The following is a 141096-nucleotide window of genomic DNA, read 5'->3' on the forward strand; positions in this document are numbered from 1 at the left end:
GCTTTCTGAACCCGGTCAGTCAGTTCAGAGGGTTGAAGCTCAGACACGCTGATCTGCTCAGTGTGTGTGTGTGTGTGTGTTGACTTTACAGCCATCACTTGACCGTCAGCCAGACTTAAACTTGAGACCACTCACACACACACACACACACACACACACACACACAGAGAGAGAGAGAGAGAGAGAATTTCACACATTCCTGACATGTCTGCAGTCTGACACACCTGCCTGAAGCTGATTGGTTGACCCGTTTGGTTTTGCATGAGGGGCTGGACACACCTGAGGCAGTGATGATGCTCTGAGGAGATTCACCTCTTCTTCCTTTGCGGGGAACAAACTCCTTCATCATCATCACTGATTCAACGACACATTCAGGCACATGAATGTAAATAAATTGTCAGAAAACTTTCGTCCAGACGGAATCATCTGTTTTTACTCTTCTGTGTTTTTCTGGATGTTATTGTCTTCAGGTGAAGCCAGTTAACAGGATTCAGTCATGTATGACTAAAGAAAGTCTTCATATATGACCGAAAGTCAAACAGTTCCAGACACAAACAGAGCTGAGCTGCAGGAGACGAAAAACCTGCAGATTGTCCCAGTTAGGTCTGAATTCTGTCTTTAATCTGCTGTAAACTTTTTTCAACTTGATTTCAGACTGTAAAACCAGCTTGATGCAAAACTCCAAACTGTGGAGTTTAAGGTGAACTGAAGAAACTTTAAAACATCCAGACGATGTTTTTAAAACAAATAAAATGGAAATAAGAGTCTCACCCTCTCAGAGCTGTTCTCTGGCCACTGGGCTTGATTCCGGTCTTTCCCGGTTTGTTCTCATCCAGCTGTGCTGGAGCTGCAGGTCTACCGGTGTCCCTCCTCCCCCCTGTCCCGGTTCGGCCGTCCTGGACCCCGGTCTGCGCGCGCCCCTCCTCTTGCAGCGCTGCGCCGCGAGGGGTTAAAACCCAGCTGATCCACAGACACAGGAGACAGACCCGCATGTTCACAGAGGCAGAAAACACCCGCAGACGGTTCAGATCACAACCCGGTCATCATCGGACTGTGATGCGTTCAGGGTCACTTTCTACACAAAGTCAGCCCCAGCGTCCAGCCTGCGTTCTGCTGTCAGCCAATAGGAGCCGCGGAGTAGCCGCGGCCACGGGCGGATTAACGGCCTGCACGGACGTGAACGAGGGGCCCCACAAGTCAATGGGCCCTAAAGAATCAGCTCCACAATCAAGTTCTGTCATTTACAACAAGAAAGCCAGTCAAAGGACTGAGAACAAACCGTAAACTCACACAAAGACACAAAACGACAAACACAAAGACAAAAAGGTGATGCATGAATTCAGTTTTCCAGAAAAACTAAAGCTTCAGTTTTTGTTTGATCATTTTAAGGAATGTCAAAACGAACACGCTGACACGAGATAATCCGTGGAATTAAGGTGTTGATTTTTTAGCCATAAACAACAAAGTTATGACTCATCCCACATTAAAAATCTGAATTTGGCTTCATCTCAGTCAGAGAAGCTGATTTTGGGCAGGAAGGTGCTTTGTTACAGCTGTGAACCAAATATATACCAAAAAAGACTTTATCCTCTTTATTTATGAGGTTTGACGGTTTTCCAGCCTCATATTTAGAGGATGGTTGTAGGATGATCTACTGGCTATATCACACAGTTAACCGCTCCATGGTGGTATCAGACTTTCTGGTCCAACCTCCCCATAGATATATATAGAACGCTAGATGCCTTATGGCGGAGTCTTAAACGGCATCACAGGTCGGCCATCTTACCACAGGTTCGCTTCCTGGCAGAATCTGTCGAACCTGAGGTAAACCAAGGTAAGGTCAGTGATATGCTGAAACATTATTATTCTTATCTCGATGAAATTTTGACGGATTTACAAATGGTTGGATTTATTAGAAACAATATTAACGTGGTTATAATCCTGGATGCTTGGACATGTTGAAATCGCAGATTTTCTCTTCAGAAAACGGTTTAGTCAACGTTGTGTATGGCTAGGCTGCTAGCTAGCACCTAGTAATTTTACGTCGAAGTCAGAGGCAGAATTGGTGTTTCTTTTCAATATAACTAAAGTTGCACATGATTTTCAATTTGGGTTTGGTTTGTTTAAAACATCTTCCATTCTTATTTCTACAGGAAATTTGTTTTTCAAAGAGAACATGCCGGACTTTTGTGCAGCTTATGGCTGCGCTAATCATCGTAGTCTTGACACAAGAAAACGAGGCATTAGCGCAATGTGGATGTTGGGTCTTCGGACACCGAGTTTCAGCTCCTAATTAAATATTTCTAAACAATGTGTTTCAGACTGGTTTTCTATGATTTCATATATGTAAATGTAAATTATACTGTACATTGAGGACATTTGATAATGCTGAAGGTTACCGTTTACTGTTTATACCAATATTAGTGGTATTAACCCTTTCAAGCATGAATTATAAGAAACAGTGCCACATGTTTTTTGCATACAGTATTTTACTTCCAGAGACACATACAGTGATGCTTTTTTATTTCTTGATCATATTTTACCTTATTTTTTAAATGTATTTTGACAGTTTATTCAAAATTATTAATTAGATAAGCTTTTCATATTTATATTATCTGGCTATTCTATAAAAATATGGCTATCATTTTTATTTTCCTGTTTATCACTAAAGAAAGTTTGGTTATTACAATGTATGAATTTACATATATAAATATTCATTCTAGAGTAAGTGACAGTGTATTGCATGACTCACTGATGTCCCCTGAAGTGGCAAAATTACAAATATCCACCCAAGAATATACTAGAAAACAGCTGTCAAATAGGTGTCCACCGTAGTGGATGCTACGCATGAAAGGGGTAAATTTATATTGTGTATTCTGTGATTATGGTACATTATGAGCATGCATTATATTGAGAGGCGGATGAAGTATTGTCAGAGGTGGGTAAAATGTTCAGTTAAGTTTATCCCCTACATGTATGGTCTCAAGGCCTCAATTATTCAAGTGTGCAGTGTCTACAGTATATACATCTGTGTACAGGGTGGGGATTTCAACATAGAGCCTTTCTTATAGCCTATTTGTAATAGGAAATATTAATCTACCTGTTTCATAACATTATTTTTAGGACAACATAATCATTAATAACAATTGAGTATAATTATTACATCCACCCATGTTTATAACAAACCAAACCGTTTGAAAATCTGTTGAAATTTGATCAAGTTATGGTCCTCTGAAAAGTACTTTTACACTACCAACAGCGTTATGGGTGAGAGAGCTACCTGTGGTAAGATGGCCGCCAGGCACGGACGTTCGACTTTGTTGGCTGGCAACGCGGACGAGGCATCTAGCGTTCTATATATATCTATGAACCTCCCCACCAGGTGGTGACTGTGATGCACCAGATCCCTGCCTGACCAAAAGAAGCTGAAGCGCCTCTGTCTCAGCATCGCTGTTGCTGGAATTTCAGGTTTGACTCCTGGCCTTCGTCAGGTGTTTATATTTTGAAATGTGATTAATCATAATTAATCCACAGCTATCCTGTGATTAATCACATTGAAAACGTTTACTAGTTTGACAGCCTTAATATAATTTAAAATAACAATGTTGATCGTCCTTACTCTGAGAGAGCTTTTGTTTCGAAAGGAATAACCGGAAGCACTTGCCACTATTGTTGCTAACTGCACGTCCGCCTGCCTTTGAGCTCCGATCAGCGTCTCTGAATCAGAAGTGAATGAAACTCTTAACCAGCAGATTTTACAGCATTTTTGGCCCGTTTTAGATCAGGATTCAGTTTTTAACCGGTAGCACGCGCGCACACACACACCACAGTAATCTGGGTGCAGGACGGACGTTAGCTTCGGTAGCTAGGTAAGTTAGCTTGTTCGCTAACTGCTGGTGAAACCCAGCAGAATGGATCTGTTCGACGACCTTCCAGAACCGACACAGATTTCCGGTAAGTGGACCTGAATGAGGCGCATCCGCTGACTCGGTACCGACAGCAGCTCCGTTAACGTTTCCGGTAAACACCAGAGTTCTGCTGGGATGAATGCTAACGTTAACGTGATGCTAACATTAGCATTGTCTGGAAAATACATAAACAAACATATAAAATAGAATTTAAATGTACATATATAAACAAAGTGGGGTAATTTACATGCAAATATCAAGAATTAATCCTTTAACGGCTGCAGATATAAGAACATGACACGAATCTAAAACTGTTTGTATGAACATCAGAGTGACGGAATAAAGTATTATCAGGTCATGTCATCAGTCAGTTTCCATCCAGGGTGTTTGTATGTGGTCTGGCTTGTCTGATCCTGACCTAATATGTTATATTTGTTAGATTATTTACCAGTGGGTCCATGAAATCTTCCATCAGACATGCGGGAAAATATTTCACGTTTGCACTGATGTTCTTTATGAGCATTTTAAGGAATGTTTACAGGTTTTTGATGCATACATCCAGGTTTTTAGTGTTTTTAAAGGTCTCGTTTGGTCTGTTGCTGATGTAAGTCTTCTTCAGTTCCACCTTCAGCTCTGCCACAGACAACAAAAGATGACGAGGAGGAGAAAACGCTAAAACGGAGGCGAGAGGATGAAGAAGACAAAGAGGAAGAGGAGGAGATCAAGAAAGTTTGTAGAGAAGGTTTTCAGCTGTTCCAGCACAATGTTTGTTTGCTTCCTTTTCTCTCAGATGCTGAGTAAATGGGAACCTGGAGCAAAGGAAGCCGGACTCACGCTGTTTGCTGTCTTGCAGACCTCCCCGTGCTGAAAGCCTACGTGGCGGCGAGGCGTGGCGAGCGCGAGGAGATGCAGGACGCTCACGTGTTGCTGCCCGACATGACCAGCTGTCTGTCGTCGCTGCCGGGGAACGTGTAAGAGCTCCGCCGGTGATGCTCAGGCTGCCGACTCCGGCGGGTCGGGTGTACAGAAACCTGCTGTCTCTCTGTGTCCTGCAGGTCTCGCGTCTCGTACTTCGCCGTGTTTGACGGTCATGGCGGAGCTCGGGCGTCTCGATTCGCTGCTGAACATCTTCACCATAATCTGGCCAAGAAGTTCCCTGCAGGTGAGTTTTCTCTGTGTGTTTTATGCTGTGAAAGTGAGACTCGCCGCCTCTTCAGCCATGATTCTGTTCCAGGAGACGCTGAACATTTAGACAAGCTGATAAAGAAGTGTCTCCTGGACACTTTCCGGCAGACGGATGAAGACTTCCTGAAGAAAGCGTCCAGCCAGTAAGACATTTCTTCCTCTGAGGTGGAGTAAAGTTGCTGTTCTTCAGGTCTGAGCTGCAGAGCTTGTCTGGTTTGTCTGAGCAGGAAGCCGGCGTGGAAGGACGGCTCCACGGCCACCTGCGTGCTGGTGGTGGACGACATGGTGTATGTGGCCAACCTGGGAGACAGCAGGGTGAGCTGGACTCGGTCATGTTGTATCAGGCCTGTGGACATGTGGTCTCAGACGCCGTCTGTCTGTCTGCAGGCGATGTTGTGTCGGACGGAGGCAGCGGACGGACAGGGGAAGGCGGTGACGCTGGCTCTCAGTAAGGAACACAACCCCACCATCTACGAGGAGCGGATGAGGATCCAGAGAGCAGGAGGCAGCGTCAGGTTGGGATTCTAACGCCCGACCTCCTCCGGACTCGTGTCCTCAGGACTGACATAGCTCACCTGTTGGTTTGTGTCTCTGGGTGCTCGCAGGGATGGCCGGGTACTCGGGGTCCTCGAGGTGTCTCGCTCCATCGGAGACGGTCAGTACAAACGCTGTGGAGTCGTCTCCACGCCCGACCTGAGGAGGTGTCAGCTCACAGCCAATGACAGGTAAGAACGGGGCTGCTGATTGGTCGATACCAACAGTTTTGTTTATCCCTGCAGGAGGCTGATTTACTCCTCCGGGAGGCTGATTTACTCATGCGGGAGGCTGATTTACTCCTCCGGGAGGCTGATTTACTCCTCCGGGAGGCTGATTTACTCCTCCGGGAGGCCGATTTACTCATGCGGGAGGCCGATTTACTGCTCCGGGAGGCCGATTTACTGCTCCGGGAGGCCGATTTACTGCTCCGGGAGGCCGATTTACTCCTCCGGGAGGCCGATTTACTCCTGCGGGAGGCCGATTTACTCCTGCGGGAGGCCGATTTACTCATGCGGGAGGCCGATTTACTCCTGCGGGATGCTGATTTACTCCTCCGGGAGGCTGATTTACTCCTCCGGGAGGCCGATTTACTCATGCGGGAGGCCGATTTACTCCTGCGGGAGGCTGATTTACTCCTGCGGGATGCTGATTTACTCCTCCGGGAGGCCGATTTACTCCTGCGGGAGGCCGATTTACTCCTGCGGGAGGCCGATTTACTCATGCGGGAGGCCGATTTACTCCTGCGGGAGGCTGATTTACTCCTCCGGGAGGCTGATTTACTCCTCCGGGAGGCCGATTTACTCATGCGGGAGGCCGATTTACTCAAGCGGGAGGCCGATTTACTGCTCCGGGAGGCCGATTTACTCCTGCGGGAGGCCGATTTACTCCTGCGGGAGGCCGATTTACTCCTGCGGGAGGCCGATTTACTCCTGCGGGAGGCCGATTTACTCAAGCGGGAGGCCGATTTACTCAAGCGGGAGGCTGATTTACTCCTCCGGGAGGCCGATTTACACATGCGGGAGGCTGATTTACTCCTCCGGGAGGCCGATTTACTCATGCGGGAGGCCGATTTACTCCTCCGGGAGGCCGATTTACTCCTCCGGGAGGCTGATTTACTCCTCCGGGAGGCCGATTTACTCCTGCGGGAGGCCGATTTACACCTGTGGGAGGCCGATTTACTCCTCCGGGAGGCTGATTTACTCCTCCGGGAGGCTGATTTACTCATGCGGGAGGCTGATTTACTCCTCCGGGAGGCTGATTTACTCATGCGGTAGGCTGATTTACTCCTCCGGGAGGCTGATTTACTCCTGCGGGAGGCTGATTTACTCATGCGGGAGGCTGATTTACTCATGTGGGAGGCTGATTTACTCCTCCGGGAGGCTGATTTACTCCTCCGGGAGGCTGATTTACTCATGCGGGAGGCTGATTTACTCATGTGGGAGGCTGATTTACTCCTCCGGGAGGCTGATTTACTCATGCGGGAGGCTGATTTACTCATGCGGGAGGCTGATTTACTCATGCGGGAGGCTGATTTACTCATGTGGGAGGCTGATTTACTCATGTGGGAGGCTGATTTACTCATGTGGGAGGCTGATTTACTCCTCCGGGAGGCTGATTTACTCATGTGGGAGGCTGATTTACTCCTCCGGGAGGCTGATTTACTCATGCGGGAGGCTGATTTACTCATGTGGGAGGCTGATTTACTCCTCCGGGAGGCTGATTTACTCATGTGGGAGGCTGATTTACTCCTCCGGGAGGCTGATTTACTCATGTGGGAGGCTGATTTACTCCTCCGGGAGGCTGATTTACTCATGCGGGAGGCCGATTTACTCCTGCGGGAGGCCGATTTACTCATGTGGGAGGCTGATTTACTCATGCGGGAGGCTGATTTACTCATGCGGGAGGCTGATTTACTCATGCGGGAGGCTGATTTACTCCTGCGGGAGGCTGATTTACTCCTGCGGGAGGCCGATTTAAGTGTGTTGTCTGTGCTTTCTGCAGGTTCATCCTTCTGGCCTGTGACGGTTTGTTTAAAGTGTTTTCAGCTGATGAAACGGTCAAGTTTGTCCTCAACGTCCTCCAGGTGTCTCCGTCTTTCTGCAAGTAGAAATCTGTTTTTTTCCAGCTCTGTTCTGGCAGTCCGGGTCTAACCGTGTCCGTCTGTGCAGGAGGGGAACGTGGAGCCCAGGTTGGGTCTGACGGAGGAGGAAACCCGGTTTGAAGCTGCCTGCCAGCAGCTGGCCAGCGAGGCGGTGAGACGCGGCTGCGCCGACAACGTCACCGTCATCCTGGTTTCTATTGGCTGCTGAGCTTCATCACATCACAGCTGACCAACATCTGCTCGTCTTGTTTTCAAATAAAAACGCTTTTTTTTTACCTTTGCTGCCACTAATTCGTTTTCTTTCAGCTGTTTCTGCATGATGCTCACAAAGAAAAGCTTTAACACAAAGGTAGAAAATGGTCGTATGTAGTAGAACAAAACACGACGTTATGACCCCCACGTCAAATCTGTGGCAGAGAAACGTGTTTCTGTAAAAGCAACATGTACGTCTCAGATCAGTAATACTGGAGAAGAAGTTGCTTTTCCGACTGTAAAATTCCCGTTCCTTTTGCCAACACTTCCAAGTCATTCTAACAGGTGATTTCAGGTGTTTAGACCCATTGTCCCTCAAAACACGTCTTTAGGTGTTGCACAGAACCGGGTCCTGGTTGGTTCAGGTTTGGACTGCAGTCCGGAGACAGTCCAGTATCTGTTCAACTGTGTCTGGAAAAATACAAAAACACTCCCAACAAAAATAAATTTCTTCCAGAAAAGAAAACTTGTCATGATAACAAAATCATGAAACTCTGTCATGATTTAGAAAGAAATAGTTAAAGTGAGAGAGTGAGTTAAAGGTCAGAATATTTAATTTTACTTAAAGAAAAAAAAAAAAACTCAAAATATAAAATAAAACTGCAAGGCTTCCTTAGTCAAAACTAAATGAATAAATCCCAATAAAGCTGTAGGGAATAATTTGCTATGTCGACAGATGTAAAAACTTTGATTAAAGTGAAATTATAAACAGTTTAATACATGTGAAAACTCTGACTTTTATGCCTTTTTCCTTTTAATTCTAGTCTTTTGCATGAAGATGTGTCCATAAAAATTTATCATTTTATTTTACCAAAAGTGTAATTCCTCTCCGCTCCGGTAGGTGTCGCTGTCTGAGTGGAACAAACCGGAAACTCGGCGGAATCTGTCGGTTAGCAACAATTGCATCAACAGCCGGGTGCAGAGACAGCTGTTATCCTGAAAACACCACAAACACCGTTTAATTCCACTTCTTGTAGAACCGAACCGACATGCGAACCGAGCCTCGTCGATTTGCTCGATGAGATTCCGTGACTAGGCGCGCGGACAGGACGCTGCCGTCCGGTTCGTATTTACCGAAGCAAGGCGGACCGAGTTGAATCCGGTGCTGAGTTTAATGTCAGAGGCATGAATCATCGGAGTGAGAGCGGAGAGCATCCTGGAGCCGAGCTAACGGGCTAACCGCGGGCAAACTACAGGCTAACAAGCTAATTACGTGCTAACGGTCAGGATGTGGAGGCTTATATGAACTTTATTAACAGCTGAACCCAGCGACAATAACAGAGACGCATCATGGACTCCCTGCTGGACTTTGAGGAGTGCATCAAAGACTCTCCGGACTTCAGGTGATTGTTAATTGTGCATCTGTAACCAAACTAGTTCAGACTAGCTCTTAATTGATCCAAACCACTGATGATGAAACTGAGACGTTTTAAAAGTTTGAACAGGAGCAACAAAAGGCTGGAAAAGTAACTGGTACAAACCAGGCTCTCAGATGGAAAGATGGACAGAAGTTCACCAATCTGAGACAAACCGTGGAACAATTTCACGAAAATGTGTGAAGACGTTGAAGATTGAAACATCTTCACTGTACAATTATGAAACATGAATCTAGAGGAATCTCTGTGCACTGGGGACAAACGCAGCATACCAACCTTTTTTGGAATTGTGGTTTTAGATACGTCTTACATTTCACGTAATTCTTCCAAACTCCATCAGAGATTTTACCATTATCATGATTTATTTTTATATTTTCATGTCAGCATAATAAAATAATATAACAAGTAAACATGATCCTCCTCTGCTGTGTGCAGAGTCTAAATCCTACATATTAACTGTGGATTTCTCTCAGAGAAACAGATGGAAGGCTACAGGACCTCCACCTGGACTCGGGAGGCTTCTTTCATATAAAAATGCTTTTGAACATTTCTTTAGAAAGCAGGAAAACATCTGGCTAGCTCTGACTTCCAGCTGCTGTTTGACACATATAATCCTGGAACCGTGGAAATTAAGACACTAGACCACATCTGGAACTAAATACGCTTCCTGCTACAGACCAGTAAAGACCTCACGCCCAGTCTCTGATGCTGGAACAGAAACTATCCGTCGTCCGCAGAATTTCACCTCCAGTAAATGAGCCGGTCACGTTGCTGGAAGTCGGACAGAATTAGACCAGGAGAAGGTTTAAACTCGGAGTTACGTTGGTTAAACATCGGCAGCATTAACCAGTTACTGAATGTTTCCTTCGTGCTACAAGCTGCTGGTTCTCCTGCAGGAGGTGAAACATGCTGGATGCATTTCAGGCTGCTGAGACGTCCTCCACCGTCACACCTGCCTCATGTTTCATCCCATCAGGAGGATTTAGTCCGTTAGTTTGGAGGGAAAAACTCTTCCTCTGCCGGGCTTTTCCATGAAAACACGGAAGCAGTAACACGTGTGTTGTTTTCCTTCCAGATGTGATCACATGGGCCCACAGTCAGGACATTCAGGATCTTTATGATTAATTAATTTGGCCGTTTAATACTGTGATTAATTATGAAATCAAGTAATTGTGACTTCCCTACTTGTCATGTGGGGTCCCTCAGGGTCCTGTTATGGGTTCTTCCAGTACTAAACCATTAACACTACTGTTATCACTCACCTAGGGGGAGGCGGTTTTTAGATGCAACGCAGAAATGGACGATTCAGAACTGATGTACAAACATTTAAAAATCCATTCTTTAACTGGTAATGAATAATTCTGAGGAAGGAAGTGTAGTGTGTGTGTGGTCAGTGTGCACAGACAAGATGGCCGACCGGACCTGCTGCTGTAAAGGCGGCGGTGTTTGCTCACAGAGTCCGGTTTGTTTGGGCAGGTGTGAAAGAACAAACTGTCAAACAAAGACGCCAACTGTGGTCCGCCTACAAACATAGCTCTCAGTTTGCTTCAAGTGAACCAAATACAGGAAGTGGACTACAATGCAGGGCATTGTGGGTAAACAACTGAAGCGTACATACATGTAGGATGATAGCCGGGACAAATGTCTCGCGGCCAGACGTGGAAGGACTCGATAGAAATATGATCAACCCTAGACCGCTAGGATCCTCCATAAAAACACAGGTTGTCCTGGATTAACCAACAGATGAGCCAGTTTTCTTCTTCGTTGGTATGAAACTATGAGAATCCACGTTAGACGTTTCTACTCAGAACGTAGTCACACATTAATTAGAGATGGGATTTATGGCTCTTTGAAGGGAGCCGGATTTTAAGGAGCCATTCCTTTCAAAAGACTGGCTCATTCTCACAATATCTTACAAAATTTCACAATATAAAAGAATGACAAACAATCAAAATATGTACCTAATAAAATCTACTGTACAAGATTAAATAATTATAGGAAAATATAGATAAAAAAGGATAAACCTGAGCAGTCAGTGCAAATTCTAGTAAATGTTTTGCTTATGTTTTTAATCATGTAAAGAACTTTGTGTTGCTGATGGCATGAACAGCGCTTTATAAATAAAGTTTGATTTGATGAAGGCAATGTTAGAAATTTGTATATAAAAAGAATGGCTCACAAATGAACGGCTCACAGCTGTGAATCGGTTCCCATCGTTCATTTTAAAGAGTCGTTCAAAAGAATCGAATCGTTCATGAACGTCACATCTCTAACATTAATATTGGCTTTACAGCAATAAGTCATGAATGAATGGAATCGTGATGAACCTGAAGATTCCCCCGATCCTCCGTACGGTGCTTCTGAAGTTAATAAACTCTGAAGGTTTATGGAGAAAAACGGGATTTTACGGTAACGAGACAGAAAACGGGACGTTTCTGGAAGCTGTTGGCTTTCAACAGGTCCTGAGCAGTCGCACTTTCGCCCATTTAAACCTGTATTTCTCGCTCTTTTATGGCTTCTTCACACAAATAAAGTTGAAGTGTGATCATTGAGAAGGTCTTTCCACAGAATGTCCTGGTTCTGGTGCAGATATGTGGTAAAAGTTGAGCCAGTAAATTCTGATGTTTGTACATTTATTGATGAAGCGTTGACCTTCTTGTCTTCTTACCTCAGAGTGTCGCTCCCAGTAAACTGTTAGAAATGCAGATTTTGACCCAGCGATGTGTTCAGGCTTTATTTGCGGTCTGAGGGATGTGGTTAACGGTGAAGTTTTCTTCAGCTGGTCTCTGATGATGTTTTCTCCATTTTGTCCAGACTGACTCTGGATCAGTTCGAGGCCGACGTTTCTCTGATGGAGACTCAACTAGACAAGGTACGAACATCTCTGTTAGTTCAACATCTCATGACTGAAAAGCTGCCGCTCTGCCGTCTGGAACGTCATTTACACCCGGCCTGAAACTTCTCATCAGATTATTCGATTTAATTACAAAAAAATGTCAGATTAAATTCCAGTAATCAGTGGTTCGTTTAACAATAAACAATAAAACAAAAAGTTAGGTGTAACGCGTCACTCTCAGTCTGTATATCCTGCGTCTGGTATTACCTGCCGGTACATGAGCAGCGCACCTGTTGATGGCAACAGGAAGGGCAGGAGTCAGCAGAGCAAGGAGCGTTCCTGGCGCTCGTTTGGCACGTAGGCCGCCGGCGTTGACGCGAGGTAACGAACGCTGGAGGCGCTCGTTGGAACTAGAACACGAGGTCAGAGGTAAACATGATGGCAGGTAACTTTGAAGACCGTCTCTCAGAGCTCGTCCTCAGCTACCAGCGTCCGTATAATTCTTTCCTCCTGGTTGCACCGTGATAAACACGCGTGTCTTAACAGCTGGGACCAGATTGGAAGCGTTCTGGGGGCTGATGTCCCAGACATACGATGTGACCAGTACATTGACCTTTTCACTACTTCAAAGTTCAGGTGCTGTGTGCTGCCCCTAGTGGTGACTCCAGAGTGTTTCTGCCCCAACGCTCACGCTCGAGGTCACAGCAGGTTCATCCTAAAACGGATAAAACGTTGATAAGTCGTTGGATAAAGGACAACAGGATCATGCTAATGGTTCCAGTCTAAAACAGAACAGACGCTTGAAGTTAAATGGAGGAGGTGGAGCTCCCTGGAAAGCGGCGGTGACGGGCTCGTTGCCGGGCGTCTGCAGAGCCGACTGACGTGGATGAGGGAACTCGTTCAGGTGTGCTGGAGAAGGTTGAAGATGTCGAGGACTCGACTTGGCACCCCTGCTGTAAAGAGATTTAAAATAAATAAATATTCTTCTACATGGAAGAAAAATGTTCGTACGGTAGCAGATTAGTCAATTATTAAAATAATCTGCAGCCCTAATCTGCGCTCAGATCCAGGTGTGTGTTTAATCACCTGTCTGGCTAAGCAGGTGATGAAGCTGTGCAGGAAGATGGTGGAGGCGGGGCAAACGTACAACTCAGCCAACCAGCTGTTCCTGAGCGGCCTGACCGAGCTCTTCACGTACCACAAGAAGGACGCCATCATCACGGTACGCAGCTCTGAGGAAACACAGCTGATGTGGCGGCGCTGGTGTCTGACTTCCTGTTTCCTTCCTCAGACCTGCCTGAACCAGTTTAACCAGGGCCTGGAGGAGATGCTCAGCTTCCACACTGTGAGTCCAGCCGTGCTCCTGCTCGTTGATCAGAAGTTACCAAAAGGACATGGAAAAGTTTCCTGTTCAGGATTGTGATGTTTTTCCTTTGTCCTGTCGGGGTCAGGGTTCGTTAACGGGTTCTTCTATTACAGTTTAGTTTCTTCTTTCACCTCCAGCTGTGGACAGAATCCGTGTCCGACGTGTTTGTGCTCCGATTCCTCCCGTGGATATCTGAGGGAACATTTTTCATGCACTTTATTTTATTTATGGTGTATTTGTAGGGTTATTTGTAGGATGAAGCACCTCTCACTAAAACGAGTAGCCAAGAGCAGCAGAGTGACTCACAGCCAGCTGATGAAAGAGGGGGCGGAGCTACACCATCCAGTCGTCCCCTGATTGATTTTCTAATCAATAAAAAAATAATTAAATGGGAAAATTCTAACTAAAAGAACATATCTGAACACTAAGAAGATAAAAACAAGAAGTAATGAAAAAGTTACTTTCCCTGGTAAATAGTTACTTCTTCAATGCTGCAAGAACTTTTTCAGAGAATTAGTTTGCAACTTTAGCTAATTCCATTTTTAAAGCAGCTCACCCAGGAAACCTCCCCAGGCAGGTTTCATCCGTCCAGGAGGCATCCCAGCCTGAACCAGTTACTTGCTCTGGTAACAACTTCACTTTTATAATGTAACTCAGTTACTTTTTGCCAGAAGTAACAGGAAGTGTAACTAAGGACTGATGGATTCTGGGTGTTTGAGAGTAGAAGAGGTTAAAAACATGAAACAGTCTTCTTCTGTGTTTATATTCAGCTGCAACACTTAGACTAAACTGGACCAGACTGGACTACAGTGTACCACACCGGATTGAACTGGACTGGACTGGAATGAACTAGACTACACTAAACCAGGCCAGACTGGACCAGACCTGGACTTGACCATCCTGGACTAGCCTGAACTGGACTGGACCAGTGTAGGGGTCTAACATCTGTCGCCTCTTTGTTCTACAGATGTTGTTGGATCAGACTCAGAGAGCCATCAACCAGCAGCTCAGCAACCTCTGCACACAGTGAGTCCAACACGTCTGATTGGTCAGTTTCTGTTGTCATGGTGACATAAACAGAAGCAGAATGTAGCCTTTCATTGATTAGTTGTAACTCTGATTGATGATGATGCTGAGAGTGATGAGGAGGAGGAAGATGATGAGAGTGATGAGCAGGAGGAAGATGATGAGGGTGATGAGGAGGAGAATGATGATGAGAGTGATGATGAAGGTGATGAGGAGGAGGAAGATGAGGAGAATAATGATGAAGGTGATGAGGAGGAGGAAGATGATGAGGGTTAAGAGGAGGAGGAAGATGAGGGTGATGAGGATGATGATGATGATGAAGGTGATGATGATGATGCTGAGGTTTCTGATGTCTCTGAGGTTCCTGCCTCAGCTGGCGGAGACCAGGAAGGAGTTTCTTCGGATCGGTGAGGATCTGGAGACGGCCGCGGTGAAGAACGCTCAGGTGTCTCGTCACAAAGCCGCCGACGGCGAGCAGGCGAGTCACCTGCTGCTGGCGACGCGTAAATGCCACCAGCACTTCGCCCTGGACTACTGCCTGCAGGTAGGACCCGGCTCCGCCGCCCCAGCCCGACGCCGGCGTGCAGGGGGCCGAACTTCACTCTGAACGCTTTGTTTTTCAGCTCAACACCTTCAGAACGCAGCAGAAAATCGACGTCTTAAACTCGGTGAGTCGTTTCGCTGGATCCAATGAAAAACACGAAAAAGTAATTATTGATGAAGCTGTCAGAGAAAAGCTCTCCGTTTGTGTTCTCAGGTGTTTTCCTTCGTCCACGCTCAGTTCACCTTCTTCCACCAAGGCTTCGACCTGCTCAGAGACCTGGAGCCCACCATGAAGACGATGGCGGCGCAGGTTCTGGCCTCCTTCTGTGTTTCCGTCGTTTCAGCAGACGACGGAGCCTCGACTGACTGTGTGTGTGTCTGATCCTCAGCTGTCGCAGCTGTCGGCCGACTGTGCAGCTAAAAGGAAAGAGCTGGAGAACAAACACCTGCTGGTGCAGCAGAGAGTAAGAACATCTGGCCCATTTCTCATGTTTTACTCTCAGGATATAATAAAAAAAAAAAGATGATCACATTTTAAATGCATTTTTTTTAAATGAGGGCAGAAGACACCATCATCTATCCAGGAACGGAGTCCATCGTTCTGCAGAGAGAAGGATTGTTCACAGCAGGAGGAAAAGTTTTTATCTTCAGTTAAACATTAATGAAAAGCCTAAATAATGGGGCAACACCAAGAATAACTTCTTGGAAACTAACAACGACACACTCTCGAGGGTCTGTAGGCCCTGTTCCCCGCGGGCCTTCCTTCGACTGCAGCCTGTGTTTCCACTTTCAGCTCCAGCCTTCATCGATCGCGGCTTTCATCGATCGTGGCTTTCATCGATCGCGGCCTTCATCGATCGTGGCCTTCATCGATCGTGGCTTTCATCGCTCACAGCTTTCACCGATCGTGGCCTTCGTCGATCGTGGCTTTCATCGCTCACAGCTTTCACCGATCGTGGCCTTCGTCGATCGCGGCTTTCATCGATCGCGGCCTTTAGCGATTGCGGCCTTTGCTGGCCTTCCATGGATTGACTTTCACTGATGACGATGCATCATAGACTCTCCAGACCTCAGTCAGCAGGTTCGATGTTAAAGTTCAGGACAGTCCACTTAGAGAAACTGAACCAGTACGGCTTGTTGGAAGGTTGCAGGAGAAAAAAAACAACATGGCAGCACGGTTCAGACGGGCAAAGCTGCATCTTAACAAACCTCCGGACTTCTGGACCAGTGTCCTCCGGACAGACCAGACCAGAGTTTGGTTCTTAAACCCCTCATAGCTGCAGTCAGCACGGTGGTGGAGGGATGATGGTCTGGACTCCTGCAGTCACCGAGTGGACCATGAACTCCTCCAAGTCAGGTGCGAGTCTGTCCATCAGCTAAAGCTGAAACCGTCTCGTGCTGCTGGACAAAGATCCCAAACACAGCAGCAGATCCACACCAGACCTGGTCCATCAGAGTCCAGACCTCATCCTGACTGAGATGCTGAGGTGGGACCTTCAGATGCTGCAGAACACATTGAGCTGAAGCAACGCTGGAAACGAGTGGAGCAAAATTCCTCCACAACCATGAGAGAGCCTGATGGCGTCATCCAGAAAGCCTGGACGGCAGCTACCTGCATCTGGAGGAGCTTCTAGAAGCTGCTGGATCCTCCTCTGATGTTTGCTTTCTGTTCCGTAAATAATGAGACCAGGAGATCTGAAGTATTCTCGATCTGAAGTTGGACAGACGGAATTTTAAGATCCAGGTGATTTTATTCTGTCCTGATTCTGAGATCTTTATGTGACTGTGTCTTTGTGTTTAGGATGCTTCAGGTGAGCCGATGGTCAGCCCAAGTCCTGAGAGTGCCGACATCATCCAGGGTTACCTGTTCAAACGTTCCAGGAGGAAATCCAAAACCTGGAAAAGGTACGGAGTCACTGCTCTTCTTTTCCTCCAGATCTCACCGTTTCCAGTTCAACCGAGATCTTTTTCTACCTTGTTCCAGATGCTGGTTCACCCTCCGAGACAACCAGCTGACCTACAGGAAGTCACACAAGGTAACGCCTGGCCTGTTGATAACTGATCGTTTCTGTTTACACTGATCCTCCAATCGGCTCTCAATCATGCTTCAGCTGTAGAAATACATCTGTTTCAGTAACTTCATGATTATTTTAACGGATCACGTTCAACTTTTTCAAGCTGAAATTAGATGTTCAAGCTGGTTAAATTTAAAGCCAGAATCTAACCGTTAAAAAAAGAGAGAGATAAATCAGACTTCTGATTCCGACTAAAATCAAAATATTCCGAGAGATAAACCCGCTGGTCATGTGACCTGAAGCTCCGGGAAGACGTCTGGTTGCATCAGCGAGGGAAGCCGGCGCGGTGAGTTCCCGCACAAAGTCCGGCCTTAAAAGCTGCTCACATGTCAGCATGTTACACGTTTGTTTAAATAACTAATTTTATACAAGCCATTAAATGTTATTTGTTTAAATAAGTAAATTTAATAATTAACTTTGTTCCAACTCGAATGTCAGTTAACATATTTAACAGATTTTAACTATTTAAAATTTGTCACAATTTTACATTCATTTAAAAAAATAACATTTTAATAATTTAAGATAAATATTTTTTGTTTAAATAATTACATTTGTTCCAATTTAAATTTCAAAAACTTTAAATTAAAACAAAGAAATTGACTAAATCAAACAATAAAATCTGCCTGGTCCAGTCCAGTCTGGTCTGGTCCAGTCTGGTTTTGGCCTGGTCCTGTCTGGTTTGGCCTGGTCCAGTTTGGCCTGGTCTAGTCTGGTTTGGCCTGGCCCAGTCTGGTCAAGTCCAGTCTTGTCCATTCCAGTCTGGTTTGGCCTGGTCCAGTTTGGCCTGCTCCAGTCTGGTTTGGCCTGGTCCAGTCTGGTCCATTCCAGTCTGGTTTGGCCTGGTCCAGTCTGGGCTAGTCCAGTGGTTTGGCCTGGTCCAGTCTGGTCCATTCCAGTCTGGTTTGGCCTGGTCCAGTTTGGCCTGGTCTAGTCTGGTTTGGCCTGGTCCAGTCTGGTTTGGCCTGGTCCAGTCTGGTCTGGTCCAGTCTGGTCCATTCCAGTCTGGTTTGGCTTGGTCCAGTCTGGTCTGGTCCAGTCTGGTTTGGCCTGGTCCAGTCTGGTCCAGTCCAGTCTGGTTTGGCTTGGTCCAGTCTGGTCTGGTCCAGTCTGGTTTGGCCTGGTCTAGTCTGGTCTGGTCCATTATAATATCTTCTTCAGCTAAAAATAAGCACCTACACTAGTTCAGTGTTTCTGTTACTAGAGTTGATGGATGTTCATGGCTGTTGTAATGTTGTGGTTCTGTTACCATGGTGATGAAGTATCTTCCCTGCAGGAGGTGGCGGCGGTTCTGTTTGAGGACCTCCGGCTGTGCGCCGTCAAACCTCTGGAACATGTCGACCGCCGGTTCTGCTTTGAGCTGCTCTCCGTCCAGAAGTGAGACCACCGCACATTAAACACACCACACGGGCTGAGTCAGGTCGCCATGGTGACGCAATGCGTGTGTGTTTCAGGTGCTGTGCTCTGCAGGCCGACTCGGAGCAGCTGAAGCAGGCCTGGCTCAGCGCCCTGCAGGGCAGCATCGACCTCGCCTACAGAGAGAGAACCGACCCTCAGATCACACAGGCAGCCTACAACACACTCTTCATCACTCGCACTCTTCCTCACTTGCGCTCTTCCTCACTCACAGTCTTCCTCACTCACACTCTTTAATAGATTGCGGCCTTTGTTGTTGACGCCCTTCATCAGTTGAACTCTTCATCGGGTCCTTCTTTGCTCCGCCTCTTGCCGATCGGACCCTTCGTCTCTCACACTCCTCACGACTCCTCCTCACACACCGATTCAGCAAAACATCAACATTTCACATATTTCTGAGCTGCGATGTCTCTTTTTGTCTACAGGTGAAAGAGCCGCCCCCCCTGCAGCCGGGCGGTGACGCTTCACCTCGGCCCTCCGCTCAGAGGCCGGCGGTGCTGGCCGCGGCCCTCGGGGGCCCCGGGAACCAGCAGTGCTGCGACTGTGGGGAGGAGGAGCCTCGCTGGGCCTCCGTCAATCTGGGAGTCACCATGTGCATCGAATGCTCGGGTATCCACAGGTGAGTCTCCGCCTCCATCAGCTGACGTCAACGAGCCACACGCACATCTGTGATTCTGTGTGTGTGTGTTTGCAGGAGCCTCGGCGTGCACGTGTCCAAGGTGCGCTCTCTCACTCTGGACTCCTGGGAGGCCGAACAGCTGAAGGTGAAAGATGCTGAAAATAGACCTCTGAATGTGTCTTCTGAATCTGCTCTCCAGTGAACCCGTTCTTCTTCTTCTTCTGCAGCTGCTGTGTGTTCTGGGAAACGATGTCATGAACCGGATCTATGAGGCGCGGTGTTCAGAGGAGGGCGGGGCCAAACCCCAAGCCGACAGCCCACGGTACGTCTCCTGACTCTGATGGAGGGATGATGTTTGAGGTGAACATGATGAGAAGTGTTCAGTCTCTTCTTCTTTCAGATCAGAGAAGGAGACGTGGATCAAAGACAAATACGTGGAGAAGAGGTTCGTGCAGCGCAGCAGCTCACATGGAGCTCATAAATCCAACGGTCAGTGAAGCATCCTCATCTTATTCCTTTATTTTCCACACAGTAAACAGCTGATGAAAGGGTTCATTTTCTGCTGTGTGTTTTTTCAAATCTGCATTTTTTTTTAAATGGGAGACAAAGAAAATCTGCAGATTTTCAGCTTTTTTTCCTTGTTCTTCATCCTGTTGCACCACAGGGCATGGACAGGCTGTAAACAGGCTGTAAACAGGCCTGATTACCGCCCTGAACATCCCCAGCGACGCGTGGCTGCTGGGGTCAAACTTTTTACAGTTAAAGGCGTCATGACTTCAGGAATTTGGTCCCAAAACCTTTAAAAGAAAAATGAAAACATGAATAAAAAGGGCAGAAGTCTGTTATCGTGATGTCTCAGCTGGTTTCTCTCGGATAAATTCAGACGTTGCCGCTTCGCTCGGGCCTCCTCTTCCTCATTCTTCAGCCTCCACTTCATCCCTGTTCCGTTCGTTCCCGTCCACTCTGAGACATGAGCTGAGATAAAGCAGGTTAAAGGGAAGTGGGAGGAATTCATCCTCATTTTCACAGCAGGAGCAGCTGCAGTCTAAAGGTTCGGTTCTGTGTCTCTAAGGGGCCAGAACCATCGCAGCGGCGCTTTAAGGGCCTGAAGAAGAGGCCACACAACACGACACCATTAAAAATGAGGATTTCTCCTTCTGTGTCAGAGTCTAGGAGAAACGAGGCAGGGCTGCGTCTGTATCGGGCTTCTGTGGCAGGAGACCTTGTTGCCATGGCGACGGCGCTGGCCCAGGGGGCGGAGGTAAACGGGAGCATCGGCGAGGAGGAGGGACGGACGGCGCTGATCGGAGCCGCCGTCGGGGTGAGTGGGAGCAGAATCGCGCTGGCCTCACAGCGTGGACTCAGCTGATGTGTTTCTCTGTGTCGCCTGCAGGGGTCGCTGTCGGCCTGCGAGTTCCTGCTGCAGAATGGCGCCAACGTCAACCACCGAGACCTGAGGGGACAGGGAGCGCTGCACGCCGCCGCCACCGCCGGACACACCGGGTAAACACACACACACAGACAGTTGCTGATGTGACACTTAAAGTGGATTCAACATGGTGGATTTTCATTGGTCGAGGTAGACAGGTGTGTCTCCTGCTGAGGAGAGGAGCCAACCAGTACGCTGTGGATGAGAGAGGTCACGACCCACTGGCCATCGCCGTGGAAACGGCCCACGCTGACATCGTTACGCTGTGAGTAGAACGCGGTGAGCTGGTTCACCAACATCCTGATGTTCACCTTCAGATCCTGGACCTGACTCTGGATCCGATTCTGGACGTGATGACATGTTAGAAAACATGTCATCATCATGTTGTTTATATAATAATAATAATAATAATAATAATAATATTAATAATAATAATACATTTTATTTGTGCCTTTCTTGACACTCAAGGGGTTTACAAGATAAAACACAAGAAAACTCATAATTAAAAGGATAGATAGATAAAAGGCTAGATAAATAAAAGGATAGATAGATAAAAGGATAGATAGATAGATAAAAGGATAGATAGATAAAAGGCTAGATAAATAAAAGGATAGATAGATAAAAGGATAGATAGATAGATAAAAGGATAGATAGATAAAAGGCTAGATAAATAAAAGGATAGATAGATAAAAGGATAGATAGATAGATAAAAGGATAGATAGATAAAAGGATAGATAGATAAAAGGCTAGATAAATAAAAGGATAGATAGATAAAAGGATAGATAAATAAAAGGATAGATAGATAAAAGGATAGATAGATAAAAGGATAGATAAATAAAAGGATAGATAGATAAAAGAATAGATAGATAAAAGAATAGATAAATAAAAGGATAGATAGATAAAAGAATAGATAGATAAATAAAAGGATAGATAAAAGGATAGATAAAAGAATAGATAGATAAAAGGATAGATAGATAAAAGGATAGATAGATAAAAGAATAGATAAATAAAAGAATAGATAGATAAAAGAATAGATAAATAAAAGGATAGATAAAAGGATAGATAAAAGAATAGATAGATAAAAGGATAGATAGATAAAAGGATAGATAGATAAAAGGATAGATAGATAAAAGAATAGATAAATAAAAGAATAGATAGATAAAAGGATAGATAGATTGATAAAAGGATAGATAGATAAAAGGATAGATAGATAAAAGGATAGATTGATAAAAGGATAGATAGATAAAAGGATAGATAGATGAAAGGATAGATAGATAAAAGGCTAGATAAATAAAAGAATAGATAGATAAAAGAATAGATAGATAAAAGGATAGATAGATAAAAGGATAGATAAATAAAAGGATAGATAGATAAAAGAATAGATAGATAAAAGAATAGATAAATAAAAGGATAGATAGATAAAAGAATAGATAGATAAAAGAATAGATAAATAAAAGGATAGATAAAAGAATAGATAGATAAAAGGATAGATAGATAAAAGGATAGATAGATAAAAGAATAGATAAATAAAAGAATAGATAGATAAAAGAATAGATAAATAAAAGAATAGATAGATAAAAGAATAGATAAATAAAAGGATAGATAAAAGGATAGATAAAAGAATAGATAGATAAAAGGATAGATAGATAAAAGGATAGATAGATGAAAGGATAGATAGATAAAAGGATAGATAGATAAAAGAATAGATAGATAAAAGAATAGATAAATAAAAGAATAGATAGATAAAAGGATAGATAGATAGATAAAAGGATAGATTGATAAAAGGATAGATAGATAAAAGGATAGATTGATAAAAGGATAGATTGATAAAAGGATAGATAGATAAAAGGATAGATTGATAAAAGGATAGATAGATAAAAGGATAGATTGATAAAAGGATAGATAGATAAAAGGATAGATAGATGAAAGGATAGATAGATAAAAGGATAGATAGATAAAAGGCTAGATAGATAAAAGAATAGATAGATAAAAGAATAGATAGATAAAAGGATAGATAGATAAAAGGATAGATAGATAAAAGGATAGATAGATAAAAGGATAGATAGATAGATAAAAGGATAGATAGATAAAAGGCTAGATAGATAAAAGGATAGATAGATAAAAGGATAGATAAATAAAAGGATAGATAGATAAAAGGATAGATAAATAAAAGGATAGATAGATAAAAGGATAGATAGATAAAAGGATAGATAAATAAAAGGATAGATAGATAAAAGAATAGATAGATAAAAGAATAGATAAATAAAAGGATAGATAGATAAAAGAATAGATAGATAAAAGAATAGATAAATAAAAGGATAGATAAAAGGATAGATAAAAGAATAGATAGATAAAAGGATAGATAGATAAAAGGATAGATAGATGAAAGGATAGATAGATAAAAGGATAGATAGATAAAAGAATAGATAAATAAAAGAATAGATAGATAAAAGGATAGATAGATAGATAAAAGGATAGATTGATAAAAGGATAGATAGATAAAAGGATAGATTGATAAAAGGATAGATAGATAAAAGGATAGATTGATAAAAGGATAGATAGATAAAAGGATAGATAGATGAAAGGATAGATAGATAAAAGGCTAGATAAATAAAAGGATAGATAGATAAAAGGATAGATAGATAAAAGGGTAGATAGATAAAATGATAGATAAAAGGGTAGATAGATAAAAGGATAGATAAATAAAAGGATAGATAGATAAAAGGATAGATAAATAAAAGAATAGATAGATAAAAGGATAGATAGATAAAAGGATAGATAAATAAAAGGATAGATAGATAAAAGGATAGATAGATAAAAGGATAAATAGATAAAAGGGTAGGTAGATAAAAGGCTAGATAGATAAAAGGATAGATAAAGGGATAGATAGATAAAAGGATAGATAGATAAAAGGATAAATAGATAAAAGGGAGATAGATAAAAGGATAGATAGATAAAAGGCTAGATAAATAAAAGGATAGATAGATAAAAGGATAGATAGATAAAAGGATAGATAGATAAAAGGCTAGATAGATAAAAGGATAGATAAATAAAAGGATAGATAGATAAAAGGATAGATAGATAAAAGGATAGACAAATAAAAGGATAGATAAAGGGATAGATAGATAAAAGGCTAGATAGATAAAAGGATAGATAGATAAAAGGATAGATAGATAAAAGGATAGATAGATAAAAGGATAAATAGATAAAAGGGAGATAGATAAAAGGATAGATAGATAAAAGGCTAGATAAATAAAAGGATAGATAGATAAAAGGATAGATAGATAAAAGAATAGATAGATAAAAGGATAGATAGATAAAAGGATAGATAGATAAAAGGCTAGATAGATAAAAAGATAGATAAATAAAAGGATAGATAGATAAAAGAATAGATAAATAAAAGAATAGATTGATTAAAGGATAGATAGATAAAAAGATAGATAGATAAAAGGGTAGATAGATAAAAGGATAGATAAATAAAAGGATAGATAGATAAAAGTATAAAAAGGTAAAAGGGTAGATAGATAAAAGGATAGATAAATAAAAGGATAGATAGATAAAAAGATAGATAAATAAAAGAATAGATAGATAAAAGGATAGATAGATAAAAGGATAGATAGATAAAAGGATAGATAGATAAAAGGATAGATAAATAAAAGGATAGATAGATAAAAGGATAGATAAAAGGATAGATAGAAAAAAGGCTAGATAAATAAAAGGATAGATAGATAAAAGAATAGATAGATAAAAGGATAGATAGATAAAAGGCTAGATAAATAAAAGGCTAGATAAAAGGATAGATAAATAAAAGGCTAGATAAATAAAAGGATAGATAGATAAAAGGATAGATAGATAAAAGGATAGATAGATAAAAGGATAAATAGATAAAAGGGTAGATAGATAAAAGGATAGATAGATAAAAGGCTAGATAAATAAAAGGCTAGATAGATAAAAGGATAGATAGATAAAAGGATAAATAGATAAAAGGATAGATAGATAAAAGGATAGATAGATAAAAGGATAGATAAATAAAAGGATAGATAAATAAAAGGCCAGATAAAAGGCTAGATAAATAAAAGAATAGATAGATAAAAGGATAGATAGATAAAAGGATAAATAGATAAAAGGGTAGATAGATAAAAGGATAGATAGATAAAAGGCTAGATAGATAAAAGGATAGATAAATAATAGGATAGATAGATAACAGGATAGATAGATAAAAGGATAGAAAGATAAAAGATGCATAAAGACCAGAAGCGCTGTGAGATATTACAGGGGGAATGCCAGTTGGAACAGATGTGTTTAGAGTTTGGATTTGAACAGCTGTATTGAATCAGAGTTGCAGAGGTCTGGAGGGAGATGAGGAACAGAGCAGTTGAAAGCTCTGTTCCCATGGTAACAAGGAGGGCGGGGGGCACAGTGAGGTGGATGAGGAGGAGGATCTGAGGGAACGGACTGGTATGGAGACATGGAGGAGATCAGAAAGGTAGGGAGGAGCGAGGTGATGGATGGCCATGTAGGTGAACAGCAGGATTTGTAGTGGATGCGGTAGGTGACGGGGAGCTGGTGGAGCTGCTGCAGGACAGGGGTGATGTGACTGGTGGAGGCAGTTCTTGTGATGACCCGGGCTGCTGCATTCTGAACCAGTTGAAGTTTTTTGGGGAAGACCGAACAGAAGCGAGTTGCAGTAATCAAGATCGCTCTGCTGCAGGCTCCTCCCACAGCCAGTATCGCTCTGCTGCAGGCTCCTCCCACAGCCAGTATCGCTCTGCTGCAGGCTCCTCCCACAGCTCCAACCACTTTGGCTTTCTTCAGCGCGAGTTGCAAACACCTCTCAAGTTATGGGCTGGACAAACGGGATGCGACGTGGCTCCTTCTCCATCATTTTCTATGGAACTTGCGTGATGAGGTGAAAATGGCTGCCCTCCTCCAGCCAAGTGACAGGCCACATTCGTGCATGTGAAATGTTGCGCTTGTTCACATAGACGTGCACACGGGGGATTGCGACGCGAAACAAGAAAATAAAAAAAATGTTCCATTTTAGCAGCTCCCAGAGACACAAAGAGACAAACGTTATGAACAAACAGAACTTTGTTTTCTTGCCAAGGACCAGCGCTGAGTTAACTCAGTGAACAACCCAGACTTAAGAACCTCATCACCACTCTGCCATTTCGTCTCCATGTCAGTCGAGTGTCTCTCCTGCCCTGTGTGATGAGGATGATGAGGGTGTTGTGAAGGACGTGGCTACAGTCCAACGTTTCACCACCGCTACGGACCTGTGGTCGAGCCGGATATGAGGCGGATTTCAACGTGAAAACAAAATGTCTCCAGTCTAATTTTTTCCAGATCACACTGGGCAGAACAGAGCTGCTGGTCTGAGACAAACTACAGTATACTGGGACCTGGTCTGGAACTAGTCCGGATTACCACAGACCACGCTTCACATGTCACACTGGCTGCCTAAACACCCCCCTTTCTCTAATCATGTTAAATAATCGAGATCTCAGTTTCACTAGAAAACAATTGTGATTTTCATGTTTCCCATAATCGGGCAGCCCTACTGTGATGGGTGTGTTTCAGGCTGCGGATGGCCCGGATGAACGAGGAGATGCGGGACTCGGACGGGATCTTCGGCGCCGCAGGTCAGTCGTCCGATCCTCCCACACTGCGCTCCTTTCTCTGACTTTTAACCTGAACCCTGAACGCAGCCATTCTGTCGTCCCTCAGGAGACGATGAGACGTTTCAGGACATCTTCAGAGACTTCAGCGACATGGCGTCACATGACCCGGAGAAGCTCAGCAGACGAGGTTTCAGCCGGGGAGGCAATGAGGAGGAGGATGAAGAGGAGGGAGGAAGAGGAGGAGGGATTCTGAACAGTGTTGAAAAGACGTCTGAATGAAAGAAACGAGATGGGGTTACCATAGTAACGGGTAGGATGGACAGGTGTTAACTAAGAAGAGGCGAGCGGATTGGACCAGAGGGACAGTTTGTCTTCTTGGATTAAAGGGATGTGTCACGCTGTTTCCTGTCCCCAGAAACACGTTCAGATGAAGCAGCTTCCTGACAAACGGATCCGGTTTTTCCTTCGTTCTTCCTGCTGCAGCATCACTTCAAACCGGTTTGTACCGGTTTAATCGTCCCAGCATCAGTCCGCTGGTTCGCAGCGAGGCGTCCACTCCGTACATACTAACGCACAGATTTAACCCTTAAAACTCCAGGACTGCCTGTTTATTTTAATCTAAACCAGTCTGTAGCAGCTATTAATCCCAGTATAAACCAGTCTGTAGCAGCTATTAATCCCAGTATAAACCAGTCTGTAGCAGCTATTAATCCCAGTATAAACCAGTCTGTAGCAGCTATTAATCCCAGTATAAACCAGTCTGTAGCAGCTATTAATCCCAGTATAAACCAGTCTGTAGCAGCTATTAATCCCAGTATAAACCAGTCTGTAGCAGCTTTTAATCCCAGTATAAACCAGTCTGTAGCAGCTTTTAATCCCAGTATAAACCAGTGTGTAGCAGCTTTTAATCCCAGTATAAACCAGTCTGTAGCAGCTTTTAATCCCAGTATAAACCAGTCTGTAGCAGCTGTCAGACTGGGAGGTAAAATGATGTAAAATGAATGTATGAATAGATGTAGCAGCATAAAGGTCGACCAGAAGAAGAAAGCAGAATTTATTACTAACAGAACTTTGTAGAAATAACACACAGATCAACAGTGACCAAACCTTTTCTCATCTCATCGTTCTCTCAAGTTTTGGCTTTCAGGAGAAAAAATATTGTTATTGAAACAAACACACAACAGAAACTATTTCCATGTTTCCACTTTTTCCTCATTTCCAGTTATTCCTGCTACTATTTACCTGCTATCCTCACTAAACCAACTCCAGCTCAGCTGCTTTGTGGCGCCACCGTGCATCAGAAACGTCTTCTTGGCTTTATTCCAGCCATAGAGGAGCATTATTTTTCTTCTTTTCACACACACATAGAACTTTCTGCTCACTGGTTGATCTTTGGCTGCTCCTGATTGGACGTTACCGTCAATCTAAGCTCTCTGATTGGTGGAAAGTCTGACAGGAAGTGGCTTCATCATCATGTCCAGGTCTAAATAGAGGTCTCTTAGCAACATAGTAGTGATGGTGATGTTTTTATGATGAAATGTGATAAATAATGATGTTATCATGGATCATTGTGGATTTACCAGATAGAGTCTCTGAATAAAACTACATTTAGTGGCTGGATTGTAAACCTCCTGGACGGGATAAAAATTCCTGGAAAATGTCCGTAGATCAGCTAAAGGATAAAATATCCATCACATTTACCCCACAGAGATACACACCACCGCTCCTGGTGGAGGAGGAGATAGACTTCGAGGAGATTTGATGGAGTTTTAAGGGTTAATGACGGACGTTTAAAGGTCCACTGAGAACCATCCTGAGAATTTCCTCCCGAGTCATTTTAATCCAGAATTAGCTGCTTTTATTCCAACTAACTGGATTTAAAAGAACTCAGATTAAAGCTGAATAATAAGTTTTTTAAATAAATTAATCAAATGATCAGAAGAAAAGTTTAGTTTAACATAAAATCTGGGTTTCCTGAGTCATCAGGGAGTCCTGACAGCTTCTCCAACAGGAAGAGGGATCAGAATGAAGAACGTAGAACTGATCCTGGTGAGGAGGAAAAGGTCTTTAACAGGACTTCAAAATGTCCTTAATCTGTTTATTTAACCAGCCGATGATGGAAACGAGCCGGACGGCAGAGCAGCTCGTTTCCATCATCAGCACACGGAAGATAGAACCTGTTATTTATTTATACACGGAGGGAATATCACGACATTCCACGTTAAACCGGATCCCTCCTCGTTCCTCCGCTCTTCCTCTACTGTCTCTTGTGGCCGTTCTGCTCAGACTTTCCTCCTGCCATCGGAACTTCGTTCATTCAGGAAAGCGTTTAGATTTTATTAAAATCGAAGCTTTCTGGTCGTCACACCTTCAAGTTACGAGTTCACCTGTGGACACCTGCGGGGCCCGGTTTAAAGGGCGGGAAAACGTCGACGTGAAGGCGCAGGGAACGATTCACCTTCCAGCTGGAAACTTCTGGAACATCAGGATCAGTTTTCTCTCAAAGTGACTCAGCCACGACAACCACTGCTGTGACATCACTTCCTGTTTCCTCTGACAGATTGGTGGACTTGTGGTGGACTCGCTGGGGCTCGTCGTGGACTTGTTGGAGTTTTTAACTGATGCTGCTAAATAAAAAACCACTGAACCTGTTGAGAGTTTGTCCACATTAACAGGGATCACGGAACCCGACTGAGCCCACATCACCGGGTCCTTCACCCATCAGCTGATCAGCCGGGAAAATTCTGGAAGCTGTGACGTACCTTTATCCGTGGTGCGTTCACTGACCTGTGTTTTGAGGTGTAAATCTGAATACAAAATTAATAATATTGAATGAAGACGAGGACAACAACTGTAGAAACTACTCAAGCCGTAGGCTTAGGTTTGGGGCGTGGTGGGCAGAAACGACTTCATAGCGACGCTGCTGCTAAACGGCGTCTGAAACCGACAGCTCGCGGGGGTGAACTCTGAACTCAGCTCTGCCCCCTAGTGGAGGAACTGGCTTAACAACCATGACAACACAAAAGATGCATGAGGACGGCGACGCATGACGTTTTAATCGAACGTCGCCATTTACGTATGAAAAGGAGCACAAATGGGCCTTAAAGATCCTACAGTTAGAAATCAAAGCAGATGTGGCGTTCAGGTGACAAACGGACATCCGACTACTGATTTATTTCAGTTTACTGACACATACCAGAACAGACATCTAATAAAATCTGTCTAAAGAAAAACTGCAGATTCAATCCTGTTTCAGTCTGTAGCTGCTGAGGATCAAATGTCCCATGCTCTCCTCAGACCTTAAACACCCCTCAGTCTTGTCTTTTCTTTTTTTTCTTTGTCTTCTCTTCCTCCTCTGTTGCTTTCCTCTTCACTGTCTCCTCCTCCACCTGCTCCATGGCCCCCCACACATCATCTTCCTCCTCCTCCTCCTTCACCTCGGCCTCCTGCCCCCCCGCCGCCGCCCCCTCCCCTCCGTCCAGATCCTTCCTGGTCATCAGGAGACAGTTCAGCCGGGACTTCAGGTAAACTTTGTGCAGCAGGCTGCGGTCCTCCAGGCTATGGATGCGGAGGAAGCGGTCCAGGCCGCAGGACGCCACCAGGGGCTGTGTGGGATGGCACTGCAGGCAACGCACGCCCCCCGAAAGCCCCTTCAGAGCCCCGCGGACCAGCCCCTTCCTCAGGTCCAGCTGGGCGATCTGACCCTGGGTGTTCCCCACCACCACGGTGGAGCCGGCGGCGGGCAGAGACAGCGCCGTGAGCGGATACTCGCCGTACTCCGCCTCCAGGACTGGCCGCCTCTGGGGGGTGGATGGGTCGAAGACGTGCACCTGAGAATTCAAACAGAACTTTATTTATAAAACAGCTCCAATCAGGAGTTGGTATCATTTTTTTTTACTTTTCCTTCTAAATTTGACTTTATTAAAACTTTTTCTAAATTACTTTTACTTCAAAGGACAGAAATGTGGAAATAAGTTGTTTTCATCAGGATGAGGGAAACATGCGGCTCAGGGGCCCAAATCGGCCTGCCGGAGGATCTCATCTGGTCTGCGGGATGAATGTGGTGAATGTGAAAACAGGAAAGATTAACTAGTCTTTTTATGTTAAAGTATAAAATATTTCCAAGGCGGGGAAAACTTGTTATATCTTGCCTGCGTAACAGAGCTGAATTCAGGTATGTACATTTAAAATAAATTTAAACTAAGTTACTCGTCATGATGTGAAATACTGTTTTTATTTTCAGGTCCTGCCATTAAATGTTTGATGTTGTAGAACCATGATGAATTTCACGTGTTTGTGTACATGTGCACAAAAGGGATAAAATGTGTAAATAAAACAAATATAACTAAAACATTAATGTATAAATAAAAAAAATTTAACAGAATTTTATATATTTGTACATTTTCAAGTATACGTATTTATATATTTAAATGATAAACAATAAAAATGGCAAAATAATGGAACTGCATTTACGTCAAAGTTCTGGTTCTATGTAAATTTTTCTAAATTAATGGTTAATTAAATGGACTTCTTTAATTTTAATGCAAAGTAAATTTTAATTATTTTATGATGCTGTTATTTTACTGGTCCGACCCACTGGGGATTTAGATTTTTACCATTTGGATTATTCCGAGGCTAAACCAGAAAATCGGGTTTATTTTTAGTGTGAAGTGACAACTTTAATCCAGATTAAATATTAGATTTCTAACTTAGTTTAAAGCAGAATAACTATAAGAACTGCAGGTTTGGTCTGGACAGCCCGGTGTGGCTCATGTTCGGCCGGTTTAGAAAGAATGGATCGTGTCAACACACCTGATGGTAACCTGTGCAGGCGACCAGCTTGTCGGAGTCTGGAATGAAAGCCATGTCTTTGACCCAGTGCGGCCTCCGTAGATCCAGCCAGTCGTCCCGCAAGTTCTTGGCCGTGAACAGTGGCTTCTCGGGCCGCTCCAGGTCCCAGATCTTCAGGCCGTTTTCCTTACCGCCGGTGGCGACTTTGTGCTGGTACACCGGGCTCTGTCGCATCCTGCACACGTTTTTCCCCGCATTCAACTCTGTCACGGGCTCACGACTTTCCTCCGTCCACACACGCACCGTCCCGGACTCCACGCAAGTGATCAACGCGGAGCCGCTGAGCGCCGCCAGCCCGGCGAAGCAGCCATCCGCGGGGTCTCCACACCGCCGGGCGTCGGTGAAGGCGCCCTTCTCTGTGCTGAAGGTCTTCACGGTTCCGTCCACAGAGCCCACCAGCAGCTCGCTCTCCGCCGGGTCCGCCCAGCACAGCGCGCGGACCTCCTGGTCACGGCTCAGGTGGCTGGTGTTGCAGAAGTTAAAGGCCTGTTTCCGGATCAGGCTGACCCCCTTTAGGATACCGGTCTCCGAGCCGAGCCACACGGAGCACAGCCGGCTCCGGTCCTCCATCACGGCAGCCGTGAACCTGCTTAAAAACACGCACGCAATACAGTTTGAGCTGCTCCGGGTCCTCAACAAGATACACACGCGGTTCTTCTGCGGCTATGTCGCACATTAATGACGTCGTTTCACGACTGGTTTAAAAGAATAACACACACTAAAAAAAAAAAAAAACTAATAATAATAACACACACATATATGTGTGTGTGTATCACGTTGCTCCCGATTTATTAATTTAGCTGCTAGCTAAATATATAAATTATTTTATATAAATTTAACTAGCTAACCATAAATAAATAAAGCGGCACCTGTGCGATGTAAAATCTAATTTCCAATAAAAATGACAGCTAAAACTGCTTTAGTAATCTAAAACCTAAAGATTGGAAGAAACGGCTACTTTTACGTCAATACAAGGCGCCGATTCTTGGCGCATGCGTATATCACGTGGTTTCGCCATTTTGGGTGTCGTAGAGCTAACCATACCTAGCTGTCGGTGTTAGCTTTTATGGTTCCTTCGTCCAGCTTCACCTTTTCCGCTCTGAAAATAAATCGGCGCGAATAGAGACCTGTCCGCGTGCTCAGGTCTGACCCTGGCTCTGTCCTCGTCTCAGAAATGGACGGAGAAGAGGACGAATTTATGTCCGGGAACCATTCCGGTAAGTCCGTTTTGTTACCTCTGTAACCGGTAAGCTAACAAGCTAATAACAACCATTAATGTTATACAACAACAAACCGTATGAGCGGGTCAGCAGGTACATTTCAGCAGGTTAACCAACACAGACTTGGTTTATTACGTCCTAACAGCTCAGCAGCTGTGGTAACAGAGTTCTTTTGTAGCTTCATGGTGCCAAACATCGTTACAGCTCTGCGTCTGGTTTAGTGCTAATTGTTCATTAGATGTTTATGTTTCCTAACAACGGATTTAAAAAGAGCATCAGTTTAACTTGTGTCCAGCAGAACATCATGTTAGTTAGCATAATGGGAAAACTCGCCCTTTAATTTTAAGTATGTGTCTAACTGTTTCACGTGTAACATTTGATTAGGTAAAAATGTAATTATTAGACTAAATGTCATTGTGAAATAGATATTCGGGTCTTAAAGATAATGTTTGGCCACATTTAGTCTGAATGTATTTCCTCTGCTGTCATTGTTGGTCATTAAACTCTTTGTATGCATGCATGTATGTATGCATGTATGTATGTATGCATGCATGTATGCATGCATGTATGTATGTATGTATGTATGTATGCATGCATGTATGTATGCATGTATGTATGTATGTATGTTTTGGTACATTGAATGTAGATCTAACATAACATCTTCTGGTTTCCTTGAAATAATTTTGTTGGGTTATTTTATCCATTTCTAGTGTATATTATTCTTGTGGGGAAAATGCCATGTTTAGCATCTCAAGGCCAACTGATGAACTATGATGGTTCAGACCTTTGAGTTTCAGACGGTGTTGGTCTCAGACCTGAACTGCAGGTTCTCTGTAGTAACACTAACATGTTAAAGAAAGCTCCTGGTGTGTGTTTTTAGATGATGGAGGCGGCACTCCGGTTCAGGACGAACACCCCCCATCGGATGGTGAAGAGATGAGGAGTGACGGCCGTCAATCTGAGGTCAGACTGCTCGGTTAGGCTTGTTTAAAAAAATACTAGTCTGATGTGGTTTACAAAGCACTGAAACTGCTCAACACCAAAACTGATCGTATTGATCCATATTTTCTGAAGGTTGTTGCTGGCTTTATATCAGAGCCCCTTGCTTCCAATTTCACTCTCACTTTTTCTTATAATAAAACTCCTCACATCAGGAATTTGGTTTTCCTGTTTCCTCATGTTCAAAGGGGGTGGGGGACGTGGAATCAGTGGTTTTTACCTTTTCTTCCTGTGCCAATCATTTCCTAATCGATTTGATTCACAACATCCTAGTTTGATTCTATTTCAGTTCAATTCAATTTGATATGGATTCATTTATATGTATATAATGTATATATGTATATATGTATATAATATATATCTTGCACTTGTTGCTTATTGCACTTCTGGTTAGATGCCAAACTGTGTTTCGTTGCATTGTACTTGTACATGTGTAATGACAATAAAGTTGAATCTAATCTAATCTAATCTAAATTTACAGCTAATTATGTAACACCCCCTATTTTTCCTGAATATTGAAGACGCTCTCAGAAAACTGTTTTCTTTTTTAAACACTGAGTTCATTTACTTGACAATCAAAACTGGTTGGGTTTCTTAGTTTTATTTAGTCTTTTTTATTTTAATTGTAATTGTGTTTTAAACTGTGTTGTCTTGTTTGTGGGTTGTCATAGAGCTTTTCTTGTCTAGAACTCCCAGAACAAGACTTAAAATTAAGTTTAATGGCTGCAGATTTAATTTAAAAACAGTTCGTTGTTTTTGTCTTAGGATGAGGGCAGCAACGACCCCATGGAGACGGGTGGGGCAGCCAGCGGCTCCGACAATGAGGACCACCGCAGGGCCGACAGTGACTCAGAGCGAGAGGCCCCCAGGGGCCACGACGACAATGATAAAAGCGACTCAGAGGCAGAGGCTCCGCCTCCAGCCGACAGTGATGAAGACACTCCAGTCAAACGCAGGATGAGTGTGTCTGACAACGAGGATGAGTCGCCGGAGAAACGCAGGACAAGTGGGTCGGACAACGAAGATTCGTCCCCGATCAAACACGGAGCGTCCAACAATGAGGATTCGTCCCCCATCAAACACGGAGCGTCCGACAACGAGGATTCGTCCCCCGTCAAACACGGAGCGTCCGACAACGAGGATTCGTCCCCCGTCAAACACAGAGCGTCCGACAACGAGGATTCGTCCCCCGTCAAACACGGCGCGTCCGACAACGAGGATTTGTCCCCCGTTAAACACAGAGGGAGCAGCTCGGAGGTGGAGGAGGGTGAGGACGCCTCCAAAGTGGCAGCCGACAGCGACTCGGAAAATGAGGAAGCCAAAGTGGCGCCGGCGTCCCCCGGCCGGCGCTCTGACAGCGATAGTGACTCTGACACAGAGACGCCCGCCAGACGGAAGGCGGCACAGACAGACTCTGAGGAGGAGGAGAAGCAGGAGGAACAAGGAGGAGGGAAGTGGAAGGGGGTGATGCAGTCTGACAGTGATGAGGAAGAGGAGGAAGGACGGCAAAGGAAAGCTGGTAGTGGAGAGCAGGAGAGAGGGGAAGAGGAAGACCAGCAGAGAGACAACAGCGACGAGGAAGATGAGAAGCCAGGTACCAACTTTAATCTGTTTGGTGTTGTCATGGTAGCTTGTTTGAATAATCTTTATTAAGTTGTCAGTGGAAAGAGAGAGGCAGCTGGTATCTGCAAGACATCAGGACCACAGTGTAGCATCTTCTGGTAGCTACGTCCAGCAGGATAATGCACATCACTGTGTGATGCTACATGTCAATATTAAGACAGTACCTTCGTATCCTGTCATCTGTTTCTGTGTTTGCAGTGAAGAGGAAGAAGGCCGTCCTGTCGGACAGCGAGGATGAGGATGAGGGGATGGCAGATAAACCAGGTATGTCTGAAATGAAGCAGGCAGGCACAAGCTGGTTTTAACCCTTCTGATTGTTTCTGGTCTGATGTGTTTCCTCAGTGTTGAAGAGGAGTCGTGCGGTGTCGGATGACGAGAACTCCGACAGCGACGACGGCTCCTTCGGTCCCGACAAAGATCTGGTTGCCAAACTGAAAGAGCTCGGATCGGACAGCGCAAGCGACGATGACGAGAGAGCGAAGGCCATGGCGGGGAAGAAGGACGAGAAGGCGCTGTTCGGCAGCGACAGCGACTCTGGAGGCGAAGATGAGGAGGAGTGAGTCAGATTCCAGATGTTCAGGTTACATTTCGATGACGGGTCTGAGCTGAGAGCTGCTGTTTGTTTCAGGAAAATGATTGCAGACATCTTCGGAGAATCTGGAGACGAGGAGGAGGAGGAGTTCACGGTAACGACTTCTCCATAATGCTGTTTGTTAAAAAACAGATTCCAGCTACTAACAAAGCAACTCGTCCTGCAGGGATTCAACCAGGAGGACCTGGAGGGAGACCGGAAGGAGGTGAAGCAGCAGGTGGAGGAGGAGTCGGACTCTGATGAAGGCATCGACCGCAGCGGCCAGGAGTACGTTTTCTTCTCTGTCACGCTTCTCCAGGAGGCTGACCATTAGTTAACCGTGTGTGTTCGTGTGTGTTCAGTACCAGCCTCATGTCCGACTTCGACCTCATGCTCGCCAAACGAAAGGCCATGAACAGCAAGAAGAGGCGGCACCGCGACGGAGGAACCTTCATCAGTGACGCCGACGACGTCGTCAACGCCATGATAACCAAGATGAACGAAGCAGCAGAGGTCCGTCTACCTGTCCTCCTGTCCACCTGTCTACCTTCCTGCATGTCCTCTTGTCCACCTGTCCACCTGTCTACCTTCCTGCATGTCCTCCTGTCCACCTGTCTACCTTCCTGCATGTCCTCCTGTCCACCTGTCTACCTTCCTGCTTGTCCTCCTGTCCACCTGTCTACCTTCCTGCATGTCCTCTTGTCCACCTGTCCACCTGTCTACCTTCCTGCATGTCCTCCTGTCCACCTGTCTACCTTCCTGCTTGTCCTCCTGTCCACCTGTCTACCTTCCTGCATGTCCTCCTGTCCACCTGTCTACCTTCCTGCATGTCCTCCTGTCCACCTGTCTACCTTCCTGCATGTCCTCTTGTCCACCTGTCCACCTGCCTGCATTTACCTCTTGCTGTCTGTCTGTAACAGGAGGATCGAACTCTGAACAGTCAGAAGAAACCGGCACTGAAGAAGCTGACGCTGCTGCCGCAGGTCGTCATGCACCTGAAGAAGTAAGAACCCACCTGACCTGCTCCGTCTTTAATAATATAACACTTTAATAACCTGTTTAATAAACCTCCAGCAGGTCTCCCCGAGGTCCATCTCCTCCTCCACCAGGAGCGGTGGTGTGTAGCTCTGTGGGGTAAACTGTGATGGATAGGCTACCCTTTAGCTGATCTACGGACGTTTCTATCCCGTCCAGGATATCATTTCACCATAAAAACATCACTATGCTATGTTGCTGCTGCTATGTTGCTAAGAGACCTCTATTTAGACCTGGACATGATGATGAAGCAACTTCCTGTCAGACTTTCCACCAATCAGAGAGCTTAGATTGACGGTAACGTCCAATCAGGAGCAGCCAAAGATCAACAACTTATTATGTTTAAATCTGGACTCAATTATTTTATGGAGCTTTGTGAAATCTTTGTTCCATCTCTGAAAATGCAAACAAGGCTCATCTTATTTATGTGTGTATTATTTGCATGTAGACCATATCAAACTGGTTTCAAAGTTCAGGCTGAGATCAGGTTTTGCTTTAACCCCTGGTGCCAGCGTGAAAGTCTTAAACATAAAATCTGTAGAACTGACCCTAAAACACGAACACGTTGACATGTCCCTCCCGCAGACAGGACCTGAAGGAGACGTTCATTGACAGCGGCGTGATGTCGGCCATTAAAGAGTGGATCAGCCCTCTTCCAGATAAATCTCTGCCGGCTCTCCGAATCAGGGAGGAGCTGCTCCGGATCCTGCAGGAGGTGAGTTTGGACCTGAATCTGTGAGCCGGATGAAGACTTTGGGATGTTTGACGGTTTTTCTTCCTGCAGCTTCCCAACGTGAGTCAGGAGACTCTGAAGCACAGCGGGATCGGACGGGCCGTCATGTTTCTGTACAAACATCCCAAAGAGTCTCGATCCAACAAAGACCTCGCCCTCAAACTCATCAGTAAGACCGCTCCTCTTTATTTCTGAACCATCACAGCTGATCCGACCCAGAACCAGGATCCATGTCTGTTTTTGTCGTGTTCAGACGAGTGGTCGCGGCCGATCTTCGGTTTAACGTCCAACTACAAGGGAATGACGAGGGAGGAACGGCAGCAGAGAGACCTGGACCAGCAGATGCCTCAGAGACGACGACTGAGGTGAGAAAAACTACATCACAAGAAGTCTGAAGACCTGGTTCCTTCTCTGGTCTCTAGACTTTCAGATAAACTGGTACCCAAGAAACCACATCCACTCTTCTCCAACATCAGTCTGTCCTCTGTATCGTCTCACGTGTCCTTCATCCCATCAGATGTTCTGTCCATCTGCTGGTCCTTTTGGATCTGTCCATCACCCACACAGACACCTTTAACTCCGGTTCTGGAGGCTTAACATCATCCATTTACAGACATTTGTCAGCAAAAAACACACAAATTTCATCTTTGGAAGGTTCTAACAGACTTGAAGACATTCAGAGCTGCTGGTAGTTGTCATGATGTGGGAGGAGCAAACAAACCGGCTATGAACAGAAACTCTCAGCATCCTTTCGGTTTTAGGAGTTCTAGGACTGATGCCTTTAGTCTCCTGGTCGACCCAGAAACTCGTGAAATTGACTTGTAACTATGAATTTGGCTAAAAAGTCCAGCGAAGCATCTGAGAATCTCCATCGCAGCTCGCCTCAGGACAGCCAAGACTTCCCCAGCATCTGACCTAAAAGCTACGTTTACGATTAATCACTATTTTCTTCAATTAATCCCAATCTGCTGCACGAGGCATGTTTACTCACGCTGTTAATCACAGTTGATCACAAGCTTTAATATTTTTTCTTTTGTTTGTTTTTTTTTGTTTGTTTTTTTGCAGTTAATCATGATTTATTGCATGATTATTTTTACATGTTAATCAGAAATAATGGCCCGAGGCATGACTAAGCACACAGTTGTGATTAATACCATGGTTTTGTATGTTGTGCAATTAATCACATTTTCACATGACTATTTAATGCAGAGGGATGATTAATCACATAATTACTGATATTTTTTATACGGTTTTATGTAATTTATTATGATTACCGTATTTTCCAGACTATAAGTTGCACTTATTGCATAGTTTGGCTTTTCCTGCGACTTATAGTCAGGTGTGACTTGTATATATATAAAATTTAACATTTTATATTTAAATATTAAGTCATAAGGAGTAAACATTACTGTCTACAGCCGCGAGAGGACGCTCTGGGCTTGTGATAACTACAGTGTTTGCTGCTCCTTTAAAGCAGTAAGAAATAACTGAACAGAAAGAAAACACCCCAAACAGAAACTCCTGTTCTGCAGATTACAACCTGCATGTAGTAAAATACGCAGCTGAAAACGGCGACTGAGCAGCCGTTGGCGGAGTCGTTCAGAAACGACAGCGAGGATGAAGACCTGCGAGGATGAAGACGTGCGAGGATGAAGGTCTGCGAGGATGAAGACCTGCGAGGATGAAGGCCTGCGAGGATGAAGACCTGCGAGGATGAAGGCCTGCGAGGATGAAGACCTGCGAGGATGAAGAGCTGCACGGATGAAGGCCTGCGAGGATGAAGGCCTGCGAGGATGAAGACCTGCACGGATGAAGGCCTGCGAGGATGAAGGCCTGCGAGGATGAAGGCCTGCGAGGATGAAGACCTGCACGGATGAAGGCCTGCGAGGATGAAGACCTGCGAGGATGAAGACCTGCACGGATTCAGTGATGTGGAATGAGATGGAGTCTCAACTTCCTGTCCGGTTCTACTGCGGTGCGCTGGAGAGGTGACGGAGTGGAGTAAAGCGTCTTACATCCTCCCATGAAAAGCAAGAGCGTTGTTAGCTTTGGTCCATCCGTTCATCGTCCAGGAGAAGCTTCGTCTGAAATGAACAACTGACCCTGTTTTTTTTTTTTTTTTTTTGATTTAACATGAACCTTCGTCGGTGGCTGTGCAAGCGGCAGTTTCGGTGTCTTTAAATGCCAAATGTGATACATTTTCGTACTTTCTCAGCATCTCCATCAGCTGTTCATTAAGTGTAATAAGGAGACTAAACGCCCCCACAGTTCCTCCTGGTGTTCTGTTAACATACGGACACATATCCAGGCTGTTGTTCCGTGTTCTCAGATGAATAACTTGTCTTTCCAGATTAAATGTTTGTCCTTGGTCTTGGATTTTGTGAAATACATTTATAAATAAATATGACTCATAGTCCAGTGCGATGTTTTTTCTCTTCATGGCGCATTTTATGACTGATGTAACTTATAATTTGGAGCAACTTATAGTCCGGAAACTAATTTCATACACATTTCTTAACAATTTATCACAAGACTGTAGATTAATCGTGATGCATTTTTATTTACATAATTAATCACAATTATTCACAATATTTCCTATGTTTTTTTTGCATTTAATCCTAATTAATCCCAAGACTATTTAATGGCATGAGGCATGATTAATCACATGATTTCATGTGATTTTCAGCAATTAATCCTGATTTATTGTGTGAGGTGTGAATATTCACACAATCATGATTAATCACAATATTTTGTGATTTTTCTCAATTAAATTTTGAATTACTGTAATTAACAGATTAATTGTGTGGCACGATTAATCACCAATCAGTTGTGATCACATGATCTTCATATGATTTTCTACAGTTAATCTGTCATTAATTGAATGATTATTGACTGTACCTGATCAGTTAGTTGCCTGAAGCATGTATAATCACACAGTGGTAATTAATTACATGATTTCGTAGGATTTTAAACAATTAATCACGATTTATCATACACCTAATTGCGATTAATCACGTGAGGCATGATTAATCACACATGTTTATGTAATTAATCATAATCACATCAGTTCATATGGTTTCCTGCTGCAGGTTTAATGGTGCAGCAGTGAAAACGGTCCCCCCTGAAACAGTTTTAAACTGGTGTTTGTGGTAAGATGTGGGTTTTGGGACAGATCCTCCCCTCTCTGATTCTTTCCTTCCTCTCCATCCATCTCATTTCATCTCTCCTCCCCCTCCTCCAGTCAACCTCAGAAGGTGGAGAGGGCGGAGGAACCTGACGTCTTCTCTCCACCAACCAGGTCCAGTCCCTGTGTGTCATGGTTGTACTGGATTCTAACTGGAACCCGTATGTGCAGCTCTGGGCCTAAAACATGAACACTTTTAATGAGAAGACAAACAGCATGTAAACACAGACCTGCTCCACATGTATGGTTTCCTGCTCTGATCCATCCAGATGTTTTAAAAGTTTTAGACCAGGACCAGAATCCAAAAGATTTCGTAAAACCAGCTACACCATGACTGGTTCTGGAGTTCAGCTAAAATCCCAAGTTTCTAAGACTTAGACACATAAATAAATAAAAGGATGAACAACCCGAGTGTTATCACATTTTTATAAATTTCTGTTCATTGATTTTCCAGATAACCTGAAGACAACATAAAAAAAAAACTTAAAGTACTTCTTCAAATCAAAATATGGATTATTAATACCACTGATTTACAAAAGAAAACAAAAAAAAAACATGAAACTAAAGAAACAGACAAACCGATTAAAAAAGGAAAACAAAACATGAACGTTGTAAATGTATTAAAAGTAATTAAAAGACCGTTTAAAAAATTAAAAAAAACGCTGATTTATAAAAGACAAAATAGATAAAAACTCCACAAAACATAAAAAATTCAAAGAAAATGGTAAAAAAAAAAAGAAAACCCCAAAAGTAAATAAAATAAATGATGTGCACACACACCTGCCGTAGCCTGATAAAGTTTTATATGAAGCCTGAAATGTTTGAGCATCTTTAGGAAAGTTTCCACGTGTTAAACTTCGCCGTTGAATCTTTCTAAATTTCAGGATTCGTTTTGATCCAGTGAATTTTTTAGCCGATATCCGTCTTTTTCCAGTGGTTTAAAGCTTTCTTCCCAAAAGGACCAGAACAGGGAGTTTGGTCACAGTCCAGGTCTGCGTCGTTGTTTTAGCCTTACTGAACTTAACCAGGATGTCTGTCCATCCTCAAAGATCACAGAAAAAATGAGCATTTTTTACTGTCTTTCCTTCACTATTATCTTAAAAACTATTAGTATCAGGATACTAATAAAGACTCATTTTCATCTGTTTCTTTCACCTTTTCTCATCCTGTTAAGCAGCGTTTCACCTGCTGCCTTTTTGTTTTTATTTCTTCTGTATGTTGGTAGAACTTGTCACATCTTGACATCATTTATATAAATTATCACAAAAAGGCTGGAAATAATAATTATTTAGGAACCTAACTAGAGAAATGAACACGTAGATTGAAGATTGAACTTTTCTTTGCAGCAGGGCTTGTTTCCGTGTCTTCTGGTAAAATACAAACATGCTCAGGGAATCTGAACACGTGACAGCTGTTTCATGAAGGAGTTGTCAGGCTGGATCAGCAGCCAGAAAGCTGCTAGTTTTCTAACACCGTGGACGTGTGGACGAGTCTGAATATAACCAGCAAACTGCAGCATCCCACTACCTTCCTAACTCTGGTGTCAGGAATGCGGTTCTGTGTGAGTCAGGCTAGTTTCTGGACCTTCAGTCCAGGTCCTGGTGTCACAGGTAAGGCTCCAGAGATGATCCTGCTGAGTTTGTTTCACTAACCTTCTGAGATGGAGAATGATGATGGTAACTGCATGGAGATGCAGCTGGAGCTCCTGCAGGGTGGAGAACTTCCCTGAGGAAATTCAGACTCTGCTTCAACCAACGTCTCTGTTTGTCTTTAGTTCTGGAGGCCAGACGCCTCGGAGAGACCTGGAGAAACAGCTGACCGGAGAGGAAAAGTAAGTCCAGCTTCAGCAGCTCTGTGGTGACCCCATCCTGATCAGTCCTTCTGTAATCAGAGTATCTCCTTCCTTCCTGCAGAGCCCTGCGGCCTGGAGACCCCGGCTTCTGTGCCAGGGCCCGGGTCCCGATGCCTTCTAACAAAGACTACGTAGTACGACCCAAATGGAACGTGGAGGGGGACTCCAGCAGGGTGAGTCTGAGGATGGAGGCACCATGTGACATGTTCACTGTCAGCTCTGAGCTCTTCAGGCTGAAAACGTTTGAATCCAAAGATCAGAGTCCGGACTTCGTGTCGGACTTCTGATGGTCAGATTTAAGTTGTATGAAGCCACATTTTCCTAAACTGAGCTCTGGTTTGTACGTTTTTATTGCGCTAGGACAGCGACATACGTTTGCATTTTGTATTTCTATATTAAAACTAGTAATCACAATCATCAGAAAATACCAGTAAATTTTACAAGTCAGGGATTCAGTAAATCTGATTTGAATCAGAATCGCCTTTATTAACGTTGTACAACATCAAAGTTTGAGCAGCTGCGCCTTCAAATTAAAATATTTACAAGGATTAAATAATCTTAAAAAATACATTTTGAAAGTATAAAACACGGTGGAATCGTGCGTTGAAGGCTGAGCTGAAGTCCAGGAAGAGCAGCCCTGCGTCGCTTCCTCAAGGCTCCAGGTGGCTCGGCGCAGAGTGGAGGGCTGTGGTGATATCTGTAGATCGGTTCGCCCTGTAGGCAAACTGGTGGGGTCCAGAGTGGGTGGCAGGCAGGTCCTGACGTTGGGAAACTAGTCTTTCAAACACTTCATGACCACAGGCGTAAGTGCGTCAGGCCTGTAGTCGTTGGGACCGTCCACCGCTGTCTTTCTGGGGACGGGATGATGGTCGAGGTTTTGAGGCAGGCTGGGATGCTGCTTTGTGACGGGGACTGCTGCCTTCCTGGGGTTCACCGTCTTTAGTACGTGTCACTTCATGCGCCTGTAAACAATGGGTCCTTCAGGGAGTTGCTGTATGGGCGAGGCTGCCCGCTGCAGTGCCTGTTTAAAATTGGTAGAGGCAGCTGGTTTTTTCCGTGAACCAGCAGGCGGCCAAGTGGCATCTAAGTATCGATACCTGTGCTAATCAATATTTTACTAGAGACTAAATTTCAGAATCGATTAGTATCGGAGAATCAATAATGTTGGCGTCCAGTGGGCAGTAAACACCTCCCACCATAACTACTGTAAACTCCCTCGGGAGATAAGGTCTGCATGAAACAGCCAGAACCTCTAAATCAGGACTACAGCTCAATGATCCTGGTGTTCCTGCACCAATCGTGCACGTAAACACAGCCTGAGTCTCTGTGTGTGTCCCGTAGTTGTAGTGGGCAGCCCGTTAGCTGCACTGCAGTGTCAGGAGTCAGCGGGTGAAGCTGCGTCTCGGTGATGAAAATAACCCTTTTTTAGGAAGATGCTCGGTAGTGCTGGCCTGTGCCGTTGTTCTTGTAGCCTAACATCTGTGCCTGCCTCTCTCTCCGCCGCCTCCATCACTTGCAGGGCGGCCTAACCATCCATGGAGATCCAGAAACAAACGAAAACTTGAGTAAATGTGTAAAATGTGAGACAAATGTTTTCTATTTGTAAAACTGAGATGTACTTTGAGACTAGCAGAATTTATCCGTACACGTAGATTCGATTTGTACCTTGTTGTTACACTTAGAAATATGGAGATTCAGGTTACAGAACTTGTCCCTGTCTTAGATTGAGAATAAACTGAGTAACTCCTGATGGACGTATCTATGAGATGAAACATGGCTGCTGTTCACTGTGGAGTGTTCAGCTGTTCCACCTCCAGGATGTTTGCCTGCAGAGGCTGGGATTAACTGGAAAAATGTGGTGGTAGTGATCAGTTGCCTGACATCTCAGGTGAGGTCAGGAGCTGAGCTTTGATTGGTCCTCTGTAGAGCGGCTGTAAGAAAGCCCTGAGCCTGCTGGAGAAGCACAAGCGCCGCTTTGCTGAGGAGAGGAAAATGCGACGGCCGCAGGGAGCCGTGAAGATCAGCATAGAGGGAAACAGAATGCCACTGTAGTTCCTGATGCCAGCCTGCAGGGGGCAGTAAGTAGGTCTGCACGGTGTGAGGCCTGCAGGAGGGAAGTAAGTAGGTCTGCACGGTTTGAGGTCTGCAGGGTGCAGTAAATAGGCCTGCACGGTGTGAGGTCTGCAAGGGGGAAGTAAGTAGGCCTGCACGGTGTGAGGTCTGCAGGGGGAAGTAAGTAGGCCAGCATAGTGTGAGGTCTGCAGGGAGAAGTAAGTAGGTCTGCACGGTGTGAGGCTTGCAAGGGGGAAGTAAGTAGGTCTGCACGGTGTGAGGCTTGCAAGGGGGAAGTAAGCAGGTCTGCACGGGGTGAGGTCTGCAAGGGGGAAGTAAGTAGGTCTGCACGGTGTGAGGCCTGCAAGGGGGAAGTAAGTAGGTCTGCACGGTGTGAGGTCTGCAGGGGGAAGTAAGTAGGCCAGCTTAGTGTGAGGTCTGCAGGGAGAAGTAGGTCTGCACAGTGTGAGGCTTGCAAGGGGGAAGTAAGTAGGTCTGCACGGTGTGAGGCTTGCAAGGGGGAAGTAAGTAGGTCTGCACGGGGTGAGGTCTGCAAGGGGGAAGTAAGTAGGTCTGCACGGTGTGAGGTCTGCAGGGGGCAGTAAGTAGGTCTGCACAGTGTGAGGCTTGCAAGGGGGAAGTAAGTAGGTCTGCACGGTGTGAGGCTTGCAAGGGGGAAGTAAGTAGGTCTGCACGGTGTGAGGCTTGCAAGGGGGAAGTAAGTAGGTCTGCACGGGGTGAGGTCTGCAAGGGGGAAGTAAGTAGGTCTGCACGGTGTGAGGCCTGCAAGGGGGAAGTAAGTAGGTCTGCACGGTGTGAGGTCTGCAGGGGGAAGTAAGTAGGCCAGCTTAGTGTGAGGTCTGCAGGGAGAAGTAAGTAGGTCTGCACGGTGTGAGGCTTGCAAGGGGGAAGTAAGTAGGTCTGCACGGTGTGAGGCTTGCAAGGGGGAAGTAAGTACGTCTGCATGGGGTGAGGTCTGCAAGGGGGCAGTAAGTAGGTCTGCACGGTGTGAGGCTTGCAAGGGGGAAGTAAGTAGGTCTGCACGGTGTGAGGCTTGCAAGGGGGAAGTAAGTAGGTCTGCACAGTGTGAGGCTTGCAAGGGGGAAGTAAGTAGGTCTGCACGGTGTGAGGCCTGCAAGGGGGAAGTAAGTAGGCCTGCACGATGTGAGGTCTGCAAGAGGAAGTAAGTAGGCCAGCATAGTGTGAGGTCTGCAGGGGGAAGTAAGTAGGCCAGCATAGTGTGAGGTCTGCACAGTGTGAGGCTTGCAAGGAGGGACGTAAGTAGGTCTGCACGGTGTGAGGCCTGCAGGGAGAAGTAAGTAGGTCTGCACAGTGTGAGGCTTGCAAGGGGGAAGTAAGTAGGTCTGCACAGTGTGAGGCCTGCAAGGGGGAAGTAAGTAGGCCTGCACGGTGTGAGGTCTGCAGGGAGAAGTAAGTAGGTCTGCACAGTGTGAGGCTTGCAAGGGGGAAGTAAGTAGGTCTGCACAGTGTGAGGCCTGCAAGGGGGAAGTAAGTAGGTCTGCACGGTGTGAGGTCTGCAGGGAGAAGTAAGTAGGTCTGCACAGTGTGAGGCTTGCAAGGGGGAAGTAAGTAGGTCCGCACAGTGTGAGGCCTGCAAGGGGGAAGTAAGTAGGCCTGCACGGTGTGAGGTCTGCAGGGGGAAGTAAGTAGGCCAGCATAGTGTGAGGTCTGCAGGGGGAAGTAAGTAGGCCAGCATAGTGTGAGGTCTGCACAGTGTGAGGCTTGCAAGGAGGGACGTAAGTAGGTCTGCACGGTGTGAGGCCTGCAAGGGGGAAGTAAGTAGGTCTGCACGGTGTGAGGCCTGCAAGGGGGAAGTAAGTAGGTCTGCACAGGGTGAGGCCTGCAAGGGGGAAGTAAGTAGGCCTGCACGGTGTGAGGTCTGCAGGGGGAAGTAAGTAGGCCAGCATAGTGTGAGGTCTGCAGGGAGAAGTAAGTAGGCCAGCATAGTGTGATGTCTGCAGGAGGAAGTAAGTAGGCCAGCATAGTGTGAGGTCTGCACAGTGTGAGGCCTGCAAGGGGGAAGTAAGTAGGTCTGCACGGTGTGAGGCCTGCAAGGGGGAAGTAAGTAGGCCTGCATAGTGTGAGGCCTGCCGGGGGAAGTAAGTAGGCCTGCATAGTGTGAGGCCTACAGCTTGCTGTGTGGTGAACAATAATCCGTGTTTCTGAGTTCTGTTTAATTTCACGTCTCTGAAACATGTGTGAAACTCTTCTGCTGTTTGTGGGCGACTAACGATGTTTGTGTGATTCTACAGCCAGCGACAGTCTGAATCTGAACTTTTACATTTAATAAACTGACGTCACTCTGCTGCCTCTTTTTCACCAAAGCAGTTCCAGTTACAGACCACTCAAGTATTGACCAGGATCAGGAAAACTGATGTAAAAACCGGTCGGATCAGGGTCTGGCCGTGTCTAAAATCCAGTCAGTGTCTGTCTGATTAAAACTGATAACGTGGACATCGAAATGAAGATGAAGAGGAAGAACTTGGGTTCAGAGTTGCACCTGTTTTCTTCAGGGTTCATGATTTATATCAGCAGTTATTGCAGCTTCAAACTTTCTTTGATCAAAGTTTTTTAAGGTGTAATTTTACCTTGACATGTTTGGACTGGAACTTCTTCAGAAAACGTCATCTGACGTGTGTTTATCAGCTGATTGTATCCTGGAGGCGTGACCGGCCTGGCAGTCTGACAGGCTTTTTCCAGGGTGGTCCCGCCTCCTGCCTTGTTGGTTTTCTGCATGTTTACGTTTGTGTGTTCATTAATCTGATGTGGTCCTTTATTTGTGTTTTTGACTTCATCTTTCCTCCTGCAGGGTCCGATGAAGAAGGGTTTGTCCCGGGTTGATAAACAGATGCGTAGATTTGCTGACATCCGCCGCCTGACGAAGACGGGTCACGCTGTGAAGATCAGTGTGGAAGGCAACCGGATGCCGCTCTGATATTTTTTTAGGATTTGTGCTTTTTTTGTTGTTTTGTTTCTGAACAGGCCCAGTTTGCCCCTCCTCAGGTCCAGCTCTGCCTTACTGGAAGGCTTCAGTCAGAATGTGAAAATCTGCTGTAAACACATGTGCTCTCTGGACAAAAAACATTAAACATGCTCCAAAATAAATCGACTGCTGATGTTTGCGGTCAGCTGAGTTCATTTCATCTCCCAGGATTTGCTTGGTGAGCAGCTACATTAGCTTTAATGCTGTGTAGTTATTTATTTTTTTCCTCATCCTTTGGTGATTGGTGTTATCGGTTAGCTGCTTTAGCATTAGCATATCTCACCTTTGTTAATCAACCCCACCTTTGTTTTTAGCTCCATTTCCATAGTGGGATGTAAACAGTGACTTACCTTAAAACTAATACCTGTTAACACTTTAACTGTGATGCACAAGTTAGCTTTAGTGCCAAACCAATTATACCATCAACTTTCATCTCAAAACTTAATGATGCTATCTTATGTTAGCTGTCAAATGGAGCTAAAATGGCTACTCGATTACTTCATCTTTATTTGAAATCCAGCTAAAGTGGTTTTATCTCCATGTTGGTAGAGACTTAGTGGTCAAACTAATACAACAAAGGCTGTATCATTCGTTAATGTTGGCTCTACAGCCAGGTTACCTAAGATAGCAAAGTTAGCAGTCTGCTGCTGTTGGTTCCAAACCAAGTACAGTTATCCTTATCTCAAAAGATCATGATATTATCTAACGTTAGCTGTAAAATAGAGGTAAAAGCTAGCTGTTGTGGCCATTATTAATAAATATGTACATTAGCTATGTCTCAAAGCCACATAATCTTTACAGTTAGCTAGGTTAGCCTTAGCTCAAAGCTAACCCTAACTCGGTGGTTCCCAACCTATTTTCCTTGAGGACCCCCTTCATTTAAATACTGAAAAGTCATGGTCCCGTCCCACGATGAAACCATGCTTGTTTTTATGCTTTGAATTCTCACCATAAACAGTATTTTCTGAGTCCTGGCCTACGATAAAATCAAAGTTAAAATGACAACATGGCCATACTGTTTTTTTCTTTAAAGGGACAATGTGTGGATATTGATAGCTCTGAATGTTCTAAGCACCAGAGACCCCTGTGCTCTTTAGGCATCCCTGGTTGGGAACCAGTGTCCTTACATTAGCAGCCTGGTGGAGCCAGATTAGTCATTGAACACCAACCTTGTGTTCACCACCTTGTTAGCTTTAACTCAAGATAAATGTTTACTTAAAGCCTTACAGTTGACTTATGTTAGCTATTCATCCATGTTAACTATGTGTAGCTAGCAAGACTACCAAACCAACTGATCCATTGTTAGCAGTTAGCTTTTAATTAAATTAGCTTTGTTAACTTCTTTAACTTTACTAAGCAGTTAGCATTCTTGCATTAAGTGGCAGCAGTCAGCCACTTTACTTTTTTAAGTAAGAGACTCTATAAAATTATTGTTGGCGTTTAAGCTTTCCATAGCTTAGGCTTAAGTTAACCGTTAGCTACTTAGCTAAGTGACACTGTCCACTAATCTGTGTTTTGTTGATTTTTATCTCTAGGGAAAAATGCAGGATCCAGCTTCTCACCATCTAATAAAAGTTAGCTTGTGTTAGCAGTTAGTTGATTTAGTCTTTTATCATAAGTAATTTTTATTAAAAAGACTTCAGATAGTTCCTTTTTTATGATTGCAGCCTTGGTGTTTAAAGAAGTTTTAGAAAGCATCTCCACATGTTTTTGGAGAATAAACTCTGCTACATTATCGCAGGACTTAAACTCATGAACTCAGAAGCACGGCGATTATTGAGGAACGGAAAAGAACATTTTAGTGAGTTTTTTTTGTTTTTTGTTTGTTTTTTGTCCAGTGCGCCATCTTGTTTCCAGCAGGTTCAAGAATCAACGCCCCTCCCTGTCTCTGATTGTGAAAGTGTGATAAGTCTGGTCCATTTTGTGCCCTTTCAGCTCCCGTAGTGTTGGTACAGGACTGAGATCACACAGGTAACACTGGGATTGTGATCTGGATGTGGTTTCTGGTCCAGAGTCGGTGTGTGCACTGTTCTAGATCGGATGATACTTTTCTTAATAAAGACTCAATAAAAACACGCTTCAGCTTCGTCTTCATTCTTTAAATGTGTTCAGTTCACTCAAAGTAAAACAGGAATAAAAAGCAGTAACGACACGATCTGGTTTTTATTCAGAAGATTAAAGTCAAATGAGTAAAATCAGCAGAAAATGTCAGTCGAGCTGAACATGGAAAAACATCCGTGTGATGATGATGACGATGATGGAAATCATTTTCATGTGGTTAAAAATGATCGTCTTCCTCATAATTACTGTTCACACAGAACCACATCTTTTCTTATTTTTATGTTTTGTTTTTCTGAATCAGTTTGAACTCTTGGATTTATAAATGTCCAGAGTTACTGAAGCAAACTTCCCAAAGACTTCCTGGAATTTTACTATAATTCCATTTTAAGACGTAAATAAGTTTGTCAACAGCTGTTTTAGAGACATGGTCAGGATTACTACAGATTGTACACAGATGTACATTTAAATAACTTTGATCAGGTTCCTCTGTTCAATTAAATGTTTGCTGGTTTTATAGATCCATGCTGGTCTGGAAGCTGTAATGATGTGTAAATGAGGAAAGATGTGCAATAAACAAAAAAAAAAACATATATATATATATATATATATATATATATATATGTGTGTGTGTGTGTATTTTATATGTATATTATATATATACATATTTATGTGTGTGTGTATTTTATATGTATATTATATATATACATATTTATGTGTGTGTGTATTTTATATGTATATTATATATATAATACAAAAACAATGTAATTTAAAAAATGAAATATTTCCAATATGAAGAAAATGGATCAAGAAATCCTAATATTTTATATTAAGTGTTTTTAAAATGCAAGTTAAAAACAAAATGTAAATTTTTAACATTTTTTTAAACCAAACTAAACCAAAGCACAGCATGAAGCGACACCATCCGTCTCTGCTGAGGCCGTCGCCATGTTGGTTTCTTGCAACCTGCAACATAAAAACTCCAGAAAGGTTCATCACATGTTCACTCTGAAACTTTTATGGAAATGAATTTGGTGGAAAGTGATTGAAAAAATGTTGTTTTCTAGAATTTGTGTGGATAAGAAGGCTGTGACCACTTCACTGACACCTTCTAACAAGTAAATTTAACAAATAAAAACTATTATTCTTAAAAGAAAATGTTGTATATTAACCCAAAAACGTAAAAATTTAAATAATAAAATAAAAGAAGAAGAAATCAGGATGATTTTGTGTCTCCCACAAACAAACCAGATCAATGTGTTTGATCAGTTTGTCTTTGTTAAGTGTTTCCAGTTTCCACTGAGCAGGTTTTACATGGGATTTACGATCAGGTGCCGACGCTGCAGCATGAAGACTCAGCTGCTGACAGGAAGCCAGGTTTTCTCTGTGACGTTTACGTACGGAAGACCATTCCTGACCAAAAAGAAACGGGAAAAAAACTTTTTCTACATGGGCCAAATTATATTTGCATGATTATATTTTATCCTAAAAATCCAATATTTCTTGGTTTCCATGACAACTGCTCAGCGAGACTCTTTCAACCAGTACAGGGATGAGATGATCACTGGATGGCTATGAATGTTTTTTAGTTTTTAAAATGAGTTTTGGTGTTGAATTGTACCGCAGACTTTCCAGAGTTTACATGAAGCTCAGTTTAAGGATGTGATGAACATGTGACCTTTTCAGGATTCAAGCCGTCGCATTGCTCAGCCAAAGCTACATAACTCCTTTAAACAAGCTTACAGTCTAACTGTCAATACGTCATTTATTTGAACTAAATGATTTACTTAATTTATTAAGTAAATTAAACTTAGATATTTTTTTTTATTTCTTCAATTATTTTTTTCTTTTTGATGAATTAATTTTTACCTTATGTCATTAAAGTCTTTGATGGTCTTGAAACTGTGAATAAAATTATTATGTAATGATAATATAACCTAATTAAAAGACTTGTCATTTGTCTGTAATGTAACTATTTAACATTTATCTCATATTTTCTAATTGGTAAATGCAAATTTGAGAATTGTTTTACATCTCAAAATTAAGAACTTGCTGCTGAACAATTAAAATTCGAGTGGAAGCGCCGCTTAGCAACCGAGACTGTAATCACTTTGGTGGTTTGAAAACAATAAAGCCAGTAATGTAAGTATGCTGAATGCTGAGGTGCGAACTACACATAAACTGCTTTCTGAGAAATTCATTTATTCATGTTTTTTATGTAATGTCACATTATTAACTCATTCATCACATTTTCAAAGGATATTTTTCATGCCAGGCCAATAACCAACCAATACCACGATAACTTATTACATAACTAGTTTTTGGAAACTTAGGTTTAAAATGGGCAAAGATATAGAAATATTATTGGCAGGTTTAATGTTAATTGAAATTAAATCAATTCCACCTCATTTGTCACTAGCAAAAGAAAACGTTCTGGGTTTTATCTCCACCTGCGTTATACGTGTGTTTCTGTGGAAATCATGATACTGGGAAGAAAACTAGAAGCAGAAACGTGGATTCGTATCAGAGATTTGAGTCGAGGCGTCAATGCCTCCAGTCAGTCACGCCAGATGCGATGGTGCATTTAGGTGATGCTCGAAAAACTGCTCCAACATCAGATTCAGGCTGGTTTTAAGAACATTCATGTCACCAGAACAAGAAATTAAATATTAAAAGCTGAATTTTACCAGAGAGCATATATTTTTGTTCTCATCTGAATACTTTCAAATATTATTGATTAAAATAATTTAAGATTGCAGAATGAAGAAAATCAGCTTCAGTCTGGATATTTCTCTTCCTGATTGATTGTCCCAAACTTTCCTAAACTTTCTGCATATCATGTTTTATCTGGTTTGTTTTTTAACAGAAACTAAATTTTGAGAATCTGTGACATTGAAAAATTCAGGAATCAAAGAACAAACAAGTATGAAATGCTGATCAACCGGAATTATTGCGTAAATGTACTTTTACTGTCAATGGTTAGCAAGCTCAGTCTGATCTGCTTTTGTCTTCAAGCTACAAAATGATCCATTTTCAGCCTAAAAAATTCTAAATGATCAAAGCGAATCTGAAAATCTACAAATAATCTCTGAAAATGCTAACAAATCTGTTGCAACACTGGAAAGCAACTGAGTACATTTACACAAATGCGTAGCAGCACCTGAATGCAGCACGGTTAAACATTCATGGTGGTGTGTTTTTAAGGTGTGGTCGTGTCCAGGTGAAGTGAAGGTGGTCAGCAGGTGTGTCAGGTGACTCTTCTGCAGATAGAAAAAGGAATGTTTTTATCAATAATGTTGGTATTTTCATCGATAATGCGGTGCCAGCTTGTGTTGCAGCATTAACGATGTGGCAGCTTTTCACCTGTCCAGTAGAGGGGGCTGTCCAGTGAGGGGGGTGCGTTCTCAGCAGGAAGGGGGCGTGCCCTATCCTCTGCTGTTTGGTAGACGACTCATTCCAATCCTGTCAATGGGAGATGGGTTGGTTCGTCGCCGTGGCAACTCCCCTACCTTACTATAAACACAAGAAAACAAGTTTCTAGACAAACTTAACATACTGTGAGGGGCGTGCCTTAAGTGTCTCAGGTGTCCTACCTCTGCCTATTTGTGCCCTGTTTGGTCTCCATGGAGCTGACTGAGAGGCGGTCCATCGGAGCGTTGTTACCAGGGAAACTCCTTTTTCTCTTTGGCTCCATAACATCATTCTGCATCCTCATCAAGTTGTCCAATCGAAGTAGTTTTGCTGTTAGCTCCTCCCCCAGCTTTACTCCTCCGGGATGATGCTGAAAGGCAGCAAGAGACCTCAACATGGGCCGAGCTACATGCTTAAACACAAGGAAATGTTGGGATAAAACTAAATCACATCTCACATCTCAATAGAATGACTGTACAAATGGGTGGGAATCTCTTTCGGTTCTTAACTGCTTTGAATCCTACTTAAAAATAATAATAATAATAATAATAATAATAATAATAATAATAATAATAAATAATAATAATACATTTTATTTAAAAGTGCCTTTCTAAACACCCAAGTACACTGTACAAAAGAACATTAAAATGATTACAAACAAGTACAAAACAAACATTAAAACGATTAAAAACAATAAGTACAAAACAAGCGAAGTGAACAGACCGGAGTATAAAGGTGCAGGAGATCAGGTATATATGGTGGGGCCAGACTGTGGAGTGCTTTGAATGTAATGAGGAGAATTTTTAAGTTAGTTCTTTGTTTTATGGAGAGCCAGTGAAGTTGTTGCAAGATGGCGGTGATGTGGTGAGTGGTAGGGGTCCATGTAATGATACATGCATAGTTTTCGAGGAGCTGCAGTTTCTGGAGGGATTTGTTGGGGAGACCAAAGAGAAGTGAGCTGCAGTAGTCAATCCGGGAGGTAACAAGACTGTGGATGAGAATGGCAGTGGTGTAGGGGGTGAGAGAGGGGGGGAGATGAGAAATGTTTCTCAAATGAACGGAGCTATAGATCTACATGTGGAGTTCCCAAGCCTCCATGTTGGGACCCCAATTGTTCAATATCTACATTTGGAGTTCCCAAGGCTCCATGTTGGGACCCCAATTGTTCAATATCTATATGTGGAGTTCCCCAAGGCTCCATGTTGGGACCCCTATTGCTCAGCATCTATATGCCCCCACTATGACTTTAAATCCAGACTGAGAGCACTTGAGACAGCCTCTTTAACTTGTAACTGTTTTTCTTAATTTATAAGTAATTTAATTGTTAATTTAATTGTTAATTGTTGTAATTGATACTTTGATTGTAACTGATACCTTTTGCTGCCTCTTGGCCAGGACTCCCTTGTAAAAGAGTCTGATTGGACACCCCAGGTTCCACCTCAGGTGATTGACAGGTCAGAAACATCTTTCCGGACCTGCATGGATCATCAGTATCACTACACCAGTTTGAAGTACGCGTTATAGTATTTTACTAACTTGTCATCCCTAAAAATATTGACATGTGGCTGCACATTTCTAGAAGAGATTTTGTCCCTGTGCAGGTACACCTACTAAAGTTATGTAAGGCTGTTAGCAAATAGCTAATGTAGCAATGCTAGTCTAGTTCTATGATAAAACTAATCTAGTGCTAAGCTAATGTGGGAACCATGTCTTATTCAGTTTTCAGCAAGTGTATTTAGGGACTACACATCAACTCAGTACATCAAGAATTTCACATTGGAGCTAAAAATAAACTTTGAAGTTGTTTAAAGAGAACCCCAGTATCCATGTTACTTAGCGCTGACTAAGCTAGCACTACAAGTTTCAGTTTCAGGAAGCTAGTAGGCTTGTAAGGCTGCTAGCTGGTTTTAAGGTAGCTACAATAAGAAAATGTGGAGAAATGGATCCTGTAACTAGTCTGATTTAGTCAAAGAAGATTGAAGAGAAAAGAAGATATTTCTGACAAAGATGAGCATCTAAAGATTAGGTGCAGTTTAAAAGTAACGTATCAATCCAGAAATCTTGGTGTTGTTTTGGACTCAGCTAAAAAACAGAAGTAGGAACTAAATCAGCCTTTAACACCTGAAAAATAGATCTAAAATAACTCAGCATGATTTAGAAAACCTTCATCATCTGTTTTCAATAGTTTTGACTACTGTAATGGAGTTTTTACAGGTCTCTTTAAAAAGAAAGACCCATTTCTTCTCATGTGCAGATCATTGGTTTGCCTTATGTATGAAACAGGCCTCATAAATAAATTTTCCTTTCCTTTGCCTGAACGTGTTTACTTCAGATTGTTTACTTAGAAGATGAGCTGTAAGGATGTTTACGTTTTGTTCATGTACTGGATATGAAGCATTTGATTTATAATTTGAGTTTTTTAACTCCATTTTTGCTGACTGTTGATGAAGACGTGGATAAAGACTCCTGCTTCCCCTCTATGTTTTATTTTCTGTGAGGGAGTCTCCAAATAGAAAACATGGGCCTCAGCAGCTAAGGGGCCCCTGCTCTAAGCTGTGTTTTTATTTGTTAGGCCTCTTTTGTGTCGAATCAGCTCCGATGGTGAGCAGCTTCTGGCTTCCCGTCCACCTGCTGCCTCCGAAGACTCGGACGGATCACGTATCATCCAGACTAAACAGAAAACACATCATGGCTTCTCTTCTGCAGTGTCACATCATCTGATATCAGCACTGTGGCCTCTGAGGGAGGGGCCGCTTATTTTGGCCCTGAGAATAGCCTGATGGGATGCAGTTTGATCTGATGATCCTGTTTCTAAAGCAAGTCTGATGACTCCAGGAGTTAGTCTGTACCAGGAGTTGCTCAGAGATGCAGGTCAAATGATTACAGGAGTTTGTAAACTACTGAGTAGAAATATAAAATTAAGATTAAAAAAAATTCTTAGTTTGATAAATAAAAATATTTTTTAAGAGGAAGATTTTTATAAGGAACAGATTCTTTACGCCATCACTTGTAATGAAGGTTAAAGATATCGATCTGAAAATGTCAAGTATCGATTATGAGTTCAGATTTCATGTGGACGTTTTGTTCTGTCATCAGTTTGAGACTTTAAATTCTGTTTAACCTATAAACCTCCAAGCTATTCATTCATTCATTCATTCATTCAGGTCCCAAGGTCCCAAAGACCCGTTTTAAGCCCCGGGGAGACCTGGCTTTTCAGGCTGTAGCCCCCAGACTCTGGACTGACTGATGAATGTTCTTGTCTGTCTGGATGTCTGGTGGACACAGTCGTCCTTCAATAGCTGAAGTAATTATCTGAATTGATCACTAACATATCTGATCAAACGGATTGTTAAATACTTAAATTTATAAACCAGTTTGTAGCAGCTGGAGCTTTTAATCCCAGTATAAACCAGTCTGTAACAGCTTTTAATCCCAGTATAAACCAGTCTGTAGCAGCTTTTAATCCCAGTATAAACCAGTCTGTAACAGCTTTTAATCCCAGTATAAACCAGCCTGGTACATCTTTTAATCCCAGTGTAAACCAGTCTGTAACAGCTTTTAATCCCAGTATAAACCAGTGTGTAACAGCTTTTAATCCCAGTATAAACCAGTGTGTAGCAGCTTTTAATCCCAGTATAAACCAGTCTGTAGCAGCTTTTAATCCCAGTATAAACCAGTCTGTAGCAGCTTTTAATCCCAGTATAAACCAGTCTGTAGCAGCTTTTAATCCCAGTATAAACCAGTCTGTAACAGCTTTTAATCCCAGTATAAACCAGTCTGTAGCAGCTTTTAATCCCAGTATAAACCAGTCTGTAGTAGCTTTTAATCCCAGTATAAACCAGTCTGTAGCAGCTTTTAATCCCAGTATAAACCAGTCTGTAGCAGCTTTTAATCCCAGTATAAACCAGTCTGTAACAGCTTTTAATCCCAGTATAAACCAGTCTGTAGCAGCTTTTAATCCCAGTATAAACCAGTCTGTAGCAGCTTTTAATCCCAGTATAAACCAGTCTGTAGCAGCTTTTAATCCCAGTATAAACCAGTCTGTAGCAGCTTTTAATCCCAGTATAAACCAGTCTGTAGCAGCTTTTAATCCCAGTATAAACCAGTCTGTAACAGCTTTTAATCCCAGTATAAACCAGTCTGTAACAGCTTTTAATCCCAGTATAAACCAGTCTGTAGCAGCTTTTAATCCCAGTATAAACCAGTGTGTAGCAGCTGTCAGACTGGGAGGTAAAATGATGTAAATGAATGTATGAATAGATATAGCAGCATAAAGGTCGACCAGAAGAAGAAAGCAGAATTTATTACTAACAGAACTTTGTAGAAATAACACACAGATCAACAGTGACCAAACCTTTTCTCATCTCATCGTTCTCTCAAGTCTTGGCTTTCAGGAGAAAAAAATATTGTTATTGAAACAAACACACAACAGAAACTATTTCCATGTTTCCACTTTTTCCTCATTTCCAGTTATTCCTGCTACTATTTACCTGCTATCCTCACTAAACCAACTCCAGCTCAGCTGCTTTGTGGCGCCACCGTGCATCAGAAACGTCTTCTTGGCTTTATTCCAGCCATAGAGGAGCATTATTTTTCTTCTTTTCACACACACATAGAACTTTCTGCTCACTGGTTGATCTTTGGCTGCTCCTGATTGGACGTTACCGTCAATCTAAGCTCTCTGATTGGTGGAAAGTCTGACAGGAAGTGGCTTCATCATCATGTCCAGGTCTAAATAGAGGTCTCTTAGCAACATAGTAGTGATGGTGATGTTTTTATGGTGAAATGTGATAAATAATGCTGTTATCATGGATCATTGTGGATTTACCAGATAGAGTCTCTGAATAAAACTACATTTAGTGGCTGGATTGTAAACCTCCTGGACGGATAGAAATGCCTGGAAAACCTCTGTAGATCAGCTAAAGGGTAGCTATCCATCACAGTTTACCCCACAGAGGCACACACCACCGCTCCTCAGACCCTGATGATGTTGGAAGAGAAACATTCCTGGGTTCCGGAGATCTAGTGAAGTTTCAAAGTTTAAGGACTCGGTTTCAGACCAGGTTCAGGCCAGCTTTTTTATTGTTGTATTTCTGCATTATGATGACATCTCTGACGAGTTTGGACATGTCTGCTTTGTGAGGACATGTCTTCTTGCATTTCAGTATTTGTACTTTTGATCACGTGTGTTTTATGAGGACATCTTTGTGTTGTGCCGTCACTTCTGCCTGCATTGTGAGGACATTCTACACTGTGGGGACTTGCTTGTTTAATGTTGATTTCTGGTCCGTGGGACATTTTTATGAGAACATCTAATTGTAGTGAGATGTTACTTTCTTTGTCAGGTTTTGTGCTTCATAAATTTCTTGAGTTCAGAGTTGAACCCAGGTCTACTTAAGTTCATGGTGCACCAGGTGAGTTATATGACTTTCTGGTTTTCCATCACAACACAGAACAACCAGAAGCAGATTTAGGTTTTGATGTTTTGCGATCCTCACCTGAACATGATAGTGTTGGACTCTGATGCCGTGGACTCTGCAATCCAGAAGACTGGTGGACAGCAGCCAGGAGACCACCAGACAGCTGCAGAGCTGCATCTGCAACAAATCAGTGTTGAGTGATTCATCAACGTTTCTCCAAGCTCAGAAAACTGATACAGCTCTACCACATTTTTCTCCATAAATTTATCTTTCAGTTTCTTCTTGAATTTAATGTCTCAAAGTGCACATCAGGATTTTTTTGGTAGATTGTTTCTACACATCGAGCAGATTCTTTGTTGGTGTCTCCAATGTTTGAATGAACTTTAACATTTGTCCTGATGTGAAATAATACAACATATTTTCCACATGTGATTTCACAACTGAAGACTCAAATTACTGACAGCAGATAAAAAGCAGCAACAAATCAAGGAAAAACATAAACAAAGCAGAAAATAAACACAAACAACCACTGAGAAAAATACATTTTACTAAAAACTATCACATGAAACTTGAAGTTTTTGTTTTGTAATCCCTGTAAGTCTCTCAGGTGGACGGACATTTCATCACGATCTGAGGGTCTGACAGCGGAACTCGGAGACCTCAGACTCAACTCAGACTCATGAACAATCTTTCATTTTAAAACTTTCGTCCTGATCTCCTCTTTGTCTGCATGCCCTAAACCGTAAAATCAATGGCAGCCACATGTTCCCACTTCACTTTTCATTCTAACTTTTGGGTATGAAACTTCATAAAGGCACAAATAAAAGATCAGCGAACTGCAGCGTCGACTCTGGATCCACCCCATCCACCTTAAGACACCTGCAGAGATCAGTCACTGTACTATGAGGCTAATGTTAGCATCTATGTTAGCAATGAGCTAACATAGATGCAAATAGCAGCGTAGATGCTAGCTTGTTGCTACATTTGTACTAAAATAATGTTAACGCCATCAGACTGGCTTTAAAGCGGGGCCAGTAAACATCAGACCTTCTGGAAACAACTGGTTTTACTGGGTCTGGTTATAAGAAAAACAGGTTCCTGCTGCTGCTATATTATAAATATTTATTGGACCTGGAAGTTTAGGATCTAAATATATGAAAAATTTACTTTAAATTTGAATTTTTAAAAGTTCATATTTTCTGTTGTTATCTCATATAAAGTGATTTAAACCTTTTTTTTACTTGATTATTGTGATTTTTATGATGGTGTGTAACATCCATAAACTGCAGTTTTAGTTCAGAAAAGTTCAGATTGATATTGTTCATGTTAAAAACTCAGTTATTTTATATCTTAGAAGGAAATTTACTTGTCAGAATAAACATCTATCTCCAGGTTTTCAGTCAAACAAAGAAACTGTCCAGTGAAGAGAGACGTAGTCTTTATCCCTTAACCCATGATCTCTAATTTGTTCTTTTTTTAATTTAAAAAACAATTGGAAGCTCAACCCTTTTAATTCCAGCCAACATCAACTCTTTATTCCAACCATAGAGGAGCATTATTTTTCTCCTTTTCACACACACATAGAACTTTCTGCTCACTGGTTGATCTTTGGCTGCTCCTGATTGGACGTTACCGTCAATCTAAGCTCTCTGATTGGTGGAAAGTCTGACAGGAAGTGGCTTCATCATCATGTCCAGGTCTAAATAGAGGTCTCTTAGCAACATAGTAGTGATGGTGATGTTTTTATGGTGAAATGTGATAAATAAAGCTGTTATCATGGATCATTGTGGATTTACCAGATAGAGTCTCTGAATAAAACTACATTTAGTGGCTGGATTGTAAACCTCCTGGACGGGATAGAAATGTCTGGAAAACGTCTGTAGATCAGCTAAAGGGCAGCTATCCATCACAGTTTACCCCACAGAGCTACACACCACCGCTCCTGGTGGTGGAGGAGATGGACCGCTGGACCTTCTGGAGGTTTAAGGGTTAATCTGATGATCAGAGCTGTTATAAATTGCTGAGAGAAAAAGGGAAAGGATGGATTTTAGAGTCATGGATAATATAATATTCTTATCAAACCAGACAACAGATTTCTCATTATGACTAAAAGGGACTTGGACTTGTAAACAATGACTTGTGAACAGTGATCAGTAACAGTTAATACGCTCATCAGTTCAACATCTAAGGATCTGACAGCAGAAAGTCCTCATAGTGATGGTTTTATCCGCTACACACACACTCTGCCGGTTTTAGCTCAGCTGACAACTTAAAGTTATCATCCAGCAACATTTTCTAATTTTAGTATTTTCATCCTGCAAATAAAGAAATAAACAGACATCAAAGAGCAGAACCTGAACGCAGCGTTGGTGCTCCTCAACCTGGCGGTGTGTTTGAGCTCATCGTGTAACTTTCAGCACTGCCTGGAGGGCATGTTTCAGTCTGGAGTTGTTAAACTTGGACACCTCTTAGTCTGATCATCAAATCTTCCTCAACATCCTTTAAAAACTCTAAAATCTGCAGAAAGTCTCCGTAAACATCTCAGACAGACACAGTTAGAAACTAACTGCAAAAAGATTCAAATTCAGAACGTCAGGGCCAAAAAAAATGAAACTCCTCTGATGAGAAGCATCGTTTTTCCTCCTGCAGGAGTCTAAACCTGAACACACCACAGACACCCTACACACACACACACACACACACACACACACACGCTTACCTTGACTGTTGAGCTCTGCTGCTTTGTCATCTTTGTGTTTCTGTTTCTTCTCCAGGCTTTACATCACGTTTTATAGCAGCTGCCCGGGAATCTCCTGTCCACTCAGGAGCCCCCGCTCTGGTGACATCACTTCTTTTCCACTCAGTGTGTGAGACATTTCATCATCAGATCCATTACCTGTTAATGAAAGCTCCTGGGAGCCTCCTCCTGGAAGTCAGTTGTTAAAATAAACGTCCCATCTCTGCTCCTCAACAACTCTCATCTTTTCATCCGCTCAGCATCAGAAATCCCAAAGGAAAGCTCCTTTTCACGGCTGCCAGCGAACTTCTCATGACCAGAGTTTCTGCAGGTTCACCACGTTTCACTGAAGACTTAATGAAAACCTCATGAAGGACAGTTTACTGATGACAAGGTGCGAATACACATTCACACAAAATTAAGTGCCAATGTTATCAGTAGTTCTGACTGTTTCACAGCAAGTAACAGCAATATAATTATTAGAAAAACAGAACAGAAAAACAAAAAAAAAAAAAACAGACTAAACAAGCAGAAAAATGACAGAAAACTCAGACAAAAACTAACCAGGAAAAAGTCCTGAAAGTGCAAAAATTCCCCCAAAAAAACAAGGATAGAAACCGAAAACGTCCTCATGAAAGGAATAAAGACAGGCGTTAGCATAAAAGAGAAAGAGACAAAAACTCACCAAAAAGTCAAAAAAACAAACAAACAAACAAACAAACAGACAAACAAACAAACAAACAGACAAAAAAGAAGCATGGAGAGAAATTCTGAAACCAAACATAATGTGATGATGAAGTGAAGCTTTTATTCTTTACATCAGAAACAGAAATAAACATTTGAATATTAGTGAATAAACTTTAGACTGATGCTGAATTATTGTTAATATTTAAAGCCTGACCCAAGAAAAAGATTCCTTTCAGAAAATGCATAAATAATAATAATGTATAAAATAACAGTACACATATGCAAAATAATTTGACAGTTTATTACTGTCATACATCAGAATTATTGTAGTGCAATCAGAAATGATGCATGAGGCATTAAATTGTTCATTTTGGTCCTCCTCCAAGTTCCCATCCATTAGAAAAAACTTGCGTAAGAATAAAGAATGAATCTGCAGAGCCTCCGTCATGTTTCTGTCTCTTCTTGTCATAGTGATGCTACGTCACGTTGCTTCTGCCGTCGTCCATGTGCTGGTGAATCAATGAAGGAATCAAACATTTTTAATGTTTCCGTTTTATCTGTGTACAAAAGTAAAGAAGAACCAGAAAATCCCATCAAGGTCAGAAACAACAGTGAGGCATGAAGTCCGGGAAAAGGTGGTCCAGACAGATGGCCATCCTTCCTGGTTCTGGTTCTGATGGGGGTTTTTCTATCCACTGTCTCCTCGTGCAGCTGAGGATGGAGGATTCAGTCGTCTGGGTCTGTGGTTCCCAAATAATTCATTTGTCTCACTCAGAACTTGTTTTTTGATCTAATTTCGCAGTCAAGAATAATGTGTGTTTAAGCTATTCTCAGTTCTAATAGGGCCCAACCCAAATTAGAATAAGCAACAAGATGGCGTCTGTGTAGGGCGTGCCATCTGGAGCTCGCACCTTTCTTTGTAATTATGTTATTCATCTTTTCAACTCTTCATTGGTGTATGATGGAGAAACTTTACTGGAGATCTACTTGACTGCCAAATCCTATCTCGAATACCTGCTCATCCTGTCTGGAATACCTGCACATCCAATCTGGAATATCTGCTCATCCTATCTGGAATATCTGCTCATCCTATCTGGAATACCTGCTCATCCAATCTGAAATACCTTCTCATCCTGTCTGGAATACCTGCTCATCCTATCTGGAATATCTGCTCATCCTATCTGGAATACCTGCTCATCCTGTCTGGAATATCTGCTCATCCTATCTGAAATACCTGCACATCCAATCTGAAATACCTGCACATCCTATCTGGAATACCTGCTCATCCTATCTGGAATACCTGCTCATCCTATCTGGAATATCTGCTCATCCTATCTGGAATACCTGCTCATCCAATCTGAAATACCTTCTCATCCTGTCTGGAATACCTGCTCATCCTATCTGGAATATCTGCTCATCCTATCTGGAATACCTGCTCATCCTGTCTGGAATATCTGCTCATCCTATCTGGAATATCTGCTCATCCTATCTGAAATACCTGCACATCCAATCTGAAATACCTGCACATCCTATCTGGAATACCTGCTCATCCTATCTGGAATACCTGCTCATCCAATCTGGAATACCTTCTCATCCTGTCTGGAATATCTGCTCATCCTATCTGGAATATCTGCTCATCCTATCTGGAATACCTGCTCATCCTGTCTGGAATATCTGCTCATCCTATCTGGAATATCTGCTCATCCTATCTGGAATACCTGCTCATCCAATCTGGAATACCTTCTCATCCTGTCTGGAATACCTGCTCATCCTATCTGGAATATCTGCTCATCCTGTCTGGAATACCTGCTCATCCTATCTGGAATATCTGCTCATCCTGTCTGGAATACCTGCTCATCCTATCTGGAATATCTGCTCATCCTGTCTGGAATACCTGCTCATCCTGTCTGGAATATCTGCTCATCCTATCTGGAATACCTGCTCATCCTGTCTGGAATATCTGCTCATCCTATCTGGAATACCTGCTCATCCTGTCTGGAATATCTGCTCATCCTATCTGGAATACCTGCTCATCCAATCTGGAATACCTTCTCATCCTGTCTGGAATACCTGCTCATCCTATCTGGAATACCTGGTCATTTCCCGGGCCCTCTACCGGAGAAAGCAAACAGGCGTTGACGTAATAGCGGCGAGTAGCTAACAAAAGCCTGTGCAGCGCTTTCTCCCACAGCTTTCCTGGACTGTTATGGATCGGTTTCTACCCTCTCTGTGTGGCAGTCTTTGGATCCTGCTGACTCCTGTTTGGTCTGGTGGTCGGCTCAGATCAAGAAAATCTGTTTCCACATTGGTAGCTAATGCCCTGGCTTGCCTCAGGACAAGCGTGGAGAACACTAGGTCAGTGCAAAACAAAACCTCATCCTTAAGGACTTCTTCATCTCCCGGGCATTGAATTTCTTCAGTTTTTCTGAAATATGGATGATTGTCGGTGAGTCCAGTGCTGTCTCTGAGCTGTGGCTACACATATTTAAACTATAAAAAAAAAAAAACATCTCACATCATCAGCGCCTTCCTCTGCGTTGAGCTGAGTTTATTTGAGTTGGGTCATGTTGCTGTGGGCGGTGATTTATCGACCACCATAATAAGAACTTCATACGCTACTTTACGGAGTTCTTGCCTGATTTCATGCCTAAATAGGACTGAGTTTTAATTGTCAGAGATTTTATATCCATGTTTGCTGACTCAATAAGCCGCTGGATAAAGGCCTTTTAGATCTTGTAGACTCTTTTAATCTTACACAGTCTAAGAGGCCCGACTCAGGAACCAGGTCACACTGGATCTTGTTTTATCACATGGCTTACCTGTTTTTAAGGTAAGCTAGTAATTGGGGATACTGTGTTCTCTGACCACATGCCTGTATTATTTGAGGTTGCTTTGGCCTGTAATACAGTTAAACCTCCCACTGCTTTTCGGCACCATTGCACTTTTAATCCTCTGCTGTATGGTTTTCAGCTATGTGGGATGTCAGTTATGTCTAAATACACACAGAATCAGCTCTTCTGGGAGTTTCTAATGATCTTTTATTAACTACTGATTCTGGGGACTGAGTTGTTCTTTCACTTCTTGATTTATCTGCAGCTTTTGAGACTGTGGATCATGAAATTTTGATAGATTGTCTTTAGCATTGGGTAGGCCTTAGGGGCACAGCTCTACAGTGGTTAAGGTCTTGCCTTATTGATAGGACATTTTGTGTCAGCCTTGGTGATGCTCTTCTGCCTGTTTCTTATATATGGTCCCACAAGGCTCAGCTTTAGGGTCCTTTAATTTCTATATCTGCTCCCACTAGGTTCCATACTTAGGAAACACAGTATTTTATTTCACTGTTATGCAGATGATAGTCAGCCACTAATAAAGAAAAACCCTTACTCTGCCAGACCACTGCTTCACTGTCTCCATGACATAAAGGTATGGACTGGGTCTTCGCCTGTAGATCTGGGTTATTTGATCCAGTACAACAAGCCAGTCATCAAAAACCTCGGTGTTAAAGCTGATTCTGATTTTAAGCTTGACAGTCAAGTAAAGGCAGATGTAAAGGCAAGCTTCTTCTCACTAAGGCAGCTAGCCAAAATGAAGCCAATTATTCTAAAGCAGCATTTTGAGAAGCTTACCCGTGCCTTCATCACCACTCAGCTGGATACTGTAATGGATTGTGTTTGGGAGCTAGTGGGCCTTCCACTGCTCGCCTTGAAATGGTAAACCTGAACACATTTCTCCAGTTTTAGCGTCGCTACACTGGCTGCCTGTTTATTTTAGACACCAGTTTAAAAACATTTTATTTGTTTTAAAGTCCCTCCATGCACCACCCTACCTCACTGAGCTCCTTCACCTTTATAAACCTTCATGCTCTTTAAGATCAGTGGGTCAGCTGCTCCTGGTGGAGCCGAGAACAAAGCGTGAGCTCCAAGGAGATCCTGTCTTTGCTTGCTGGTCTCAGGTTTTAGAAAAATCTGCCTCTGCCTATCAGACAGGCCTCCTCCTTGCCTGATTTTAGGTCTCTTCTTAAAACTGATATTGTCCTCGGCTTTTTTACACTCTTGAGATTTTGACATTTTTCTTCTGTTTTTATATTTTAACCTTTCTTATTTATTTTATTTTATTGTTTGGATTGATTTTATTCCTTGTTTTTAGTCTTCTGCGCAGCACCTTGCTCCTCTGTGGTTGTTTTTAAAGTGCTTAATAAATAAAGCTGGATTGGATTCTCTATATAGCTTTTTATTTATTTGTTTTTTTTTATAAAGCGTTATTTACTATTTAAAATTTTGATGAAACCTTTAAAAGAAAAACACATGGCACACACACACACACAAACAAATCACTTGTAAATGTCATAAAAATGTTAAATAGCTATTATTTTCTTTCTAATGAAATGCTGACATTAGATAATTAATGGTTTTAAATTGAAATGAGTGAAATTAAAATATGTAGTTTTAATGAAAGTCAATGGACATGTTTGGTATGAAGGTCTCCAGATGGAAAATCTGACACTACATAAAAATTACCAATGCAATCAAATCAGTTTTGCTTCTGATCTTTGACATATTTAAGCCTCTTATCACCATCAAAGCGCCATCCCCCCGATGTTTATTAAATTAAAACGAATTACGTTTTTTGTGTTTGTACATTATTTTTTTATAAATAATGCGATATCGCAGATATTTAAACTGGCATTTAACGGGTTAAACCATAACAAAATAATTGAATGTTTGTTAGTAAAAAAAAAAAAAAAAACAGCCCCTCCCTTCCTTCTTTCACACAATGGTAAGGCCCTAGTCTTCCATCGCATTTTCTTTTAATACAAGGAGTCGGCTCTTAGAGCCGAGTCACTCATGGACGACACCAGGACTGAATCAAAGAGATGATTTGATTAATTCTGTTGGCTTCTGTAGCTGGTTTATTTTTATGAATTGGTTTATAAAGACAGTTATTATAAATTGGATTAATGTGAATCATATAATGGATTTGTTTTAACTGGATTATAATTGGACCACAATGAATTGGACAGAGTCTGTAAAAGTGACCTGAGATGACCTTTGTTGTTCATTGCTGCTGTATAATTAAAGCCGAACTGAAGTAAAAAGTAAACTAAGTCCTGAGTGATCCAAACTTGTTTTTTTCTACAACTGTTCTTATTGTGACACAGAAAAACAAAATGTCCACAGTTTAGACTGGCCCTGGTTGTCATGGAAACACAATTCCCTTTCTGCAGAAGGCTGAGACATGATTTCAAGTTTCCTGTCAGATAAATACAAAAATCTTCTTCTTTCTGCTCTTGTTGCTATGGGTGACAGGGCCCTCTGTGATGGAGTGTCCTCCGGGGCCCGGACAACCTCTGTTCCACCCCTGGGTTCCTGGACGGAGGATTGTGTCACTAAGAAAACACACCTGCTTTAAAAATGGTCATTATTACGGAAACACCCTCCAATTATAGACAACCTTCTCCTCTCCAGATGATGTCATGTTAAGCCTTGCCCGGCCTTCCTGTTGCCGTAGCAATGGCATACATGGATTTAAATAGAGGTCTTCACTGCACCTCGAACCGGTCAGACCAGATCCAAGTTCTAGTCTGAATCACTGCCTAGATCTGGAAAAGGTAATCATCACCTGGATCTTTCACTTCCAGTATAAAAAAAATAGATAAAACTGCAAAATGAAAAATGGCATAAAGATTATTTAACAAATTTATAAATATAAAGTAAATGTAAATATACAACGAATACAGAGAAGATATTCATTTCAAATCACAAAAAGTAACAGAATTGCACTTTTAAAGGGCAAATTCACTGCAGTCAAAATCTCATTAAAACACATTTACGGCACATTAGTCCAGTTTGTATAAACTATGTTCGTATCAAGCCAGTTATTAAAAAAAATTATCCTAGCTATTAAAACAGAATCAGAACCCTCTTCTATTTTCTTCTAAAGCCAAAGAGAGGGATCCAGGTCCTGAGCTTCTCCATTGAGCATGTTTTCGGACCCTCATACGGAGCCCTGTGGCATACCGCCATTCACCGAGCAGACCCTGAATCAAGCTGATTTCAGGCACCGTCCTCCTGTGAATTCAGAATTTGATGTTGGTGTTTGGTTTGTCCCTCCTGAGACGCTGTAGCACCATGAAGGCCAGATGTTTCGCAGATTTTTTAAGGCTGTTATAGAATAATTATCTGTACCAGGTCGTCTTCATTTACAGATTTGTTCATTTGTGCATTAATTATTCATTAATTAGTGGCTCCTTCTTTGAGGTTACACAGCTTCCTTTTTAAATGCCTTTTTAATATTATTAATAATATTAATATATATGCTACTTTTACTACCTCACCTCTGTTTTCTTCCACTTTTCAGCTTCAAATAAATAAGAATAAGAATAAGAAAACAGCAAAAAAAAAAAAAAAAAAATCCACGTTTCCCTTTATTTTTTAAAATGTGGGGCAAAAAAGAAAAATACAGAATCTATAGTTTCTGTGTTCCTTAAGAAATCTTACTTATAGACCACTGAAGGAATCCTGGACCAGAATCTAACACAGAACTGAATTTTTAGTTTGTGTGTAAAACTTTACCGGCAGGTCACCACAGCAGAAAGAAGCCAAAACGAGGACAGAAAAAATCAGCTGTTTTTAAGGTGATCAAACTAACCACTGAATCATGAATCATCATCCTATCCTGTTTGTGGTGTGACTGGACTGGACCGAACCGGACTGGAACCAGGAGAGGTTAAACCAACTTCCTGCCTTCAGGGTGGGATACAATGAGAGCTCCAGATGAGTCACAGCTTTAGTTTTTACCAGATTCCTTCAAGTCACCATTAAAGTCACTGTGGCAACAGAAACAACACTGTCGTCCATAGCAACAGTCGTTAAGAGGAGCTGTGGAGCCAACATAGCTGACGAAACACTCCAGTCCTGCACCAGCACTTTGGCCTGGAAGTTTTAAACTCTGAACAGAGTCAGACCAAAAAGCTAATAAAATAATCAATCAAATAATCACCCGACTCCTTAACATTATCAGTTCATGTGTGAAAATGGTTTTAAATAAATAAAAAAGCCATCTTGAACCTGGTTTTCCAGCCCCAAGTCCCCCTCTTGGGACTAGCTAGTAGCACTACAAGCTAGTAGCGCTAGCTAGTTGCTAGTTTTTTGATGAGAAACAAATTAGTTCTGGATAAGCAAAAACTAAATGTATTGTTTTAGGTTCAAAACATTCACTGAGAGAAGATTATGTTTATTGATGGGTGATATAGTAATGGAACAAGTAAAAGAAGTGAATTTATCAGGGCTTAATGTAGAGAGTCAAAGTTGGTCAAATAGTACAGAGAATGGGTGGAGGTTTGGCTTTGATTAAATACTGTAGGAAATTCATGCCTAATCATCTAATTAAACGTTAGCCGTGTCATATTTTGATTTTTGCTAAGTGATTTGGTCCAGTACAACTAAACCTAACCTGGCCAGACTGCAGGCAGCTCACCTAGATATGTGAGAGAAAATGACACTGAATTTAAATATCGTGTCATGATCATGGGCTGGGTTTGGGTTTGGGTTCTATCACGATCATGGGTTGTGTCATGTATTAGTTTTGTCATGATTTTGGTTTATAGTTCTGGTATTTGTCATGTTTCGTTCCTGTTAGGATCATACTTTCAGTGTTTGCCATGTTTAGTTTAGTTTCCTGTTGGTAGCTTTTCCTTATGTGCTGTGTTCTGTTCCTGCCTCATTAGTTCATCTGGTCTGATCACCCATTGACTTCAGTAGTTGTCAGATCCTTATATTTGGTTTCTTCCCTGTATTGTGTGGTTCCCTGTTCCTGAGTTTTGGGAAATAAACCCTGATACCAACACATTTCTGCCTCCTGCCTGAACTTCCTGCATTTGGGTCCTCACCTCTGCCACCATACATGGCATATGGCACTTTTCAAAGCACCCAAAGCGCTTCGCATTGCATCCATTATTCATTCCTGGTGATGCTAATCTATGTGTGTAGCCGCCACAGCTGACTGAAGGGAAAGGTGGCAGCCAATCCAAACCTACAGCCTACAGCCTCTCCGACCAACACCAAACATACTCCGGCAATGCCGACGCTGGAGGACACAATAACAGATGACTGGGGGAGTGGGAATCAAACCACTAACCTTCCAGTTATTGAACGACCTACTGTACCACCTCAGCCACTGCTGCTCCAATAAGAGTTAACTGATGGTGAGAGCAGAAGCTTGTGAGTCCTGGAAGGCTCCAGAAAACAGCAGTTTCGCCGCAGGACCTCCACTCCTGCTCTGCTGATGCTGCATGTTGACACAGATCAGATGACTCAGATCAAGCCTGAAGGATTCCCCGCTGTCCTCCGGCCTTCCCGGACCTCCCTGTTCACCCACTCACACGGAAAACTGAGCTGCAGGTGTGATCTGAGCACCGAGATGCACCCAACCTCCAGGTCAACAGCAGAAACACAGCTGGGTTACAGTCAGGTGCCATGTGATGGACGGAGATGGAGGAGCATTTCTCTTTCCCCTCTTCTGACTTCAGAATCACTGAAGACCCAATCAGAAGACGACAGGCCTGACCCTCGACACAGGGATCATCTCCAACAGCATCCCAACATGTGTGTCATGCAAGTACAGGTAAAATATTACATAAAACCTCTGAGAAGTTATGGATCAGTGAAGTAAATGTGACTCCAGAGGGACGGTGGTCCTCCTGCATGTCATTCTGTGTGTTTTAACTAAGAAGACCTGAGCTGGGATGCAGGAGGTGGGAATAATCAGCATCACTTTCAACTTTTGTTGAAACCAAAATTCACAATAAAGAAAATAGTTTTACCAAAACTGCTGAGTCCCCTATGTTCAGGCTTCTACACCCACAATCAGCTTTGAGTTTCCTTCAGAAAAGAATCTCGGACTTAAAGGAGCTGACCTGAGTTCCTTCTAATGGATGGTGATGCTCGGCCTCATGTGGCTGGCATCGATACTAAGGACTGACCTGCCCGTTCACCAGACCTGAATCCAGTCCAGCACCTCTGGGACATCACGTCTCGTTCCATTCGCTGCCACCGCGTCGCACCACAGACTGTCCGGGGCCTGACTGATGCCCTGGTCCAGGTCTGGGACGAGATCCATCAGGAGAACATCCATGTTTGATTAGGACTGAAACTGATTTGAAGGATGAGCAAACAACAAAGGAGAAATATATTTATCTTTGATGTTTTTATAGCAGCTTTGAGGAGAAGTTCCCATGCCAGAGAACTAGCTGCTTGTGCATTAAACAGCCAGTAATTACAAGTATCTGGATCTTCATTCTCGTTATGCTTTCTTCTGGGGAATAATAGTTCTATTAACAAGCAGTTATTATTTTCTCCTGCTGTGTGGATCTAAATATCACCAGATCCATCATTTCTATTAGAAGCTTTCTCCTCCCTCTTCTTCAGGTTGACGTCCTCCAGGCTGAAGTCCAGGCCTTGAAGACACTAGTACTCTCCTCCCCCACCTCCCCCGTGGGTGAGCTTCCCTCTGTGGGGGTGGAGGAGTGAAGACCCCCTTCAGCAAGGGCCACGGCCGGAACAACAGCCCCTCCTCGTCCATCCTGGGGACACAGCCCGACCCATCGGCCACACGGCCCATCTTACGGGAGTGCAGAGAGGTGCCTGACCCCAGAGCTTCATCTAGCAGATCACAACAAGACCAGGTCTTCTGCAGCGATGCTTTTAGTGTGGGCTGTGCTGTCTGACCACTGTGTCATGCAGGTGGACAGTCAGCATGGAAGGAGGAGCAACGCTGGACCGGACCTGCTTCCTGGAGAGTTTACCTGAGGATGTCTACCCTGTCTCACAGCGAGGTCCACAGACAGAGTTTTTCCTCTCCACTGCATGCTCAGGATGGAGGATTCAGTCCAAGAGAATATTTGATCTAATCTGTTGCTTTCCTCAGTGGACAATTATTTTTTATTATTTGTTGCCTTGACATGACTGTCCTGAATTGACACTACAAATAAAGCTAAATTGAACTGAGGTGAATTAAAACAGTTAATTTCCAGCTATATTTAGCCTGAGGCTGATGAGATTCCTCTTTCTTCCAGAGTTGGAAATCCAGCTTTTAGGAACATCTGAGTTGCATTTTCCTGCTTGAAAGTGAACATGTGATTTCCAAGAACAAATGAAGCACATGTTGGTTTGAATGACCAGAAAAAGCTGTTCTCTCCTGCAACAAATGAGAAGGAGTTTCATTTTTTGAAAGTGCAAGAAGCAACACGATATAAAATGTGCTGCAGTGGGAGGAATCTCAGGGGGTATAACCTCAGCCGAAGCCTGAAAGCATGGAAGAAGACACGGCTGCTCAAACTAAAGTAGTTCCTGGTCACAGTAATCCCACTACCGAGTTCTGCATGTGAGCTCCCAGGAAAGAGTCCAGCGTTGACCCCAGCAGTCTGGCCACTCCTCCATGTACAATGACCGGCCACTGGGGCTCCGGCAGGCGAAGGTAGCTGACCATTAGAAGCTGTGTCTCAATGTAAGCCAGGATCCACCCAGGAAGTCCGACAGGAGCGACGCCTCCATTAGTTCCTGCAGGGAATGGATCAGAATGAAGGGACTCTGCAGAGAAACTGTCAAACAAGACAAGGCAGTTTATTTGTAGAACACATTTCATGTACAGGACAATTCAAAGTGCTTTACATAAAACAAAGACATTACAGATATTTAGAAATAGTAAAAGGCATCAACACATAATCACAATAAAATAATAAATTACATTAAAATGATTAAACGCAAGATAAGTTAAAAAAAAGTTACCGTGCAGATTTCATGCATAGACATGAGAAAATAAATGTTTTTAACCTGGATTTAAAAATGTCTACATTTGGGGAAAGTTTAATCTCCACTGGTAGTTTGTTCCACTTGTTTACAGCGTAACAGCTAAATGCTGCTTCTCCATGTTTAGTCTGGACTCTGGTCTGGACTAGTAGACCAGAGTCTTTGGATCTAAGAGCTCTGCTAGGTTTATATTCTCTGAACACATCACAGATGTATTCTGGGCCTAAACCGTTCTGGGATGTAAACAAGCAGAAGGGTTTAAAATCTATTCTGTGACTGACTGGAAGCCAGTGTAAAGATTTCAAAACTGGTGTGATGTGTTCAGATCTCTTAGTCCTGGTTAAAACTCTAGCAGCAGCGTTCTGGATGAGCTGCAGATGTTTAATGCTCTTTTTAGGAAGTCCTGTTAAAAGACCATTACAGTAATCCAGTCTACTGGAGATGAATGCATGGATGAGTTTCTCTTGGTCTTTCTGGGAGACTAAACTTTTAATTCTGTTGATGGTAAAAAGCTTCTTAGTGAAGCTTTGATGTGGCTGCTGAAAGTCAGGTTTGAGTCTATCAACACTCCAGGGTTACTTGGTTGGTGATTTTAAGAGCCCGAGCTTAAAAGTGTGTGTTTCTGTTCATGTATGATGTCTGCAGGTCTGCTGTGGCATGAACACTAAGCAACTTGACGCAGACTGACGGACAGCCTCGTGGGGGGTCTGCAGGGCTCCTTTTGTTTTTTCTTTTTTACAAGCCACTGTCGCCGTGTGCATGTTCACATGGACGGTTGCAGAGGCATCAAAATAAAAATGTTCCAGAGCAAATTCCAAAGCAAACTTTCTTCCCAGTTCCTGGTTTGTGTTTGTCCAACAGCAGCTTTATCTTTGGACACGTCCAGAGTCCATGACTGGCTGACATCGGCCACATTTCTCCAGCATGGCCGGTTCAGCTTCAGGCTGTTACTCTTAATATGGGGAGAGATTAAAACACGTTTCCATGAGAATTCCCTCCACATGGGAATTATAGCAGCCATTTGTTTTCTTTTATTATTTTTATTTATTTCTAGCTTTTTCCTGAATGGGTTCCATTTTCACTTGCTTTCTAACTTTTCTTTGTTCTGTTTTTATTTTTGGGACTCAAATGGTCTTTTATATATTTACTACAGTCTAACTTGGCTTCTGCTTCTTTATAAAAGAAACTTTTTCTCTGTTTTAAATGTATTTTTTCGGGGCATAAATTGCTCCTGCATATTTTAGCTGTTTCTGAATGGATCCTAAATGGACCTCCAGTTTTTATTTCTGTTTTTCCTCCCCCCCAGTTCTTGATGTGAATGGACCTTTGGCTGCTTCGGTCTTTTTGCAGTGATTGCCCTCTCTTGTCCTGAATGGGCCACCGTACCACTATGGCTGGAAGGGCTTAGTTTAATAAGCAGGACCTAGCTGAAGGGTTGACCTAACCGCTACAAATTACAGAGAATAATTAAGTCAGCTAATGAAGGAAATAAAATAGTTTTTAAATTTTTCTCACTAGATAAAACTAAACAGATATTTATTCTTTATTACCTGTTTGTACTTTTTTTTCCCTTAAATGATTGTTGGTTAAAAGATGCATCATTCTGGCTTTTAGTGCTGTTAATACTGACACTAAGGACACATTTCAGTTTTTTTCTGCTTTATTCATCCAGCAGAAATGAGGCGAAGATAAATGTGACAACACCGCCTCCCTGTGGTCATGACGTGGAACTGCACTTTGAAATGCTTGCAGTGGTTAAACTGGATAATAAACTCCGGTGTAGGCTCCGGTCTGTCCGTTCTGCCGTGGTCGGGGTGATTGGCGTGGCGGCAGCCGCTGTAGGACCTGGGTGGACTGACTCCTGGTGTGGATGGATCCTCATGATATTGTTTCCTCACGGCAGCATCAGACCAGATTTTTATTACTTTTAGTATTTTATACCTACATTCAGTTTAGAGACAGAATGTTTGAGAGAAATGTGTGTGTGTGTGTGTGTGTTTGGGGGGGGGGGTATCCTTTATGTGTGACGATACGTGTGTGTATCACTGTGTGAAAGACTTTGAGTGTGAGTGAGAGACACATACAGGTGATGAGGTGCACGGTGCGCTTGAGTGTGTGTGTGTGCTGCGGAAGTTGTGGTTCACGTGCGAGTGGGTGTGTGCACATACAGAAGTGTGTGTCTGTGACACAGATGAGAGTCACGGTTGGGAAGTAGCCATGATTTTGTTGACCGCTACTCACTCATTCATCTTTTTTTCTTTATCTCTTTAAATCTGGTCTTCTTTCTTCCAGTCATCCATCCTCGCTGCGCTGCCATAGCTGTGCTGTTACAAATGCATCAAAATGCATCTTTGGATCTCGGCGTATGTGTTACTATAACCACCAGGCGTGTTACAAAGCCACAAACCCGAGGACCCGACCTCATACTCTCAGCGGCTAAAAGAGCTGTTCTTGGAAGCCACAACAACTGCAGATGTTAATTTTTGGTCTATCAATTTAATATCCAGACATTATGTTCTATGTTTGGGACTGAGGAACTTCTTTAAAGGCCAACTATAAGATATGAGAAGATGGAGCAGTCTGATGGCTGAGTAGCTCAAAGCTGGTCAGAAACTCGGCTCATCCTGTGGCTGGATGGCTCAGGATCAAGGTGAGCTGCTGCTTCCAGCAGGAAGACACACTTCAGTTCCTCTGAGTGGCCGGCTTTTAAAAAGTCCGTCACTGTGTCTGGAGAAAAGCTCACCTTGTTGGATGAAGACCTGGAGTATCTCAAGGAGCTGCCATGGAAAGACTTTTGAACTTTGAATGCCAAATGAAAGAGTAAGAAATGCCCCAAGGACAGCTGAAGCAGGTGAGGTGATAGCTCAGGGGGATGGAGAACAGGCTGAAGATCAGCAAGCTGCAGGTTCAACTCCAGTCTGACCTGGAGAACCATGAGTTTAATGTTTGTCAGAGTCCCATTTAAAGGGAAGAGTGAAAGGCTTTGACATGAATCTCTCATCTATCTGAAAGAATAGCTCAGCAGTGTGGAGGATGTGGTATCAAACCTTATAATTCAACACATCAGTTTTCAAGTCCAAGGGCCAAAATGAAAAGACAAAAGCACCACGGGAACAGGTCTGAGTGTGAAGGGTCCTCGGTGGCGTGGTGGGGTTGGCAGAGAACCGTAAGTCGCCAGTGGTGCAGCGTCCAGTTCGAATCCTGCCCGTTGCTGGAACCTGGATCATGAAACCATCCTGCTCCGGTGGGGAGGGGAGCGGGGAGGGGACACGGCCCCCCTCCCCGCTCTCTGGGGAGCTGCAAGTAGGGGGTTATAAACCAGGAAACTACAACTTGCAGAAATTTTGCTGGGAAGCTTTAACTATGATTTTTAACTAACACCACACTTAGCGGAGCACATTAAATGCACAGCAAGATAAATGAACATATGATGACACGTTACAATTCACATGACAGCAAATACACAACTAAAGCATGAACAAACTGGAAAGTAAACAACAACAGTAGTCAATTGCAGCATAAAGTCTGGACAAGATGAAAGAGAGGGACCAGGCTGGTGTGAACCACTACATTCAGTGCCAGGCCAGGACAGGACAGGCCAGGACAGGACAGGCCAGGACAGGACAGGACAGGACAGGACAGGACAGGACAGGACAGGACAGGACAGGACAGGACATGACGCTATTGCACATGTTGAGGGAAACTACAGCTGCCTGTTGCTGGTAGTGTTTGAACGACAGGTTAAAGAGACTTAAGAGGTTTCCATGTTGGAATAGACGTACTACATGGAGTATACAATGTTAGTCGTAACACACATGCTCAGCGACTGTCACATTTATAGAACAAGCTAGCTAAAAGGCACGCTACAGCAAGTACTAGCATTAGCATCAGTAACAAATGACAATGTGGTTTCTAAATAGAGGACCCAACCACTGCAGTAAAGGCGTACTGTATAACAACAACATAGAAATTGAGGGACGACTGGTCCGATCCATCATTAAGTACTGTGGGATATATCAGCGTATGATGACACCTGTGGTACAAGCACATAGACAGGAGGACCCACCTGTTACACACCAGGCCTGTATGAGTATTTACATCACTGAGCTGTATGCATCTCTGTGCATCATTCCAGACCTGGGGCATATCCTGTTCTACATACATGAGCCATTTTCACTTTCCAAGCACATACACATGATTCTGTCACAGGTGTCATCTGTGTTGATACATCCCTACGTTAAAACATCCTATTTCAGGGGGAAGTTAACTCCCCTTTGTCTTCTGGCGTCCTGGCTCCCTCTTGCCGTAGCATTTAGTGGCCTCACACCCAGATTTGAACTCTGTTCTCCCGAGTGGGAGGCGGAGGCCCCACCAGCTGAGCTAGTCAGTGTAATGGGCTGATAGCTTCCATAAATTTCTCTTTGGTAGTCCTCATGAGGAGTTGAAGGGCGGTGTAGATATGTGACAGTTCCAATATTTTTTATCTGTGGTAATCCCAGCAACACAAACATCACCTAACCCTAGCCCTAGCCTAGCCTAGCCTAGCAGACTGGGGACTTAACCCTGCGTCTCCTGGACCAAAACCCGTTAAAGTATCCACTACACCACCACTCTCTGGTGGCTGTAGCATTGTAGGTATCAGATGGTTTCATTAAACACATACCTGTACCACGCATGCTGGAGCTGCTGTCTGTTCATGCAGTTCACCTGCAGATATCATACATGAACTTTTCTAACAAAGTTTATATATATATATATATATAGTAATGGGTTTTGGTCCAGGAGGCACAGGTTCAAGACCACCATCATTCCTTTATTCTATATATCCTCTTCCATATTGTGTGTTGTGTTTTCTGTTTGTTGCTATGATTCTTCTTCTACCACACCAGGCAGTATAACTCACTTTAACCTGTAGTTCAAACACTACCAGCAACAGGCAGCTGTAGTTTCTCTCAACATGTGCAGTAGCGTGCTGTGTCCTAGCCCAGCCTGACAGTGTTGTGCAGAGTCTAGCACTGAATGTAGTAGTTCACACCAGCCCGGTCCCCAGAAGAAAGCATAACGAGAATGAAGATCCAGATACTTGTAATTACTGGCTGTTTAATGCACAAGCAGCTAGTTCTCTGGCATGGGAACTCCCACAGGCTGTAATCTGGCCTTAACCTTTAATTTACTACCTCTCAGGTCAATAGTGGACAAAAGTCTTCTCCTCAAAGCTGCTTTAAAAACATTAAAGATAAATATATTTCTCCTTTGTTGTTTGCTCATCCTTCAAATTAGTTTCAGTCCTAATCAAACATGGATGTTCTCCTGATGGATCTCGTCCCAGACCTGGACCAGGGCATCAGTCAAGCCCTAGACAGTCTGTGGTGTGACGCGGTGGCAGCGAATGGAACGAGACGTGATGTCCCAGAGGTGCTGGACTGGATTCAGGTCTGGTGAATGGGCAGGTCAGTCCTTAGTATCGATGCCTTCAGGAACCGATGACTCACTCCAGCCACATGAGACCGAGCATCGCCATCCATTACAAGGAACTCAGGTCCCACTGCAGCAGCAGGTGGTCTGACGGTGGGTCTGAAGATCTCAGCCTGGAACCTAATGGCAGTCAGGGAACCTCTGGATAGCACATGGAGGTCTGTGTGGCCCTCCAAGGATCTGCTTTCCCAGACCATTACTGACCCACTGCCAAACCAGTGATGCTGGAGGCAGCAGAAGGTTCCCCCTGGCGTCTCCAGACTTTCTCACGTCTGTCACATGTGCTCAGCGTGAACCTGCTCCTATATGAAGTTCAGAGGGCCCACTTGTAGATGTGGGGCCCTTATAGTACGGAGCAGACAGAAGTCCTGCAGCTGGGTTGTTGTCCTCCTATGGCCCTACCACGTCTCCTGGCATACTGGCTTGTCTTCTGGTAGCTCATCCATGCTCTGCACACTGTGCTGGGAGACACTGCAAGTCTTGATGTGCCATCAAGGTTAAGCTGCACCACCTGATTAACATCTGTGTGTTTACAGACACGCCTCATGTTACCTCTAGTGGTGACCAAAGATCATCCAGAAAGGATGAAGATAGGGAAATGGTCTGTGGCCTCCACCTGCAGGACCATTCCTTTAAAGGCTTGTCCTGCTAGATGCTTCTTATTTCCACCTGTTGTCATTTCCATTTGTAGAACAGCAGGTGACACTGGTTCACAATCAGTGTAACTTCCTAACTGGACAGACTGATATCCCAGAAATGGGACTGACTCTGAGTTACTTACAAAAGATTATGTAGTCCCTTTATTATGTTTGAAGCAGTTTATACATTGGGAGAACTTTTTTGCTGTTTTATTTTTTATTTATTTTATTCTTCAAAAGATTAGTCTTCAAATATACTCACAGTTAGTACGATGATTTTGATGCATTGTGAGTGTTTTTAAAGTTTAAAAAACCTGAGGACAAATAAAGTAATTTCCCAAAAATGATTACAAAAGCATAACTGATTAAATCTCTAGTATGCTTGAAACTGATCTTTTAACATAAAAACAGGGCCCACACTGAGTCAAACTGGTATGTAAAGGGCTAAAATAAATTTAATGATTATCAGTTCGGGAGGTTTGATTCAGACTGAAAGATCTGAGAAAAAAAAGGTAAGTAGAGTATAAAAAGTTTCATCTAGAATGTTTTTATAACAGGTGGGAGAGGACTGTTTTGTCCTCTATGACCCAAATGTCCTGTTAACCTTAAATCCAGAATAGAAAAAGTGGAAGGTCATGTGGCCTGCTTGGTGGATGGAACAGTAGGGCAGGTGCACATGGAAGTGCACTTACACTAATATAAAACATCAAAGCAGCAGTAAACACTGCTCTACTGCTCCACTGGGCTGCAGTTCTTCCGGAGGCCACAGGGTGGCAGCAGATCCAAGCAGCTGCTCCCACTTCCTGTCAGCCCTCCTGGTGGGAAACCACTGAGCTCCGAGTCTCCTGACAGAACCAGGATTCTCTTCAGCTACATACGTCAATATTCTGAAAAATCTTCATGAACCATGACTGACATCTGAAACTGTTCACCATTTGTGGGTTTATAGTTGTTTTATATACACAACTCACATGGATGGATGGTTGGATGATGGATAGATGGATGGGTGGATGGAAGGATGGATGGGTGGATGGTAAATGGTAAATGGTCTGTACTTATATAATAATATAGTGAGTCAAACCCGCAGTCCTTGGGCTACGGGATGAACACTCTACCCACTGAGCCATGCCACCCCATGGATGGAGGGAGGGATGGATGGATGGATGGAGGGATGGATGGATGGGTGGTGTTTACAGTCTCTATGAGTTTGTGTTGAACAGAGTTTATAGAAAAAGTGAGTAACACATGAGCAACAACAGGTTTGATTTGTGTGAACTGACCCTTTAAACTTTCTGATCTTCATCCTGAGCTCTGATTGGCTGTCTGTGTGTGTTTGTGTGTGTGTGTGTGTTATTGGCAGGTATCTGAGGACTTGATTGATGCCAGCGGCCCCCTGCGACTGGAAACTGTGGCAGCTTCGCTCTGATTGGTCAACTCCTGTCTGGTCTGAGTGCGCTCACTGGGGACACTGGGCCCGTCTCCATCACTAAGGAGATGAAACTGTTTTTGTTTCCTAAAAACAGGCTGGTTTTATAAAATGCCTCAATTTTCTTTCTCTTGATGTTTTAAATAAGTAGAAAAATTATATAAAATGATTTGAAATAAAAGTTCTGACTTTATGAAAAATGTTTAAACAGAAACATTTGCCATGAACTCTCCTCTTTGTTTGTTCTTCATATTTTCTTTTATGGTCACGTCCTGCTTTCTATTGAACTTCATGTGAATGTTTGTTTCGGCTATGAAATTGCCCTGTTAGAATAATGAGGTGGAGATGGAGATAAAACAACAATCTCTCACCAGTTCGTGACATGCTGTCGGTTAAAAGCTCAGTGTACGACCTGCTGGGTTTTCCAGTGCCAGTCACATTATTTGCCAGGATGATGTAACAAGAGCTCATGAGAAGAGACTGTGGATGGGATGATGATCTACCAAAGGACATCTTGCCTCAGTGGAAAAGGTGTTTGGAGGACTTGGGTCAGTTAACTGCATTCAGTGAGGGGAGGTGCATCAAGCCTGTGCAATTTGGGGGAAAAAACATGCTCAGCTACATCACTGCGATGCCAGTGAAAATGGAAGTGGAACCGTAACATACATCCTGATGTTGAATCAGCAAAGTGACACCCAGGTTGCTTTTCCGCTCGGTGAAGCCAGAGAGACTCTAACTATTCCCAGACTGAAGGTAACAGCAGCTGTTCTTGCTGCCAGTCTGGATTCATTGCTGAAGACAGAGCTGGACTTTCTGGTGGATGAATCTGTGTTTTGGACAGACAACATGTTGGTGTTGTAATACCTGAACGAGGACAGAAGGCTACATACGCTTGTGGCTAACAGAATCTCAACCATCAGAGAAACATCTGAACCCTCACAATGTAGGTCTGTCAGCTCCAAACATAATCCAGCATCACGGAGAATGAAGGTTTATCTTTAGTAGACTGGACTACTGTAACCCTGTCCTCACAGGTCTCCCTAAAAGGTCCATTAGACCTGGTCCTCACTAAGACCAGGAAAGTAGATCCTAGAACTCCAGTCCTCACTAAACCACGAAAGTAGAACCTAGAAGTCCAGTCCCCACTACGACCAGGAAAGTAGATCCTAGAACTCCAGTCCTCACTAAGACCAAGAAGTAGATCCTAGAACTGCAGTCCTCACTACGACCAGGAAAGTAGATCCTAGAACTCCAGTCCTCACCAAGACCAGGAAAGTAGACCCTAGAACTCCAGTCCTCACTAAGACCAAGAAGTAGATCCTGGAACTGCAGTCCTCACTACGACCAGGAAAGTAGATCCTAGAACTCCAGTCCTCACCAAGACCAGGAAAGTAGATCCTAGAACTCCAGTCCTCACTAAGACCAAGAAGTAGATCCTAGAACTGCAGTCCTCACTACGACCAGGAAAGTAGATCCTAGAACTCCAGTCCTCACTAAGACCAGGAAAGTAGATCCTAGAACTCCAGTCCTCACTAAGACAAGGAACGTAGAACCTAGAACTCCAGTCCTCACTCCGACCAGGAAAGTAGATCCTAGAACTCCAGTCCTCACTAAGACCAGAAAAGTAGATCGTAGAACTCCAGTCCTCACTAAGACCAGGAAAGTAGATCCTAGAACTCCAGTCTTCACTAAGACAAGGAACGTAGAACCTAGAACTCCAGTCCTCACTCCGACCAGGAAAGTAGATCCTAGAACTCCAGTCCTCAACAAGACAAGGAAAGTAGATCTTAGAACTTCAGTCCTCAATAAGACCAGGAAAGTAGATCCTAGAACTCCAGTCCTCACTAAGACCAGGAACGTATATCCTAGAACTCCAGTCCTCACTACGACCAGGAAAGTAGACCCTAGAACTCCAGTCCTCACTAAGACAAGGAACGTAGAACCTAGAACTCCAGTCCTCACTCCGACCAGGAAAGTAGATCCTAGAACTCCAGTCCTCACTAAGACCAGAAAAGTAGATCCTAGAACTCCAGTCCTCACTAAGACCAGGAAAGTAGATCCTAGAACTCCAGTCCTCAACAAGACAAGGAAAGTAGATCCTAGAACTTCAGTCCTCACTAAGACCAGGAAAGTAGATCCTAGAACTCCAGTCCTCACTAAGACCAGGAACGTAGACCCTAGAACTCCAGTCCTCACTACGACCAGGAAAGTAGATCCTAGAACTCCAGTCCTCAATAAGACAAGGAAAGTAGATCCTAGAACTTCAGTCCTCAATAAGACCAGGAAAGTAGATCCTAGACCTCCAGTCCTCACTAAGACCAGGAACGTAGATCCTAGAACTCCAGTCCTCACTAAGACCAGGAAAGTAGATCCTAGAACTCCAGTCCTCAATAAGACAAGGAAAGTAGATCCTAGAACTCCAGTCCTCACTAAGACCAGGAAAGTAGACCCTAGAACTCCAGTCCTGACTAAGACCAGGAAAGTAGATCCTAGAACGCCAGTCCTCACTAAGACCAGGAACGTAGATCCTAGAACTGCAGTCCTCACTACGACCAGGAAAGTAGATCCTAGAACTCCAGTCCTTACTAATACCAGGAAAGTAGATCCTAGAACTCAAGTCCTCACTAAGGCCAGGAAAGTAGATCCTACAACTCCAGTCCTGACTAAGACCAGGAACATAGATCCTAGAACTCCAGTCCTTACTAAGACAAGGAACGTAGAACCTAGAACTCCAGTCCTCACTCCGACCAGGAAAGTAGATCCTAGAACTCCAGTCCTCACTAAGACCAGGAAAGTAGATCCTAGAACTCCAGTCCTCACTAAGACAAGGAACGTAGAACCTAGAACTCCAGTCCTCACTCCGACCAGGAAAGTAGATCCTAGAACTCCAGTCCTCAACAAGACAAGGAAAGTAGATCCTAGAACTCCAGTCCTCAACAAGACAAGGAAAGTAGATCCTAGAACTTCAGTCCTCAATAAGACCAGGAAAGTAGATCCTAGAACTCCAGTCCTCACTAAGACCAGGAACGTAGATCCTAGAACTCCAGTCCTCACTACGACCAGGAAAGTAGATCCTAGAACTCCAGTCCTCACTAAGACAAGGAAAGTAGACCCTAGAACTCCAGTCCTGACTAAGACCAGAACATAGATCCTAGAACCCAGTCCTCACTAAGACCAGGAATGTAGATCCTAGAACTCCAGTCCTTACTAAGACCAGGAAAGTAGATCCTAGAACTCCAGTCCTCACTAAGGCCAGGAAAGTAGATCCTAGAACTCCAGTCCTGACTAAGACCAGGAACATAGATCCTAGAACTCCAGTCCTCACTAAGACCAGGTCTACTTTCTTTTCCCAGAGTCAGACCTAAATGTAGAGAGGCAGGGTTCAGCTTTTATGCTCCTCACATGTAGAACAAACTCCCAGAAAACTGTAGGTCAGCTGACTCAGCAGTTTTACATCAAAGTTAAAACTTTTTTATTTGCTGCCTTTTATCAGAACAGCTGTTAATTCAGTGGAACTTTATTTGTATTTGAACCATTTTATTTTAGCTTTGTGCCTGTTGTAATGCTTTAAATGTTGTATATGAAGGACTTTAAATTATGTTGCATGTAAAAAGTAATGAACTTGTGTTAAAAGTCCGGCGTTTTTAGTACGTTTTTATGATGACTGACACCTGATGTGGCTCAGGTGTCCAAATTCTGGTGACACTGCTACCTCAGTGCTTTTAGATCCGAGTGCTGCTTTGGACACTGTGGACCACAACATTTTACTTTTGTGTGTCAGAGTCTGGCTGCTCTTCTTCTCTTCTGGAGGAAGATGATGAAGATTCCTCCCGATCCCTCCTCGTCCTACCTGGTGAGGCGTTCAGGCTCCTTCAGCCACGTGGAAAACTACAACCTCCTTCCAGGGTTGGACGAGTAACACATTAAACTTCATTGTGCAATCTCTGAATTCTTTCTCTCTCTTTTGATTCTACTACTACAGCAGTTGCCACGGCGACTGGCGTTGTTGGCTCGCCGTGCTGTTGCCCCTTCAGGCTTGGCTGCAGTTCAGAGACTGTGTTTGGTTTAAAGACACAGCAGCCACCAGCAGTCCTTTCTGCTCCACTTTGGCTCTGTTGTGGAGGCAACGTTCAGAGTTTGTGTTGGTTTGACTTTTCCTGACAGGAAAAAAGAGATTTAAAAACATCAGTTTCACACAATCACTCCAAACAGACATGATGATGATGATGATGAGGAAGAGGAGTTAAACATATGGACAAACAGCTGATTGACGATGTGCTGCAGAATAAAACTTTGGAGAAAAAGCTACTTTAGAGGAATACAACTAATAACATATTTTTGCCTCTTTCTGGTCATTTTTCAACATTTCCAGGTAGTTTTTGTCTCTTTGTTGTAGATTTAAGTGTCAGCTGTAGCATTGCTGCCATTTTTGTCAGTTTGATCTTTTTTCTTCCTTTTTCTGTCAATTTCCTCTGAGTCTGTAGTCATGTATTTTCTCTGATTATCATTTTGGTTTTTAAAGTGAGTAAAGTTACTTTTTGGGTAATTTGTGGCTCATCTTTATCAAACTTCTTGAGCCTTTTCTGTGTTTCTTTATTCAGAATATCTGGCCCGAACAGTCCCACTCAAAGGACCCAGTCTTACAGAGGCGACCCCAAAGGGTGGAGCTTCAAACACTGCAAGCTGATTGGTGGAAAGAATCGTGACTTCCTGTGTGACTCGGCAATAAGAATAAAGCAGGAACAGCTCCGTGTTTAAATATACGCTGGATTTATAGTTGTTTAAAGTCACATGACAGGAAGAAAGAAGACAACCTGCTGGATGTCCACCATCCTCCTGCTTTGTTTGGTGGGCTTCTTCTTTGTTATAGTTCAAGTAAGACGTTGCACCGCTGTTACATCACACTGTTACAGAGCCGATGCAAATATCGATAATATCAACACTGCTATTGATGTCGATCAAAACTAATCGATACTTTAATGTGATGCTTGAAAACTGTCAGAATCTTAATGAATGAGGAGCATTAACTGGTTTTTGGTGGATTCGGTTCACTTCGCTGACGTGGTCCTTTCTCTGGAATGATGATGCCAAACTCAGATTTTATGGTATGAGTTACCACTTTGTTGTTCATGCATTAAGAAGAAAGCAGTAATTCCACAGATCGCTCATGTTGCTTAACGCCTACATTTTGATACTTGCTCTGTGGTACCAGATCAAAACCACATCTTCAGTCCTGAGTGGACGAAAATATTTGTGTTACTTATTATTTTAACAATTTGTCTCTTGGTTGTCAAATTTCCGTCTTTCTCGTCTCTGCGGTGAAAGTTTTTGGTTTTCTTTGTTTGGACTTTCGTCTGGTTGTGGTTTGGTGTTTGTTCTGTTTTTTTCTTCTTCTTCTGTTCTTTGCCGTGATGACGTGTTTCTGCAGGTTTCAGATGGACTAAATGACGACATTGTTTCAGTGTTGCTGTTCGTAGAAACACAGAAAAGAGAAAACAAGATCTCATTTGTTCTAACAGCCCACGCTGCTGGTATTAGCTCTAATGTGGAAGTAATGAAAAGCTGTGCTCAGATCTCAGGTGTTCTTTTAATGGATTCCAGTTGGGATTAAACCAGATTAGTTTGTGGAGGGAACAACACAAACTTAAACCTGCTGCTGGAAACCTTCACGCTCAGCCGGTTTCCTCTTCACACCCCTGATCGGGACCTTTTACTCCACCAAAGCTTCGTTTGGTTTCCATCCGTTTAGATGTCAGAGCCTCTCCGTGAACCTGAAGGCTGGAAAAGATCACCATGTTGTCCAACCAAGTCACCCCCCCCCCCCACACACACACACACATTTTATCATTTTCTTTTGTCTTCTCTTCTTGGAGAAGCTGACTTTTAATCATCCTGCTCTTATTTGCTCTAAATTGTGTTTCTAAGTTTGCGCCGTTCTTTTGTTTTAAGCATGTTGCGTTATCTTTGTCTGAAAAGTGTTTTATAACTAAAGTTTGCTTTGAAAGGATTCTGCTGGGCTTATATGCTGGACTCACCGACTCTCCTGACTCAGGTTTCTGGTCACATGATTTAAGGTGGGAATGGTTGTGAACCCGCCTCCTCTGAATAATGTGGATTTTTCTGGTTTAACAGAAACCACTAAAATGTTTGTGATTCCTCTCTGACTTGTCAGGTCTCATCCTCATCTTGTCGGAATACTTTGGAATTTCTCAGACATTCCCACCACACACAACAAAATTCTTCTTGTCCTCTTTTTGAACATTTTCAGCCCAAAGGTGTGAAGTTCTGGTTTGTGCTCCAGCAGGTGGTTCTGGTCCACATCTGCATGATTACATCTCCTGCAGCTATGAAGCACGGTGGTGGATGCATCATGGTCTGCAGAGAACCTTTCATTCAGCTAAAGAGGACGTCTTCAGCAGCGATAAAAATCCTGAGTTGTGTTTATATAACGTGATCGCAGTGATTGTTTCTGAGCATCTGGTTACAACCAGCTTCACCTCCAACACAGCAGCAGCAGCAGGTCTCAAATCTCCCTTTTTCCACTTCACCAAACAGGAAGAACTCTTTGTCCAAACAATGATCACACTTCAACGGTAGCGCACGCTCCGTGCACACACACCCACACACTCTGACCTCTCCTCAGGGTCATGTGACCCATCAGGCAGCCATTCAGAGGGCTGGTTCTGGTGATGTAAAGCGGTGTGTTGGTGGGGGAAGCGAGGGAGGCATGCGGCCCAGCGACACCCGACTCCGCGGTAGTGCTGGAGGTGTTCGTAACGTGTCATTAGCTGTCAGTCATTTTCAACATGATCCTATTACTTCAGTTTGAATGGAGATGCAGAAATGATGTAAAATACTCGCACAATTGTGGGGAGACAACGCAGAATGAGGAGAAACTCAACACCTTCCGGAGTCTGTTTTCATCCCAGAAACTCAGCTCCTGATTTTTACTCCACCTTGCTGGTACCAGGTTTGACCCATTTTCCCTTCATGCCATCATGAAGCAGAGTGGTCCATCCAAAAGTCTCCGATCCAGTGAGAACTGTGAAAAAGTCTGAGGTCCAGAACTTTTCTGAGCAGGTTTGATGGTGCTGAACGCAGAGCTGACGACTACAAAGAGCATCCTGACGTAGTCCCACATGAGTTAGCGTGGTGTGGAGAGATGGCGTCCTCTCTGGACTGGTTTGCTCTGAATGCAAACTGGTGTTGGTCCAATGTGGATGGCAGGCCTGATAGAGCGAGACTGGACCCGTTTCTCGAAACACTTCATAATGACGGTGTGAGTGTTGCCGGCAGAGGTGGGTCGAGTAATCAGAGTACAAGACTGTACTGGAGTAAGCCTGTGGTAGCTAATGATGATTTATTCCTCCATAGAAAATGTACAGAGTGTTTACAAGCACAACAAAGTTGGTACCAGTGGTTCTCCAAGTTTTTATATCATGTCCCACCTCAAAAGATACCAGTTGCTCCAAGTTCAACCCTTACAATGATAATAAAATTTAGTAGAGGAGGCCTTTCTCAGACAGAGGCAGGTTAGTTCCAGATTAACATGGAGGCCGCTATCATTGTAGAACAGGGGTGCCCAAGTCCAGTCGTCAAGATCTACTATCCTGGAACTTTAAGATGCACCCCTTTTTCCAACACAGTAACGCCTGGTAACCTGGTAACAAGCCATTCATTTGATTCAGGTGTGCTGGGGAAGGGCTGCATCTAAAAGTTGCAGGATGGTAGACCTCGAGGACCGGACTTGGGCACCGCTGTTGTCGAAGTACTTTAACACTAGAACTGACATTTAAATTTTGCGAAACAACTAAGTTTACCTGACGAGTCTGAGACCTTTTTGGTTGTTTTAATATAAATAAAAATAACTATGCTTGCTATACCCATCGCCTCTAAGATCAGATTATTTTTATACTTTATTCCATTTTATTTCGGTATTTATTTCAGGTGTGAAATAACACATTTGACTAAACAGGAGAAAATCTGATCTAATTTTTTAGTCTTTCTTGCTGGACATGAGACAGCTGGTCGACCCGCCTCGGACTTGGATCAGGACCCTGGGCGAGCGAGTTTAGAGGCCTGGAGGTTTTTCTCTCTCTCCTGTTCTCTCCCGGGGTTTTAATTGGTCCTGAGCTCGCAGTGGGTCGCCATTGTGGACGTAAAAGAAGCTTAACAGCACGAAGCCGTCAGCCAGCGACACACACACTGAGACTAACAGTTAAAGCAGGAAGGCTGGTGTGTGTGTGTGTGTGTGTGTGTAATCATGCATGCACGATGTTGGGTGGGTAGTTCATGTTTTTGTTTTGAGGGGGGTAGTTAATGTGTGAGACCTCCTGTGCAGACGTCAGGCGTTGTCTTTAGTTCATCTCCACAGGGGACAAACACACTCAGGATTAACCGGGCAGGTTGACACACACACACACACACACACACACCTGTGCAGGGTTATTGGTGTGTTTGAGGAGCATCAGATTTATGAGCCCCTCTCGGTTGGTTATGTGCGTGCAGCAGGTTGAAGCGCTGATGAAATTAAGCTCCTGGTCACAGCTTTCAGTCCCACCGAGGAAGGATGTGACGTTTATATGATCAAGTAAAACTACACGGTTCTACACGGGACCATATCCAAAACAAACACGTGTCACTTCTTTAGTGTCGTTCAGAAACACAGGTTTTAATGTCGTCTTCTTGCAGCTGATTTTTACAGAAAAAGAACAAACACTGTCTTCAAGCTTTCTCAGGAGAAAAATCTGGTTATCACGCAGAGCCTCATTTATAAAACTGTATTTAGTAAAGCAAAATACAGGCGCCGCAAAAAGGAAAACTTTCAGATTTATCAAAGCGTGCGCATGGACGTCCCACGCCTGTTTTTGTTTATAAATCAGAATCAATTCTAAAGCAGGCGCACGTGAGGGAACGCTTTGCCCCGCCTGCATGGTGGCTATAAATGGTCAGGTGGACGCCTGTAATACATATTCATCACATTATCCTGCTGGAAGTAGCATCAGAAGATGCTCCACTGTGGTCATAAAGGGATGGACATGGTCAGCAACAATACTCAGGTAGGCTGTGCTGGTTAAACCAGGCCACGTTGGTACTAAGGGGCCCAAAGTGGACCAAGAAAATCTCCCCCCACCATTACACCAGCAGCAGCCTGAAGCGTTGATCCAAGGCAGGATGGATCCATGTTTTCATGATGTTTCCAGCAGATTCTGAGCCGAGCATCTGAATGTGGAGCTGAAATGGAGACTCATCAGACCAGCAACGTTTCTCCATCTTCTATTGTCCAGTGTTGGTGAGTGTGTGTGAATTGTAGCCTCAGTTTCCTGTTCTTAGCTGGCAGGAGGAACCCGGTGTGTCTTCTGCTGCTTCCTGGTCCAGACAGCTGCTGCTCTGGATGTTTTCTCTTCTTCAGACCATCTCTGGAAACCCTGGAGATGGTTGTGGGTGAAAATCCCAGTAAAAACTCAGACCAACAACCATGAATCCTCTTTCTTCCTCATTCTGATGTTCAGTTTAAACTTCAGCAAGTCCTCTCCACCACGTCTACATGACCACATGCTGCCGTGTGATTGGCTGGTTGGGTGTTTCTGTTAACAGGAAGTAGAACCTGATAAAGTGAACAATGAGTGTTTGTTATGTTCTCATATTTCTGGAAGGTCATCCACAGCTTCAAATAGATCTATCGTCTTAGGCCCACCAAAGTGGAAATCCTTCTAATATCTTCTAAAGCAGGGGGGCCCAAGTTCGGTCCTCGAGATCTACCATCCTGCAACTTTTAGATGCAACCCTTCTCCACACACTTGAATCAGATGTCATCTGCATGTCATTCAGCACTGCAGAGGCCTGGTAACAAGCCAGTCATTCGATTCAGGTGTGTTGGAGAAGGGCTGCATCTAAAAGTTGCCGCATGGTAGATCTTGAGGACTGGACTTGGGCACCCCTGATCTAAAGAAACATTTTAATCTGTACCACAGCAGTAAATTGGAGGGGAATGCCACTCATGAATAATAAAATGTGCAACCCCTAACCATGTATATTAATTCTACTGTTCTGACCTGACCTGGTTGGTCAGGGATGAGAATCATGGACTAACGCCTCCATCTGCCCCTCCACCCTCCTCATAAATGTTCATGGCCAAAACAGCAGTTGCCAGGTTTCAGTTCCTAAGCAGCTAATCTGACGAGAGCAGAGATATGAATCAGATTTGTTTACATAAACAGGTTTGACACAAAGAAAATCAGCTGTGTAATCACCACGGGGGGGCAATGCAGCCTGCACTGTTAATGACTGGAATTCAATAGAAGAAGTAGCTGAAACAAACTGAATAAAAAAGAACATTATAGCATAATGAGCATGGCAGCTTCCACTAATAGTGTGAGAGTAACAGCCAGAGGGAGCACGGAGATGATGTCAAACAGAAGATCCATAAAGTTATAATTAAAACCAAGACAAAGTGAAACTATAAACACAATCAAAACATATTTGGCAATGATGTAAAATACAAAGAGAGAATCGTTAATTCAAGTTTTGTGTTAACTGGAAAAATTAAATATAATTTTTGGGCTTTAGATTCATTAACAGAGTCTAAAGACTGTAAGTACGTTTAACATAAAAGAGCCAAATATAACCAAATAAAACATCAATTCACAATTCATCATCTTTGTTAAAATGAAGCCAAATGTGATGTTTTCTGTAGAGAGAAGGAGTTCTGGTTTCTCCAAACAGGATGCCTGAACTGCATCACAGGAGAGGAATGTGGTCTGTATCTGAAACAAACCTGGAGGAGAAAAACCACCGTGGTGGGAAACACCGAGAGATCTTCCTCAGGAAGATATCTGGGATTTTACGTCTGCCGCAAACATCTGGAGTCACTTTCATCTTTGTCAGGTCAGATTCACAGCGTTGTTTCCCCCGATGAAGATAACGTGTTCTTCATAACATTAACGTCCCGAGACACGAGCCTCAGTTTGACCTGCAGTAGTTGTTCATTTGTAGTTTATTAAGTTCATTGATCAGGGGCCACGTAGATCAGCAGCAGTCACAGAGGAAAGGATGCGACGTACCAGACTGTAGCTCTGAGCTCGTTTCCACCTGCAGTCCATAACACACACAGAAATACATCCCACTGAAAATGCAAAGCACATTTAGCTATTTGGGTTTGTAGGAACCAATCAATAGAATTTTTTAATTTATGATTTTTTAAAAGATTATACAGATGTTATTACATGATGTAATACAAGAAAATGTCTTCTGACACCAAATGGCAGAGTAAGTGTTAAACAGGCCCAGTTACTCAGAATTTAGCATTACGGTGGAGACACACAGAATGTGTCCGATGCTAAAATGCATTTTTATGCTGATGACATTGTTATTTACTGCTTTGGTTCAAATCCTGCTGGAACTGTTGAACCTCTGCAGAAAGCTTTCAATGTGGTCCAGCACATACTTTTGCAGCTAACACTAATTCTTAATGCCGACAAAACTAAATTAATGCTGTTCTCAAATTCTAAGAAGTTTCTTCAAATTATCCGCACAGTATCCACTATTGAGAGAAATGAAACTGATGTAGTTCATGTGTACAAGTATCTTCGTATCCAGCTTGATGACACTTTCACTTTCAAGCCTTACATTGATAATCTTGTGAGGAAACTCAAACTGAAATTGTTTTTTTCTTTCTAAAGAAATTTTTTTTCTTTTGAGGTGGTGAGCATTTCTTTCAAGTATTTATATTCATGAGTTTTATTTTATTACAATTTATTTAATATTTTATCTATTTTATTTTATTAATATCAAATGGGTTATTTGTATTTTAATGTTTTATTTAATAATTGTAATATTCCTCTGGGATAAATAAATTATTTTTCCTTTCATTTATATTTGGCACGCCGTACAATCATCTAATTTTGCTTTAAGCAATAAAAAAGGTCGATATTGATGAAAAAGTTCCACAAATGAGTGGTATGGTGTTGAAAGGAAAACCGCTGGTATGGCCCATCTCCAGCATATCCTGATGATCTCAGCTTTATGTGGAATCAAACTCCTTTTCTTCTTATTCGTGTTGTACGCTTCATCTTTCAGAGATTCTGATTCTTGAGCAGGACCTGGTGGGACTTGTTTTACCTCCGTACCAAACTCAGCATGCTGCCACTCAGCTGCTTTACAGCCTCCTTACCAGGTGACTGCATGGCGGTTTGTAATTTTATGCTTCTTTTACATTGATTTAAAGATATTATTATTTATTATTATATTATTATTTAAAGACTTACAGGGTCTGTGGTGAATTTCTGAGGTTTGCTGGTGGTTTGGGTTTCACTCCCTGTGGTCAGTGTCTTTGTGTCCTCTGGTTTTGTCCTGGACTCGTCCAGCGTTGGCTTTTAGAGCCGTCTGAGGGAAGCAGCAGGTTGTTTGAACCCAGTAAAGTCAAATGTAGAGGTGGTGGGAGTGTTCGTGGACGTCCAGTAGCGAGCAGGCTGCTGGCAGTCAGGCAACCGCCGCTGTTGTCCAACAAATCCCTCTGCCCGGCCCACAATCATTAAGAACCCAGCAGGGAGGATAACTAAGAAGGAGGCCTGGCAGGATTTAACATCTGTCCCACTGAACCTGACTTAGACCACCAGGTAGCCCACCTGTAGCCCCTCGGCTGCTCCAAACTGGCCCTCTGAGGGGTAATTAGCTGCTAACTGCTGCCAGGACCGGAGGCAGTTTGTTTAACAAATCTGTCTCTTTTACACCTGAAGCCGAGTCCGTCTGTTCAAATTATTTCAAAACTTTATTAAACAGACACAAATCTAAAGACATGAGGTTCAGCATCTTCACTGACTTTCATTTATTATTATTCATAAGTTCCTTCAGCTTTCTTTTAATGAAACTTCTTAACAACCTGAGGATCCTGGTTTTTGTAGTTTTTCCATTCTCGATGGATCCAAGATTTCAGTCTGTGGTTGTCGTCTGATTCTCCTCTTCATGATGCTCCAAACATAAAGCTGAACGGTTGTAGTTCAGTAGAAGTCACTGATCTTTTCCATCAGGCTCATAAATCTCTCCCTCCTTGTGTAATCCAGTATCAGGTTCCATTTCCTTCCCAGTATTCTGCTCTGTAGATGCTGAAAGACCAAAGTTCTTCACAATCTGTCATTAAGAAATATTTGTTGAGCTTATTGAGGATTCTCTGATGGCGTTTGGACCAAAGTGGTGGACCATGATCCATCCTTGTTGGAAAGACTAAACCTTTGTTGGATGCTGATTTTATACCCGATGCTGGCACCCTCACACGTCTAAAGGCAACCTGTTGGTTGGAGAATCTTCCAGAAAAATGTGACTGGATATTCTATAAACCAGGTTTGTGTGATATCAAGGTTTTTCCTGTTGATGTGAGACCAGTTAGTTCAAGATCAGTTCATTTCCATCGGGACTGACTGTTGGTGGAAGCGGTGCCACGCAGACATCATTTTCTGTTTTTGGGGTGAAAGATTTGCACGTCGGTGGTCATGTAAACACAGCCTTAAGCTGGGTACACATAAAGATTATCGGGCTGTTTCTGTCCTGATTTTCTCCAACCCAGCATGTCCTCTGCCATGCTGGGAGTTGTGTTTTCCAGTTGTTGCCATGGTTCTTCTGAATTCGTTTTTGTTAGATCACGTTTGATCACACCAGATTTCTGGCTCGGAATACTAGACACTAGAACGGTTGCGAGGCAGAATCATGTGTGTGTTGTTCAGTGCTGAGATTATCGGAGCCACACACACACACAGTACAATCAACACTGTTAAATGCCTGATGTGTGGGATCTCTAACACATAAAAAAAAATCTCCAGATTTAGAAAATCCTTATGTGTACCAGGCTTCAGATGTTCATAAGAAAATAAATATCGACCTTCATTTCAGGTAACTGCTGAGGCCTGATCCAGTTTTATCATCGTCACCCACCAGCAGCTGTGTGTTGTTTGGCCGTTAACCTCTGATTGGTCTGGGCTCGTCTCTGGCAGCATTTATAAACCTTCACCTTTTCCAGCGTGGACACAGCTGATTTCCACCATGGTGACTGCAGGCTTCTTCCTGAGGTATGGATGCAGCAGATTTTAAACCTGACTTTTCCAGATAATGACTAATAAATGCTTGTTGATTGACCCCCCTTCTCTGTTCATTGCTTTCAGAGTTTCCATCTTTGCCTTGTTGACTGTGGCAGCATGTGGCTATCCCCAGAAAGGTAAGCTATCGTTCACTATGGTGAAACAGTGTGTGTTCAGCTGGCTGAGCTTGTGTTAAACTCATGCAGGGACTCACTCCACGGGCCACAGCAGCAGTGGAGCAAATCCTGCAGCTGGCTATACCTCTTACCAGGGAGGAGCCCCTAGCTTTGCAGCTGCACCATACCATGGTGTCGGAGGTGCTTATGGGGGTGCGTATGTGCCAAGTTCCAGTGTGTATCAGCCTGTCCTGGCTGCTCCAGGATTCAGCAGCTCTGGTTCTCCAGCTGCAGTGCAAGCTGCTGGTGTGTCTCCAGCGGCTCAAATGGGTCCAGCAAGCACCTTGATGGCCGGCCTGCCAGGGGCGGCATACGTCACCAGCCCTCAGCTGTATGTGCCTGTGGCAGAATACAATGCTGGAACCCAGGATGAACCAGGTACAATATGAAGCCTGGTTTACCTGACTGACCAGGAATACTGGCTAATCTGCTCCATGACAACAAGCATAGTATCTGCTTGATGTGCACAAACCTCAGCTTAACCTGACTTTCTCCCTAGAAACCCAGTGGACCGTTCCTACTACCGTTTTCTCCGAGGCTGGATCAGCTGGCACACAGGCCGTCGGTGACCTTCCTTCAGCCCGTCCTGCACCACGTGGACCTACCCTCCAGTCTGGAGAGACCTCCAGTGTGGTCAAGGAAGCTGAGCTGGGGAACTACCAGCAGCAGACGGAAGATTTTGGCTACCCTGACCTGGCAGGGTCTGGACAGGGGTTCGGACAAGGGTTGGCAACTGTGCTTGTGCCAGGCGTTCAGATGGGTGGCTTCCGCCCTGCGTCTGCTGGCAGGTTTGACAGGATGCTCCTGTATGGCTTGTACCCTCCTGGATCCTACAGCAGCTTCAGCCAGCACCATGAAGCAGGCAAAGACTACTCTCAGGCCATCCACTACTTGAAGGAGCACGTTACTGAAAGCCATGGTTCGGGTCAGCAGAAGAAGTTCTTCCAAGGTGCCCACTAGAGGTGGGCTCCAGGTGTCTTATGGCTCTGATCCTTTGGCTCCTTTCAGCTTGGAGGTTGGATGATTTACTGCATGATTTTAATCCAATAAAATCCTGTTCACCACACTGGCTTCCTCATTACTGAGGAACTGCATTAGCTATAGCAGGACTGGCCTAGGCTGGTAACCCACTGGTGTAGTTCCTGCTTACACATTTGGATCAGCTGGGTATTTGGATTTGGGGGGCAACACTTTACTGAGGCTGGCCTGTGAATGGTAGACTACCTTGGTCTAATCTCTGTGCATGCAATGAGTTCACGTGCGATCAACTACTTGCATCAATGGTTCATACCTGCATGTCTGAACGGAGGGAATTTAGAAACTCCAAATTAACATGTATATTTTTGGACTGTAGGAGGAAGCTGCGGCACCTGGAGAGAACCTATACATGCACAGGTAAATGGCAGCTCCACACCGAGGTCCCAGCTGAGCTTAAAATAATGGAAATGTAGAGCATGAAATTTAAGACCTATGACACCTGTGGTTGACTCATTTAGTTCTGTACCCAGAACGGGTAAACTAAGACAATCATCAGGAGTTCCTAGAAATACGACATGTATCACAACAACCAAAGTACCAGAAACACGAACCTAAACAAAGCATCTCTTGGAGTATAAACCCACTGGACACCACAGTGCTGAGTCAGCATGCAGAGGATGAGGAACGAGGAGGATCAGAGGTGAGTGTCATTTCAGCATCTGACAGTGTGAAGCCAAACAAATTAAACAAGAAATGAAAGACTGAACTGTTATAAAGAGCAGAGTTCTACTAAAGCAGCATCCGTCTCATCGAAAGCTCAACTCACCTGAAGCGGTTTCCTGCAGTCCCTACCCACTGACTTGGTTTTAACTACAGTTAACGAAGTAGCAGCCAGTAAAATAAAGACTATTTCGTGGCACATTTCTTTGTAAGCATCTGGGTGCATGTGGTAGTGGGACTGGGGGGCTTGACTTTTCTTTTAATCAACGAAAAGGGGGCCCTGAAGAAAATGGCTGTCTTGTAATTATTCATCTTTGGGATAGGTCTTACGGTTTTCTCTCTAACCCCCTCAGAGCTGAGGGTACACCCACTCCTTGCTCCATCTGAACTCATTTTTCTCCTAAACTCTGGAGGTAAGGGGTGTTATAAACTCTTCATTAAAACTTCATAGATCATAGAATGATCAAAATTCTATTTCTGTGTTGGGCAGACCCTTCTGGAGCTCACGGTTAAAGAATTTGATATGACTTCCTTTGTGAACAGTGTTTGGTTGTGTGAGGGGTTCGTTCAGCCCTCACTCATCTGTGAGCTCCGAGTCGGCAGAATGTCGTCATAGCAACGCTAGCCAGCCCGGAGCAGTTGTGTGTGAAACATTGGAATCATATTGGTTTATAATGGATGTCAGTGAGGCAGTGCGGTCTTTGTCTACAGACGTGTGTGTTAGCACACCTCTTAGTCCTCTCACACACACTCCATCGTACTGCAGGTGTCTACAGCCCCTCCCTCACACTCAGAGCCAGCTCTTTCATACCAGTTGCACAGCATCTGCCTCTTTCAGACATCATGGCTGCCACCATGATTCATGTCTTAACCAATCGATCGCCGAGTAGGCAACAGCTGCGTTAGCATCCGTGTTCGGCTTGGTACTTTAAAAAAATTATAGTTACTTCTCGCAAAAAGTAACAGCGTTAGTAACGAAGTTACAGCATTATCAAAGTATTTACTCAGAAAAGTAACTATTCTGTTACTTGTAAAAAGATATATGTATATATTTATTTACATACATTACATATTACATAAATATATGTAAATATATATCAAATATGTTCCCTTTAACGGAATTTCAAATCCATCTGCATGTTCATTCATAATGAAACTTAATATTCAGTCTGACTAATGAATAAAATGGAAACCTACTGGATAAAAATTACTAACAGGAGTCATGGACACTGATCTCAGGCTGCTGGATGAAGTGTGTCCGTCTCCTCCTCAGGAGGAGCAGCTTCACCTGATTCCACCTGCTCCCAGCCACCATGAAATAAAAAACATGAACATTTCTCAACGTTCTTGTCTTTTAGCTCCATCTGGTAAAAGCGTCTGCAGTTCCAGATTAAAAGTCTTCCTCCATTTTCTCTGGACTCATCGTTGCTGCATCTTCTGGTCGTTTGTCTGCACACACTGACTGGGTCAGCTCCTTTACCGTCAGCCGGGCGGAGACCCGGGGAGACGTGGGTCCGCTCCTTTACCGTCAGCCGGGCGGAGACCCGGGGAGACAGGATGACAAGCTGAGAGGAGGAAAGTGTTTGCAGGTGGAAATATGCTTCACGAAAATAGAGGAATCTTTCAGGCCGAAAAAAAAATTTAATAACCATCTTTTAGGTGGGTTCGTGGAGGTCTCGTCATGAGGATTATTAGTTGGATTGGCACATAATGTCGCTGCCTAGAGAAGCTGAATAGCAGCAGAAGTTGAGGAATCACTAAAGCAAAGTTATCCACTGAACAAAGAGCCACAACATCACAGAACATTTTCCAGGAAAGCGACAGTTTGTTCCACTCATGTGGTTAAAAGCGGCGTGGTTCCTGCTGAGCGTGTCATCTGGCTGATCGCCTGGTATAGAGTGAAAACTATAACGGTGCGAACCTGCTTCTTGCACGTGGTCACAACATGGCAGCTTTTCTACTTTAAGCGTGTTCGTCGTCTCACCCACCCAGAGCAGCAGCGTCTCATCCACAGTAATGGCTGTTAGTAACGCCTCCATTTTAACGCCATTACTAATCACTGATTAGCACCACCAAGTCCTACCCCGACTCCCCAGCAGTTGCTGGGTGACCCAAACAAGTGGGTTTTTAGGTCGGCTTGCATTTACTTTGGCATTAAATGCCACAAAAACAATTGTCCCAGATCATTGGTAGCACAGGTTTGCTAAACTGCAAATACCCAGCTGATCCAAATGTGTAAGGAGGAACTACACCAGTGGGTTACCAGCCTAGGCCAGTCCTGCTATAGCTAATGCAGTTCCTCAGTAATGAGGAAGCCAGTGTGGTGAACAGGATTTTATTGGATTAAAATCATGCAGTAAATCATCCAACCTCCAAGCTGAAAGGAGCCAAAGGATCAGAGCCATAAGACACCTGGAGCCCACCTCTAGTGGGCACCTTGGAAGAACTTCTTCTGCTGACCCGAACCATGGCTTTCAGTAACGTGCTCCTTCAAGTAGTGGATGGCCTGAGAGTAGTCTTTGCCTGCTTCATGGTGCTGGCTGAAGCTGCTGTAGGATCCAGGAGGGTACAAGCCATACAGGAGCATCCTGTCAAACCTGCCAGCAGACGCAGGGCGGAAGCCACCCATCTGAACGCCTGGCACAAGCACAGTTGCCAACCCTTGTCCGAACCCCTGTCCAGACCCTGCCAGGTCAGGGTAGCCAAAATCTTCCGTCTGCTGCTGGTAGTTCCCCAGCTCAGCTTCCTTGACCACACTGGAGGTCTCTCCAGACTGGAGGGTAGGTCCACGTGGTGCAGGACGGGCTGAAGGAAGGTCACCGACGGCCTGTGTGCCAGCTGATCCAGCCTCGGAGAAAACGGTAGTAGGAACGGTCCACTGGGTTTCTAGGGAGAAAGTCAGGTTAAGCTGAGGTTTGTGCACATCAAGCAGATACTATGCTTGTTGTCATGGAGCAGATTAGCCAGTATTCCTGGTCAGTCAGGTAAACCAGGCTTCATATTGTACCTGGTTCATCCTGGGTTCCAGCATTGTATTCTGCCACAGGCACATACAGCTGAGGGCTGGTGACGTATGCCGCCCCTGGCAGGCCGGCCATCAAGGTGCTTGCTGGACCCATTTGAGCCGCTGGAGACACACCAGCAGCTTGCACTGCAGCTGGAGAACCAGAGCTGCTGAATCCTGGAGCAGCCAGGACAGGCTGATACACACTGGAACTTGGCACATACGCACCCCCATAAGCACCTCCGACACCATGGTATGGTGCAGCTGCAAAGCTAGGGGCTCCTCCCTGGTAAGAGGTATAGCCAGCTGCAGGATTTGCTCCACTGCTGCTGTGGCCCGTGGAGTGAGTCCCTGCATGAGTTTAACACAAGCTCAGCCAGCTGAACACACACTGTTTCACCATAGTGAACGATAGCTTACCTTTCTGGGGATAGCCACATGCTGCCACAGTCAACAAGGCAAAGATGGAAACTCTGAAAGCAATGAACAGAGAAGGGGGGGTCAATCAACAAGCATTTATTAGTCATTATCTGGAAAAGTCAGGTTTAAAATCTGCTGCATCCATACCTCAGGAAGAAGCCTGCAGTCACCATGGTGGAAATCAGCTGTGTCCACGCTGGAAAAGGTGAAGGTTTATAAATGCTGCCAGAGACGAGCCCAGACCAATCAGAGGTTAACGGCCAAACAACACACAGCTGCTGGTGGGTGGACGATGATAAAACTGGATCAGGCCTCAGCAGTTACCTGAAATGAAGGTCGATATTTATTTTCTTAAGGACATCTACGTCCATGTTTACAGGAACACAGACATTGTGCAAATCTTTCACCACTAAAACAAAACATCTTGTCTGCATGGCACTGTTTCCAAAAACAGTCCAGATGGAACAAACAGACCTTCTGACTAGAACCAAACACTGTTGGGGGCGTGCAGAGCCAGCTGCTGGTGGAATTAATGACAGGCTGCACTGACTGGCTGTTGATGGAAACGAGAAGCTGACTGTTTATCCTACGACAATGGTCACTTTTCAAATGAACCGTTGCGCCATCATCACAAAGTCATGCTGTAGAAATATAAGATCAGACACTCAAATCATAATAAAATGAGTTTCTTCTGCATTAATAAATCAAATAAAGTTAAAAAAATAAATAAATAAAAACCAACCAACAAACAAACAAAAAAAACAGTTATCTAAATATGTAGTGATCATAACTCACCATCCGCGCACCAAGGACGGAACGGGCAGCCATTTTCCAAAAAATCTGATTGGTCAGGAGGTGGAGCTTCACCTGCTCCGGAGCAGGTTAGCCCTTCAGTTTCCATGGTGATTTACCCAATAAGAAGTTAACCAGCAGTCCGGAAAACTGGGTTAACCTGAAGTTACCTGGAAAAGAGAAAATCCAGCTTCCTGATGCAGCCCTCAGGTTTTGTTGTAGTCCTACTACTACTTCTTCTACAGAACTCCAACCAGCAGCAGTGCTGCCTATACTGCCCCCCTGTGGTGCTCTACACAGCTGCGTTTCTTAACTTCAGACCAGTTTTGGAACCAAAGTTAGTTTACATTTTTATTTTTTTTTCAGCTTTTTGAAAAATCGCTTCAGATTTGGATGAAATCTGTGGATTTGGTCATAAACATTTTTGAAGTGGTTGGATGAGAGGATGGAGGAGAGATAATAATCAATCTGTTCCAATGAGCTCCCAAACAGGAGTTTAAACCATCAGGATGTTTTAGATCAGGACCTAAACGGTCAGCTTCATCATGTTTCTCGTCATCATCGAGTCTGAAGGAAATAAAAGTTGATCTTATTGTTTCATAGCAGGATGAATCACAACAGCTTCATCATGTTACTTCCTGTTTAAATCGTTTTTTTCTCAACTCCACTTTAATTAACAACCAAATGCTGATGTTTCTGGAAGTTTCTGAGTCTGCCTGGAAAACATCAGCCACAGCATGGAGAGAAAATCCAATCAGTTTCAGGTCTTGAACGCATCGTCCATGTTAAACAGAACCTCAGGATTTCTTTTGAAGGCTGTTATCTGATGAGCAGCAGGGCCGCTGATAGAGGCATTTATCCTCCCCTCCCCCCCAAATCTCATTTCCTCGTTGCTTTATTTTCCCTGTTTTCTTGTTTTCTGACTTTTTTTTTTTTTTTTTTTGCAATTATTGTTTCCTTTCTTTGTGTTCACGCCTCTTTTATTCTTTTCTTCGGTTTCTTGCTTCACCTCCTTCATCTATTTTTCTCCTTTTGGTCTCATTTGTCCTGTTTCAGTTTCTCTCATTTCATTTCATTTTACTGGTTTATGTACAGCACAAACATTAGACCAGGTCAGAGCTTTAGTTTCCATCTGCAGAGATTTAAAGGGATTTGGTAGAAAACGTAGAAAGAAATGAAATAAAAGCATAAGAATGAAAAAGAAGGTTAAAAACAGTGTAAAAGTGCATTTCTTCTCCTGTCTGCTTGCTTCTTATCTCCCCCGTTAATGAGTCACATCGCTGGTATGTCAGGTTGTGAATTAGATTCCTAATTGTTGCTGCAGTTTAACTGACCTGCTGTCAGATTACAGGTTAACTCAGCCGAGCGGGCGGTCAGGCGCGTGTCTGTGCGCGCGTGCGTACCGCTCACATCTCAGTTTTAATAAAGGTGAGTTATTATTGTTGTTATTAATGACGTCATTAATACGCTGATGTACAACTACTACAGGGTTCGTGATGCGGTCTGCGCGTGCAGTCTCAGGTGAGTCTGCTGGATCACGTCCCCTTGAAGGCCCCGCTGACGGCTCGAGCCGGATCCACGGCGTCTCTGATTGGACAAACCCATCTGTCATCACACACACACACACACACACACACACACACACACACACACACACACACACACACACACACACACACACAAACTATTATACGTGCACCCACGCTTCCACACGTGCACACCAGCCCGCTTCAATCTCTCCGGACCCTCATTTCATCAAGACCTGCTGCACGCGGAGCCGCGACGCCTCTTCTCTACCGGCGTTTGCGCTTTTTGGAAAAGTCTCGCGCGCGCAGCACGCGCCGCAGGAATATTTCAGCGCTCTCATCCTCGGTGAGTTTCAGATGGAAAGCAGACGTTGATGGACGCGCGCGCGGACAGGTTGATGTTCCCCTGCAGGCAGACAGGAGCGCGCGCCGGGTGGAAACTACAGGTCGCTTTATAACAAAACTAGTTTTTATTGTTTTGTTTAATTATTATTATTGTTGTTGTTGTTAAACGAGCTTCGACGTTCGTGGAAAAGGTAAAATGTCAGTAATTTGCATCCTGCAGCTGCTGTGAAACAAAAAAGTTTGAAGACTGAAATTTTAAAAATGAGCCAAAATGTCATGAATGTCAACAAATCTAAAATTTAGATTTTGCTGCAGCTTTAGTTACATTTGCATTTGTTTGAATGTGTGTGAAGGCTCCCAGGGTTGGAAAATCTGTCTGAATCTGAGGTTTTCTAACACACGTCATCTGTTTTAGTTAAAAAGATCATTTAGTTGGACATTTTCATCTTTAGGTAACATATTTATGATCATCTCAGTATGAAGAGATCAGGGTCATCTGGATTATTAGTTCATTATAAAACTTTTTTTTGATGATTGTTTAAAGTTTAAATAACATTTAGTGCAATTTAAACTTCTATGTTCATAACTATTTAACTAGAGCAGAATTTCACAAAAGTTTTTTTTTTTTTTATATATTTTAAATCAGCTGGTCCAGTTTACTGCTGTCATCCCGCTTCAGTCCGACTTCTCCAAGCAAACCGGGATCAGGTCTTTCTGCTCCCTCATGAACCAGCAGCAAAGAAGCTGAAACCTGGACAGTGTTTCTGTAGTTCCTGCCTTTGCCTCTAGAGGGCAGTGTTTATTCTGGCCACACAACATTTGCTTTGTATTCAAGTCAAACTCTAAAATTTAGCAAGTAAACAAAGTTTGAGCTTGTGTGAAAACATGTACATGTGTAATACATGAAATGAGAAGATATATAAATAAGAAAATATATTTTATAAAATAATATTTTAATGTTGCTTGATATCTGCAGTCGTTTCATTTATATAGATTCTTAAAAGTTTATTATCGAGCTTGGAACAGTTTTGCTTCAGTACAAACTCAAACCCTCCCTCCATTTTAACCTGATGGTTTGATCCTCTTCTGCTCTGGCACCTGATTGGTTGCCAGATTCTTTGTTGCTGCCAGCAGAAAAACAGATTATTTTGATATAGAAACGAAAACGTGCTGCCGGTTTGGCTGCAGTAGGCCAAACCTTCTCCTGAACCAGTTTTTTGTCCCGGAGTTCGGTTTCTGGGGCTGTTTCTGCTCTGTGCATGCGGGAGCAAAGGAAAGTGTCAGACAGATGTTCAGGCATCCTCGTGTGACGCTGCTAAAACGTAATGATCATCACACTGCAGAGCACACACTGCAAATGTCACCCTGATTCCAGTCTGAACCCTGAAACCACTGGTTTGTCTGGTTTGTGTTGTGACGCCACACAACCAACCCCTCCCCAAGATCTCAAGCTCACATTTACCCCCCCCCCCAACACAAACTCCCTCCTTTCACTCAGCTCTCTCTCTCTCTGTCTCTGTAGGGATCCCCTCCTTCCAACCCATCCTCCCCTTCTTCCTCCTCATCTTCATCACTTCACGCTCTAGGATTTGGTCTTTGGCAGTGACATTGTTGACGTTACCATGGAAACGCTGGCCTCCATTTGGGCACACGACCCCAGTGACCTCTGCGACCTCGCTGAGAAGCGACACAAGCCGCCTGTGTGGGGTGAGTTAAAGCGAGGACAGAGAGACCTGCTCTCTCTGGACCTCCGTTAGGTCTGGTGCTCTGCTGACTACACTGTTCTCCTCATGAGAACCATATTTCCACTTTTCTATAAATGCCACGTTCAGCAGCAGGGACTCATTGGCAGCGACCCATTTGTCACACAGAGAGGTTTTCACACCAGCAACCTGTCTGGTTCTCTCTGCAGCCCATGGAAACATCCGGAATCTTTACTTTAAGATTCATCTTTTCATTTTCACTGCATCTCCTCGGTCTGAGGATCCAATTCATCAAGCTGCTCAGATTCTGCTTTTCCTCAGAAAAATGTGTTCTGTGTAAAAGCAGTGGTGCAGTTCCTCTAGCAACCACAAGGTGGTGCTAATGAGAGATGAAAGGTCCCATTAAATTCTATAAGAGGGGTTTGTTTTTGGAAACTTTTTTTTCTGTAAAGCAACAATAGTAAAAAAAAAAAAGGATATATATATATATATATGGATAATATGAATTATTGGATATTAGTTATTAAAGCAGTCAACTCTTCATTGCTGACTTTCCACCAACTTTTCAAGTTGGACATTTTAACTGCTGGTTATATATTTTATGTAACTGCTGCATTTTGAATGACTTTACAGACTATCCCTTTAACTAAAAAATGCCAAACTGTTTTATTTAAATATTTAAATAAAGAAAAATAAAGGGAAATGTAAAAAAAACAAAAAAAAAACAAAAACAAAAAAACAATCAGACTTTCAGCTCATAGGTCGAAGCAACTAACCCGACAAATTCCATTAATCTTACATGCGTCGTCATTTTAAGCTAATAAAATAATCTTTTTTTTTTTTTTGTAATGAGGTTTTTTTCTAACTTTGTTTAATGTCAGAGTTTTAAAATGCTTTTTGTTTCTGTATATTCACACATTTCCAGAAAAACACTGAAGCTGTTGAGGTGGAACATCTTTACATCTTTGTTTTTGATGGTATTTCTTCCCAGTCATGTTAAAAATCATGTGGGATACCATTACATGATCTTTAGCATGACGGAGGGGATACCGTCATCAGAAAGCTAGTTAGCTCTTATGAGCATCACCCATCTCTGGCTTTGACCGACCAGGGAGGCAGCGTGCTAGTGAGCCAATATTTGATGGTATCCCCTCACAGTCATGCTAAAGATCACGAGGGATGACTTCACATTAAAAATAGACCGTCTTAATTGTTAGCCGAGCTTTAATCACTACGGGAGCACACATCCAGCCTGCTACTGTATCATTCTAACATCCTCGTTAATCAGACTTCATCCCAAAGATCCAAACTCTGTAGGCCAGAATTGTTCAAATCCAGTCCTTGTGGGCCATGGTCCTGCAGGTTTTAGAGGTTTTCCTGCTTACATGCACCTGGCTCAGATTATTAGGTCATTAACCGAGTTGTGGAGAACTTGACAAACTGCAGAAGAGATTCATTTGAATGAGGTGTGTACCAGTAAGGAAACACCTTAAACTGGATTTCCTCTTGAGGAATGTAAGCCGATGAGGAAGCAGAGTCTGGGGTAACTGGTGCTGGCTCTCCCATTTCTGGGGCTGAGGTCACTGAGGAGGTTAAAAAGCTCCTCGGTGGCAAGGCACCGGGGGTGGATGAGGTCCGCCCAGAGTTCCTTAAGGCTTTGGATGCTGTAGGGCTGTCTTGGCTGACATGCCTCTGCACCATCGTGTGGACATCAGGGACAGTTACCCTGGACTGGCAGACTGGGGTGGTGGTCCCCCTCTTCAAAAAGGGGGACTGGAGGGTGTGCTCCAACTACAGGGGATCACACTCCTCAGCCTTCCTGGTAAGGTCTATTCAGGGGTGCTGGAGAGGAGGGTCTGTCGGATAGTCTAACCTTAGATTGAGGAGGAGCAGTGTGGCTTTTGTCCCAGTCGTGGAACAGTGGACCAGCTCTACACTCTCTTCAGGGTCTTTGAGGGGGCATGGGAGTTCGCTCAACCAATCTACATGTGCTTTGTGAACTTGGAGAAGGCATTCGACCGTGTCCCCCGGGGACTCCTGTTGGGGGGTACTCCGGGAGTATGGAGTGCCGTACGACCTGTCCGGTCCCTGTACGACCGGTGTCAGAGCTTGGTCCGCATTGCCGGCAGTAAATCAGAATTGTTTCCAGTGCGGGTTGGACTCCGCCAAGGCTGCTCTTTGTCACCGATTCTGTACATAACCTATATGGACAGAATTTCTAGGCGCAGTCGAGGTGTTGAGGGGATCCGGTTTGGTGGCCTCAGGATTTGGTCTCTGCTCTTTGCAGATGATGTGGTTCTGTTGGCCTAATCGGGCTGGGCTCTCTCTTAGAGATAGGGTGAGAAGCTCGGTGACCCGGGACGGGCTCAGAGTAGAGTTGCTGCTCCTCCACATCGAGAGGAGCCAGATGAGGTGGTTTGGGTTAGGATGCCTCCTGGACGCCTCCCTGGTGAGGTGTTCCGGGCACATCCCATCGGAAAGACGCCCCGGGTAAGACCCAGGACACACTGGATGGACTACATCTCGTGGCTGGCCTGGGAAAGCCTCAGGATCCCCCCGGATGAGCTGGTGAATGTGGCCGGGGAGAGGGCAGTCTGGGTTTGCTTAGGCAGCTGCCCCCACGACACGACCCCGGATAAGCGGAAGAAGATGGATGGATGATGGATGGAATATAAGCCATCATCTCTACACATGGTCACGTGAACAGCCGAGCTGGGTATTGGAAAGCAGGTTTCATAAGCTTGCAAGTTCTTTACACCCACCTCAGGTCCAGCATGACCAGATTCAGCTTTACATTGTCCTGAACCACCAAGATCATTTTTTTCTTCTTGGTTTACATGCCCTAGCTGGTGATGCTAGCATATGATCCCAACCACAAAAGATCCTGGTGATGGCCTAAAACAGTGGTCAGAATATCGAACAGCTTGTCTTAAAGTTTGGAGAACGCTGCATTGGACTGTTGCCCTGTGCTCCACCAGCATTGGTGTTAGCATAGCCACAATGGTGCTAGATAAGACCCACAAAAGATCAGAGACCTTAGGACTGTATGAATACAAATTTAGTGTGCTCAAGTGTCTCAGGATAGTGATGTCTGGTCCTTTGCAGTTGGCTCTTCTGTGGACGTAGAGAAGAGAGTTGAGAAACCAAACGACCGCAGTAGAATTAACTCAGGCAATGAAATGACGAACCAGCAGAAGTGACGGGATACTGATCAGGTATCTCCTCCAGGGAGCTGCGAGGAACTGATGAACAGGACATTACTGCAATGAGAACTAGAACAGAACTCGGTTACTGTGATCCAGAAAAATGCTCTCAGAGGCGGCTGGGAAATACCAACCCCAGCCCAAAACCGGAACAAGTCTCTTCCTTTTGTTCCTCTGTCTTTCATCTGCTGCACATTTTACTGACATCAGGGTGTAAAATCAAGTGTACCTGAGTGTTTAGGGCCAACAGTGAAGGGTGTTAACATTTAAACTGTTTAAATTTAACAGTGTGGGAGGTTGGAAAAGTGCAACTTCTCCATCCGACTGCCAACATGAGTTTTTTTTTTGATGCACTGAGTTGAGTTTCACCTTCATCACTGTTATTTTAATGTCTGGTTTACAGAAGAATTTGATATTTTTAATAACAATATTACCTGCTGGTGTGTGTTTATGTCAGATCCTGAGTGTGTTTTTGACAGCTTTCCTCCAGCTGGTCTGACGTGGATGCAGCAGCTCTCCCCTCACCTCCAGAGAAACAAACAGGTACCAACACAAACAACCGACTGCAGTCTGGTTCTTCAGCACTGACATGTTTCTAAACGCTGATGTGTTTCCAGTTGCAGGACACTCTGCTGCAGAGGGAGGAGGAACTCGCCAGACTGCAGGAAGAGAACAACAAGCTCAGAAACTTCCTCGGCTCCTCCTTTGTGAGGAACCTGCAGCAGAAAGCGAAGGTGTGTGCTCACTCAAAGCATCTGAATGGAGATCTACAACCAACCTGATCTCAAAGGGACCGGTAAAACCTAACCATCCTCTGTTACAGGGACGTGTTAGAGAAGTCCGTCGGCAGATTTGTCAGGTTAAACACAGCTTCAGTTGTCGTGGAAAGATTTTGTTGCACGCTTCAGGAAGTCTAGAAACTTAAAAAAATGACTTCTTGGAAAGTTGGAAGTGTAGAATCAGAGAAGCATTTTCATACGTTTCCTTTGAGAGATTTGTTAAGGTGGATGGTTTCATTTTTAAAGAAGCACTACGAAACGTTGGCAGATGTTCTCAGTGAGACGCCCCTAAAGACAACTAAAGGTCCATTTTTGCTGGACGCAGACGGACGGATATGGATGGATATTTTTGTCCATCTCCTGTGCGTTTAAGCCTGTAATTTGGTCCGTTTTAAGGGATTGCAGATCTGTTGCTTGATGCAGCAAATGAAGCAATACCACCTGGAACCTCGGGGAAGTGTTGCGTTGGGGCTAGGGTTTGTCTCTCTTCCTTTGATAATGTCCTCTTAGGTTTCTTTGACGAATCAGCCATGGTGTATGGTCAGAACAACCAGTGTGTTGATATCCAGTTGTTACCGTGTGATGTGTGGTTCCACGCTGGAACCCAAAGTAACGAAGTGTCCCAGGTAACAGACGTTTGGGCCAAATCTGGGGTACTTTCTACGCCTATGACCCAGTTACAGCACTGGCGAGTGTCGTGTGGGCCAGAAGTGGCCCTAATACAGGAAACCTTGCTAATGGTAATTTCCTTGTGGGCCATATGTGGTGCTCATGTGGCTGGGTTTTGGCACCCATACACATTTAGTCAACACTGTAAGCTCTCTGCTATCTGAGGTGGTTTCTCAGCCTCGGAACCCTGCAATGCAACGACTGCTCCAGGAACATACACAATAAATGTCACTCTGCCATCTAAAATGAGACAGAGACACATATTTTTAAGTTCAGAAAGTTACATAGTGCTAATTTAAGGTGTATTTATTTCTGTTTCAGGAGCATTTATGTTCATTTCAGGCTGATGAAACATTGGTTTAGTTTTCTTGGACAAAATTTCTTGCAGATTCATAGAGTCTAAACCAACACCAGCCCACTTTGTTTATTTTGTCTGATAAGACTGATAAATTCAGGATCTTGTTCTGTTCTTGATCACCCTTCATAGAAAATAACTGATGGGAGGAGGAAACTGAAGAGAAACTTGACATACCTCGATGACGAACCTTTTCAGGTGAGATCCTCCAAACAAGTCAGCAAGAGAGTCTGCAGAAACCTCACTGCCGATTTCTGCTCCGAGACCTCCGAGAAGTCTGTCTGTTCAGAACCAAACTTGGACCGCTGGGTCTTACGAACGTTGGGACTAAAGGACCGAGACACTATTGATACGTCTTGTGAATCCTTGTCTGAATACAGCCTCAGAGGTTTGGTTTACGATGCTGCCACCTCCTCCCCATCCACTGAAAATACCTCCAGCTCCTCCTTTGGCTCTCCTGTCACCACATCAACGCCATCTCACGCCCATAGCTACTGCCAAAGATCCACATTAGACTCAGATTACAGATACGCAGAACCTGAGAATCCTGCCAAGTCAACTCAAAACTGCATAACACCTCCAAGAGACGCCACTGCCACTGGACTGACTGGAGATAATGAGTCTGTTGAAGCTGTGATCGGGAGCTACAACATATCAGCTGCCTTCCAGTCAGACAGACCTGAGACCTGTCGAGTCCAACCTCAGGAGGAAAACCCAGAAAAACACCTGCTCTACTGGTCTTCACTGCAAGACAGCCAGACTCCAACAAAACAAGTCTCTATCTGCCCAGTGATGTATTCAAGTCCGACAGTAAACCAGTTCCTGACACCAGCTGGTGGCTGCAGTCCGACGGGTCCACCAGCAGCATCTCAGCCTTCCGCCACACTGCAGAAGCCTCGTAACCGGACAGATTTAGCTTTCAGTATGTCTCTCAGCCCGTCCAGCAGCGTCAAGACCCACAGCTTCCCTCATGGACAGGCCTTCATCCGGAGGGACACCGGGGGTGGGTGGAACTTCACCTGGATGCCCAGACAAGAACCATAAAAAGGAGATTAAAAAAAATCCAGATCTGGTATCAGGACAGAATCTTAGGGCTGTCCATAATCAAGCTTGGTGCTTGTCTGATTTATCTTGAAAGAAGCAAAACAAAGACCATGTAAGAACTTCAGATAAAATATGAGAGCCAAGCAACAGTTCACACCTCGATCTGGAGGGCCGATAGATGACTTGTTTGTCTGGTTTAGCTTCTGAAAACTTCACATCAACAAGGATTTCGTGCAGATATTTGAGTAGATTCTCCGTCGTCCAGGTCAGAGAAGGAAACTGGATCTATTTTCTTGATTCCTAAAAAGTCCAGTTATGGTATTCTCAAGCACTTAGGATTTCAAACTGATGCATTTTGTAAATCAACTAATCAGAAAGTGTAAGAAACTAAAACAAAATCATTTTTAAAAGCATAAATCATAAGGCTAACCAGGTAAACTGCAACCATAATCAAGCATTTTTACTCTAAACCTAACTCAGAATGAGTGTAACATAAGAAATTAACAAGACTGCCGTAATTTTTTTTACTACTTTCTAAGATATTATTTTGCCGTCAAACTACCTGGAATGACGAAATGGGCCAAACATAATGACCACTCACAGATGAAGATAATAAGTCCTATTCTTAATAATAAGACCTATCAGCAGGTGCCTGAGAGCCAGCCAATATAGTATGTTTTTTTAATTAGACACTGAGATCCCAGAGAGAACATCAATGAAAGTCACCTTAAAGAACCAAAATGACAGTAAGATTGAGAAAAATGCTTTTCCTCAACCTAACCTAAATAGAAAAATGGTTCAGGTATCAGAGTGGGTCCATCATTCTGAAACCTGCCTGTAGCTAACATTACAGGAATTTGACTGATCCAAATTTAAGTGTTTATTTTATTTTATTTTAAAGAATAATTTGATTCTATTGTAAGTGTGCAAATTTTGTAAAATGTGGTGAAACAAAATGGCCATAATTCAACAACTGAGCACTCAGGAGGCTGATGAAGCCAGCCATCAGTATCAATCCTGCTCAGATACCAAGGCCAGGTTCAGATACTTATTTCAGATTTTATTGATGATATGGATAATATAACCTAATTTTAAGTTATACCATTTTTGTTGGACTATTTTACCAGAAAATACCAATGAGATTAAATGTGTCTTTTGCAAGAGCCTTTTAGCAACTGTTTTCTTTTTTATGGTGGCCAAGCCAAGCCAACTTTATTTATAAAGCACTTTACGACAGCAGCCACTGAACAAAGTGCTGAACATAAAATAAGTAAAAACATAAGTAGTAACAGCAGTTTCAGACAAGAAATGGCATGATATGTAAATTAAATAATTATCATCAGAGTGGACAAAGTATAAACCTGTTTTATAAACCTGATATTACCCAACAACAGTTAGGTTGTCAGTTTCAGAATGATAGTTGCCAGCTTAGATGAGCTAATGACCTCTAATCCAGTGAGCCGGCAGGGTAGAGATTCTAGCTATTAGCCTCCATGCTAATGTAAAACTGAGGTAACAGATGATCCTGAGCATTGTGTTAGGAAAGATTCATGTGGCATGTAGTAGCGTTAGCTAGCATGCACAAGACAATTGCTCGCAAGACAAATATGCATAACACAAAAAAAGAAACAAATGTTTGACTTATGACCAATTGTCATACTGTAGCATTTGCTAGCATGTTACTTATTAAAGAAGTAACATGCTAGTAAATGCTGCAGTATGCTAGTACCTAAAGTACTACACCGTTAGGTTGATTGCCTCAGAATGATGGTTCCCGGCCCATATTAGCTAATGACCTCTAATCCAGTGAGTCAGCAGTTTAGAGATGCTAGCTATTAGCTTCTCCATGGGAATATACTATCAAAGCAAGAATTATGTTAGAATAATTCATCTGTTATTGCATGCTGTAGCTTTAGCTAGAATGCTGCTGCTCAATCTCTCCTTTAACAGCATTAGTTTGCGTGGTGTAGAGTCATCTGTCGTGCTGTAGCTAACTCTCTCTCTACCTGAAGCGCTACACAGTCAGGTTGATTGCCTTAGAATGATGGTTGTCAGCTTAGACCAGCTAATAAACACTAATCCAGTGAGTCAGCAGTTTAGAGATGCTAGCCATTAGCCTACGTTGCCTTTTTATTCCCACCATCAGTTGCTGAGTCACCTGTGCTGGCTTATTAGCTTGCTTTGACAGAACAAGTCTGATCCATTGCAGACATATTTTCCAGGACTCAAAGAATCAGATTGAGAGACCTTCAGAGGCCCAGCAGAGGTTTTAGCAGGTGGTCATTGTGTCTTGGCTAGGTGCTACAGAGTAAAAACTGCCACAAGAAAATAACTAATAGTTTAGATTTCAACATGTTGTTCAGGATTAAAATGTTAAAGATTACCTGTAATTAGGAGAGAAAAATACTTTTAGTTGTTGTAATATTGTAGCTGCCATTGTTGGATATTGTGTGTAATTTAGAAACTTTCATAAGATGTCACTGCCGCCGTTACTGAAGCTGTTTTCAGACTGACAACAAAAAGGAATAAATGATCTCTGGTACCAAAAAGGCTGGTTCTGAATTTGAACTATTTGAAACAGAACCACAAGGTACTCCTAATTTTACCAGACATACTACAATCTAAAAAAAAAAAAAAAAAAAATGGATCAATCACATGTAGCCTATAATTTCCAGTTCCAACTATGTAAATTAACATAATTACAAATTATGGTTTTCATACATTTTCCTATAAAATCAGCAGCATCCATGTTGCTTCTATCCACTAGAAGCTGTTGATCTTGAACACACACACACACACTTAACAAGCTGAATAAATGCTGAATTATGGCTGTTTACCTTCAAACAAGCTTCTTGTGCTCATGCTTGGAAATGTCCTAAAACCATGTGACCCTGAAAGTGGATTTATTGAGGTTCAATCTTGTGGACATTTTGTTTAATTACACTGAATGAAGAAAAACAAGCTTATTTCCAATGGATTTTGTATAAAAGCATTAGAAATTGTGTGTCTCTACGTGAATGTATAAAATGTTTTAAATGTGATTAACATAAAATGTTTTTCATTCTGATTATAAGCACTTCCACCTTCCGATCAGGTGTTTACAACGCTAACCTGCTGATGTTTAATAAACTCAAATGATCTTATTTACTCTAAAGAAGGTCAAAGGTTGACTCTGAATCTTGGAAATGCTATTTCGGTTGTGATGGGAATGTGTTCAGCTGATTCTCTGGTGACAGATTTCTGTTTGAAAGTTCAGTCTGATGAGGAACCGTCCAGGGTCTTATCAACCATCCACCACGTCACAGTACTGGAGTCTAATCAGCAAACATTTCTTTTCTGATTCTTTGTACACCAAAAGATATGTTTTTCATTTGACCGTCTCCTGTTTACCTTCATGCTAACTGGACCTGCTGGACTGGCAGGTGGGAAAACAGATTATCCACTGAAAACAAAGATAAACTGATGAGTGAATTAAAGCCACTAAAATGTACCCTGGAACTCCTAAGTGGATGTATTTTAATCACTACAATCACTTTTATCACTACAGCAACAGCACAGCTATGTTTTCCTCACACGTTACTTGGTTCTCTATTCAAGAGAAGATACTTTATTGATCCTTTGCAGAAAACTGAATATACGACAAGTACATTCATTGACCACTTTATCAGGTCCACCTGTTCACCTGCTTATCAACATAAATTTCTAACCATCCAATCACACAGCAGCATCTAGTCCTGTAGACGTGGTGGAGACGACTTGCTGAAGTTTAAACTGAGCATCCGAATGCGGAAGAAAGAGGATTTCTCAGATCATCTCCACCTGCTTTCTAGAACATGACGATGAGTTCACTGGACTCCAACGGCCTCCACAGCCACCAGATCTCAGTCCAGTAGAGCAGCTTTGGGATGTGGTGGAACGGGAGATTCTCATCATGGATGCAGCCAACAAACCTGCAGCAACTGTGTGATGCTGTCATGTTAATATGGAGAAAACCTCTGAGGAAGGTTTCCACCACCTGCTTCATCTATCACACCAGGATTAAGACAGGGGTCCAACCAAGGCGTAGAAGGTGGACCTGATGGAGAGGACGACCCGGTACTAGTCAAGTCAAGTAAAACTTATTTATAAAGCACATTTAAAAGCAACCTCAGTTGACCAAAGTGATGTACAAAGCAAAGCAGATAAAATGCCTAGACCACCATTAAAATAAAATAAAATAAACCAATACTATAGACCAGAGGTCACTAACAAGTGGACCGCGGTCTGGAGCCGGACCCAGAACCTGTCCCATATGGACCTGGAGTTAAAATATAAAATCTGACAGGGTGCTTTTACTGTATATGGCGCAGTCTTCATGGTAGCAGTCAGGAAACAAGCAGAACAATTACAGGTGAGGTAAGCCATGCCACGTGATGCCCTTAGCCAATCACTGTGTGAGGCTCCCAGCACGGCGGTAAACTGCCAGCTAGATCAGACAAAGCAGGGACAAAGTCTGTTAACTGTTGCAAATATCATTAGTTGCAGGAGTGTAGATGCTTATTTGGGCTTGTCCTGCTGCTGTTATGAAGCCCCCTTGATTCTCTCACAGCTCTCCACAATATCGGATATTATGTTAGAAGAGTCCAGACTATAAGAGGGGGGATCTAGGTCACAATATCTAATAGAGATCAGAACGTGTACCTGCATTATAATGAACTCAGACCTAAATACAAGTTAGTTTGTCTCTAACTGGACCTCTTTAAATTTTAGTTGAATACCCCTGCTATAGACCGTACCAAGACCATACTAGAAGGTGGACCTAATGGAGTGGACGGTGGGTGTACAAAGAAAGTAGTTTTAACATCAACAATAGAGTAGGTCTGATGGAGTTAAAGTTTTGTGCTTCTGTTTGACAGAAGCCTCCATCTTTAGCTCAGTTACCAGTTAAACCAGTCTGACCATCCTCCTCCACAATCTCAGCTTCCTCCTTCCTCTGGAACAAAAGGAGGCTGACAGGTCCCGGACACGCCCCCTGTATCCTCCTCCACCCCAGTCTGCCCCACACAGTTAAAGATGGAAGGTTTTAATTTCTCCCTCGGGGGTCTCAACGTGGGGTCCTGGCCCTGCCCCGGGTCCCCCGAGAGCGATCTAGGGCCGAGGGAAAGTTGGGATGGAGCTGTGTCCGTGACAGGCCGAGTGAGTGGTCTATCTCTAATGACACGGTAAGACGGATTGCAGATGTCTGACAGATTGGAGTTTCAGGGCTGAAGGGACCTGGAGTCTGGCAGGAATGTGAAGGTGGGAAGGAGGGCTGCTCTGGATCACAGGCTCCGAGTGTCGGCCACGGAAAGGGGTCATTAAAGAGGCCGGCCTGCTGAAACTCAATCCACCCCAGCTGATCGGGGGAACAATCTCATCGCCACGTTCTCGCAGAAGGCGACAGCTTGGCTCACCTCAAAACACGGCAGCTAATGAGTTGACAGAGGTGGGCTCCGACACTCGACTTGTTTCAGCTTCTCATCAACAGTTTCACGTAGGAGGAAAAGGAGGAGGATTCGCGTTTGGACTCAATGTTCAGACTTCCACCATGTGGTTTGGGTTTCTTCGCTGAACTTCAGCTGAACTTGTTTCCACTTTATTTGGTCACATTTACTTTCTGTCTGCGTGCCAAGTTTAAAATCTTTGTTCTCCAAAATGTCAACATTTGGGCAGATTTTGGGCACGTTTTTATGTACAAATATTAAGTACATTCTTTTTATGATGCAACTGTTGTCTTAAATAATTTATATTATTTAAACCAAGGTTCTTTCTAAATTCTCCAACATTGGTTATTGGGGACAAGTCAGGACTACAGTCCCGAAACAATCCAGAAGCCATGCCCTCCTCTTCCTCAGCCATGCTGCTGTAATGGAGCAGAATTTCATCGCCTTGTTGAAAACTGAATAGACGTCGCTGGAAAAGATGTGATCTTCAAAGTAGCCACTATAAAATTTAAGTTAATTTTTCTGCATTAATAATGCAGTAATGGATAGGGAGGAAATATTGGGGTTTTTAAGAGTGAAGGGGTTTGTGCTGTAATGTGTGAGGATCAGTGTTGTGAGTGGAGGTAATGTCCTTATATTTCTGCACTCTCACCAGGATCCTGGTTTAAATGAACTACAGCTGTTGCTGAGGATCCTGATGAGGAGTGTATTACAGTGGTGCAGTCTATAGGAGAGAAAGGCGTGGTTGAGCTTCTCTACATCATGGAGGGTCAGAATGGGAGAGAGTCTGGACAAGTTTCTAAGGTGCTGACAGGCAGACATCGAGATGTGTTTCATCTGAGCCTCAAATGTTAGATGAGGGTCAAATTTAACACCCAGGTGTCTGACCACAGAAAGCAATGCTGGCTATGGCAGATGTTCAGGTTTGGAAGGGGTACGGACTAAAACTGCTTCAGTTTCTGAACTACTGAGCTGTAGGAGGTCGTAATTCATCCTCACCGTCATCTCCTCCAGACAGGTTGGAATTGTGTAGAGAGATGATGATGAAGATAACAGATGTGTACTGGTTTCCATGTCGGGTTGTTTGTCATCAGCATAAAAGTGGAATGAGATTCCAAGGAAACTGATGACTTGACCAAGGGGAGTCAGAGTCCTCAACCATGATCCACCCAGTGGAGACATATTCCCTTCTATCAGAGAGGTAGGATTTAAACCAGGTTAAAGTAGTAGTGGAACTGGGATCCGACCCCGTACCATCACAGAACCCGGATCGGAACCCGGATCGGACCCTGTACCATCACAGAACCCGGATCCGACCCCGTACCATCACAGAACCCGGATTGGAACCCCGATCGGACCCCGTACCATCAAAGAACCCGGATCGGACCCCGTACCATCACAGAACCCGGATCCGACCCCGTACCATCACAGAACCCGGATTGGAACCCCGATCGGACAGTCCGGTCAGGTCCAGCAAGATTACATAGATTCCGTGATTCAAAGTAAATAAATAAATAAATTAATCACATTATCAAGAGGAGCCTTACCCATAGGCCTCCCCTTGGTAGAGCAAATTTGTTCAGCACGATACAGCAACCAGATTATCATTTTGCTGCTATGATGCTGGACAGGACAAGTTAAAAAAAAAAAAAAAGGAACCCCGATCGGACCCCGTACCATCAAAGAACCCGGATCGGACCCCGTACCATCAAAGAACCCGGATCGGACCCCGTACCATCAAAGAACCTTGATGCGACCCCAGACCATCACAGAACCAATCCACATTTCCACTGTGTGATGGTCCATCCCAGAGGTCTCCTGTCTAGAGAAATTGATGACACCTCTGGAACTCTGGGCCAGGTTAACATGCAGCTTCTTTTCTGCTCAGTAGTGAAATGTGTGATTTTAACTCTGGATTGTAGAGCTGATGAAGGTTTCCACAGTGATCCTTGTTCATGTGGTTCTATCAGCTGGTGGTGATGATGGTTCTGGACGCAGGTCTGTCTGAGGGATCAGAGTTCTGAACTAAACAGAAACATTTCCATCATATTTTGCAGGGATTGGTTCAGTTAGATTTGCTCCCTCGTTCTTTACACACTGAAATTCCTCCTGATAGACGATGATGATGATGATGAAGGGTTTAATGATATTCTAACTGTAGAGGACAAATCTGGAAACCTTTAAACTTTCTTTGAAGAACTTTGTTTTTAAACTGATCAAAAATCTTCTCACATTTGGAGACAAACTAAAGATCTTTGATCCTTAGAGACGTTTACAGTCCGACCAATGTTTATCAGAATGTGTTGACTAAAATGTAAAAATGGATTTTGAAGGAAAAATGAAAATAAAAAGAAAAGCTGGGGACTCAAAATGTGAAATATTTTGTGTTCAATGTCTGAAATGAAGGCTAGTTTTTGTTTCACTCATACTGTCCCTGTGTTTTCTGACCTGGGGGACTATTTGTCCCTCCTCCCGCCTCCATATCTAGGACCTTCTGTAACGTGATGTCTGAATGTAATGACTTAAAGAAAACCACCTGCAGAAAGAAATCTGCTTCTCAGCAGCTGCAGCAGCTCTCCGTCTCCACACACTGCTCTAACTCTGTGTGTGTAAACTTTATTGATCGGCCTCTAACAGTAATTAGTTGATTGATGAGGGAACTGTACAGTCAGGAATGCAGACACAAATATACATACATTTACACACAAACCGCCGGTTACAGATTGACCGAGCGGCTGCTGTGTTCATACTAATTGGTTTTGGGTAATGCGTCATGTATAAGTGTACGGATGCTACTGACCTCTGACCTCTGGATGGAGTGATCAGTGAGGGAGAAAACTTGCAGCAGGGAGGTGAAACCTGAGGAGAAACGAGGGGATTTCTGATGCTGATGCGAGTTAATGTGCATTTACACAACAGTGAGGAAGCGGATGCGTCGAGGATCAAACAGGAGAAGATCTCGAATGAAATGACGGATTATTGGAGATAAGTTGTTCCCCTGCAGACAGCCGAACAGTAAATATACAGAGCTCAGTTGTTCACATGCAAATATTCCAGCTCCATCATATTAAATTCTCTGTTAGCTTTAATTTAATAAAAACTGATATCTAAAGTTTGAAAATAAAAACATCTTCAAAGACCAAAGAGTGGTCTATGTCAAGCTTGAGAGCAGAGTTTATGTCAAGTCCACTGGCTCTTCTCTGATGTTCAGGATGTCTGTATCATCCTGTGTTTAATGTTTAATGAGTCTTAATGGCGTTCTGTGTGATGATGAGTAACTACATATTAACGGCTGCAGTCTCCAGCTCAACCATTAACTCAGCCAGTGCCATCACACTGCCAGACGCAAGACTCTTTTCTGATGAAACAACCTCCAGGAGCTGAGTAGAACCTCTTTCCAGAGCAATAAGCCCAGAAAACCAGTTCTGACCCGACAGGTGGCGACTGGGCACTGCTGTCCGACTGCACCACGCGTCCTTCCACTGTTTTGTGCTTGTATTTGACCCATCTCTGGATGCACCAGAGAGCAGTTGGCTGCCGTGTTTCAGCACCCCAGCTGCAGTTGGGAGGGGTTAAGGGCCTTGCTCAAGGGCCCACGGATGTTCACTTCTATTGGCACACTGGAAACCTTGAACCCAGGCTCTCTAGACCCAAGACTACCTCTTTAACCACTAGGCTACAACTCCTCAAAACACCCTCTCTATGCTTAGTTCTTTGGACACTAGCTCTTCTCAGATGGACATAAAGACAGTGGACTCAACTGTCCTGTGGACTCAACTGTCCTGTGGACAGATGAGTCCACGTTTCAGTTGCTTTTGGGTAATGGGCTGTGACTGGACCACATCAACACTGTGGTTCTGCTGCTGTGTTCGGGTCATTGTCCTGCTGCAGGAGACAGTTTCTGCCAAGTTTTAGCCACCAAACAGCTGGTCCAACCAACCTTGATGAATTGCAGCTAACAGAGTTAAAATATTTTAAACCAGGGAAAGAAATGAGGGAGGAAACCCTGTATCTCACCCACTAACAGCTGTAATTAATAACCAGTTGAACCAGTCCACAGAGGAAACGGTAGACTGGATTACACACAAAACATATGATTAATCCCAGCTCCTCTTTCAGCCCACAAGCTGCATGCTTTCAGATGTTGTATAACCACCAAGCCAAGGCTGGAGGTACAGCTGTCTGCTGGATTTTACTGCTGATGTCCAACTTCGTGATGGAGACCAGTTCTCAGAATGTTGGAAAGCTGGAGTTTAAGGTCACATTCCACTGGGTGCGTGTGCGCCGCGTTCCGGCTGCACTGCGGCCTCCGCTGCTATTCGCATCTATTGGTCATCTATGATGACCAAAAACAAAACAAAAAAAAAAGAAACACTTAGAACCCGTGACCAGTTAAACACGTAATGTTTTCATGGTTCAGAAGCACAAATCTGCACCGGGACTTTATTTTGAAAAATACCGGAAGCTTTTACACTGCTCCCGTTTCTGATTTGCCCCTATCTGAACTAAGGCATTGATGCATTCTGGGTGCATGAAGCGTCAAAAATAGCCTCAACGCGTAAAAAACCTCTATCAGGACCAGAACCAGGAAGGAAAACCTCTATTAGGACCAGGACCAGGAAGGAAAACCTCCATCAGGACCAGAACCAGGAAGGAAAACCTCTATCAGGACCAGGACCAGGAAGGAAAACCTCTATCAGGACCAGGACCAGGAAGAACGGCCATCTGCTTTGACCCATTTAGGGGTGGAGGGCACAGGAAGGAGAGCTCTGATAACTGAAGGTTCTGCCTCCCATTTTACTTTTAGAACCTCTGGGATCCACCAGTAAACCTGCAGTCTGAGAGTGAAGCTCTGATGGGAAAATCTGGAACTTGTAGATCTTTAAGATCCACTGGATTTTGGTCACTTAGAGCTTTATATGTGAGTTGAAGAATTTTAGATTCTTTTCTGGATTTAACAGGGAGACGATGAAGAGAAGATAAAACTGGAGAACTATGATCACAGCTCTGATCAGAACCCTTGCTGCAGCATTTGGGACCAGATGAAACTTTTCAGAACATTTCTGGGTTGGTCCCATTAAATTTACAAAATATTCAATTAACTTTTAGTTTTTTCTTTTTTTTTTTTTTTTGTCAGGGACGGTGCATATTAATGAACATCTATAAACAATAGAAATTATCCACAAAAACAATTATTTCTAATTAATTAAACAAAATTTTTTCGAAGAATAATCCTGTTGTATATAAGTTTCTGACATTTAAAGAATATTGTTGAAAAATTTCCAACTTAAACTGAATGTCTTTGATGATGCTGCAGAAATAAATAAAAGACATGCATCCGTTTGGTCAGATTATCCGATGTTGCCGTATCATACTCACAGATTTGTGATGCTTTAAAGTTTCTCTTCATCTGAAGCTCCAGAAAGGAAAGCAGCGAGGCAGCAGGATCTCTGCTGGAAGCAGGTTGCCGCCGCTAACTTGGCATCAGACTGAAATGAAAGCTGCATGCCAATCCTGGAGCTTTCAGCTCCACCCAGACGGATCAAAAACACCTGCACTGAAATAAATCCAACATCAACTTTCCTCTTAATTCCCAAAGAATCACATTAAGATTCTCATTACAAGACGCTCTAACTCATTAATGCAGCAAATAATGGTTCTGAAAACTTTAAACAAAGAGGAAACAGGAAATCAAAAAACATCTAAGAGCTTCATCATCTTCATTAGTGCTGAAATCTATTTTTTAATTTCTTTTCTTGCCGCCTATTCAGGGGCAGATGCCAAAGCAAGGAAGGCCAGACTTCTCAGGCACTTCTTCCAGCTCATCCGGGGGGATCCTGAGGCGTTCCCAAGCCAGCCGAGGTATGTAGTCCCTCCGGCGTATCCTGGGTCTTCCCCGGGGTCTCCTCCTGGTGGGACGTGCCTGGAACACCTCACCAGGGAAGCATCCTGACCACCTCTGGATGTGGAAGAGCAGCAACTCTAATCTTGGATGTGGAGGTTCTGATTCTCATCCCAGCCACTTCGCACTCAGCTGAGAATCGCTCCAGTGAGAGCTGGAGATCACGACCCGATGAAGCCACAGAACCTCATCATCCACAAAGAGCAGAGAACCAATGCTGAGGCCACCAAACCGGATCCCCTCAACACCCCGGCTGAAATTTTAGCCATAACGTTATGAGCAGGATCAGTGATAAGTGGCAGCCTTGGAGGAGTCCAACTCTCACTGGAATCCAATCAACCCATGAAGCTCCTCTTGCCAAAGCAGAACACCATTCCGTTTACTGATCCTATACAAGGTTTTATGAAAAGCCAGGTGACCTGCCCATGGAACTGAATGACCTAGTTCCTTATGCCTAAATGTCTACGGGAGAACTAAAGCTTCTCCCTTGTTCTTCCTCTGGTACAGAATGCCCCCTTTAATCACATAAACAGCCTCTTCCAGACAGCTTACCTGGCCTTGCTGGACCCCTTCAGTCTCAGTCAATTTTTCAAACCATGTCTTCAGTGTTGAGTCAGTTCTCTGCAGTGCCCCTACATCTGCTTGAATGTCAAACTCAAACAAGTTAGTTGGTTTAGGGATCTCAGCAGTCCCCTCTCCCCTTGGCCTTTAAATTTATCCCTTCTTCTCTGGGCCTTAGACTTACGAGCCTTCCCGGGCTGCACTTCAACTTCTTCCCCAAAGAAAGGTAACTCTTTTAACATTCCCATTGCACTCTGTGCTCTTGTGATCACGTGACAGGGGTTAACAGATTCTATTACACTCTCCCGTTTCACTGGTAGGTTTGATACATGTGGTTGTTCCTTATTGGAACCCTCAGATCTTTTACCACTGACTAACACCTCTGACTGAGCATCCTCCAACTGATGAATAAGAGAGAGTGGGAATGTCATTTCCTAAGATAACTGGATACTGTAACGTTGGTACCACAATGACAGGCAAAAGATAAGCTTGACCTCCCACAGTCAAATAAACGCATTCCCCCTGAACTCAGCTTTTCCCCTGAGATCAGACTGGCCTGCACTAACGTCTGAAAACATCCCGAGTCAAGTAGAGCCTCCCCCCTTTTACTATTGACTAGAACTGGTACCGTGCAGCCTTTCCTCTTTTCCATCTCTACTGGACTACTCCTAGGAAATGCACACAAAAGTAAGGGCTTAGCTTTTAAAACTGGACAAAATGCTGTGGTAACACAGTGGTAACACCTCACCTCCTTAGTGGAGGATCCTTTAACCTGCGAGGAATGGGACGTGAACTGCCTACTTCTAGAAAAATGTTTACCCCGGGCCTGACACATACTCTTATCGACCCCAGTGGACTTACTTGGTGGCGGTTTTTGTTCCCCCTCCTGGCAGATGTGAAGACTTCAGCAAGGCGAACTGCTTCCTCTGCTGTTTTTGGATCATACTCACGGATCCAAACCTGCAACTCCGGATGGACCATCCTGAGGAACTGTTCCAGGATTATCTGCTCAGATATTTTTTTCACAGTTAATTTTTCAGGCTTGATCCATCTGATAAACAACTCTTTCAACCGTACATAAGCCTCACGTGGCGTTTCTCCTGGCTCAATGTTCAGTGACCGGAATTGATGCCGGTACTGTTCCCAGTCTTTTAATTCCTTTTTATAAATTTATTTATGTTTATAAATTTTCTTTTACTTTTATATTTATTTGTAAATTATTTATTTAGTTACCTTTTTTGTTATCATATTTCTTAACATTTGATTGTAGTTTTTTTTATTTTAGTTTTTTCTGTATGTTATTTATTTCCTTCATTTATATTTTTATACTTTTTTTTTACTTTATAATTGTAAATAAACTCTCACATTAAGGGGTGAAAACATGCTGCTCTCCCTCAAGTCATGGATGTGGCTGATCCATGGTGTTTATGATGAAGTTAAATGTTGCTGATTTGTTAAAAGTTAATGTGTCCAATGAAAACACATAAATAAAAAGAGAAAATGGAGTCCCAGGTCCAGTTTGTCCCTTCGGATAAGCCCTGATTGGGTGAATCTATCTGGAAAAGGTCAGATCATCGTTTATGCAGAGGAGAAAACTGAACCAAACTCTGAATCGATGCTGTTGGCAAGAGGAGGAGATGACTGATGGTTTCTGGACATTTGGCTGAGATGCAGCTTGCATTAATAAATGCTGATCAGCCTGTTTTTATCTGAAAGCCAATTATACTTTATTGGACATTGAGAAGGGACAGGTGGAGACTGATGGAGGGTGGAGGCAAAGGTCAAGGTGGTAACTTCCATGTGGTGGCTGTTGAAGTTTTATTATGTATCAAAGCTTTGAGTCATCAGAAGAAAAGATATCATTTTCATGGGAAATGTTGTAGACGACCTGCAGGATAAATACTCAGGAGGAGGAGGAGGAGGTGGAGATTCAAACAGGACAAGTTATAAGGGTCTATTCCTCAACAGCTCCATATGAATATTCACTTCTATGCAGATGATACTCAACTATCAGTGATTAGTTAGTTTGACTAAATGCTTTTATACCCACTTTTTAAACCTTTCTGGACCAGTCTCTGTAATTACTCTAGATGGTATTATCCAGACTTCCAGTTCTACAAGGAGAAAGCTTTGAGTCATTCTGGACCAGGATCTGTTCTTTAAGTCATCCATCTGTTGCAGGCCTCCAATGGGTCCTGTATTTTGCAGGAAAGAACGGGAGACACGCATGAGCTGTGGTCTGTCGGCAGGCAGGCTCTAGTCTGAGCATTTATTCACAAACAATCATATGCAAACACAAACATATTATGCATTTTGTTAGGTCTCATAAGCCATATTTTCATTCATTTCTGACAGCTACTTTAACTTTGTGGTTCATTCTTGTACAACAGAAATAAAAGTCTTTGCCCACAGTATACTGTTTTCTTTTACAGGTCTTTCTTTGAAGCATCTAACTTGCTCGAACATACATTACAACTTTTAGCACAAACTATAATTGTGGCACATCTCATGCAGTAATTAATTAACCTGCACCTCTAGAGCTTTCCTTGAATAGTTTTGTCCAACCCACATTAAACATCCGTACATATCATTAACAGAATAGCAGACATATCAACATACAATCTGCATGAACTCCAACTCAAATTAATTAATGCCAGAACAACTTAACAGCATAGAATATTTACATCAAACAGACAAACATCACATTGGTCGAGGAGCTAAACTACGCTAAACTGTGCATGTTACAGTACGCTATTTTTCTCAGTTCCCACGTGAAGGACGTGCAGCTCTACAATACAAGAGCTATCGGTAGTATTCTCCAGCCCGAACGGCCAAGTTAAGACTAATGACACTGCGTTCAGTAGAAACAACGTTTCTACAACTTTATGAGACTTCTGGGTCTGACACACTCCAATTACTGACCTGTATTTTGCAGGAAAGAACGGGAGACACGCATGAGCTGTGGTCTGTCGGCAGGCAGGCTCTAGTCTGAGCATAGGCCGCCGCCTCCAACAGACCACCACACCCAGCGCTCACCTTGGGAGAAACTCCCTCTGCTGGCGTGCTGCATATTTACACTTACAACAACATAAATTAAATGCACATAAAGAAATGGAGCTCCTTGATTAATCAAAAATCAAACAAAAATTGTGACCCTCTGTTTGTGGGTATCACACATCCATCCATTATCTGCCCCTTATCGGGTCAGCTGGGGCAGCTCCCTAAATAGGGAAACCCAGACTGCCCTCTCCCCGGCCACATTTACCAGCTCATCCAGGGTGATCCCGAGGTGTTCCCAGGCCAGCCGCAAGTTGTAATCAATCCAGCGTGTCCTGGGTCTTCCCCAGGGACTCTTTCCAGTGGGACATGCCCAGAACACCTCACCAGGGAGGCGTCCAGGAGGCATCCTGACAAGATGCCTAACCCACCTCATTTGGCTCCTCTACTCTACTCTGAGCCCCTTCCTGATCACCAAGCTTCTCACCCTATATCCCCGGCCACCCTGCGGAGAAAACTCATTTCAGCCGCTTATATTCGCAATCTTGTTCTTTCGGTCACTACCCACAGCTTGTGACCATAGGTGAAGGTAGGAACGTAGATCGACCGGTAAATCGAGAGCTTTGCCTTTTGGCTTCCTCTTCACCACGACAGACCAATGCCGAGTCCGGACCACTGCAGAAGCTGCACCGATCCGCCTGTCCATCTCCCACTCCATCCTTCCCTCACTCGTGAACAAGACCCCGAGATATTTAACTCCTCCACTTGGGGCAAGACTTCATTGGCAACCCGGAGAAGGCACTCTACTCTTTTCCAGCTGAGGACCATGTCTCGGATTTGGAGGTGTTGATTCTCATCCCAGCCGCTTCACATTTGGCTGCAAATCGCTCCAGTGAGAGCTGAAGATCATGGCCCGATGAAGCCAACAGAACCACATCATCCGGAAAGAGCAGAGACCCAATCCTGAGGCCACCAAACCGGATCCCCTTAAACACATAGGCTGCGCCTAGAAATTCCGTCCATAAAAGTTATGAACAGAATCAGTGGCAAAGAGCAGCCTTGACGGAGTCCAACCCTCACTGGAAATGACACCGGTCGTACAGGGACTGAACTGCTTGTACAAGTATCCCCCAACAGGAGTCTCCGGGGGACACCGTCGAATGCCTTCTCCAAGTCCACAAAACACATATAGACTGGTTCAACACCCATGCCCCCTCTAAGACCCTGAAGAGAGTGTAGAGCTGGTCCACTGTTCCACGACCGGGACAAAAACCACACTGCTCTTCCTCAATCCGAGGTTGGACTATCCGACGGACCCTTTTCTCCAGCACCCCTGAATAGACCTTACCAGAGAGGCTGAGGAGTGTGATCCCCCTGTAGTTGGAGCACACCCTCCGGTCCCCCTTTTTGAAGAGGGGGAACACCACCCCAGTCTGCCAGTCCAGAGGAACTGTCCCTGATGTCCACGCAATGCTGCAAAGGCATGTCAGCCAAAACAGCTCTACAGCATCCAGAGCCTTAAAGAACTCTGGGCAGACCTCATCCACGCCCTGCCACAGAGGAGCTTTTTGACCCCCTCAGTGACCTCAGCCCCAGAGATAGGAGAGCCAACACCAGGGTCCACAGACTCTGCTTCCTCATTGGAAGACATGTTGGTGGGATTGAGAAGGTCTTCGAAGACATCCCGAGTCAAGGTCAGCATCCACCCTTCCCCACTGTACACAGTGTTGATGGAGCACGGCTCTCCCTTTCTGAGCAGCCAGATGGTGGACCAGAATCTCCTCAAAGCCGTCCAGAAGTCATTCTCTATGGCCTCTCCAAACTCCTCCTATGCCCGAGTTTTTTTGCCTTAGCGTTAGGCACTGACGACCTTGTGGCCACAACTGCAGCTGGCCGCCTCAACAATAGGGGCATGGAACACAGCCCACTCGGACTCAATGTCCCCTGCCTCACCCAGGTCATAGTTAAACCTCTGCAGGAGATGGGAGTTGAAACTTTTTCTGACACTGGACTCTGCCAGACTTTCCCAGCAGACCCTCACAACACGCTTGGGTCTGCCCGGCCTGACCAGCATCCTCCCCCACTATCTGAGCCAACTCACCACCAGGTGGTGATCAGTTGACAGTTCTGCCCCTCTCTTCCGTCGAGTGTCCAAGACTTGTGGCCACAAGTCCGACGATACAACTACAAACTCAATCATCAAACTGCGACCTAGAGGGTCCTGGTGCCAAGTGCACATGTGGACAGTCTTATGCCTGAACAAGGTGTTCTTTATGGACAATCATTGACAAGCACAGAAGTCCAACAACAACACACCACTCGGATTCAGATCAGGGGGACCATTCCTCCCAATCACGCCCCTTCAGGTCTCGCTGTCATTGCCCACGTGGACATTGAAGTCCCTCAGCAGAACGTGGGCGTCCCCAGAAGGAGTGTTCTCCTACACCCCCTCGAAGGACTGCAAAAAAAAAAAGGGGGGGGGGGGGGGGGGGCATGTCACCCTGTTGGGCTTAGCCTGACCGGGCCCCATGGGCAAAGGCCCAGCCAGCAAGCACTCACCTCCATGCCCCACCTCCAGGCCTGGCTCCAGAGGGGGCTCTTGGGGACCCACATCTGTGCAAGGGAAACCTGGGTCCATGATTTGTCGTCATCATTGGGGTGTTTTGAGCCACGCTTCGTGTAGTCCCTCCCCTAGACACCTGTTTGCCATGGGTGATCCTACCAGGGGCATAAAGCCCCCGACAAAATAGCCACTAGAATCGTCAGGACATGCAAACTCCTCCACCACGGTAAGGTGGCGGCTCAGGGAGGAGTTATTTAACCTCATTTGACCTCATTTAACCTCATTTGAGAAACATTCTTTAAATCAACGTTTCTCAAATGAGGTTAAATGTATCACTTGGGAAACTTGGAGATACATTGTTCCATCTTTTCCATATTTCTGACTTAATACGCGACTTCATTTTAAATGAGGTGAGTCGGTCAGCTGGTCTGGATTATTCCAGACATGTGGAAATTTAGATGTATGTAGATTTAAAATAACTTCTAGATCTGGAAAAGTTTCTCTGATCATCATGTGAAATACTGGATTTTTCACTCCAGACACCTGGAATCAAATGTTTGCTGGTTTTATAGATTCATCCTGGTCTGGAAGCTGCAATAAATGTGAAAATTAGTAAATAAACAAAATATGTTAATGGAATAACTTGTTTATATATATATATATATATTTATATATATATATATATATATATTTATATATATATATATATATATATATATATATTTGTGTGTGAAACAGAAATATATATATATATATATATATATATATATATATATATATATATATCAAAGATAAAAAATATACTGATTATATGTAAAATTAATAAATTCATGTAAAAATATAAAATTAATCAATTTTATAAATAAAAATTAAAATAAAATTTATTTAAAAAATCTACATTTATACATGTATTTAGAAAAGTAGAAAATATATTTTATTATTTTATCAATGTCTTTGATTTGGTGACAAAATGTAGTTTTTATAAATTTGTGTTTATTTTGGTTAAAATGGTTTAATTTTACAAAAGATCTGAGATATTTTGCGGATAGGGTGAAATTTTGGGGGGGGGGGGGGGGGGGGGGGGGGGGTCAGTTTATAAAATGAGACGTAAACCGGTGTGTGTTCAGTCAGCTGTTTGGTAAACACACATTCATTCCCTGAGCTTCACCGTAAACTGATATTGATCATTTGATGCAGCACACATACGTTTTATAACTACTCTGCTATTTTCCTATTGATTCTCCATAAACACACACACACACACACACACACACACACACACACACACACACACACACACACACACACACACACAGAGGAAGATGTTGGATGAAGATCTGAGCTCAGGTTTTGATTATAAAAATTCACTTCACGCATAGAACTGGTGTTTTTTTCTTTTGAGCTTCAATCTGTCTCATTATCTGTTTCCAAACGTAAAATGTAAATACTCAAATAAAAAACCTCAAAAAATTTTTGAATATTAGCAGCTGTAGTAATAATTTAATAATTTTTTCTATTTTTAATGTAATAAAGCCATTTTTTTCCATATTACATTTCTAAATTTGAGTTGACTTTCTATGTTTTCCTTTGAGGCAAAGTACCATTGGAGAGCGGGTTCAGTTGTAAATGGGTCGGAATCATTTAATATTTTCTTTGTGATACGTGATGAAGAGGAGGAGAGGATGTCCATTAGGTCAGAGGAAGGAGCAGATTAGTTTCATGTTTCACCAGAACAGAAACCTGATCCAGCAGAGGGAAACGGGTTGTTTCCTCTGGTTTCTGTTGGAGGGACAAAAACAGGGATTAGCATATTTGTTCAGACTGTAAATGAAGATGATGAAGATGAAGATGATGATGTCATGTGGTTGTTCAAGTCCGGATACAGGCCGCCAAGGTTTCATGGAAGCAAGAGGAGAAGCTCAGGCCACAACTGTCCATCCCTCCTCAGACATAGCCCCACCATCATCATCTTCTGCTCTCTGGAATAAGAAAATGGACAAAAATGTCAGTTTCTGTTTTATTTTTATTTAAATAATTTATTTATTTTCAGCTTCATTTAACCAGATTAAAATGTTGTTGAGACTAGAATTTAAAACAATTCAAAGACATTGTTTAATGTTGACAGGGCAACGCAATAACAGATTAAATGAGTCCCTGACTTTGAAGGCTAAATAAATCAGCAGGTCGTCAGCAAACAGTGAAATGAGCTGTTATCCCTTTAAAGCTGTGTGTATTATATGTAATACATACAGTTTTTTTCTGCATCATTTTATGAGTGGTTCAGGGAGCAGGAGACATCATTTCCACACATGGATCGGCCACCACAGAGTCCAGACCTGAACCCCATGGAGAATCTTTGGGATGTGCTGGAAAAGGCGTTGTGCAGTGGTCCGACTCTCATCATCAATACAAGATCTTAGAGAAAGAAATCATGCAACACTGGATGGAAATAAATCTTTGCAGATTCAGATTCAGAGAAGCTGCTGGAATCAAAGCTGAAGGTGGTTCAACCATTAGACTGCGTGATCTTTTTTTTTTTTTTTCCTTTGGCCAGGCTGTGAATAAAACCTGCAGGACCTTGGCCCAAAAGGCCAGGAGCTGGTAATCCCTGACATGGATGAACACACACTTTTCTCTGATTTTCCTGTTGTGCAAAGTGTGTCACAGTTCTGCCCACAGACTGATCTGATCTGCCTCCCTGAAACAAAACACTCCTCCCTCTCATACCTTTTCAGGAATAAGCCTCCAGCTTAAAGTGGAAGAAAATGCTTCGACATCCAGCTGACGCCTTAGAATTTTAAAGACTGAAACAGGTTGTTAAAGGATGGAGAAAACAACAGGAACTCCTCCAGTCTGGACGTTTAGTCATTCACTGAGCTTCAGATGGGCTTCTTGCTTTAATAAACATGAACACTTTAAACCTTGAGACACATAAAAGCATTTACAATTATAGAGAAAACAAGACTTTAATGAAAGTATTATTCTAATGTTTTTTTTTTTGTTTTTTTTTACCTTGTCCTGTTCAGCATGGTGGCGGCAGAATGATGGTCTGGCTGCTGTGTTGTGCTGAACAAATTTGCTTTGCCAAGAGGAGCTTTATAAGTATAAGGCTATTTATTTATTTTGAATTATGGAACCTATGCTGGACCTGACCGGAGGGGACAGAAAAAGAAGGACAGTGAAAAGAAGGAAAAGGGAAAGAAAAAAGAAAAAAGAGGAGACAAAGATCCAGTAGATAGAAGCAACAATCCTTCAATCCAACCTATTAACCAACTGCTACACCTGTACAGAAGCACAACAGAGAATTTCCTACTGCTTACGAAGCCCGCCCGGAAGTGGGGGGTCTTCATATATATATATATATATATATATATATATATATATATAATGAGCAAATATACATAAAGACATACAATAGGATTAAAATATTTATATCTGAATATGGAATATAATGTGCATATGACATTAATAAAATTAATAAAAACAGAATCCATGTAAATGAATAAAATATGAAAATAAAATCAAATAAATGTGCAACTCAGGTAAAATATAGTTGAAGCTTGTTATGCTGTTATTTAACTGGAGACCATGTTGTTCTGGATGTGGAACCTGACCATGAACAAACTGATCCAGAAGTTCTGGTTGTGTTCTGCAGAATAATCTGGTTCTAGTTATGGGCACTGACCTGGCTCTGGTTCTGGGTCTGGATCTAGTTCTCCTGGATCTGACTGTCCAGAAAATAAAACTGCACAAGCTGCTGAACATGATGAAAAATTCTTCCCATCCTCAACACACCGCAATGTGTTCAGTCAGAGGCTTCTTCATGCAGCTGTAAGACAAGCCAGTAGTTGTTCGTTATTCTATTGTTCCTGTTTGCTTTAAATATGAAATAAATCCCACTACAACACTGCAATTTCCCTCTGGGATAAAATATGTTATTTATCTTTTAATTTTCTATTTAATTTATTGTTCTTTAAATTCTCGTGTATATGTTCAGGTTGTTGTTAGAGGAGATAAATATAAAAAAATCTTTCAAAACTTTTTTCAGTTTTTCTGTTAACTAATGTGAAGTTAAAATCCAAATGATAAAAAATCTGAGGTAAATAAAAAGAGGAAACAACGAAGAAACAGCAGGTCAAACACCTGATCTGATCACACCTGGGGGTCACTTCCACACCTCACATCAGGAAATATTTATTTTCTTTATCATTTTCCTCTTCAACAGGCTTTACATCCAGGAAAAAAAACATGCAGAAGAGGAGAAAATGGTGAGAGCTAACCCAGCAGCGCCCCCTGCTGCCTGGACAGTAGAACACAACAAGTCTGCATCTCTTAAACTGCAATTCCCACAATCCTCTGCAGCTTCTAAATAATCCCTTAACACCTGAATGTAATTACAATTATACAGATATATAAAAAACATAAATAATAGGAAAAAATGAATAAAAATTAAATACGGTTAATATTATATAATTTAATAACAATTAATATATGGAATAATGAAAATGAGGAAAATGACAAATGAATAGTATAAAAATATATAAATAAATATGAGGGAATAAAAGCAAAACCTCTTTAGCAACAAGTTCAGAAACATAGAAATCTTTTCTTCTTTTAACTCAGTTTATTTTAAATAAAAAAGAAAACATCCTGCATTTCCATTCAGGTTAAATAAAAACTGTAAATCAGTTTTTATTTCAAGTCATTTTCAAAGTTATTATCAAAGCTTCATTAATGAGGCTAAATAACTATCAATGAAGCTGAAAAGCATGCAGAAACAGTCTCCACGGAAACATGCTCTGTGAGGAGTCAGGAAGAGATGAACGTCTGGTTTTGTGTTTAAAGGTAACCAGTGGAGGTCTTTTTTCCCTGAGTTTGTCTGTAAGGCAGCAAAAACTCTTCGTCTCTCTCCTTCCTCTTTCAGTCTTATTATTTACGGTCTCTGACAGATGAAAAGTTTTCATTGCAACATCAACGATTACTCTGAGTTCAGTTCACAGCGTTGAAAGATTTAAACAGGAAGACTTCTTCAACCAGACCGCTGCATCCTCGTACTCCTGCAGCCTCCTCTCGCCTCCAAAAACAGACAATTCTCTCACCTTTCATTTGTTTGTTTCTGCTCACACAACAAAATTCCACAGAGAAACAGTATCACCCCTGTCCAGGGTGTACCTGCCTCTCACCTGCTAAAATGCTGGGATAGGCTCCAGCTTACCCGCAACCCAATAATGGACTAAGCGGTTAAGATAATGGATGAATGGAATCTAAATAAATTTAACTGAAAATATTTTTAATAATCAGTCAATCAATCATCCATCCATCCATTTTCTGCCGCTTATCCGGAGTCGGATAAGGCGTTCCCAGGCCAGCCGAGAGACGTGGTCCATCCAGCATGTCCTGGGTCTTCCCCGTGGCCTCTTTCCGGTGGGACGTGCACGGAACACCTCACCAGGGAGGCGTCCAGGAGGCATCCTGACCAGATGCCTGAGCCACCTCATCTGGCTCCTCTCAATGTGGAGGATCAGCAACTCTACTCTGAGCCCCTCCCGGATCACCGAGCTTCTCACCCTTTCTCTAAGGGAGAGCCCGGCCACCCTGTGGAGAAAACTCATTGTAGCCGCTTGTATTCACGATCTTGTTCTTTCAGTCACTACCCACAGCTCATGACCATAGGTGAGGGTAGGAACGTAGATAGACTGGTAAATCGTGAGCTTTTCCTTTTGGCTCAGCTCCTTCTTCACCACGACAGACCGATGCAGAGTCCGCATCACTGCAGACGCTGCCCCGATCTGCCTGTCGATCTCCCTCCATCCTTCCCTCACTCGTGAACAAGACCCTGAGATACATGAACTTCTCCACTTGGGGAAGGATCCTATTGCAGACCCAGAGAGAGCACTCCACCCTTTTCCGGCTGAGGACCATGGTCTCAGGCTTGGAGGTGCTGATTCTCATCCCAGCCGCTTCACACTCGACTGCAAATCGCTCCAGTGAGAGCTGAAGATCACGGCCCGATGAAGCTAACAGAACCACATCATCTGCAAAGAGCAGAGACCCAATCCTGAGGCCACCAAACCGGATCCCGCCAACACCTCGGCTGCGCCTAGAAATTCTGTCCACAAAGGTTATGAACAGAATCGGTGACAGAGGGCAGCCTTGGTGGAGTCCAACCCGCACTGGAAACGATTCTGATTTACTGCCGGCAATGTGGACCAAGCTCTGACACCGGTCGTACAGGGACCAGGTTGTTGGACTTCTGTGCTTATCATGGATTGTCCATAGCGAACACCTTGTTCAGACATAAGAGTGTCCACATGTGCACTTGGCACCAGGACACTCTAGGCCACAGTTCGATGATCGACTTTGTAGTCATGTCGTCAGACTTGCGGCGGCACGTCCTGGACACTCGGGTAAAGAGAGGGGCGGAGCTGTCAACTGATCACCACCTGGTGGTCAGTTGGCTCAGATGGTGGGGGAGGATGCCGGTCAGGCCTGGCAGACCCAAGAGTGTTGTGAGGGTCTGCTGGGAACGTCTGGCAGAGTCCCCTGTCAAAAAGAGTTTCAGCTCCCATCTCCGGCAGAGTTTCAACCATGTCCCGGGTGAGGCGGGGGACATTGAGTCCGAATGGGCTATGTTCCGTGCCTCTATTGTCGAGGCGGCCAGCCGCAGCTGTGGCCATAAGGTCGTTGTTACCTGTAGTGGCGGTAACCCCCGAACTCGTTGCTGGACATCGGCAGTAAGGGATGCCGTCAAGCTGAAGAAGGAGTCCTGTTGGGCCTTTTTGGCCTGTGGGACTCCAGAGGCAGCTGATGGGTTGCTAAGGCAAAAACTCGGGCATGGGAGGAGTTTGGAGAGGCCATGGAGAATTACTTCCGGACGGCTTTGAGGAGATTCTGGTCCACCAGGAGGGGGAAGGGGTGCTCTGTCAACACTGTGTACAGTGGAGATGGGGGGCTGCTGATCTCGACTCGGGACGTTGTGAAGCGGTGGAGGGAATACTTCGAAGACCTTCTCAATCCCACCAACACGTCTTCCGATGAGGAAGCAGAGTCTGGGGTAGCTGGTGCTGGCTCTCCTCTGGGGCTGAGGTCACTGAGGTGGTTAAAAAGCTCTTCAGTGGCAAGGCCCCGGGGGTGGATGAGGTCCGCCCAGAGTTCCTTAAGGCTCTGGATGCTGTAGGGCTGTCTTGGTGGACACGCCTCTGCAGCATCGCAGGGACATCAGGGACAATTCCCCTGGACTGGCAGACTGGGGTGATGGTCCCCCTCTTCAAAAACGGGGACCAGAGGGTGTGCTCCAACTACAGGGGGATCACACTCCTCAGCCTTCCCGGTAAGGTCTATTCAGGGGTGCTTGAAAGGAGGGTCCGTTGGATTGAGGAAGAGCAGTGTGGTTTTCTTCCCGGTCGTGAAACAGTGGACCAGCTCTACACCCTCTTCAGGGTCTTTGAGGGGGCATGGGAGTTTGCCCAACCAATCTACATGAGTTTTGTGGACTTGGAGAAGGCGTTCGACCGTGCTCCCCAGGGACTTCTGTGGGGGGTACTCCAGGAGTATGGAGTGCCAGACTCGCTTGTACGAGCTGTCCAGTCCCTGTACGACCAGTGTCAGAGCTTGATCTACATTGCCAGCAGTCAATCGATCTATCAATCAAAAATCAATCAGCTATCACATTTAACAAGTAAAAAAAAGAAAAAACAAAGACAACATAATAAATAAATTATATATATATATATATATATATATATAAATATATATACATATATATGGCTTCAAGATGTTTGTGGTGCCACCTTCAGGACAAACCGGTTTCTGTTCAAGGATGGTAATCAAACATCTGTTAAAGGCTCAGTGTGGATTGTTTTAAGGGGTGGAGTCACTGCTTTCTGCACCATCAGCCCCTCCCCTTTTGCTTGTGACATCACCTCCTCAGAAGTCTTTGAACCAGTCAGCTGCTGTTGCTGAATGACTGTGTCATCGTGCTGACAGTTGGGAAGGGCGGGGTCAGGTAAAGGGTTGTGGTTACTGTCTTGGGCAGAGTCAGGAACTGGTATGGAGTCTGTTTCTCGGATTGGGTCTGACCGGACCTCGGTCCTGTTACATGACACCGATTGCACCTGCTTCTCCGCTCTAAGCTCCACCCCTCCGTCTTCCACCAGGCCCACAAGCCCAGCACACATGGAGCAGCTCCTGCTGTGCTGTGGCCCTTCCTCCTGGCACCTACCCCCCCTCCTCACACTGCTCTTCCTTCTGGGTGGGCCCTTTCTTTTTCTGCGGCTCTGATTGGCTGAAGTCCTGCGGTCCCAGTAGCGCTGGTTGGCTGTGTGGCTCTGGCTCTGAATGTGTTGTGCCCTGTGAAGTGACAGGGCAGCCAGGTCCGAGTGAGACGACGTGCTATCGATCATCCTCCTGCCCAGAGCGAGCGGCCTGACCGGCAGCGCCAGCCGGAGACGCAGCCAGAAACGAGAACGTCGCGCTTCAGATCGACTTCCACGCCACATCACGGTGCAGATGGATGCCTGGCGGAGTTGAGCAACCTCCACGCAGAGCAGCTTACTGACAGAGCGGTACACCACCACCACAATGGAGGTCCGTTGTCCATGCTGGAGGTGCAGACCCAGGCGACACTCCAGGAGGCTGAAGCTCTTCTCTGTCAGGAAATCTGGACTGAGGACGAAGATGAGGCGGCGGCTATGCTGCATCAAGCGAAGGATGTCCTCCGATGGGTCTGACGGACGACACACAAGAGTCACAAACTGAAGATAAAACACCAACACATTTAAATCAGCAAGTTTAGTGGTCAACAACTGGTTTGTAGAATTGAAATGATTTAGTCCATGAGTAGGCAAATCCGGGCCTCGAGGGCCACCGGCCTGCAGGTCTTAAGCTCTAATTAGGGGTCTGGCTTGGGGCAGGATGGTTTAGTTCAGTTCATTAAAACCTGATCTCTGTTGCATTTCCACAGCAATCATACCCTTACCCCCCAGGTGGACTGTTAGCCGGTTAGTCATAGATGCATCAGCTACATAACAGCATCACATCATAGCCTCTCAGGATTAGTCTGAGAGCAGTTTTGGACAAACTGGGAACATCAGTGGGGAGAGTGTTGTATAAGATCCAGATTTTCCCTTCAGAGTTTCACTTTGACCCCAAGTTTACTGGTGGTTCCTAGAGGTTCTAAAAGTAAAATCAGAGGCAGAACCTTTAATGGACCCCTCTCTTTGCAACCAGCTCCCAGCTTGGCTTCAGGTATCAGACCCCCTCTCTACCTTCAGATCATTTTCAGACCAAACTTCCTGATAAATCTTATAGCAAGTCTGGCTTGGTGACCCTGATCCATTCTTTAGTCCTGCTGCTAGAGGCCGAGACTGCTGGGGGACGTCCCATGATGCACTGGGCTCCTCTCTGCTGGGGCACGTCCCATGATGCACTTGGCTCCCCTCTGCTCTCTTTACTCTCCATGTACAAACATCTGCCGTTGTTGTCATTTATTTGTGTTTCTCTTCTTTCTCAGCAGGAATCCCTGGGTTAGAGTTCTGCTGCTGGTTGACCTCTTTCCTGTCCTCTCCACCCCCAACTAGTCCAGGAAGATGGCCATCCTTCCTGGTTCTGGTCCTGATGGAGGTGTTCCTTTCTGGTTCTGGTCCTGATGGAGATGTTCCTTCCTGGTTCTGGTCCTGATGGAGGTTTTCCTTCCTGGTTCTGGTCCTGATGGAGGTTTTCTTTCTGGTTCTGGTCCTGATGGAGGTGTTCCTTCCTGGTTCTGGTCCTGATGGAGGTTTTCTTTCTGGTTCTGGTCCTGATGGAGGTGTTCCTTCCTTGTTCTGGTCCTGATGGAGGTTTTCTTCCTGGTTCTGGTCCTGATGGAGATTTTCTTCGTGCAGCTCAGGATGGAGAATTGAATCAAAGCAAAGATTAACTGCAATCCGTTGGTTACCTTACCTCGGTCATTTATATGAACATAGTCATTATAAACTGGATTAATGTGGATCATGTAATGGATTTATTTTGGATAATAATTAGACGGTGTCTGTGTAATGATATTGATGGGAATGGTACACCTCAGAACCAAGAGACAGTAGAACTTCCTTTTCCCTGATCTACAGAAACAGTTGGTAATAATGTGACTTTAGCTCCAGCATTCAGTGCTGTTTCATTTTGAAAGGATGACTTGCATCCAGCAGCTTGTGGACACACCTGCTTTTGATGGCTGTAAACAGCAGTTCGATTTGGTTATTATTATTATTTTATTTATTTATTTATTAATTTTTTTTGCACAGCTCATTCGTCATCTGGCCTCAGTAAATAAGAATATGGCTATTTTTCTGCTGTTTGGATTTTTTTTTTCTTAAGCTGGAACAACAAGCATTCAAACTATTTAATACACACACTGTCCACTATATCAGCTCCACCTGTTCACCTGCTTGTTAACACAAATATCTAACCAGCCAATCACATGACAGCATGCAGTCATGTAGATGTGGTGAAGACGACTTGCTGAAGTTCAAACTGAGCATCAGAATGAGGAAAAAAGGATATTTAAGGGACTCTGAATGCTGCATGATTGCTGGTCTAAGTATTTACTGGGATATTCACACACAACCAATAATCTATCACACCAAGAATTAAAAAGGGGGTCCAACCCGGTCCTAGAAGGTGGTCCTGATGACATGGATGGTGGGTGTATATTCTTTATAAAGTGTTTGTCCTTCTTTACCATAACAACGAAAATCCCTTATATGCCAGTTTTGTGAAAAACAAAAAAGGAGCAACACTGAAAACAAGCCATTTAAATAATATAATGATAAATGATAAATAAATCAATGAACCTCTGCACTATATAAATGTGATATCTTTACAAACTGAAGACAAAACTGCCATGCATGCTGTGTTTTGTGTTATGATTGGAAAACACATGGAATAGAAAACAACAAAAAAAGAATGATGCAGATGTACAATTATATGAGAATATCATTTATTCACCCCCACCCAAAAAAGAAAAAAAGGTGTCTCAGGGCATGTAAAAAAAAAACAACAACAAAAAAAAACACTTTCATCCAAAAGCATAAAACAGCAGATTATTAAAGACATGAATAGCTTTGAATTATTATAAAATACTGAATGTGTTAAAGTGAAACCAGTGACCAACAAACAGAAACATAGAAAGTGCAGAAACTGAACATTTTAAAAATGCAGATTAATCCTGTACATGAATTTCCTCCGAATAATATCTGACTCTGCAGTATGCTGTCCCTCTGGCATTTTAATACAGGGCAGTTTTACCATGTGACAATCCTCCATTATGCAGACGACACTCCACTGCATCTCTTTCTTCATGTTTCTTAAAGGCCCATTTATGCTTGATGTAGAAGACGGACATTTTTGTGCGTTTTCAGGGAGCTTAGCTATCCGTCGCTTAAAGCAGAAGGCAGAGCAACACCACCGGAAATCGTGGGGGCAGTGCTGAGCAGAATAGCTATCGTGACGAGCGAAAGAAACAAACCAGCGAAGAAGAAGAGGATCAAGAGGGGAACAAAAACCAGAAGCAGAATGAAGACATTGTTATCATTTGTGCATTTGTTTTATTTCTGATTGCTTTTTCTTATTTATTGTTTTTATGTTGTAAAGTGTCCTTGGGGTCTTGAAAGGTGCTTTGAAATAAAATGTATTATTATAATAATTATAATTATAATTATGATTATTATTATTATTGGAAATAACTTCATAGTGATGCGTCACCGCTGCTAAACGGTGTCTGAACCGGAAGGCGGCTTGTGGGCATGAACTCTGAACTCTGCACTGCCCACAAGTGGAGGAACTGACTTAACAACTATGGCAACACAAACGACACATGGAAGTATGAGGACGGCGCGTATAACAACGTTTGAAACGGACATCACTATTTATGTATGTAAGGGAGCATAAATGGGCCTTTACAGCAGAGCCAACAGAATAACAACCATCAGGGTGATGCATCTATTTAAACACACTTTTGTTTACGGCCACTGGATGAAGCTCTAACAAAAGCTGATAATTAAAATGAATGGGAAAAAAATAATGGAAGCCAATTCTCGCACCTCGTAAATTAAAAATATCGACCAATTATCTCATAATTATAGGATTCAAAATCACAATGGTGATGTATTTGATTTACTCGTAATGATAGTGGCGATATTTATATGTGTATCTTGGAGGAAATACAGAGTCTATGGATTTTTCTTCTAATTGTGAGTTTATAACCTCAGTTATTACTTGGAAACTCATAATTATGACTTTTTAATGTCATAATTACTTTTTTCTCATATTTATGACTATCTCATTATTATGACTTAGAATCTTGTAATTATAACTTTAATTCTCATAATTACTAATTATATTTTTTATTTCATAATTACTTGTTTTTTTTTCATTATTATGACTTGGAATTTCAAAATTATCTTTTTATCTTATGGTTTGTTTTTTTTTTATCTAACAATCATTACTTTTTATCTCATAACTGACTGAATCTCATAACAATGACTAAATCTCAAAATAATGAAATACTTAATGAACAAGGGGTGGAAATGGGCTTCCACAGAAATAATTCTGTAAAGATGTAATAAAAATGGTTTCCCACCACATGAACCTACATTCATCACGGTTGGAACCATTCGTGAATCCACCAATCTGGCTAGAGCAGGCTGAAATTCTCTGTTTTATTACATAAACATCTCAAAACATTTAGCACCAGTTCAGCCAGAATACAAAACACTGTGACTGGACTCTTTAAAGCATTAATGGAAAATATAGAGCAGCTACTTTATAATCAGATAGCGTGAGAATGAAAATTATTTACGATATAAAAAAAGGTGTTTATAAGAACAAATAATGCTGAGGCTGAGTTTAACAAGAGTTAATGGAATTAATCTGAGACATTCTGACTGCTTCATCGTTCCTTTCCAGAGTTTTCCCTCCTGGTATCATCTCTTGACTAAACTGTACCTTTTCCTTTTATCTTATGTAGGCCATTATGGACTTTCTTGTTGCTTTAGGACATTTTTCCTTCAACTGATGGCCTCTAATGTGGTTGTGTTACTTCAAAATGGGCCAAGAAAGTATTTCTCTTGAAGAACTTTAAAATCCCAATTTAAGCTTTTCCTAAAGGTGAAAAGGACACCTGAGAAAAATTTATTACCCTTTTGGGTCATTAGAGGACAAACGTCATCTCCAAAAACCACACGTGATTTATAAAAACATTACAGATCAATATTTTTAATATCTTTTCTTAATCTCTTAATCATCTTCAGTCCTAATAAAAAGTACCAGATATGTTATATTTAAATTATATTAAACTTTTAATGATGACATGATGTCACTGTTTTAATTTTCCATATAGCAGTTTTTAGGAGAGGACATTTTTGTCCTCTAATGACCTGAAAGGGTGGTAAATCGAAGCGACCTACAAGGTTAGAGTTCCCTGACTTGCAAAGCTCACATATAAATGTTGTTAATTGTTAAGCCAAGCTAACAGAATACCCCAACATATATAATTCATATGAACTATGACAACAGACTTCTTGTATAACGGCTATGCAGATGATTGACAGTTCTACCGGTAATCCCACCAAAACACCACATGGTGTAACCACATGGAGAACAGCTGAGAGACTTGACTCAATATGGCTTCCAGCTGGTGGTACAGATCATGGTTTTCTCTCATCTTAACTGCAGCAAAGTACTTCTTAAACTTCAGACTAGCCTGGTACCTCCCCAATTCGATTTCG

The 141096-nt window shown here is 43.3% G+C and overlaps 9 protein-coding genes across 15 annotated transcripts in view; 5 read left to right on the top strand and 4 right to left on the bottom strand.

Annotated features, from left to right (window-relative positions):
- Positions 1-3645: 3645 nt before the first annotated feature.
- Positions 3646-8006, top strand: LOC121646297 (integrin-linked kinase-associated serine/threonine phosphatase). 5 transcript variants are annotated; one of them, XM_041995208.1, is made up of 10 exons: positions 3648-3954; positions 4528-4650; positions 4762-4879; positions 4964-5070; positions 5143-5236; positions 5321-5408; positions 5481-5608; positions 5699-5818; positions 7632-7713; positions 7799-8006. In XM_041995208.1, the coding sequence occupies exons 1-10, from the start codon at positions 3912-3914 to the stop codon at positions 7937-7939; spliced, it is 1044 nt and encodes a 347-aa protein (XP_041851142.1). In that variant the 5' UTR covers positions 3648-3911; the 3' UTR covers positions 7940-8006. The 5 variants fall into 5 exon arrangements, with proteins under 5 accessions (XP_041851143.1, XP_041851141.1, XP_041851142.1 ...); XM_041995207.1 differs by having other exon boundaries at positions 3647-3954; positions 5321-5608; XM_041995209.1 differs by lacking the exon at positions 7632-7713 and having other exon boundaries at positions 3646-3954; positions 5321-5608.
- A 675-nt stretch (positions 8007-8681) lies between these two features.
- On the top strand, positions 8682-26986 carry zgc:162872 (BAR_ACAPs and ArfGap_ACAP domain-containing protein). The gene is made up of 22 exons (XM_041995199.1): positions 8682-9326; positions 12174-12231; positions 13298-13417; positions 13487-13540; positions 14529-14587; positions 14948-15131; positions 15211-15255; positions 15345-15440; positions 15520-15594; positions 16932-17035; positions 17115-17166; positions 18479-18579; positions 18657-18768; positions 19044-19237; positions 19313-19382; positions 19465-19559; positions 19638-19726; positions 20404-20558; positions 20631-20740; positions 20821-20931; positions 26247-26308; positions 26394-26986. Exons 1-22 carry the CDS (start codon positions 9274-9276, stop codon positions 26564-26566), a joined length of 2172 nt encoding a protein of 723 aa, XP_041851133.1. The 5' UTR covers positions 8682-9273; the 3' UTR covers positions 26567-26986.
- Positions 26987-29433: 2447 nt separating this feature from the next.
- wdr74 (WD repeat domain 74) lies at positions 29434-31800 on the bottom strand. The gene is made up of 2 exons (XM_041995206.1): positions 31100-31800; positions 29434-30117 (listed from the first exon to the last, which is right to left on the bottom strand). The coding sequence occupies exons 1-2, from the start codon at positions 31706-31708 to the stop codon at positions 29599-29601; spliced, it is 1128 nt and encodes a 375-aa protein (XP_041851140.1). The 5' UTR covers positions 31709-31800; the 3' UTR covers positions 29434-29598.
- A 149-nt stretch (positions 31801-31949) lies between these two features.
- LOC121646289 (protein IWS1 homolog) lies at positions 31950-47537 on the top strand. Of its 2 annotated transcripts, XM_041995197.1 has the most exons (15): positions 31960-32355; positions 33239-33321; positions 34123-34951; positions 35179-35244; positions 35323-35536; positions 35609-35666; positions 35739-35839; positions 35914-36064; positions 36472-36554; positions 37172-37301; positions 37371-37488; positions 37573-37684; positions 42278-42334; positions 42417-42528; positions 47238-47537. In XM_041995197.1, the coding sequence occupies exons 1-15, from the start codon at positions 32313-32315 to the stop codon at positions 47361-47363; spliced, it is 2283 nt and encodes a 760-aa protein (XP_041851131.1). In that variant the 5' UTR covers positions 31960-32312; the 3' UTR covers positions 47364-47537. The 2 variants fall into 2 exon arrangements, with proteins under 2 accessions (XP_041851132.1, XP_041851131.1); XM_041995198.1 differs by lacking the exons at positions 42278-42334; positions 42417-42528; positions 47238-47537 and adding an exon at positions 40561-41111 and having other exon boundaries at positions 31950-32355.
- A 4208-nt stretch (positions 47538-51745) lies between these two features.
- ostn (osteocrin) lies at positions 51746-61081 on the bottom strand. The gene is made up of 5 exons (XM_041995239.1): positions 61020-61081; positions 58379-58477; positions 53063-53250; positions 52833-52982; positions 51746-52729 (listed from the first exon to the last, which is right to left on the bottom strand). Exons 1-4 carry the CDS (start codon positions 61047-61049, stop codon positions 52895-52897), a joined length of 405 nt encoding a protein of 134 aa, XP_041851173.1. The 5' UTR covers positions 61050-61081; the 3' UTR covers positions 51746-52729; positions 52833-52894.
- Positions 61082-94073: 32992 nt separating this feature from the next.
- Positions 94074-95377, top strand: LOC121646304. Its single transcript, XM_041995220.1, has 4 exons — positions 94074-94128; positions 94222-94274; positions 94344-94691; positions 94813-95377. The coding sequence occupies exons 1-4, from the start codon at positions 94103-94105 to the stop codon at positions 95271-95273; spliced, it is 888 nt and encodes a 295-aa protein (XP_041851154.1). The 5' UTR covers positions 94074-94102; the 3' UTR covers positions 95274-95377.
- Positions 95378-98332: 2955 nt separating this feature from the next.
- On the bottom strand, positions 98333-99637 carry LOC121646305. The gene is made up of 4 exons (XM_041995221.1): positions 99583-99637; positions 99436-99488; positions 99019-99366; positions 98333-98897 (listed from the first exon to the last, which is right to left on the bottom strand). Exons 1-4 carry the CDS (start codon positions 99606-99608, stop codon positions 98437-98439), a joined length of 888 nt encoding a protein of 295 aa, XP_041851155.1. The 5' UTR covers positions 99609-99637; the 3' UTR covers positions 98333-98436.
- Positions 99638-102023: 2386 nt separating this feature from the next.
- On the top strand, positions 102024-111163 carry gmnc (geminin coiled-coil domain containing). The gene is made up of 5 exons (XM_041995205.1): positions 102024-102099; positions 103621-103805; positions 107462-107547; positions 107622-107738; positions 108940-111163. The coding sequence occupies exons 2-5, from the start codon at positions 103721-103723 to the stop codon at positions 109849-109851; spliced, it is 1200 nt and encodes a 399-aa protein (XP_041851139.1). The 5' UTR covers positions 102024-102099; positions 103621-103720; the 3' UTR covers positions 109852-111163.
- Positions 111164-139974: 28811 nt separating this feature from the next.
- LOC121646291 (interleukin-1 receptor accessory protein) overlaps positions 139975-141096 on the bottom strand; it is a 49344-nt gene continuing 48222 nt past the window's right edge. For both annotated transcript variants that reach the window (XM_041995201.1, XM_041995200.1), the window contains exon 12: positions 139975-141096. This exon is cut by the window's right edge and continues 1125 nt beyond it. The gene's annotated coding sequence lies outside the window, so the exon portion shown is untranslated.

This window comes from Melanotaenia boesemani, chromosome 9, assembly GCF_017639745.1.
Source record: "Melanotaenia boesemani isolate fMelBoe1 chromosome 9, fMelBoe1.pri, whole genome shotgun sequence".
Lineage (NCBI taxonomy): Eukaryota > Metazoa > Chordata > Actinopteri > Atheriniformes > Melanotaeniidae > Melanotaenia > Melanotaenia boesemani.

What these genes read in the sequence shown, in the direction of transcription:
- LOC121646297 (XM_041995207.1), top strand. Translation starts at nt 3,912, where the DNA reads ATGGATCTGTTCGACGACCTTCCAGAACCGACACAGATTTCCG. An exon ending in CTGAAGAAAGCGTCCAGCCA is followed by an intron (nt 5,237 to 5,320) that starts GTAAGACATTTC and finishes TTGTCTGAGCAG; the next exon opens with GAAGCCGGCGTGGAAGGACG. An exon ending in AGAGCAGGAGGCAGCGTCAG is followed by an intron (nt 5,609 to 5,698) that starts GTTGGGATTCTA and finishes GGGTGCTCGCAG; the next exon opens with GGATGGCCGGGTACTCGGGG.
- zgc:162872 (XM_041995199.1), top strand. Translation starts at nt 9,274, where the DNA reads ATGGACTCCCTGCTGGACTTTGAGGAGTGCATCAAAGACTCTCCGGAC. An exon ending in AGATGCTCAGCTTCCACACT is followed by an intron (nt 13,541 to 14,528) that starts GTGAGTCCAGCC and finishes TTTGTTCTACAG; the next exon opens with ATGTTGTTGGATCAGACTCA. An exon ending in GCCACCGCCGGACACACCGG is followed by an intron (nt 20,741 to 20,820) that starts GTAAACACACAC and finishes TGGTCGAGGTAG; the next exon opens with ACAGGTGTGTCTCCTGCTGA.
- wdr74 (XM_041995206.1), bottom strand. Translation starts at nt 31,708, where the DNA reads ATGGAGGACCGGAGCCGGCTGTGCTCCGTGTGGCTCGGCTCGGAGACC. An exon ending in CCTGCACAGGTTACCATCAG is followed by an intron (nt 30,118 to 31,099) that starts GTGTGTTGACAC and finishes TTGAATTCTCAG; the next exon opens with GTGCACGTCTTCGACCCATC.
- LOC121646289 (XM_041995197.1), top strand. Translation starts at nt 32,313, where the DNA reads ATGGACGGAGAAGAGGACGAATTTATGTCCGGGAACCATTCCG. An exon ending in GGAGGCGAAGATGAGGAGGA is followed by an intron (nt 35,537 to 35,608) that starts GTGAGTCAGATT and finishes TGTTTGTTTCAG; the next exon opens with GAAAATGATTGCAGACATCT. An exon ending in TGCTCCGGATCCTGCAGGAG is followed by an intron (nt 37,302 to 37,370) that starts GTGAGTTTGGAC and finishes TTCTTCCTGCAG; the next exon opens with CTTCCCAACGTGAGTCAGGA.
- ostn (XM_041995239.1), bottom strand. Translation starts at nt 61,049, where the DNA reads ATGACAAAGCAGCAGAGCTCAACAGTCAAG. An exon ending in TCCAACACTATCATGTTCAG is followed by an intron (nt 53,251 to 58,378) that starts GTGAGGATCGCA and finishes GCTGCCTTTCAG; the next exon opens with CATCATCCCGGAGGAGTAAA. An exon ending in CAGGGCACAAATAGGCAGAG is followed by an intron (nt 52,983 to 53,062) that starts GTAGGACACCTG and finishes TTGTGTTTATAG; the next exon opens with TAAGGTAGGGGAGTTGCCAC.
- LOC121646304 (XM_041995220.1), top strand. Translation starts at nt 94,103, where the DNA reads ATGGTGACTGCAGGCTTCTTCCTGAG. An exon ending in ACTGCAGGCTTCTTCCTGAG is followed by an intron (nt 94,129 to 94,221) that starts GTATGGATGCAG and finishes CATTGCTTTCAG; the next exon opens with AGTTTCCATCTTTGCCTTGT. An exon ending in TGGAACCCAGGATGAACCAG is followed by an intron (nt 94,692 to 94,812) that starts GTACAATATGAA and finishes CTTTCTCCCTAG; the next exon opens with AAACCCAGTGGACCGTTCCT.
- LOC121646305 (XM_041995221.1), bottom strand. Translation starts at nt 99,608, where the DNA reads ATGGTGACTGCAGGCTTCTTCCTGAG. An exon ending in ATGTGGCTATCCCCAGAAAG is followed by an intron (nt 99,367 to 99,435) that starts GTAAGCTATCGT and finishes AAACTCATGCAG; the next exon opens with GGACTCACTCCACGGGCCAC. An exon ending in TGGAACCCAGGATGAACCAG is followed by an intron (nt 98,898 to 99,018) that starts GTACAATATGAA and finishes CTTTCTCCCTAG; the next exon opens with AAACCCAGTGGACCGTTCCT.
- gmnc (XM_041995205.1), top strand. Translation starts at nt 103,721, where the DNA reads ATGGAAACGCTGGCCTCCATTTGGGCACACGACCCCAGTGACCTCTGC. An exon ending in ACCTCCAGAGAAACAAACAG is followed by an intron (nt 107,548 to 107,621) that starts GTACCAACACAA and finishes ATGTGTTTCCAG; the next exon opens with TTGCAGGACACTCTGCTGCA. An exon ending in ACCTGCAGCAGAAAGCGAAG is followed by an intron (nt 107,739 to 108,939) that starts GTGTGTGCTCAC and finishes CACCCTTCATAG; the next exon opens with AAAATAACTGATGGGAGGAG.